The sequence below is a fragment of the Mauremys reevesii genome, unplaced genomic scaffold, assembly GCF_016161935.1.
Source record: "Mauremys reevesii isolate NIE-2019 unplaced genomic scaffold, ASM1616193v1 Contig115, whole genome shotgun sequence".
Classification (NCBI taxonomy): Eukaryota; Metazoa; Chordata; order Testudines; family Geoemydidae; genus Mauremys; species Mauremys reevesii.
Window position 1 is genome coordinate 7,131 of NW_024100733.1, and position 144,179 is coordinate 151,309.

Below are 144,179 nucleotides of genomic sequence, written 5' to 3' on the forward strand. Positions count from 1 at the left end.
AAACGGCCGCCCCAAGCGCCTGCTTGGCACGCTGGTGTCTAGAGCCTCTCTGGCGGTGAGCAGCTGGGGAGAGAGTGGTGGGACTTCTGGACAGCAGACCCAGCACAAAGAGACGCCTCCAGCCAAGAGGTCCTGAAGGCCAGACTTGGAGGGTGACTATAACCCTGCTGGGACAGGGACGATGCTGGGAAGAAGGGTACTCGCACCTTACCTAGAGCCTGAGAGCGTATGGCCACTGCCAGAGCAAGTGTCCAACCCGCAGCAACCCTGCAGCACAGCCATAGGGCCTGAGAAGGGCCTGGGATGTGTGAGAAAGAGACTGAACTTCCTATACATTCCAGAGGTGGTTGTTTGTGATGTCCCATGCCACAGGAGCGGTGACGTGTTTTCCTTTAACCTTGCCCATTTTCCTTTATTTTTTTAATTGATTGCTGTTTTAATAAATTGTATTTGATTTGAACTGTAGGTAATTATCAGTGGGTCAGGAAGCGCCCAGTGTGGAGAGAGCACCCTGAGTGAGGGACACTCTACCCCACTGCCCTAAGTGACTACACAACAAAGTTGGGGGTTAAGCCCCCAGGAATCCTGGGCCCAGTCTTGTTGGGGTTACAAGGACTCTGCCACACAGGAGCGTGGAAGGGGAGCACTTGAAATCAGCAGGCTCTAGGTAAAGGAAGTGGGAGCGAGAACTCAGATCCTTTCGCTTAGCCCACTTCACCTGGGCAGTGTAAAACCCAGGAAAGTTTCCACAATAGCCGGGACCATTCCCCACTTACACATATAAGAGTAAAGCTCAGAGGGTGCCAGAGCTGGCCCTACAGATATCACTAAGGGAAAAAATTTCCAACATCTGTCTAAGAGAGACCATTACCCCATATGAAAAGCCACAAATATAACCTATTATTGGGGAATTCAATTCTCTGGCCCCTGTAACTCTCCAGTGTATCAGAGCATGAGCCTCCACAGGCCACAGTGCATGCAGCAAGTGAGTCCCAGCAGCTGCTGGGTCAGTGTCTTGCTTTGTTTCTTTGCTAGCCCTGTAGAGACTTAAGTGAGGATAGGGGAGCTACTCACAGCCAGGGGTGACCTCACCCCTTTATTGTTATTTATTCCTTTGAGTTAAGAATTAGTTACTGTTTATTACTGTAGTTACAATACTCAGAAGTAGAGCTCTGATTTATTATAATAGTTTACCCTATTATATATAACTGGCTGTATTCTATAATGTTTTATGAACAATTTATTATCAAGAAGCTTTAATAATAGTATTACTATAAATATGAATTATTGTGTCATCTTATTACAGTTTTAAGATACTTAGTGTTAGTAACTATTTATTATAATGACCATTATTATTATCATTAGGGTTAGAACTGGGCCTAGTGCTCTACTTTTTCTAATGTTGCTCTTTCTCTCTTCCTGAGCATTCAAAACTCTTACGAAGTGGATTCTGTTCAACCACACAGTTGCCGTCTGTACTGGCGCCAAAAAGACCCCACTGGAAAGGAGCCCATAGTAACAACTCTCTGTGTGGCTTGTTTGAGGGAGAGTGTGTCTGCCTCTGTGTCTGTGCCGAGGAGACTGTGTGTGTCTGTGTGTCGGTTGGGAGGAGAGTGACTGTGATGGGCTGGAATGGAGAGTGAATGTCCAGCAATGACAGTGAGCCATTGGCATGGTATTGTTGCTCACATGCATGTGCTAATTGACTGAGATTTTGGGTGTATTAACTGCAACTTTCTTTATGATGAGAATTTGTTTAATAATCACTGGAGAGGAAATGGTACACAATCTAAACTCCTTTAAAAAAAAGCCCTGAAATTTATGATTACATGAAGTTATTTACAACTCTACAAAATTTGCTCATTTAATAATTTGCATACATTTTCACAGGTACAATTAAGTGTCCTTAGTTTTCAACAAAAGACAGGAACCCTATGAACTTGGAACTCAGCAACCTGCTGCTGCTTGGGAAAAAGCAGTTAATTGTGAATTTTACTGTGGATTTAGGTCATGCACATAGTCTTTCTCTCATTTCTCTTCCTACCTTTCCTATTTTCCTGAAAGGCCACTGACCAACAATCCTCAGCAGGAGATGGTCATTTAATGAGGAGGCATCAAGTACACCTGGGCCCTGTCAGCGTAGTTTCTCTCCTCCTTACATTACTTCTGACGATCCTATGGTTCTAGAGGTAAAGTGTTTCTTCAGCCCCTCTACCACTAAACAGTGAAAGCTGGCTGGCCCAGACTTCCTTCCTGATTGGTGTCAGGTTCTTATGAAGTCTAGACTGGAAATGACAGTACATGACAAATGTGTATTTAATATAATTCATAATGCTACCTCATAGAGTTTGCTTCCCCTCCATCCACATTTTGTGTCCCTTCTTCCTGGGGCATGATTAATTTAGTACTGGACTGGCTTTGGGAGTCCTGTGTTCAATTACTAGCTATGCCATAGATTTCCTGTGTGAATGGGCAAGTGACTTCATTAATCTGTACCTCAGTTCCTTGCCTGTAAAAAGGGAATCTTAGCAGCCATGGATGTTGTAAAGTGAATATGTGTGATATTATGGTGAAGGAATCCATATAAATGAATGGCTAGATCAGTGGTCCCCAAACTGTGGGCGTGCCCCACTTAGGGGCATGGAGGAATGTCCGGGGAATGGGCCAGGCCCAGCTCCACCCAGCCCAAACCCTAAGCCCCAAGCCCCAGCTGAGGTCTCTGCCCCATTCTCAGCCCTGGCCTCTGCTCCTGGGGTGGCTCAGCCTTGCTCCTGGCCCCAGCTCTCAGCTGTGATTAGTTTCTGCTTAACACAGAATTTTGCATCCTTTCTACAATCTACAGACAAGTCATATCAACCTGAAAATTAATAGGTCAGGTCAAGGTCTTGAGTAAAGTTTGTGAGGAAAAAGTTAAGTAATTTAAACAAGGTCTTCCAGAAACTGAATGTCCTAAAAGTGTGTTGTTTTCATAATTGAAAAATTCAAATGTATTTTTACAAAGGCCCCAGGAAAAAATGAGACAGGAGACACATGAAACATATCACTAGACTCTCCTGCTCAGAACCATTGCATGGTACCAGTAACAAGGTCTGCAATTCAAAATAGAAAATTAGCCCTTGCATTGGAATTTGTGGACAGCAGAGTATTTGATGGCTGGCACAGAGTGCAAGTGCTTTAGCTGAGCTGTTAGCTGCACTCCTTGCTCCCTGCCCTGCTTCCAGTAGACCTAATGGTGACCATGGAGGAGGCAGATAGGTGGGAAGGGAACTGAAGCTCTGACAGAAAAGTAGTGGGAGATAGATATATTAGCCCCAGGCTAAACAAATCCCTGGCACCAGAATAAGTAAATGGCAGCTGCTCCAGGTCAATTAAGACACTGGGGGCCACTAAGAGCTTCAGAAGGCAGGGAGGATGCTAGGCTGATAGGGAAACCTGAAGCCAATCAGGGGCTGGCTGAAACTAGTTAAAAGCCTCCCAGTTAGTCAGGTGGGGGCACATGTCAGGAGCTGTGAGAGGAAGTTGTGTTGTTGGAGAGACTGAGCTGTACACACCATACTAGATCTAGTCCAACCCCTTGCTCAAAGCAGGACCAACATCAACTAAATCATCCCAGCCAGGACTTTGTCAAGCCAGGCCTTAAAAACCTCTAATGATGGAGATTCCACCACCTCCCTAGGTAACCCATTCCAGTGCTTCACCACCCTCCTAGTGAAATAGTATTTTCTAATATCCAACCTAAACCTCCCCACTGCAACTTGAGACCATTACCCTTGTTCTGCCATCTGCCACCACTGAGAACAGCCGGGCTCTATCCTCTTTGGAACTCCCTTCAAGTAGTTGAAGGCTGCTATCAAATCCCCCTCACTCTTCTCTTCTACAGACTAAATAACCCCAGTTCCCCAGCCTCTCCTCATAACTAAGTCATGCCCCAGCCCCTTAATTATTTTCATTGCCCTCCGCTGGACTCTGTCCAATTTGTCCACATCCTTTCAGTAGTGGGGCCCAAAACTGGACGCAGTACTCCAGATGTGGCCTCACTAGTGCTGAATAGAGGGGAATAATCACTTCCTCGGTCTGCTGGCAATGCTTCTTCTAATGCAGCCCAATATGCTGTTAGCCTTCTTGGCAACAAAACACACTGTTGACTCATATCCAGCTTCTCATCTACTGTAATCCCCAGGTCTTTTTCTGCAGAACTGCTGCTTAGCCAGTCAGTCCCCAGTCTGGGATTCTTCCTAAGTGCAGGAGTCTGTATGTGTCCTTGTTGAACCTCATCAGATTTCTTTTGGCCCAATCCTCCAATTTGTCTAGGTTGCTCTGGACCCTATCCCTTCCTCCAGCGTATCTACCTCTCCCCCCATCTTAGAGTCATCTGCAAACTTGCTGAGGGTGCAATTCATCCCATCATCCAGATCATTAATAAAGATGTTGAACGAAACCAGCCCCAGGACCAACCCCTGGGGCACTCCGCTTGATACCGGCTGCCAACTAGATATTGAGCTGTTGATCATTACTTGTTGAGCCTGATGATCTAGCCAGCTTTCTATCCACCTTATAGTCCATTAATCCAATCCATACTTTTATAACTTGCTGGCAAGAAAACTGTGTAGACTATATCAAAAGCTTTGTTAAAGTCAAGGAATAAAACATACAAAGATTTCCCCTCATCCACAGAGCCAGTTATCTCATCATAGACGACAATCAGGTTGGTCAGGTATGACTTGCCCTTGGTGAATCCATGTTGACTGTTCCTGATCACCTTCCTCTCCTCCAAGTGCTTCATGGATTCCTTGAGGACCTGCTCCATGATTTTTCCAGGGTGAGGCTGTACACACCATACTAGGCACAAGGAAGGAGGCCCTGAGGTAAGGGTGAAGTGGAGCTTGAGGAAGTGGGGGCTGCTGTGGGGAAGTAGCCCAGAGAATTGTACGTGTCCTGTTCCTAAAAGGTCAGCTACCATAGCTGATACTATTAGGGTCTCTGGGCTGGAGCCTGGAGTAGAGGGCAGGCCTGGGCTCTCCCATCCCCCTCTTTGCCCCTTGATTAATCATTGACACTGGGAGATAACAGAGACTATGCAAGGGAGGATAGCTTCTTATTACCTCCTTGCTGGCTTATGATGAAAATGGCTCAGTAGACTGTGACCCTTGTCTCTAGAGAGAGAAGCTGCTAAGTGGAGGGTCACAGTGAGCCTCTGAGGTTAGTGAAATCCACCAGGAAATGCGGGACACACAGAGACAAGGACAGAGCTTTGTCACAATACCTGTAGAAACCCTTCTTGTTACCCTTCACATCCCTTGCTAGCTGCAATTCCAATTGTGCTATGGCCTTCCTGATTATACCCCTGCATGCTCGAGCAATATTTGTATACTCGTCCCTAGTCATCTGTCCAAGTTTCCACTTCTTGTAAGCTTCCTTTTTGTGTTTAAGCTCACCAAAGATTTCTCTGTTAAGCCAAGCTGGTCACCAGCTATATTTGCTATTCTTTCTGAACATCGGGATGGTTTGTTCCTGCACCCTCAATAAGGCTTCTTTAAAATACAGCCAGCTCTCCTGGACTCCTTTCCCCCTCATATTAGCCTCCCAGGGGATCCTATCAGTTCCCCGAGGGAGTCAAAATCTGCTTTTCTGAAATCCAGGGTCCATATTCTGTTGCTCTCCTTTCTTCCTTTTGTGATGTAGTGAATTAGGATGAAAACACAGAGGTCTCCCAAGAGGTTCTGCTACCACCAGAGGATTCCTGTTCCATGGAATTATTTGAGGGCAAATTTCAAGGTAACAGTTTCTTTCATTCTCTCTTGCAGGTTGGCAGCAAAACTTTCTTGAGAATGTGCTTATATTGATTCAGATGTGGTCTCCAGTTCTGGATGCTCATTAATCACAGGCTGAGTCTGTAAAAGAGCCCTTAGCTTTTTGTGCTCATACACACAGGACACAGCTTGACTTGGCCATTTTCTGTACTATTAGATGCTTATTAACCATTAGCTACAAATGGCTTGATTTTATTTATTATAATGATCCCTGATAGCAGCGCTCTAGTTAGTAGAATTATATAAGAAATGGAAAAGCATGGAAGGTTGCCTAATCCAATTCTATCACTATCCAATTTAGCATCCCATACTACACACCACCCCCAAAGTATCGCTATAAGCTCAGCTTGCAGTTCTGTTCCACCCCATCACAAAACCAGACTCTTTAAAAAAAAACAGTTTTTGCTGCTAGCTCTGCTAACTAGATATCAAGGGTTCTGTGTGTTCCCATTTCAGTTTTAGATGTCACTTCACTCACCCGATTAATATAAGACCCAGGTTTTAACATAATCTTGAAAGCTATAATGCAATGTAGTCGCAATAGATGTATATAAATTTCAAAGCATTAACAACTATAGATTAGCAAAATCTCTTCCCAAAACACTAACTCACAATCCCTCCACATGAGTTCAGTAAGGAAGAAGAAAGATCTACAGCAATGAAATGAAAACTCAAGCAAGCTGGTGTGCTGTGAGTGCTAATTGCCCTGCTGATCAGACCCATCTCATAGATTCCTTGTGCTTCCTCCCCAGAGCCCCCATTTCCGTGTTGTATCCACTCTATTGTCTGTGCCATATGTCTGTGCACTGCCTACCACAATGGGAACCTGACCACTAGGTGTTATCACAATGCCAATAATTAATAGTGGTAGTCACTAAGATGATCAGAGGATTGGATTTAAATAATTTTGGGGGGCATTGGGATCAAATAAGTTTGTAGCACAAGATTTGGTTCAGGGGCATCTACTAGGCCACTTTCCTTTCACTCTCAAAGAATATATTCTGGGAAACAGTCCGAAGAGCTATTCCAGTCCAGCAGTAAAGTTTCGTGAGTCAAGGTAAATTGCCATCCAACCTTGAGCTACCTACGAATGGAATCTAGGTTTCTGGAGTGAGGGCATGTCTATGTTATGCTAGGTTGCTGCTGGATCACCATAGAGTAGAGGCTTCCTACATGGACAGAAGCAGTTTTTCCATTAACGTAGGTAATCTGCCTCCCCGAGCAGCAGTAGCTAGGTTGATGGAAGAATTCTTTCCAAGCACCAGGGATTAGGTTGGCTTAACTATGGTACTTGGAAACATTAATTTGTCACACCCCTCAGCACTATAGCCAGGGTGGATTTGATTTAAATCATGGTTTAAATCATCATTTAAATCACTAGTCAGGAAGACTCGATTTAATCTTGGTTTTCTACATAAATTCTTGTTGGTTGTTATAACCTTAATACATATTCTTCACAACTCAGAGATAGATGTAAGTTTCATTTTTAGAAGTTACACACTATACATTTTTAAACAGTGATTTCTTCTGAAAACTTTTACAGATTAGTTTTACAGCTATATCAGAAATCAGATTGTCTGGTTATTTCATTTACCAAAGGTAACTGAAGCAGATATTTATGAAGTCATTGGGAGGTGAACTATCTCCAATTCAACAGGTTAATCATTAATATTTGGAGGATTTTCTTGCCATGCTGTTTTAGGAGGAGAACATCACCAGACAGACATTTAAATTGTTCTATTTAACTAAAACAACAATGTTAAGTATTCTAGATTTTTTCTTCAACAGCAAACATATAATGTTTTAACAAAATAAGCATATGTTCCCTGCTTCTCACATTTATCTCCAGACTTCTTCTCCTTGTCCAGATCTGTTGGGCCCCCAACAATGTTCTATTCATTGAACTTTTTGAAACTTTGCACTTTTAGAGAGAGGTAAGGGATTGACTCTGTGTACACAAATTTGCAGAGGGACAATAGAGTTGAGGTCTATTATTTCTCACATCTATATATTATTTATTTAAAAACGTTTTTGCTGTTAACAAGTATGTTACCACTGGAGACACAAATCCACAATTTGAGAACTGCAGAACTAAGCATCTCTGATGGTATCTTCTAGACTGAGCACTGAGTCCCATTGGGTAGATAGAAAGATTAACCTAAATAATCTATACCGAAGCCTGTGGAACCCCATAAGATTGGGTCCCTAGTCCATGAACTATTGGAACTCATTTATAAAACTTTTCTTAAAGATTACATGAATATATTGTCTCATACTATAGAAGTAGACTTTATAATCCCTATTCCATTAGATATCTTTGAGCTATAATGTATCTTAATTAAAACTATCTTTGCCTCAAAAAACTGATTTAAATAAAAAAAATGATTTAAATAAAAAAATCCCTTTTTCAAATTTCTTTTTAAAAATCATTGATTTTTATCCACTCTGGCTATAGCTAGGTTGATCTAAATGTTAAGTGTAGATCATGGCTCGGTATATGAATCTACTAATTTCTGTTGAGATTGTTCTAAGGAATAGTGAGGATAAACGAGAGCAAGGTGGCTGTGGAACAATGACCACTGTGTTTATTGGCCCAGCCAATTGATTCTAGCTGCTGGTTACTTCTGATTCTTAGCCCTGGTCTAGACTACGAGTTTAGGTCAAATTTAGCAGCGTTACCTCAATTTAACCTTGCACCCGTCCACACGAAGAAGCTTCATTTTGTCGACTTAAAGGGCTCTTAAAATCGATTTCTGTACTGCTCCCCGACGAGGGGATTAGCGCTGACATTGACCCTGGTCGAATTTGGGATAGTGTTGATGCACTGACGGTGTTGGCCTCTGGGAGCTATCCCAGAGTGCTCCATTGTGACTGCTCTGGACAGAACTCTCAACTCAGATGCACTGGCCAGGTAGACAGGAAAAGCCCGTGAACTTTTAATTACATTTCCTGTTTGGCCAGTGTGGCGAGCTGATCAGCATGGGTGACCATGCAGAGCTCATCAGCACAGGTGACCATGGAGTCCCAGAATCGCATAAGAGATCCAGCAGGGACTGTGACAGGAGGTACTGGATCTGATCGCTGTATGGGAGAAGAATCTGTGCTATCAGAGCTCCGTTCCAAAAGATGAAATGCTGGAATATTTGAAAAATCTCCAAGGACATGAAGGACAGAGGTTATAACAGGGACCCGCAGTGCTGCGTGAAACTTAAGGAGGTCAGGCAAGCCTACCAAAGAACCAGAGAGGCAAATGGCCACTCCAGGTCAGAGCCCCAGACATGCCGCTTCTATGATGAGCTGCATGCCATTCTAGGGGGTACCCCTACAACTACCCCCCCCCGGTGCTTCCTCTTCCCCGGCTACCTCGGCAGTTATCCTCCCCCATTTGTGTGATGAATTAATAAAGAATGCATGAATTTGAAACAACAATGACTTTATTGCCTCTGCAAGCGGAGATCAAAGGGGGGAGAGGAGGGAGGCGGGTTTTCATCAAGGAGAAACAAACAGAACTTTCACATCGTAGCCTGGCCAGTCATGAAACTAGTTTTCAAAGCTTCTCTGATCTTCTAACTGCCCTGGTGTCTGGCTGTGCATAATCAGTGGCCAGGCAAATTGCCTCAACCTCCCACCCCACCATAAACATCTCCCTTACTCACAGGTATTGTGGAGCACACAGCAAGCAGTAATAATGATAGGCATATTGGTTTCGCTGGAGGTCTAACCGAGTCAGCACCAGCAAGCTTTAAACACCCAAAGGCACATTCTACCACCATTCTGCACTTAATCAGCCTACATTTGAACTGCTCCTTACACTGTCCAGGCTTCATAAGCCATGGGAGCAAGGGGTGGGCTGGGGTAGGTGCGACCGCGTGGTGCTGCTGAGAGCAGCCTGAGGCAGAAGCCTCCAGCTAGCATGATACTCCAGGCAGGACTGAATCTCCATTAGATGAAACTTAAAGAAGAGAATGACCTGGAGTTACTCCCATTTTTGTCCAGGCACCCTGACTGACCTCACCGAGGCTGGCCAGGAGCACCCATGTCTGTCCAGGCGCCCCCAACCAACCTCACCGAGGTCGGCCAGGAGCACCCATGGGACGACGATAATGGTTAGCACTTGTATTGCACCATCTGCTGTCCGCAAGGCAAGGCAAGGCAAGGCAAGGCAAGGCAAGGATGCTGCTGTGTAGTACTGCAGTACCGAGTCTGCCAGCAGCACCCAGGAGACATACGGTGACAGTGAGCTGAGCTGGCTCCATGCTTGCCATGGTATGTCATGTGCATGGGTAACCCAGGAAAAAGGTGAGGAACTAACTGAGTCAGCACCAGCAAGCTTTTAAACATCCAAAGGCACATTTTTGCCATTGATTTCACAGAGGGAGGGATGGAGGGAGGGAAGGGGGCCGATGACATGTACCCAGAACCACCTGTGACAATGTTTTTGCCCCATCAGGCACTGGGAGCGCAATCGAGAATTTCCAATGGGCAGCGGAGGCTGCAGGAACTGTGGGATAGCTACCACAGTGCAATGTTGAAAGTCGACGCTAGCCTCGATACTGTGAACGCACACCGCCGACTTAATGCGCTAGTGGGGACACACACAATTGACTGTATCAAATCGATTTCTAAAAATCGACTTCTATTAAATCAACCTAATTTCGTAGTGTAGACATACCCTAAGGATAAGAAACCATTCCAAATCAGCTGTCTGCAGTTGGGAAGGATCAGGAGTTACAATAAATCTGAGAGGACTGGAAGCCCTCTGATGTGAGAGAGGTCTGAAGAAAAATATCAGCTTTCATTTAAATATAATTTTCCTTTGATGAGCAGTGGCAATGGAACCAACACAGATCCCCATGGGCACAGAGTTTATCACAGTGATTTTTTCCCCTAAAGATCACAGACCCAGCTCTTCAGCTAATGCGAATAACTCCATTGACTCAAGGGAAGATGTGCCAAATCACATCAGCAGAGGCTCTGGCTTCATGTGTCCTTCAGGGTTCTCTCTACCCACCTCCATAGGCATGGGGTTGGTCTTCGTGATTTGTGACACCAGGGACTTGAGAGTTTTTGGAGGGAGAAGTTCATATGCAGCCACTAGAGACCACCTGCTATTTAGAAATAAGAGGTTCTCATGATATTCTCATTTGTCCAAAGTGTATCTGTTTTTCGATGGCTGTAAAATTGTGCTTGGTTTCATAAATTGTTTACTTACAGTATTAGACTGCAATTTTTTCCCCATAATGGTCTGTTTTTACTATTCATTTTGCCTTATATATTTTACTTCAATGTATTTTTCTTAAAGTTTATTTGCTCTTTGGTTTTGTCCATCTTATGTATAATGTTGGCAGTATGGTCGGGCCTTTACAATAACAAGACAATATAAATGTTCTGGAGTTATGATTCCAATACCTTTAGTGACTAAAACTTTCTATATGATAATTTTTTTATAAATTTAATATTTTGTAGATTTAATAATAAATAAAAGCAGAATATTTTAACCTTTTGGACACACATACCCCTATGAAGGGTAAAGTAGTACAGCTGTACTGAAAGAATACCCCTATAGCGAGTAGATATTGATACATTCCATATATATATTGTGACAAAGTTCCTCCTCTACCTTGGTGGGTCCTGCGCTTATTGGCAGATTTGCTCACCTCAGTGATCTTCCCCACAGTCTGGATCAACTCCTCCTGTGTCTGACTAGGAGTTGGGAGGTTTGGGGGGAAACCAGGCCTGCCCTCTACTTCGGGTTCCAGCCCAGGACCCTGTGGATTGCAGCTGTCTATAGTGCCTCTTGTAACAGCTACAACTCCTTGGGCTACTTCCCCATGGCCTCCTCCAACACCTTCTTTATCCTCACCACAGGACCTTCCTCCTGGTGTCTGATAACGCTTGTACTCCTTAGTCCTCAAGCAGCACACCCTCTCACTCTCAGCTCCTTACGCCTCTTCCTCCCAGCTCCTCACGCGCACTTCCTCTCCTCTGGCTCCTCCTCGCCTGACTGGAGTGAGCTCCTTTTTAAACCCAGGTGCCCTGATTAGCCTGCCTTGATTGGCTGCAGGTGTTCTAATCAGCCTGTCTGCCTTAATTGGTTCTAGCAGGTTCCTGATTACTCTAGTGCAGCCCCTACTTTGGTCACTCAGGAACAGAAAACTACTCATCCAGTGACCAGTATATTTGCCCTCTACCAGACTCCTGGACCCCACTGGTCTGGGTCTGTCACATATCCTCCCCTGCTCAACACCAAGGTTGGGCAGCTTGGGATGTCAGACAGCGACACGTGACAAGCCATCGGCATTGCCATGACGGCTCCTGCTCTGTGTTGCACATGGAACTGGATAGGTTGGAGGGATAAGAACCATCTGGTCACCCTTGTGTTCTTCTCCTTGTTCCACTGCATCCCTTGAAGAGGGGCATGGTCGGTCATGAGGACAAATCTGCGCCCGAGCAACTAGTAGCGCAATGCTTCCATGGCCCATTGTACGGCGAGGCATAGTCTCTCTCCACCACTGCATATTTTTGTTCCCTCAGAAGGAGTTTCCCACTGAGGTAGAGAATTGGGTGTTCCTCCTCCCTGACCATCTGTGATAGAACGCCCCAACCCTACTTCCAATGCATCCGTCTACAGGATAAATTCCTTGGTGAAATCAGGGGCTATCAGTACAGGGATACTGCAGAGAGCAGTCCGTAGGTCTGTGAATGCTTCCTCTGTTGCTTCAGACCATCTCACCAGATCAGGTCCACAGGCTTTACTAGGTCTGTCAGGGGCTTGCCCTTGTGGCAAAGTGGGGGATAAATCGTCGGTAATACCCCACTACACCTAGGAATGCCCGGACTTGTTTCTTGCGACGTGGTAGGGGCCAATTTTGGATGGCCTCCAACTTGTTCACTTGGGGTTTCACCAGACCTTTTCCCACAATGTAGCCAAGATATTTGGCCTCCGTAAACCTTACAGCGCACTTGGCAGGGTTTGCTGTAAAGCCAGCCCGCCTGAAAATATCAAGGACTGCCTCCACCTTCTCTAGGTGGGTTTCCCAGTCTGGGCTATGAATGACCACATCATCCAAGTAGGCAGCAGCATAACTATTATGCGGGCGTAATAGCTTGTCCATGAAATGCTGGAAAGTAGCTGGGGCCCCATGTAGTCCAAAAGGGAGGACAGTATATTGAAAAAGACCCTCTGGTGTAGAGAACGCAGTCTTTTCCTTTGCGTCTTCCGCAAGGGGAATCTGCCAGTACCCCTTTGTCAAATCTAGAGTAGTCAAGTACCGGGTATTATCCAGATGGTCCACTAGCTCATCTATGCGAGGTATGGGGTACGCGTCGAACTGGGATACTTTGTTTAGTCGCCGGAAAGGTTGCAAAACCTTGTGGTGCCATCAGGTGTGGGCACCAGCACGATTGGGCTGGACCACTGACTGTGGGCTTCTTCAATGATCCCCAACTCCAGCATTTTTTTTACTTCTGCTTTTATTTCCTCCCTTTTGGCCGCTGGTATCTGATAGGGCCTCATTGTTATTCTGGCCCCAGGGTTCATGACGATGTGGTGATATGTCTCAGTTGTTCGACCCGGTTTTGTCGAGAACACATCTTGGTTCCGGAAGATCATCTCAGACACCTCATTCTTCTGGTCTGGTGTTAAATCGGGAGACACTCTCACCTGTTTGGAAGGCTTGTTTTCCTGGGTTAGGTCTTTTTGGACAGTTATGCATGCCTCTTGTGCATGCCAGGGTTTCAGAAGGTTGATGTGATAAATCTGTTCTTGTTTTCGCGCCCTGGCTGCCGCAGACCTTGTAAGTTACTTCCCCCACGGGTTCAACCACCTCATAGGGGCCCTGCCATTGGGCCAGAAGCTTGCTTTCTGCCGTGGGTACCAACACCATCACCCAATCCCCTGGTTGGAACTGTCGGACTTTTGCCTGGTGATTGTAATAGGTTCTCTGGGCCTCCTGGGCCTTTTCCAAATGTTCCCATACAATAGGGGTGACCCGGGCTATCCGGTCTCGCATCTGTATTACATGTTCTATTATATTTCTCCCCTCACTGGGTTCCTCTTCCCAAATCTCTTTGGCGATATCTAGTATGCCACGGGGGTGACGCCCGTATAATAACTCAAAGCTGAAAACCCAGTTGAGGCCTGAGGTACCTCCCAGATAGCAAACATAAGGTAGGGTAGTAGGGTGTCCCAATCCTTCCCGTCCCGACTTACCACCTTCCTTATCATAGCCTTGAGGGTTTGGTTAAACCTTTCTACCAACTCATCAGTCTGTGGATGGTAGACTGAAGTTCTCAGGGTATGTATATGGAGCAGCGTACAGAGAGGTCCTTCATTAGTTTTGACATAAATGGGGTTCCTTTGTCTGTTAATATCTCCTTTGGTAGCCCCACTCGGGCAAAGATCCCCACCAGCTCTTTGGCTATCGTTTTAGAGGCTGTGTTCTGCAGGGGGACGGCTTCTGGGTAGCGAGTAGCATAGTCCAAAACAACAAGTATATATTGGTGGCCCCGAGCCGTCTTCTCCAGGGGTCCCACTAGGTCCATGGCTATTCACTCAAAGGGGACCTCTATGATGGGAAGGGGTACTAAAGGTGCCCTCAGGTGGGTTCGGGGACTGTGCAGCTGACACTCTGGGCAGGATGCACAGTACCTCCGCACTTCTTCATGTACTCCGGGCCAGAAGAACTGTCGAGGACTCGTGCCAGGTCTTCTACCCCCAAGTGCCCCCCAAAAAGATGACTATGAGCAAGACTTAATACAGCATTCTGGTGTTTTTGAGGTACTAGGATCTGCTGTACCTCCTGGCCCTGTACTGGTGCAACCCGGTATAAGAGATTCTTCTTCATTATGAAGTAGGGTCCTGGTCCCTGGCTTTTCCTTCCACGGGGACCCCATCTATTTCAGTCACCTCCTTCCTAATGTTGTCGTACCTTGGGTCTTCAGCCTGGTCCCATCCAAAATTTCCTCTCCCGGGCTAATCTGCCCACGATCTAGGGCCCAGTCTCTGTTATCTCTACTGGTTCAGAAGCGTTAGGGTGGGGCCAGACTCGGGTGCTTCTCCTCCTGGGTGGTCTCTCAGCTGCTCGGGTCCGCCTACCTACGAGAGCGACCCTCTGGCTTTGAGTCAGTATTCAGGTTCCCAAGGCTTTAGCAGCCCTCCTTTCCCTTTTCAACTTTCTACCCTGTCTGGGAATGGAAAATAAATCTGGGGATATTTCAGAGAAGACTGGGGGTTGACAGTCTACTGTGGAGGCCTCACTAACTTCAGGGTTCCCCTCTTTCTCCAATCCTCCTACTGGGAGTAAGTTTCAAACCCTGGGAAGTCCCTCCTATGAGCACCGGGTATGGGAGTTTAGGGACTACACCTGCTGCTACCTCAGTAGTGTTCCCTGAATCTCGAGTTTTACTGGGATGGTGGGTAATAAACAACTGTCCCATGGACGCATGTTATCCCCTGTATGCTTAGCCCGCAGCAGCTGACTACACTTCATGCTTCCCCAAGACAAGCGTGATAGCACTCCCGAATCATCCAGTGCAGTGGTCTTTCCCCATTTAGCTTTACTGGTCTGGTGTACATATGTGGGGTTAGTGAGACTTCACAAGGTGGATTAGGGAGCATGGGTCTGCCCAGTTCCCCAGGTTACACTGCATCGGCTCCTCAGCATTGGGACACTGTGCAGCTATATGTCCCCACTCCCTGCAGGCATAACATCTGTATGGGGCCCTAGGCATTCCCTGGTCTCTTGGTTTGGGCAATCTAACATCATGATCCTCTTCTCCCTCAGTGCTCCGACTCTTTGTGGCTTCTGGTGATCCTTCAGCCCCTCTCTTTTTCCACCTGGGCCCTCTTGGTGGCCCAGTCACCCGAGCTCTAGGGCTTGGTGCTGCTAATTTAACCCGGGGTGCCTCTTCCTTAACTGGTCGGGTCAGCTCCCTCGCCATCCTTCGCCTCTCTACCAGTGCAACAACCTCATCATAGGTGGAGGGTTCGTTCTGGCTTAATCAGGCACGAAGGTCTGGCGGTCATCCTCATGTATCGGTCGATGACCAGAACCTCTAGTATCTCTTCCGACTCCGGGATTCCGTTCGCAACCACTTTCGTGCGAGATGGATGAGGTCATACAATTGGGACCGCGGGGTTTTGTTTTCCTGGTACCTCCAGTCGTGATACCGCTGGGCCCGCACTGCAGTCGTTAGCCCAGATCTGGCCAGGATCTCTGCTTTCAGCTGGGGGTAGTCTGCTGCAGCCTCTTCAGGCAGATCATAGTAAGCCTTCTGGGCCTCCCCACACAGGAATGGGGCAAGGATGCCAGACCACTGATCTCGAGGCCAGACCTCCTGTATGCCTCTACATCATCCTCCCACGTCATTTTCTGCAGCCAATGGCTGGCCCATATGATCTGTATCCCATCATGGCCGCGATTCAGCTCTGTAAGGGTCTTTACCTGGTTTACCAGTTCCCGCAACATAGCCTGGTCTTGAGAAGCCTGGTCCATCAGCAGGCGATTAGTCTCTTGCTGCAGCCACACTGCCTCCGGTTGGGCAGCTGCCTGACACGGGTAGCCTCCTGCTGGGCCGCCGAGCTTGTATCAATACCCGCACTAAGTCATCCATTGTGGTGGAAAAAATAAACCCTCTCCTTTTTTTTTTTTTTTAAAATCACCCTCCTTCTTCTGCCGCGCTGTGCACACCAAATCCCACCCCGACACCAGTTATGACAAAGTTCCTCCTCTACCTTGGTGGGTCCTGGCGCTTATTGGCAGATTTGCTCACCTCAATGATCTTCCCACAGTCTGGATCAACTCCTCCCATGTCTGACTAGGAGTTGGGAGGTTTGGGAACCTGGCCCGCCTCTACTCCAGGTTCCAGCCCAGGGCCCTGTGGATTGCAGCTGTCTATAGTGCCTCTTGTAACAGCTGCATGACAGCTACAACTCCCTGGGCTACTTCCCATGGCCTCCTTCAAACACTTTCTTTATCCTCACCACAGGACCTTCCTCCTGGTGTCTGATAATGCTTGTACTCCTTAGTCCTCCAGCAGCACACCCTCTCACTCTCAGCTCCTTACGCCTCTTCCTCCCAGCTCCTCACACACACTCTCCTCTGGCTCCTTCTCACCTGACTGGAGTGAGCTCCTTTTAAACCCAGGTGCTCTGATTAGCCTGCCTTGATTGGCTGCAGGTGATCTAATCAGTCCGTCTGCCTTAATTGGCTCTAGCAGGTTCCTGATTACTCTAGTGCAGCCCTGCTCTGGTCACTCAGGGAACAGAAAACTACTCATCCAGTGACCAGTATATTTGCCCTCTGATGATGTTGGTCCATCGTTGTTGATGAAGACCTCAACAACTCATTCTTTCGATGACCGGACTCTGTGTGTCCGAAGATGACTGATCAGTCCGACTCGGCATGGAATGTCCTGTCACACGTTGGGCAGACATGTGATGGCACTGTCGATGATGCGGGCAGCTCCGGACTTGCGCAGCTCACACTTTCTTTCAGCCTCAGCAGTACGCCTCGCCTCAGAGGTATTACTGCCTGTGTGAATGAGGCTGCGCCATGCTGGACGGTTCAGTGCAGGGTTTCCATGTGGCGTGTTAATCTCAAAGGACTTCAGAGAGGTCTTCAGCGTGTCCTTGAACCGCTTCTTTGTCCTCCATGGCAGCGCTTTCCCTGGGCGAGTTCTCCGTAGAAGAGCTGTTTAGGAATGCGCTGTCTGACATTCTCACAACATGTCCAGCCCATCTGGTCTGGGCTCTCATCAGCAGTGTGTGAACTGACGGCAGACTGGCTCTGATAAGGACTTCAGTATCGGGCACTTTGTCCTGCCATCTGATTTTTAGAAGCTGCAGACAGGAAGTGTGGAAGTGATTGAGCCTTCTGCATGACTCGATAGACAGTCCACGCTCGCAGGCGTACAGCAGAGTTGGAAGCACCACTGCTCGGTAGACCAGGGCCGCCCAGAGGGGGCAAAGGGGGCACTCTGCCCTGGGCCCCGGCCCGCAGGGGCCCCCAAGAGAAGAGTGGAGGCTCCCGCCTCCGCCTCTCCTGGAGCCTCAGCGCATCAAGCGCTGAGACTCGGCTGAGCCCCTGAGCCCGACCCAGCCGAGCCGCGTGGTGAGGGGCGGGCTGGGAGCTCGGGGCCTGAGCCCCGCCCCGCTCAAAGTGGCGTGGGAGGGGCGGGACAGCTGCCTCTGCTCGGCGTGGAGCTCAGCCCCGCCTCACCACGTGGCTCTGAGCGGGACGGAGCTCAGGCCCCGCCGGAGATGCGCTCAGGTAAGAGGCCGAGGCTGGGGAAGCGGACCGCTGGGCCAGGCCGGGCGGAAGGGACCCGCCGGGCCGGGGTGGGGAAGCGGACCCGCCGGGCCGGGGCCGGGGCGGAAAGGGACCGCCGGGCCGGGACCGGGCCGGGCCGGGAAGGGACCCGCGACCAGGCCGGGAAGGGACCCACCGGGCCGGGACCGCCGGGGCCGGGTGGGAAGCGGGACCCGCCGGGACTGGGGCCGGGAAGCGGACCCGCCGGGCCGGGGCAGGGGAAGCAGGACCGCCGGGCCGGGCCGGGGAAGCGACCCGCTGGGGCCGGGCCGGGCCGGGGCCGGGGCGGGGGAAGCGAGACCCACCGGGCCAGGGGCGGGGGAAGGGACCCGCTGACCGGGCCGGGGAAGCGGGACCCGCCTGGGCCGGGCGGGGGAAGGGACCCGCCGCCGCCGGCGCAGCCCGGCTGGCGGCGGGGCCTTCTGTTCCGGGACCCGCCGCCTGGCGTTCGAGGCCCGCGGCGACCCCGCCTCAACTACCGGCAAGACCGGCTGCGCCGCTGCGGCGGGTCCCACCGGGCGCGGGGCTCCCGCCGCGGGTCTTCGGGGCACTTTGGCGGCGGGTCCCGGAACGGAAGGGCCCCCCGCCGCCGAAGACCCCGGGCCCCCGGAATCCTCTGGGCGGCCCTGCGGTAGACCTTCAGCCTCGTTGGTAGGCTGATCCCTCGACGTTCCCAGACATTGGAGCGCAATCGGCCAAATGCAGGGCTGGCTTTAGCAATTCTGCACTTTACTTCTTCATCGATTTACACTGCTCGAGAAAGGGTACTGCCCAGGTACGTGAAGTGGTCCACTGCCTGAAGTCTCTGTCCATTTACAGTGATGGACGGTTCTGAGTACAGAGTGTGGGGAGCTGGCTGGTGCATGACCTCAGTCTTCTTGATGTTAATGGTGAGGCCGAAGCTGTTGCATGCAGATGAAAACTTGTCCATACTGGCTTGCATTTCTGGCTCTGTACTAGCATTCAGAGCACAATCATCGCAAAGAGACAGTCTCAGTACAGTTTCCTTCACCTTGGTGATGGCACGAGTCGCCTCAGATTGAATAATTTCCATCGGTTCTGTACTTCAGGCCTACTCCTTCAGTGCAGTGTTGAAAGGCATCAGTCAGAGTGGCAGAGAATATCATGCTAAACAAAGTGGGTGCTAAACACACCCTTGCTTGACACCGTTGGTGACTGGGAAGGCCTCAGATGTTTCACCGTTATCCAGGACACGAGCCATCATACCGTGATGAAATTGACGTACCATTTGTATGAATCGGTCTGGACAGCCGAATTTCGACATGATCCTCCACAGGCCCTGGCGACTGACAGAGTCGAATGCTTTCGTGAGGTCCACAAAAGTTGTGTAGAGTTCACGGTTCTGCTCTTGACATTTCTCCTGTAGCTGATGTGCAGTGAAGATCATGTCAATAGTCCCACGCCCCTTGCGGAAGCCGCACTGTGATTCTGGCAGTAAGCCCTGCTCCAGGTGAGTGATCAGTCGGTTCAACAAAACCCGTGCAAGAACTTTCCTCTGTAGAGAGCAGCGAGATTCCACGGTGGTTGTCGATACCTGGCGATTGCCCTTCCTCTTATAGAGGTGCACGATGGACGCGTCTCTAAATTCCTGTGGAATGGATCCCTGCTTCCAGAAGGACTGAAACAGCTCAGTGAGTTTCCGTAGCAGCACTGGTCCACCAACTTTGTACACCTCTGCTGGTATGGCATCTGACCCTGGGGATTTGCCACTTGACAGCTGGTTGATGGCTTTCTTCACTTCGTCCTCTTCTGGTGAAGCATCCATGGAGTCATTGACTGCAACCTGGGACATCTTGTCGATGGCCTCATCATTGATGACTGAGGGGCAGTTGAGAACTGCTTCAAAATGTTCAGCCCATCTCTGGAGAATCTGCGTCTTCTCTGTAAGGAGCACAGTGCCATCAGAGTTCAGGAGGGGAAAGCTCCCAGAAGCCTGTGGACCATAGAGCGTGTTGAGGGCTTCATAGAACTGCTTATAGTCGTTCCTGTCCGCGTACGCCTGTATTTCATCTGCTTTGGCGCTCAGCCACAAGTCCCGCATTTTGCGCAGTCGGTTCTGTACTGTTCTGCGAGCGTTGATAAAGGTAGTCTTCTGTGCCTCTGAGGATGGATTGTTCTGATATGCGCGATGCAGGCGGTGCTTCTCAGCAAGTAAGGCCTGGATTTCTGCATCATTTTCATCAAACCAGTCTTGCCGCCTGCGTGTGGAGGGCCCCAATACCTTCGATGCAGCTGTATGGACAGTGTTGCGGAATCGCCCCAGTCTCTCTCAGCGCCATTCTCAATACAAAGATCAGCAAGCTCGTTCACTAGGTCTTCTTCTAGATTTTCAGTGATGCGGTTGTTCTTCAGCTTCAACACGTTGATCCTTTGAGAGCCTTACAGCCTTGTGGTCGCCTCTTCGGCATGATACGGAGCTTCATTTTAGATACTATGAGTCTGTGATCCATCCAGCAGTCAGCGCCGCATAGTTTTGTAACCCTGACATCTTGTCTGTCCCTTCTCCTGATGATGACATAGTCAATCAGATGCCAGTGCTTGGAACGGGGATGCATCCACGAAGTCCTATTACGGGTAGGGAGGCAGAAGACCATATTGGTGATCAGAAGGTCATGTGCTGCACAAGTTTCCAGCAGTAACAGACCATTTCTGTTACACTTTCCCACTCCATTTTTCCCGATGACTCCTTCCCAGGCTGCAGCATCGCATCCGACTCTTGCATTAAAATCGCCAAGCAGGATCAGCTTGTCTGTGCGGTGAACTGATGATAGCAGAGCATCTAGTTCTTCGTAGAATTTATCCTTCACATCCTCTGGGTTGGTCATTGTGGGAGCGTATGCACTGATCAAAGTAGCTTGTTTTCCATTTTGAAGCGGAAGCTGCATTGTCATGAGACGATCATTCACACCCTTGGGGAGGCTGGCAAGTTTCCGAACAAGATGGTTCTTGATGGCGAAGCCAACTCCAGATGCGCGACGCTCATCACCGCTGCGGCCACTCCAGAAGAATGTATAGCCTCCGCCTGACTCGGACAGCTGTCCTTCATTAGCAAGGCGAGTTTTGCTAAGGGCTGCAATGTTAATGTTGTAGCGTGCGAGCTCTCTGGCGACAAGTGCTGTTCTTCTCTCTGGTCTGTCTGCCATGATGTTATTCAGTAGCGCGCACATTCCATGTGCCAATGGTGATCGGTGTCACTCTAAGTTTTCTTTGTTCGACCGCTTTATGGGATCCCCGCCATATGCTGGCCAGGTAAGGTGAAGCAGGCAATGTTTAGGGCACCTTTTCTAGCCCTCCTCGTTCTACAGAGGTGAGCAGTGCAATCCTGAATAGGCTGCTCAGTCGCTCAAGAAGATGCCGAGCTCCACCGCTGCTTCGGTCAGTGAGGAACGACCATTATACCAGAGCCGCCTGTGTGCAGGTCCGCGGCTACAGCTCCCAGTCTATCCACACCTGCTGCTTCGTCGCTCGCCCATCGCCACAGGACTTGATATGATGTGATATGATATGATATGATGTCGAGACTTGCGTGAATTGATTAAAGTGAGGAGAGTTGCGCAACGGCAACCACACTCTCTCGTCCCAGGGCCTAGCTGGAGCCAGTGGCAGGACAAGAGTCGCGACTGCTGGAGATGGGGCAGGGTGCAGTGGATGACCAGGATGCCTATGTGTCTTGTCGTGCTCTTGAGCTGCTCCACAACGCTTGCTGTCACCGCCTTCCTGACCATTGAACCAGGTTTCCTCAGTCAGATGGATCCAGCCTTCGCATGCAATGGGTAGACAGGCCCTAACTCACTGGAGGGTCTTAGACTCATCGGCTACTCTCACCTGGTTTAGCCCACCAGTCGAGATGGTTTCCGGGTGTGGCCGCTGACAGCTACTTGGAGCCACAGGTGAGAGTTGGGTGTCAAGGGGACCAAAGTGGATGAGCTACTCCTAGGAGTACGACTGCTCCCCTATCAGAGGTACTACCCTCTCCTGACAACCCCATACACCCCATTTGCCCTCTACCAGACTCCTGGACCCCACTGGTCTGGGTCTGTCACAACATGAACATGTCAAGTTGTCTTAATTAAAATTCATAACTTTCAGATTGTTGGATGAAACAGTTCTATCATTCTTTATATCTGAACAGTTTTTCCGCATCTATTGCCATGAGAATTCAGAAACACATTGTGACAGGTTTTGCCAGGTGCAACCTGAACTGTGGGACCACTCAGCCTCTATCCCACAAATCTCTGTGCTAAACCACAAACCTCTATCAGGTATTGCTCTTACATAGACATCCACAGGCAGGGACACATCCACTGAGTTACATGAATGCTTCTTCCAGCCACTCATAAACCAACAATAGAGAGGCTCCAACCAATTCTCCTCAGTTCCCAGCCTTGCACCCCAGAACTATACTGTCATTAAGTTAACTGCTTCTACAAAGAAAATGGATGTGCCTCAGCCTTTGTAACCTGGAGCAGATTCCCAAGCACTTCAAGCAAAACACACTACTTTATGTAAAATATAACACAGATTCATTAATTACAGAAAGATAGATTTTAAGTGATTATAAGTAGTGAGTATAGAGAACCTGGGAAGCTGAATACCAAATACAGCTCCCTCAGCTGCCCCAGAACCTGCATAGAGCATAATAATAAGTAAAATCCTGCAAACCGCATCCCACTGCAGCGGCTGTGCCAGGGAAGGTTTAGCCTTCTCTGGCCTATTATACCCATCGCCTCTGGTGCCCTCTAAACCCTACTGTGACACAAACACTAAATAATGTGCTCATCCCACCACCCCAACACACACCATCTGCTCTTGATCCCCACCCAAGCCAGCTCCCCACATCCAACCTGCTCTAGATGCCTCCCTGCCCCATGCACACACCCTGTGTTCTACCCCTCCAGGCCCAGCCTCACACACACATGCTCTGCCCTGCATTTCTCCCCACCTACAAACAGGCTGTGTTCCTGTCAGTTACATGCCTTCTACTTTCACTTTTTCCAGCAGCTGCTCTCTCCATTGCTCCTTCATTATAAGCCCCAACATCTGCCTCAGCAGTCAGGACCAGGCAAATGGAACTGCATTCCTCTAATCTAATGCAGCACAAGCTGCGGAGTGGGACAGTTCAGGTTTGCTGGCACTCACTGTCTTCCTGTTTAATACAAATTCTTTGGCACCCCTGCTCTCCGCCCCCTCTTGTCCAGCAGCTTTCACTCTTTATTTGCCGTTTGCAGCTGCAGTTGGGGATGAATCTCAGCTTCTGAAAGGGCATTTTATTTTGGAGGAGAGGGGTCATCCTAGTGCAAGAAGAATTTGGGATGAGGATTTACCTTTAATATTTGTACCTTTGTATAACTGTTCAGGAGATGTGGATTGTGGGAGATCCAATATGTACTGATCAAATGTTTAGGGAGCATAGGAATTTAGATCGCAGTGGAGTGCAAGAGTTTTGAGCAGCTGCAGATCAATGTGTCTGCATTCATGCATGTGCATCCCCGCATGCTTGTTAGCTCACTCTCATTTTGAATATTGTTGTGTTAATGGGAACTTTATCCATTCTAATGTATGTGATCTGGACATCAGCTTGATGTTGCGCTTTGTTCATCCTGCTCACTATGTTCCAAAATTTCCAGTTCTAAAGATTGTAGCAAGAGAGTAATACCATCAGCTTGCACTCTTGTGGCTTCTAGAGAAGGAGCAGGAAAAATTAGTTCTGGCCCCTTACATTCTCTGTTGGTCTGATTAGTTCAGAGGCCTAATTCACCACCGATTACACTGGCGTAACTCCATTGAAATCAAAGGGATTATATTAGCATGCAAGTGGTGAATCAGGCCCTATGTCTCCAACACTGGAGGAGTATTTACAGGTGCTTCCTCATCCTGTGTTTATGGGGAGACAGTGTGGGAAGAATAGAACTAAAGAAAAAAGTGAAAATGAGAAAGGGTGTAAAAGCATTTTGGGGGGCTACTTGTTCCCCATAGACTCTGATAAAGTGGGAATGTTCTTAATATTTTCTCTGAATACTGTGTGGGTGCCTCATTTCCCCCTATGCATTTCTTAAGTATCTAGGTGGTGGGATAAGGGCGTGTGATTGTTGCAGAGCCCTAGAGGGGGCACAGGTGTGCAGGGGTCTACACAAAGAATGTCTGACACTCTGTCTCCTGGCAACTGATGGCCTGGGCCCTCCTCTGCAAGGTGCCAACTAAAGGTGTTTGAGGACAAAGAGATCAGGTGGTCTCCTTGCCCAGGAAAGAGACAAAGGCCAGAGGAGGGGCTGAGGGGTTTTCAGGTTGGAGCTGGCTGGGGCATAGAGGGAGGCCCAGCACTGGGGTCTGGGCTCCTACCCCCAAGATGGACCTGACTGAGGGGTCCAGTTTTCTGTACCTACAAGCTCTGTTTTGGACTGTGTTCCTGTCATCTAATAAACCTGTTTTACTGGCTGGGCTAAGAGTCACAGTGAATTGCAGAGTGGGGGTGCACAGCCCTGACTCCCATACACTCCATGACATAGACATTCAGTGTTCTCTATCTTACTAAAGCAAGGAGAGCTTGTACTCAATGATTGCACCATTTTATTTTACTTTATATACTTCTAACAGGGCAGGATACAGAGCCCATCCCTAGCTGCAACCTGCAGTTCTCTGTTCAGCTCAGCAGCTACTAGCCTTGGAATGACCTTTTGACATCTGCTACCACCTCATATATCCTTTCAAACAATAAATCTGCTTCACACCATGATGATGGTGAAATAAAAAAAGGTAAATTGGATTAGACAGTGACTGATATTCTTCCCCGCCATTTTATGTAACTTTATTTTAGGGAAAGGAACTTTTACTAAAAGAAATACTTTCCCCTTCAGATCAAAAATCTGAAGTCACAGAAGGCCTTAACCACAGCACCTTAAATAGACACAGTCATTTCCTGTAGTGCATAGAGATTTTTAAAATGGACTGAATGGTATTGGGTGGACTGCACTTTTAAGATCTGCAACACTCTCTGATGCAGAGTTCAAAACATGTGGTCAGTCAGTCCTCTGTGGTGACTGGACTGGAGGGCAGCCTGGAAGACAGATCCTCAAACTCTGCTTACCTGAGCCATTGTTTGATGCCATTTTTCTTCTTTATTTTCTTTTTTTCAATTTAAGTAATCTTTGTTTACTGAGTGTATAACTGCCTGATCGGGAATCCCTTTGTATTCACCCTCCCCTCTGTGCAAACACAAGCTGCTCCACTACCACAAAACTCTCTGATCCCCTTATTCTCCTCTACCCCACACCATTCTGTTAATGCACTTCACAAATGACCTTCTGCCTCCCTCCCACATTTGGTCCTAAACTCTGCACAAAACTGCTAGGCCAGTATCTTTCCTTTCAGTGCCCGTATCTCTCAGTTCCATCGTTGGCAAGGTAGGCAGGTGAGCAGTTAAAATAAAACAAAGGCAAAATAGAGAATAAATGTTTTTTATCTTATACCAACCATTGGTTCCAAAATATTATGTCAAAAAAACAAAATAAATTTTGTTGTCAGGAATCATCAAGGGACATAAGTATGTGAGGATGATCTGATAAATCTGACTTAGGGTAATGATCTATACTACCCACACCCCTTAGTTGCAAGATGAGCATAAAAGCTGTGTTCCTAAATGGGAGAGGGCATAGGAACTACCTTGATAGGAAAGAAATAGTTTTGGTTTGGAATAAAATAGTTTTATATATCATTAGTGACGCTGTCTTTTTGCATGTTTATATCTGTGCAGAAGTGAGTCTGATGGGGGAACAGTACAAAAGTATGTTTGAAGTTTTTTATCTTTGGTATATCTTTGTCTCAGTTCAAATCTGATCTTGGTGTGGCATGGTGGTCCCTGATAAAAAGGCTGTGTTCTAGAGACTCCTGATTTCTTTTCATGTGAGGCAGAAAGTTTGAGGTACCTGAGCCTCAGTTAGCCTATATTCATTGGTGAATATCAAAAGCTTAGAAATGAGATGTCTGCCTTTAAGAACTATTGATGTATTAAGGATGAGTCCCATAGAAATAGTTATAAATAAAACAAATTATGATGGGAAATAAATTTCTACAACTTAGTCATATTTGAGTCCTGAATCTGCAGATAGCTCTTTCTTCCAAAATGTTTACAGATTAAACTATTTTTGCAGGTAATTTAACTTCATTGACAGCACTGAATCTAAGGCATTGCCCTCTGGAGTTTCCACCTAAAGATGTTGTACAGAGGACTGCGGTCCATTCTGTGCTTTCTCCGGAATGTTGGTAATGGAAAAGTTGTCAATTTAGAACCAGATACTCAAGGTATGTAGGACAATTATTTATGAATATTTATTAAAATTGTAATTAGTTGTTTTTGAAAAATAATGTGAACAAAGTGATGCATTCCCTGTATAGCTTTGTGTCAGTAGTACCATCAACTCTTGAATACAAAATTGGACAAGTCCTGATATATAAATAGAAAAATAAATGTATTATTATGTTTTTAAAACATATTTTAGGGTCTTGAGGGAGCTTGACTTTTATGTGGTAAGAGAGAAATCCAGGGAAGGGACTTAAGGATGTTTGTGATGTGGCTGGAGTGGAATATGTCTTCAAAAAAGGCAGTTCTGATAATAGAGGAGGAGATATGAGAACAGGAAAGGCTGGACACATACAATAGTCAACATGAAATATGACTAACATATACAAGATTTTTTTAGCCAGGGGGCTAGAAAGGAAAAGCCAGATTGTGATGATATTTAAAAAGAAGTAGTAATAGGCCTTGGTGAGAAATTGACTGTCAGGAAAGAGATTATACTAAAGTTGAGACCGTCAGAGATGGGAAGGATAGTGGAATTTCCAAGAGACAGAGAAGAGGAAATATAGAATTGTCATAACAAATCCAGCAAATGGTTTACTGTCCTCTCTCTGCTAGTGGCCAGGTGCATCTGAGAATGGTCTGAGAAACCCCATAATAAACAATTATGGAATAACTTGCTCATAGGAGAAATTTCTTTAACCTCAGGCAGTTAGTGATTAGCATATGTCCTAAAGCATAAGGGATTATATTGCTTATAAATATTTATCCTATTAATGTAACTGGATGTTCCTATCAGGAGAAACAATAAAAAGTTGAATTTTAGAAATGTTGAGTTCAAAATGCATTAAGAGATGCAGAATGGACATAGGAGAGGGATCAGGGATAGAGGTAGATTTGGGAATCATTCACACAGAGGTGACGGTTGAATAGATGAAGTCAGCAAGAGTAAGGAGACAAAGAGACAGAAATCTGAAAGACACCAAGGGGAGCAGAGAGTGTGAAGAGTCATTGAAGGAGATATTGCCATGTGTGTTTTAATGACCACAAATTTTCAGGATCTATGTTTTACATCTCAGGTAGTAGACTATATCTCTAACAGCACTGTGCTCTATATCAATTTGCTGGAGCTGGTTCAGCACTGACCAGGAAAGAAAGTATCATTACTGAATTGCCAGCACCACTTTCTGCATGAAATACCTCTGCCTAACCCTGCTGGGAATGGTCAAAAAGGAAATCTCTTGGTGACTGGATTATAGAATAATAGCTAATCTAAGTGTATTCAAGAGTCCATACAGTGTTTGTATAAAGATTCCTATATCAGCAAAAATTTAAATTATTTTTCAAAAACATTGTAGATCTATTTGAAGCAAACTTTTCTGAAGATTATTTCATTACATTAAAAGTCCAAAATAAACTAGTGTTCTTTCAAGTAAAGGAACCATATTGTTTTATATGATACTGTGCATACTTTATTATTTGAACCTTTTGACTAAATTCTTTCCACATTAGTGTACATTTAAGTGTAAAATACACAAAATGCATTTACTTACATTTTTATCTTATCAAGACTAAGAAGAATTTTAGGTTAGATATTATCATCAGTATTATGCTATTCTGTAACAACTAAGCTAATTCACTAGCAACAGGTAGTTATTTTTGTGCTGACTGCAGACAGATGCAAATACTGCAGCTTATTAGAGACTAAGTAGCATAGTGGATTAGTGAATTAAACTGACTTGTCTAGAAGGCTGAGTTCTCAAATCTTGGATTAGGCCTTGAGTCAATGAGTTTTGGTAGCCTCATCCTATTTATCTACATCACAAACCCAATCCACAATCTGGCACATTTTTCAGTATCTACTCAAGAAAGGATTATACTAGAATAAAAGAGTAATGGTAGGTCAAGGATGAGATTAATTCAAAAATCTGTTTGAAGAAGTGAGCCCAGCACCTGCCTGCACAATATACTCCTTATGCCTGCCTCAGACTGCTACTCTGTTCTGATCATTTTGAAAATTAACACAGTCTTCTAGAAAATGCATGTCTTCTATACTACTACCCATACTATTTGCTATATGTCAGTATTCTAGATTACAAATAGAGAAAACCATTTAGGATGCAAGATTGCTCCTTATAAGATATTCTGTAGTCTTTTGTCCAGTTTAGTCTTAGTGTAGACTTTAATATAGTGAACATGCACATACTTTAAGGTTCTATATTTCACAGAATTGCCTTCTATGCTACAAGAAGACGAAATGGCCATTGTTAAAGAATACAGGAGAAAGACAATGAGATACCCTGATCTTTGGAAAGCATTCACTGGTCCATGAAACAGATGAGCTTCATTAGTGAGTTTAGTAGAATGTTTGTTAGTTAGGAAGATAACTTTTTATGTTTTATAGAACATACTAACAATTGCATACATTTGTATGCATACACTGTGGTGTCCACAGAACGTGTAATCTCAAAACGTATTATTGTATCTTGATATTAAAGTTTTAAAATGTAGCATATCAAATAATTTCATATTTAAATTTCTGAAATCAAATTGAAAATAATTGTTTGTATAGATTACATTTGTGCTTAATATACCTGAGACCTGTGGCTATCTTTTAGATGGGTATGTACTGAGCATTTCCATCAACAGCATGATCCTTTGTAGAGCTGAAATGGGGGAAGGAAGTTTGGGTGCAGGAAAGAAAAAACAAATATTTACCCTTAATTTTGAACCAGAATTTATGTCCCATGTAAGACATTCAAAATGATGCCTGTTATAGATTTTAGTAATTGGGTAATAAGTCCTTTCCATTTCTGAAATACATTAGAAAGCCTTTGTTTAAATGGAATTGGGCTTTTTACAGTTTTCAGTGGACCTTATCATAAGAAATAAATTTGAACATGAGAAATAGAAGCAAAACAATCTCTGTTCAAGAGGATAGAACAATTTTTTCTAATAACGAACTCTTATTATTTATTCTGAAAAGTACATTTGCCTTTGAGAATTATTTGCATTATCTTGAATAAGAAGTTTAAAATAGCCATGGAATCATCTTTTCTGTTAAGTAGAAGGAAAAAAACTCCTAAATCCTTGATTATATATCCCTTAGAGAACTATTAGGTAAATCTTGTTCAGTATCTGTCAAAATTCAATATATGATATCACTATTAAGCATTAAATAAAGGACTGATCTTTTGTTTATAAAAACTACATAGACTGTAGATAGAGATAGAATCCTTCGCTTTATTCTATGCAGAAGAACTTGTAATGTTTCTGATCACTTTTGCATAATCAGCTATTACAAATAGTGAGAATAAAATCAATGAATTATATCAGATTTTATCTAAATTCACTCCATGAGGTAATTTTGATATATATCTAGTAACATGTAAGTAAATGTTTAGTTTAGAAATTATCACAATTGTTTCCTACAATCATTTATTATTGTGTTTTGTTTCTGTTGCAATATGGACTAGAATACCTATTTTTTCCTGAGATCTCTGTAAATATTTGTTATACATTAATATGTAAGCCAAATAAATTATATTTTTAAAACACTACAGTGTTTTTCTTTTCTTGTCTAATTTCTTTCTTTGGTACATACATGATTTTGAAAATCGTATGGATTTTGTTTCTTTATATATAACTATATAAAAAGGTAGTCTTGCATGCTATTTATTTTCTATTTCATTGAAAGACAGCATATTTTAACTACAAAATAATTATAAAATGTATATTGGAACAGCTTCATAGCTCATGCTACTGCAATATCATACTATTCTACTTTAGTTTAGATACTGTTATAATTAAGGAAAAATACTCCCCATAGACTTTGATTTTCAGAATTTGTGGGCATGCCACATTTGGGAACCTTCTGTAATATTCAAGAGTTTTCTGCACCCTCCCACATGGCCCATCTGTTCATGCTGGATGAGCAGTAAGTAAGAGGTGGTATATACACACTTCATGCAGTGAATATAACAGAATGTGCTATGGGAGAATGCATTTCCTCTAAAACTTGAGAAGAGAGAGATGAAATATAGCTGTTTACCTCTCTGGGATTTGGGGAACCTCCAACTCTGCAGCTTCTGCCGAACCAAACCTTAATGCATCTTAGTCCTGACATGTAAATATAAAAGAATATTCAAGTTATGTATATATAGACAAATGCACGTAACAGAATAATTTGAGACAGTTTTTTTTTACTGGGATACAAATAGATTTGAAACCCAGGCCATCAGAGATAAGACTTCATGCATAACGTTTTTTTTCTTGATGTTGTATTTCATAAAGATTTCAAGTTCATGTTGGTTATGTTAAAAGGTTTTTCCCAATTGGACTAACAGATCTGCACCTAGGCATTTATTCCATGCTATGGTATTTTGGTACTTATCATTTTTTCTTTCTTCTGATATTTATTTCTCTGGTACAAATATCTTACTTGCTGGTCATCATGCATAGAGTCTACACACATTCATTTATTCATTATTCATACATAGTTTATGTAGTATATATTTAAACTAGCCAAAAAACTATGTTAAGAAAATATAAATATTGCATGGTTAACTACTAAAAACTAAGTAAATGACAAATGTATTGTTTAAGTTAAACGAGATGGGCTCACATTTGCACCCTAATGGCCAGAAGACTTTGGCACCAGGTCCAGTCAGCTCCAGGGGCAAATTTCAGAATCCTGTGGCATAGTCTGAGAACATCCATCCACCAACCTCATAATATTTAAGGTGAGGGATGGTTATTAGCTCAGTGTCCCAGCTGGTCTCAACTATAGCAAACTATGAGGAAAGAGGTGTCTTAGGCTCTAATTAAGCAGAGCACTTATGTATATGTTTAAATTCCATTGCCTTCAGTGGGATTTAAACATGTGCTTAGTTAACCGTGCACTTAAATGCTTTGCTGATTAGGGTGAAGTCACTCACATTGAAGTTAAACAAATGTTTCCATTCCTGGTTCATTGGGCCTTAGACAGCAAGTCAGATACAGCTTTATAGACCAAAATTAACTTTTGAATTGTACCCAGAAGTGAATGGGAAGTTAGTGCTGCTGTTGATAAACATGTTCCTATAGGTTGACTTCACCTAGCAGTTGAGCAGCTACATATACTACATACACAGTACAGAGACTGCACCATGGTGAAAAGTTTAGATTTTTTATTATTTTAGGGTAACTACATAACTCTTTAGTGGCAGAGTGAAGAGACAATCTCAAAATAACATTTCTTTTTGTCATGCTGTGTTAACTTTACCATTATAGAAAATGTTTCCATTCATTTTAATGCATTGTCTACTGCTCCTTGTTCAGATGATAGTTGTAGTTTACTAATGAATGGGGAAAAGCCAGAGTATGTGAATAACAAACTAGTATGTGAATAACAAAATAACAATGTGAATGTATATTCACATTCCTGAGGAAAAAATAGAAATCTGCCAAACAAAATCTAGTAACTTCATTGGTCTAATAGATGAGTATTTAGTAATCTCCTTTTTACTCCAATAGAAATGCCACCTGTTGAAAAGTTAAATTTAACTGAGTTGATGAAATCCAGTTTGGATTTGTCAGATGAGTGGCCTAATGAAGAAGAAATGCTACGATTTCAGAAGCTGAGGGAGGAAATGGTGAAAGATGAAAAGGAAGAATTTCTTGCTAACCAAGATTTAAATCCTAAAGCCACAATGCAGGAGTTTGCTGAGTTCAGAAAAAACGGCAGAAAGAAAGAGAGGCTCTACAACAAATCAGCGACTCTTTCCAGGTGAAAGAAAGTATTATATATAGTTTAATTTCATATAATGAGGTACAGTATGGAAGACTATGTGTGTTGGGCAGATGATGAACTACCAAATTTCTAAGTGGAAAGATTTAAAAGCATTTAAACATACAGCATGATTAAAAACACTCCATCTGTGCCCAGATGATGCATTAGTGATGCTTAGAACAAATAAATAATAAAGAAAACAAAAAGTCCCTAAATAACTCTAAATTTTCTCTAAAACTAGGAAACAACAAGAACTGTCAACTTTGTAAACATGAGAAAGGAAAGATGACAGGTTGAAACTGCCATCCCCATGCAGATATAAAACTTTATCAATTCATATTTTAATAATTACACTTTTGGAAATACTTTTGGAACATGCTTGACTGAAAGAAGTAAAATCTATTAATGCATACTAGTGACTAGAAGCAGTATGCTTACAGTTTTTCCTTTTATGAAAAGAACCTGAAGGTGGCACTCTGCAATCATCTTCTCTTAAAATGAATATACTTTAAGTTTATAAACTGCTTTTACTCTGAAATCTTTTACTTGCACAGTTTCTTCTCATCACATTCTGCATCATATTTATCATCTTCATTATATATATTCTTATATTCCAGGTTCTACTCTACAACTCCCTCCTCCACTGACAGCAAAGGGAGGGCTTGCCGATTCAGGCTGTTTATGTTCTTTTCCCCATAATATGATCCCATGTAACTGTATTTTTGATTACGGGTATGTCTACATAGCAGCTAGACACCTGTGGCTGGCCCATGCCAGCCAACTCAGCAGTTGGGGCTGTTTCATTGCTGTGTACACTTCCATGCTTGAGCTGGAGTCTGCGCTTTGGGACCGTCCCACCTTGCAGGGTCCTAGAGTCCAGGCTCCAGGCCGAGCCTGGAAGTCTACACAGCAATGAAACAGCTTCACAGCCCGAGCCCTGCAAGCCTGAATCGGCTGGCATGGGCCAGCCACGGGTGTTGCTGGGTAGACATACCCTAAATCAGCGGTTTTCAACCCCCACACATACCTCTGGGGTACACAGAAGTCTTCCACCGGGTACATCAACTCATTTAGATATTTGACTAGTTTTACAACAGGCTACATAGAAAGCACTAGTGAAGTAAGTACAAACTAAAATTTCATATGACAGTGACTTATACTGCTCTATATACTACACACTGAAATGTAAGTACGGTATTTATATTCCAATTGATTTATAGTTATATGGTAAAAATAAGAAAGTAAGCAATTTTTCAGTAATAATGTGCTATAACACTTTTGTATTTACATGTCCGATTTTGTAAGCAAGTAGTTTTCAAGTGAGGTTAAACTTAGGGGTACTCAAGACAAATCAGACTCCTGAAAGGGGTACAGTAGTCTGGAAAGGTTGAGAGCCACTGCCTTCAATCCCTGATTTAGCAAGCTATTGAAACCAGTTGGACTACTTATTTGCTTAGTTAGACACTTTGCTGAATCAGGGCCTAAATGTTGCTGGAATGTCAATGATCTGTTGTGACTATAAAAAAGGCTTAGCAGGAAGAAAGCCAAATTGGTTTGATTTCTGTGTTTTCTTATTCTCTGTTTGGCCAAAGATCAAACCCACACATAAATCTGCCTTGTGAATTTAGTTATCCCTAAGGGCCAGCCTTAGGAGCATGTGACATGGGTGACTGCCCAGGACGCCGTGGTTAGTGGGGTGCTATGGTCAGTAGGGGTGAGTGCCGGCAAGCCTGGCGAGCCAGCCTGGCAGGGAGGTGCAAGCATCAGTGTTCGCCTCTGCAGAGCCAGCGGGCCAGACCCTGGGTCCCCCTTTTCCATGGGCCCAGTGGTCATGGGGTGTATTGCTGGGCCAGCAGCCACCACTGTCCAGTCACCCAGCTCCAGGGCTGCCTGGGGGGGGGGGGGCAAGTGAGGCAATTTGCCCCAGGCCCCATAGGGGCCCCCACAGGAATATAGCATTCTATAGTATTGCAACTTTTTTTTATGGAAGGGGCCCCTGAAATTGCTTTGCCCCAGGCCCCCTGAATCCTCTGGGCGGCCCTGCCCTAGGGTGACCAGATGTCCCAATTTTATAGGGACAGTCCCGATTTTGGGGTCTTTTTCTTATATAGGCTCCTATTACTCACCCACCCCCTGTCCCGATTTTTCACCCTTGCTGTCTGGTCACCCTACCCTGCCCAGCTCTGAAGGCAGTGCTGCTGCCAGCAGTAGCACAGACATAAGGGTGGCAATACATCATACCATGCCACCCTTACTTTTGCACTGTTGCTGGTCACAGTTCTGCCTTCAGAGCTGGGTGCCCGGCCAGCAGCCACCACTGTCTGTCCGTCCAGCCATCACTTAATTTGTGCCAGTGCCTCCTGGTGCTGAGCCCTGGCATCTCTTTCATTACAAATTAAGCACACGAAGGAGCCCACAGGTGCCAGGGGCAATGAGGGTGTCTGCCTGGGGAGCCTGCAGGGGCCATAATACAAGTTTGCCCAGGGTGCCATTTTCCCTAAGGCCAGCCCTCACTATCATTAATTTTTTCACTTGCTTGCCCTTTAATGCAATATTGAATTAACTGTATCAAACTGCCTATTTTAAAAGGAAGAAGTTCTCACAGAAGAATATATTTTCTGAGTTTCACTCATATGATAAGATGATTCAAGCAAAGCGAGCTGAAGAGTTCAGATTGGCTGTGCAAAAGGAACTAAAAGAGACACAGGCTTTAATTGAACAGCACAGAAAGTAAGTTTTATGGTTATGTTGCTTAATGACAATGCTGTATTTTTAAGTTGTTCAGCTGTTCTTAACAAATTGTAACTTTTTTCCCTTTACAGATCACCCATTTTACCATTTGTAAGGAAAGAAAATCATTACAAATGATCTGGATTATGAATAGAAATGTCCTTTCCTTCACAAAGCACAGTACTCCTAGGGGACAGGAGTGTGAACTATTGAATTTCTCATTGACTTCACTGGGGAAACATGAGTTCCTGTTCCCATCTATTGGGGAAAATGTTCACTTTCACTATTCCTTACTTCATATAATATATTATAGAAGTATTTAAATAACATTTTTTAATCTTTACTAACGGCAATGTACTCAGATGCAGATTAGGGGTTTGTGGTAGCCCCTTGCCACCCCTTCTGCCTGCAGTCCTTCCCCCCTTGTCATTCCTCTCCCGCCCATGCTCCTACCAGGGAAATGGGGTCGGGGCGTGGGGGCTTGCCCCCCCACCCGGTGCTTCTGCTGGAGAGCTAGGTCAGGATGCAGGCTTTGTGGCCTATAGGGCTAGCCTGCTTGCTTGCCTACGTTTTATTATAATAGGTTATAATAAGTTTATAGGTTTATAATAGAGTATATGTTGTCTGTAATGCAAAGACCTACAGGCCACATCCTGTATGTTGAGCTAAGGCAAAGTTAGCACATGTATGTTTGGGACTTTTAACCCAGATAGCAGAGTTAGCATACATATGTCTGGGACCTTTCACCTTATTATCTTTTGATCAGAATAATGGGCAAGCCTGTAACCCATACTATCCAAATTAATAATATTAGCCTCCTAAAATCAGACAACAGCTTCCCCTGTTTGCCTGGTGCTTCTGCCGGGGGCCCCGTTGGTCCAGTGGCTAATCTGCCACTGAATCTGCTAGAGGCGATATTTTGTGTCATAAAACATGCTGACATTTTTTCAATATAAAGAGTATGTACATTTAACAAATTTTGTTCTAAGAATTGTAAATTGTTTAAAATTCTTCCTTTTGTCCCACCAGGTGCATGCATTTTGAGGCATATTCAGAAGGCAACACACTAGCCATGAAACTTATCCAAAAAAAAGCATATAGATTGTTCGGTTTACTTTATAACATTGTCTTAAATTTTCCGACATATGTCTGAAATGTAGTTCATGCTTTTGCATAATGGGACAAATGCAATCCTCTCTCTGCAGAGGTATGCCTGGCAGCACAAGATCTTGCACATCTTGCAGTTAACAGGATTTGGGGGAGTGCACAGAAGGTATACTTCCATATGTTGCAGAGCCCAGCTTCTTTGAGGTTGCCTCCACATCAGTGCACAGAGAGGGGGACTGGGCAGAGTAAAGATGGGAACAGAGGTTCTGCCACTGTGTGGATCCTCTTGTTACCACCTTTCCTTCCTGCTTGTATAAGGATATTGAGGTTGTGGAGGGCTACTTCAACCACTGTGCGCCTTCCCCTTCCTGAGGGACCTAGCCTAGATACTGATTTGGGCCAATGTTAGTAAAATAAGCTCTTCAGTTTGTTTAATAATTAATTAACCTTAATTCTTGTTATGCCCTTTGTAGATATTAATCCCCTAGTTCTTGTTTCTCCCTTAATTAACTTACCTCCTTATCTATACTGTTGTGGTGTTTTTGGTTTTTTTTGCAGTGGTCTAACAACAATGATGGAGATGCACCAGGGCATACCACTAGCATAGCATTGGTGTGCACTGGTGTAAAAAATGACTTGCTGTGTGACGATGTTATTCATGTATATGTACATGAATCTTATGTAAAACTAGGGAGTTACTACAGTCGTCATCCTTGAAGCCCATAAATCCCTCCCACAATGAAGCATTAACAAATTAGGTACCTGAAAGGATGATAATTTAAAAAAAAATCCAAACAAAAATTGTGGAACTAATATAACGCCTGCTAAACTTCTCCACTAATTCACAGTTTTTCATTATAGTTCTTCTCTCTTTGATCACTTTTGAGCTTTTCAGGTCAAAAACTTTGGTTTAGATTCCAAGAAACCCAATTCAGACTGATGTGGCTGGTGTGCATTATGCCACCAGCACAAGCGTAAAACCAGCACATCTAATCCTAGGAAGATCAACTCAGTGCAAGGGAGATTCTCTGTTTGAATTGTCAAGGTAGCTCTTACACAACTCCACATCCCGGTATTTGGTGTAGCAAGGAAAAGACTAGAGGAAATATGCATGGCTAGGACACCTCAGCATCATGATAATCTCCAGCTGCAATGTCAGCTTCTTGGAGCCATTAGCAGCCAATGTAGATCAGAATAGTCCTTAGGCTGCTCTATCTGTGCATAGGACTTAGAAGAATTTAGGAGAAGAGACAAAGAGAACTCTGTTCATATAGTTTTTAAAAGAATACACTCAGCGGACTTGATCACAGTTGATAAATACCTTCAAGGAGACAGTGTAAATGAAGGAAGAGGATTATTGTATTTATAATATCAGGCAAGAATAGGACAAGGAGACATAACCTGTAACTAGGCTAGGAAGGAAAAGTTTAGGTTAGATACTAGGGAAAAGTTCTTAACAGAGCAGTTGGGCAGTTGAATGGATTAGCAACACAGACAACTGAAATACCATCTCTGCAGATAGTCAAGATCAAATAAAATAAAATATTAGTGAGAATTATTTAGTGAGCATCCATACAAAATATTGGAGGGAGGAGGGTCAGATTAAATGACTTAAGTGATCTTTTTCTGGTCCAACTGTCTACTTCTGTATATATAAAGGCACCTCCATCCCTACTCAGTACTCTGACCTAGCCAGATTAGCCATGTAGAGATGAAAGCTCTGTAGCCTAACAAACCTTTGAGTAATCAGTCCTGTAACCATTTCAATTTTTGTGTGAATTCTTTTGCTGCTATATTTTTTCTTTCTGCATTTTAATGCAGTGGTGTTCTTTGAAGTGCTGATCTTCCATTTGAATGTTAGTGCTTCACAAAGATGTCCCTAGTACATAGGGGGAGGGATAGCTCAGTGGTTTGAGCATTGGACTGCTTAAACTCAGGGTTGTGAGTTCAGTCGTTGAGGGGTCCACATAGGGATCTGGGGCAAAATCAGTACTTGGTCCTGTGAAGGCAGGAGGCTGGACTCAATGATCTTTCAGGTCCCTTCCAGTTCTATGAGATAGGTATATCTCTATATATAAATGCATTTTTTGCCACATATCTGGCACATTATTCCGCTGTAAAATGATTGACTGGGTAAAAAGAAGTAATAACATTCACTTTTTAAAATGTGGTTTTAAAAGTTAAATATAAATTAATTTTTTTTCAGAGATAAAGAAGTGCTTCGGGAATGGAGACAGCGTGCCAAGATGATGAAGGAGAAGAAAGAAGTATTGTTCAGGTATTCACCTACAAGAGCAGACATGGTATGTAATAGAGAATAGCAAGGCAGTATTGGATCAGGTAAATAATCCATTGACAAGACGCTTTTACCCTTTTTCCTCTGTGAACTCTATATTTAGGTTAAAGGCTTCTAGTGATGATAATACAGTTAAATAGAAAAATTAATACTTAGCTTCTCAAAGTGATAGTATTTTATGTGGACCTACAGCCTCCACATGAAATATCTATATTGAGCATGGATCCTGTGCGAATTGATGTGAACCAATGTGCAATGTAGGAGTTGTGAGACCCTGCAAACAGTTATTCAGTATCTGTAGTAGTTCCAATATCAGGCTATTGGAGATGTTAAAACACAAGTACTTATATTAAAATATGTGTTTTTTTAATTATTGAACGCCTCCAATTTGTGATATTGCCTCTGCCAAACTGAAATTAATGTGGGCTGGATCTTATGGCTGCTACAGGAGTCTGTAAACTCTGGCACTCTAAAAGGAGGCATCTTTTTAAAAAAAGACTCAGATGTATAAGAAAAATTGGGGTTTTGCCCATATTTGCTTTTTCTGAATTATAAAGAAGGCCTGAAAAGTGTTTCCCAATGACACAAATAAAAAAAAACAAAATTCATGTTTCTTTATAATAGAAATTCTGGCCTTGTTTAAATATGACATTGCAAGGAAGTGGATATTGAAAGCTGAACAATCATACCTCTCAAATGCTCCAGTGTGGAACTCATTGTGACTATGACACAAAATAAGGAACATAAAAAAAGTGTCCATTCAGAAAACTTCAAATGCTGTGGGATTCATTCTGTTAGTGTAAATAACTTTTTTTAATCTCAGTTTCCCGATTCTTTATTTTTGATGTAAAAAAATGGTCAACATCAAAAATCAGGGGACAACAAACTTGTGTGGAACAGAGGTAAGCTTTGAATTAAAACAAATGACAACTCTCAGAATGAGGTACAATTAAAAGGGAAGGAATTTAGTCTGTATGTTTAATATGTTTTTGCTTTATTGACACCTGTCTAGCAATGTCTAATAAACGTCTGGTAAAAAGGACATCTTCATTAAAGAATAAACACCCTCACTCCTTCCGATAACACATGAGAGCTCAAAGTACACATCTCTGACACACCCCTGAAAGAGCAGGCTTGGCTTTGCTGGTATTTCTAAAATAATGTGAAGGTTTAAAAAAACCCAAACAATATCTATTTAGGTCTTCATTGTAAGTCGTACAGAAGCAAATGAGGGCACAACCTACTTTTAAAAACAGTACTTTGTAAGTCAGTTAGTTACTAAAATGATGATACCACAGGACCCCCACAGGGAGTCAGGACCCCCAGAGCAAAATCCACTATTTTTCAGTGGTGCTAAGATTTCACGCAAGGGTTCAATTCTCCGTTCTGCCAGTAACCTGCTTTATAATCATGAGCAAGTCACTTCATTTCTCTGTGCCTCTGTTTCACTTTACATCCTTGATCATATCTATTTAGACTGTAAGCTCTTGGGGGCTAAGACTGTCCTTTACTATGTGTTTGTACAGTGCTTAACACAATAAGGCCCCAACCTCAAGGCACTAAAATAATAAATAAATAATAAAATAACAACAATTAATAATTGTTAAATTTATAGTGTATATGTTGGTGGGGGTGGGGGTTATTCGAAACATCCCCTATTCTGTATGTCTTTAAATTATTCACTTGTGCAAACTGATACTTCTGAAAAAAAGCCAGGTTATGATGCCAAATGTGTCAGTGATTCCAGCAATGTCTGCTATCATTAAACATAGCGTGATGTTCTTCATCAAATAAAATAATACAAGGACAATATTGGAATTGGGCAATATCCCCTGCCTCTACGCTCTGCTGATTGCAGTTTAACTTGTGAGGAAGAGTATTACCAACTCAGAGAGGCTGAACAGATCTCAGACCCTTATTAATAGCTTTTTGTTTTGGAAATGGAAAGTAAAAGTAACACTTGAAATGTATAAAGGAATTTTAAGCAATTTTACAAATAAGTGAAAATTCCTGGCTCTGTGACTGGTTGAAAACAATTATGTCACAAATCTGATACTTGTGAAAGTAGGTAAGGCCAAATTCTTTTGCCAATTTAAAAAAACAACAACTCCAGAACCAAAACTGCTCACATTGCAGCAGTAGATTTACAGTATGACTCCCATTCCATAGGGGAAGTTGAAAAGCACAGCAAACACAACTGCTTGCCACAGGAGACTTATTTGCAGGCTGGATAATCAATACCAAGGATCAAATCCTGCCTCCACTGAAGTCTATGGACAGGGCCGGTGCAAGGATGTTTCGCGCCCTAGGAGAAACTTCCACATTGCGCCCTCCCCCGGGCCCGGGCCCCCGCCCTGAGGTGCCCCCTGCGGCAGTTCCCCGGTCCGCCCTGAGGTGCCCCCCCGTGGCAGCTCCCCACCCTCCGTCCTGAGGCACCCCCCCGCCCCAGCTCACCCTTGCTCCACCTCCACCCCGAGCATGCCATCAGTGCTTCACTTCTCCCGCCTCCCAGGCTTGCAGCGCCTAAGCTGATTGGCGCCGCAAGTCTGGGAGGCAGGAAAAGTGAAGCAGCTCACCCCTGCTCCGCCTCCTCCCCAAGCACACCGTCGCTGCTCCACTTCCCCCGTCTCCCAGGCTTGCGGCGCCAATCAGCTGAGGCGCTGCAAGCCTGGGAGGCGGGAGAAGTGAAGCGTCCACGGCGTGCTCGGGAAGGAGGCGGGGCAGGGGTGAGCTGGGGCGGGGAGTTCCCCTGCGTGCCGCCCCCCCCTTACTTGCTGCAGGCGGCTCTCCCAGCGCTCCCCTGCCCCAGCTCCCTCGCCTAAATGCCGGCAGTGACTGGGGCGGCCAAAGATCGCTGCCAAAGAAAATGCCGCTCCCCAAATCCTAGCGTCCTAGGCGACCACCTAGTCGCCTAAATGGTTGCAACGGCCCTCTATGGATAAACTCCCCCTGACTTCAGTGGGGCCAGGATTTCACGCCCAGGCTCTAGAGTTTTCAGCAGCAAGAGTAATTCCAAAGTAGCAGCATCGGCATAAGAAGAATGAGTCAGAAGTAATTTTTCTTGCTGCTGTGAAGTAATAGGGAAGTAATTAGCTGCTCTAAACTGGTGGGAGAAAGCTTATGTCCCTGGGGGCAGGGGGGTTTAATTCACACCACTGAGTGACCTAAATTATGCCAACATAAGCTGTAGTGTAGACATAGCCTACATTTTTGCAGCTTTCTGATAGTTGTAAATTCTACTAGTACAGTCATAGGTGCTTGTAATTCTTATGAGCTCTCTCTCTCGAATGCACGTATGGCATTCTTATGAGCACCACTAACTAAATACAAGTTGTACTGAAGTTACAAGCAAAAATTTATTTCACTCTTCTGGACTAATATGAGTGTAAGCAAAAGTAGCAGCATCGGCATGAGAAGAATGAGTCAGAAATAATTTTTCTTGCTGCTGTGAAGTAATAGGGATTCAAATTGTAAAGTGCATACATACTTGTTATTTAGCAATATGTTTTTTCCTATTTAAAAAATGATAAGGAATATCTGGATTTCACCCATGTTGTTTATATTATCCCTCTGAGAGTAGATGCAGCATGCTTTCTCTGTGTAGGAATGTCTTTGTTTTAGTTAGTTGAGGTATTTTTTAGAATGTGTAGCTTTGATTAAAATAGTTGAGAATTAGGGGGATCGTGTGTGATTTGAGTAAATCTGACAATGTGATAATAGTACAGTATCTTTACTTGCTAAGGAGGGCCCCTGTTTTTCTTGCCCATGTTCCCAAGTTTTATGAATACAAAAAAGAGAATGTGTTCAGTCTGAGAGCACAGTTCTTGAATTCCACATTTTTCTATGTCATTTGTAAGTAAATACTGTATTTAATACTGTATATTTTAAATCCTCTGTTTAGGCATTGTTGAATGTATATATGAAGCACAAGAGGGCACTGTAGTACCATATATGTATTCCATAGTGGTGAGGTTGCAGGTTATATTAGCAATATCTAGCAAAATTCAAAGCATATAAAAGGTTGGGTGGAGAACTCTTTCATACTCATTTTTAGACTGTTTGTCTTTTACTTTGTCACACATGAAGTGTATGTCCTTATTCTATCCTATCCTAGTTTTGCAGGTAGGGTGGAAAGAGGTTTCACATTTCTTGCATATTGCAGAGATTATTACTTGCTAAGTAATGAACAAATAAAGGTTTAATAATTGTGGTCTGCCTACATTAAAGTGAAGTCCTCAAATAACCACATAGTCATTTCTTGCTATGTTGACCAGTTTTTAAGATTATTTCATGTGTTTATTTATCAGCCTGTACATTTACATCTTTGTTTGTGGAAGTCTGTGAAATACGTTTCCACTATACCTTAATGATCTGTTCAACAGAAAGTTGGCCATTGTGTAGAAACTGATTTTTACCGAACACACTAAGGCCTTTTGGGGAGAACCACAAGAGAGTGTAGACTCTCTAATTAAACTTTTTGTCTCCCCTTATGAACCAGTGAATGCTGTTATACATGGCATGAAGACCAATTTAAGTGACCATGAGCATTTATTTACTTTCAAATTATTCTAGCTAAACACTAATTTAGTTGATGGTTCATCCCTTTTCCCAGAGGAAAACACTTGGATTAACCAAAAAATGAAGACTTTGTAAAATTTAACAATAAGAAAAAGCATACAATGTTGTTAATGTAAAGTATTTGCCCTACATCCTAAATATATAACTTAAGTGATGTTTGCTTGCTAAGGAAGTTTACAGGATCCATAAGTATGAGCTTTTGAAGGACCACAGGCCAAGTCTTGTAAGAATCGTAAGGGGGTCAGTCACGAATAGCAAAAAAATTGATAAATTGTCAGATGATTAGTAAATGCATAATAATCTGTTAACAGACAATTGATGATCAGAAAGTAAGCCAAAATCACCAAATAAACTGATCAGAACAAATAACTTGACCATCTCGAGTTCTCAACATGTGAAATATGTTGGTGGGTTTTTTTTAAAATGCTAAGTTTTGCTGGAAAGTCATAAGCTTCATGAGCATAATGCCAGCAAAGCATAGAAGTATGGCTGGCTGGAAAACAAATTTCATTTCACAAAAGATTTAAGAGTTCAAAATTTGTTGTAATTGTGTTGTGGAATAAAAATGAGATTTTAATTTTTTTTTCCAGAGCGAGAGAGAGAGACACCAATCCCTACTCTTTGTGATTTGGAGTAGGGACTAATTGAGTGCCATGACTGCCAAGCTATTGGCTATCCTGCAGTGGGTCAGGGCTCTGTGTATATGTGTCTGTCTCACCCTTATCTGACATTCCATCCTGGAACTGAGAAATCTTCATAAAAACTGATTCATTTCCACAAATCATTTTCATTTTGATGAAATGTCATTTGTCAATCACACTTTTTTCAATGAAAAATGACAACTTTTTGACCAGCTCCACTTGTAATTTCCATGAGTCCCCTGGATTGGGTTTATGCAGCTTTTAACGTTTAGTGAATCTGAAAATGGGACCATGGCAATAACAAGCTCTACTGGTTATGCTGGTGAAATTTATAACTTCTTTGAGGTCTCAGATACAATTCTGCTGCTGAGAACTATGGGCATGGCTATGCTAAAGAGTTTACTGTGTGCAACTGCATCAGTGCAACTGTAAACTCTTTAATGTAGCTGCTCTAAACTGGTGGGAGAAAGCTTATGTCCCTGGGGGTAGGGGGATTTAATTCACACCACTGAGTGACCTAAATTATGCCAACATAAGCTGTAGTATAGACATAGCCTACATTTTTGCAGCTTTCTGATAGTTGTAAATTCTACTAGTACAGTCATAGGTGCTTGTAACTCTTATGAGCTCTCTCTCTCTCGAATGCACGTATGGCATTCTTATGAGCACCACTAACTAAATACAAGTTGTACTGAAGTTACAAGCAAAAATTTATTTCACTCTTCTGGACTAATATGAGTGTAAGCAAATACTTTTCCAACTTTAATAAAAATTAAAAGAATACTCAAATAGAAAATTTGAAGCTAGCATTAAAGTTGAAAATATACAAAATATTCAGCCCTTTAAAATAATATTAATGAAATGTAATAGATTTTTAAAACATCAGTAACAAATACTAAAAACTTAAGAACTAAACACCATTCTCTAGGCATTCTGAACTGTTTTTTACTAAGCTGGTTTCAAAACGTGCTGGACTGTGCTATGTCTCTAAATGGTTTTAATTATGGTTAGAATGTTTTAAGAAATTTCCCCATAATAAAACAGTCCATATAGTCTAGAATTGCATCACCCATACCACTAGGGGCTAGGAAGTCCAGAAAAATTAATTTCAATATATTGAAAATGCACTACGTATGTGATTCACAGTCTTTCCAAGAGTTTAAAAAATCCAACTTTAGTCTGTCTGCTCTAGAGCTCAGCGAAATTTTTTGTCTGAATCTTTTTCAGCAAAAAAAATGCAAATTCAGCAACATTTCCCCAATTCAAGTTGGTTTCACCAAATTGTTTCAGTCAGGGGAAAAAACAAAACAGAAAAAATCAAAACATTTTGACAAATTTGAAATGAACTGTTTTGATTTTTCATTTTGAAGTCACTTGGTTTTGAAATTTCCTGTAATTTTACTTAAAAGATCCGAAGTTTAGAAGTGGTAAAATTCAAATGTTTTGATTTTGTTAAAACATTTTGTTTGATCCAAACCAAAAACAAATTTGAATTTTTGATTTGCTGAAAATTTTGAAATATGTTGGTTGCAACTTTTTTTTCAGAATTGCCAGCAAACCAAGAAATCAGTTATTCACACAGCTCTAGTCCACTGTACATCTAATAACTGGAGTACTAATATATATGTAGGTTTATTTCTACCTTGGAAAGGGGAGGGGAGCGGGAGTCAGCAAGCACAGAGACCTTGCTTGGCAGCATCTTTGCACCACTAGCAATGCAACTACCAGATTCCTTCTGCGTCTCATCCTTCAGGTCAGTTACCATTTCATGTGAAAAAAACATAAGGCAGCTGAGATGCATCACATGCACCTCCTGCTCATCTGCATAGTTAGGCTGGGTTCTGTATCTTGCCTTAGCATCAGGTATTTGGCCATCAGCAATCAACTGTGTACTGTCTCCTCACAGATTTGGGTGCTCTTTTCATTACAAGGGTTGATTCCTAGGGACATACAGGATATATAGCAGAGACCTTCCTTTCAGCAATATAGACTGAAAGAGTGTGGGGGGGAGGAATGAGCTATATCATCAGACACTAGGTAGCCTGCTGTTGGACAGACTTAACTTTCCTCTGCCCATTGGCAAAGGTCTCCTGGCCCAGATTATAGTGTGGGTGGGGATACAGTGGCAGAGTTAAAGTTGGTACTTCCAGTTTTTAAAGTTTGGACTTTTTAATGTTTTTTATCTGTAAATACTATGGCTTAACTAAATGCAACAGTTAATGTAAAAGTGCAAGATGCAGAACCCAACCCTTAATTTTAGAAAAAGAAAAATCTATGCGTAAGCTATATTAAATTTCAAGTACGGTGCCATGATTTTAGCCACAGTAAGCTTAGCGAAATGGATGAGCAGAGTCATTATGTAGCTGCAGTGGATTTTTCTGGAAATATAGTATTAAAGGATGGCTTACTAGTTTTCTAAATTTATGTTTGTAATCTAGCCAGGTCAAAACCTACATGTATAATACAAAAACAGATGTGTTTATACTATATGTATAAAATGTTTATCAGCCTTTCAGTTTTACAACAAAAAGATTGTTTAACATTTCCCACTTTGTTTTTCTGTTATTAAAGCACTTAGTCCTTGTCAGAATGCCTATTATTAAAATAGCGAAACTGTTTTCTTTGGAAAATGCAAAAGAACCTTTTAAAATTGGAGCCATTTTCTATTCCTGTGTTGCAATGAGCTCAGACCAAGTTTATTGCACAACACATTTTTATGAAAATAAAGAAACAACCTGGATGATCTGAGAGGCCTTCATCGGCAGATATGTTTGCAATAAATCTGGTTTTATCTCAGACCTTCACTCTGAATGTCACTGATTTTGTTCTTTAAGGCAATTACTCACAAGCTGAGGGAGATTTATTTTATATTATCTGTTTGCTTTATAAGGGGCAAGGACTTTTTTACAAGTATAAGCTAATGTCATATTTGAAGGTTATTCTCTAAGTCACTGTGTCATATAGATATTCATAGATATGAGTAAAGGCTCTCTAGCTAGTCCAAAATAGCTTCTAGATGCTGACCCATGAACTTTCTGTGTGCCTCTGAAGCTGTACTCTCTCTAGTGGTTACTTCTCCCTTGGAAGATTTTGTAATGCCAGTTTTTACATTATGCAGCCACCCAAACCAGCCCTTTCCTATATGCCAGTCAGGATAATGCAAATAACTTTGGAGGACTCACTGACCATGCTCAGTGCATTCTCTGGTACCCTACTGCAGGGGCAAATTCTTTCCTAGCTCAATGAATAATACAGTCAGTTGAGGCAGGGAGAGTGGAGGCTGGCGTGCTCCCATAGACATCAGGAAGGAAGTCAATGCTCAGAGGCATATCCAGCTCCAGTGGGAGAGACATCATTTCCCATGCAACTCTCCCAATTTCCACATAACAGTAACCAAGTACTCTCCCTGTTACCTCCCATGTCATGTTTTTACTCCAGTCATTTGGTGGCAGAAGGTCCCACAAGCTGTGTGGCCCCAGCAGACAGAAGGCTGAACCAAAGACAAAGAGCTGCAGTGCAAGGGAGGCTGGAAGCTCATTTATATGAGCTCTGCTCTCTACAACACCTTGGGACAATTTTTTTTTCTTATTTTTTTTGAGTGGGCAGAACTTTTGCCTTCTACACTTTCTATGCAGCCAACCAACACTCTCTTTGGACAACTTGCATATTCCAGAAGTAGTGTGTATTTTTCTCTGGAGAGGATTTTACATGAGGAACATGTACTAACATTACTACCTATCTGGGATTAAATGTTATAGGAGATGTAAGTTCTTAACAGTTTCCCAGCATTGGTACCATATTTTTTCCTCTTTTTTTTTTAACAGATTTGCTCTCTCTAACATCATATACAAAAAAATCATTAGGATCAGTGTACTAGTTACAAGCAGTTAGGGCTAGATTTACACTCAGTGTTGCAACACATAACTTTTGGGTGCCCTGCCATCTAGTGAAATTCACAGCTCTGAGTTAGGTGTCAGGCTCCCTGTACAATGCATGGGGAGAGTTAGGTCTCTAAAAAGGGGAATCACAGAAGCTAGCATGCTGAGTTAGGAGCCACCTACAATACACAGTAGGAAATACCAAGGAGGAGGGTGTGGCCTAAACCCTACCCCTCAAAAGGGAGCTGGGCCCCCAATTTCAGGCTAGAGGGAGGCATCTATCTCTGTTTGGGATTCACAGATGCAAACCATGTTCTAGCATTAGGACTGATCTGACTTAGGTGCCCTTCTCAAAAAAAAAAAAAATCTAACCACAGGGCTATGAAGTCAAGTAGAAGAGCTTCAACAGGAGAGATTGAGAAAGCCCCACCCTACAATATGCTCCTATAGACCTGTGGTTAGGGCACTTCTGTGGAAGTGGGAGATTTAAGTTCAAGTCCCTGCTCTTAATCAGGCAAAGTGGGGATTTGAACTTGGGTCTCTCACATCCTGAGGAGAAATGCTCTGACTAGTGGATGGGAAGGGGCAGCACCACCACTTTGCTGTCTTTTGTGAGGGTAGGTATGGTAATGGATGAGGGCTATAGGTGAGGTGGGTGGGGGAAGCATCTACTTTGTGAATCCCACTGGGGCTTAGGCACTGAGCATCTTGGCAAAATCAGGATTTAAGCAGCTGTATGCATACTCACCGGCAGCTATATAGGTGTCATGGAGACTTTACCGGTAGAAACTTACGTGCCTAGGAATTTAGGCACCTACATGGTTAGGAGGCAGCTGAGTAGTAGTTTTGTGAATGCTAGTGGTGCCTAAATGTTGGATTTAGGCACCTAAAGTGGCAGTTAAGTGTGTAAATCCCCCTTGTGAATCTAGCCCTTTGGGTGAAATCTGGGTCCCACTGAAGTCAAGAGGAGTTTAGCCCCATTTAAGTTAAGGGCAAAAGTTCCTATTGACTTCAGTGGGACCAGAATTTCACCCTGAACCTCTAAAACAGTGATACTCAGACCTCAGTGGTTCAGGAGCCCAATTAGCAATCAACATTATCCAAAAGAGCCATAGTAGTGTGAATTCATAGTTTTATTTGCTATCTTTATATAGGTATATCTCTTTATATCCATATATATTATTCTCACAGCAAAATGACTGACCAGGTATTATTATTTTATCAACTACAATTGATTAATAACATAGCAAAAGTATCCTGATTGGTTAATAACTAGTTCACAGTGTTTTAATATCATGTACTGCAAAGAACTGCAGGAGACACATTAAAGAGCCACTTGCAGCTCTTGAGCCTCTGTCTGAGTATCATTTATCTAAAATAGAGGAGAAGGGGTGCTTCCTTAGTAAAGTATGAACACTCCAAATCATGATTTGAGGAATATGACTGTTGTGTGAGACAGCTTGTACCACAACTGCTTGTTTTGTACCTGTTATGAATCCAAAGAGTACATCAGTCTCCAATTTAGGCAAGATACCACCTTCATAAATCTTAAATTCACACAGTTTTTCAAAAGAAGCAATTTTTGAAAAATGTTTGTATATTGTCAGTGATGTTAAGAGAATAAGGGGTGAAATCCTGGCCTGACTGAAGTCAGTGGGGGTTTTGTCCTTGACTTAAGTGGAGCCAGGATTTCACCCTAAAAGTTTGCTTCTCTCTTTATGAACAGATTGAGATTAAAAAATGTTCTGTTCATGATTTGCTTTACGAGGTTTATCTATAGCCTGGATTAACTTTAAGTGGAAAATTAATATTTATATTTAATACAGGTCAAATCTAAGGAAGAAATAATCTTACTTTGTCCTTTGAGTAATTGTCCAGATCCACATTTCACTGATGGTGCACAGTCACCTTGTGCATTAGCGGTAGGGTGACTAGATGTCCCGATTTTATAAGGACAGTCCCGATTTTTGGGTCTTTTTCTTATATAGGGTCCTATTACCCCCCACCTCCATCCTGATTTTTTACACTTGCTGTCTGGTCACCCTAATTAGCGGTAGGAGTCTTTTTGATCAGCAGTACCCTTAGTGTGTGCATGTGCTCTTCAGTCTTCATGCTCCTCTGCCAGGGCATATAAGGACAAGGCATGCCAACTACCATTCAGTTCCTCTTCCTGTCTCATGGGTTAGAGATGGAGACTATCCCTTCCTTATAGCTTTAGCTAATAGTTTTACAGTTAGTTTTATGGTATAGTTAGTCTTTTTAGTAGTTTTTAGTAGTTTGGTTGTCTGTTGAAACCTTTAGTTGTGAGAACTTACCCATTCAGTATAGCATCATCTGGTTTGTATGGGTTTAAACATTGCCTCTCGTGTAAAGGAGCATCCCAAATGCAGACAGAAACTCAAAGTGCCTCTATTGTCTGGGAAAATCGCACATTCCCAGTAAATGTGTGATTTGCAAGTCCTTCAACTACTGAGCTAGAAAGGACAGAGCAGCCCACCTTCAGGTCTTCCTAATGACGAAGTTAATGAGACCTGCTTCTGAACTGGGCTCACTAGACTCCCATGTACAGGGACCTCTTGAGTCAGAGTGTGGGCTCTTTGCCTTCAAGAGCTCTGACTCAAATTGTGACTACAATGATGGCATCATCCCCAGATAGACCACAGGGAGCTAGAAGACCGAGGGGCAGGTCACCTACCAAGGTGTCCTCTAATAAGAAAACCTCCCTATAGCACTGAGCATTGAGATTTCACTGTTCAGAATGGTTCCCACTGAAGCTCAGCCTTGAGCCTGTTCCAACCATACAGCACCAAAGCATCTGGTACTTGAAAATGGAACCTTGGGAAAAAGAATGGCACTAACCCCAACACAGTCTACCTCAATGGCCCTGCACCCACTCTTCTGGAACCAAGCCAGACAACACTGAAGGACCCGCCGCCAAAGTGCCGCCGAAGACCTAGAGCGAATGAAGGATTCTCGGCCAGGGCTCGTGGGGCCCTGTGTGGTCTGGGGCAAATTGCCCCACTTGCCCTCCCACCCCCTGCTCTGGGCGGCCCTGATCCCAGTTAATGAGGACATTATACATCCAGACAGAATTTTGTGGCAGACACCTGCTTTGGCACCACCTACCTCCCACAGGCATCCAGACAAGAAATATCAAGTGCCTTCTATGGGTGCAAAATTCTTTTACACGCATCCTAACCCATCCTCCCTTGTAGTCACAGTAGCAAATGAATAGGCAAAACAATTCAGATCCACACCACAGGAAAAAGAGCCAAAGAGACCAGATTTATTTGGCTGGAAAGTCTACTCCTCAGCAAACATACAATTCTGTGTAGCCAGTTATCAGGCCATATTAGCTGGATATGACTTTTGCATACATAAGAGGCTGCTTTCATTTGTCGACAACTTTTCCCAAAACAATTATGAGGACTTCATGTCACTTATTAATTAGGGCCAGCTCATAGCCAGAATGAGCCTCCAAGCAGTACTGGTACAGCAGATATGGCTGCTAGATCAATGGAAATGGCTGCCATCATGCGTTAGTCATTGTGGTTTTTTCACACCCGAGCCACAAAAGTTTTGCCAACATAAGTGCTAATGTAACTATGGCCTTACTGTGTGCAGTAACTGTAGTTCTTTGAGATATGTTCTCCATATGCACGTTCCGCAACCTGCCCTTCCATCCCCTCTTCCTTGGAGTCCTATTATAAGAGATGCTACAGTGAGAAGGAACTGAATGTCCTCATAGAGGATAAAGAGTGTATGCACACCCTATAGGTGCTGCTGGCCAAAATAACTCAGATTGCTAGCACATAAGGCACCTGCACACTAGCAGTGGAATTTGCATGTGGACAATACATCTCAAAGAACTACAGTTACTGTACATGGTAAGTAACTTTCCTATATTTTTAGAGAGTGAAAGAGCTTTCCTTTATGGATATATGTATACTGTATACTCCACTTGTAGGGGAAGATTTTCAGTGCACATAAGGGACTTGGGTAGGCTGACCAAATAGCAAGTGTGAAAAATCAGGATGGGGGTGGGGGGCAATAGGAGCCTAAATAAGAAAAAGCCCCAAGAATCAGGACTATCACTGTAAAATCAGGACATCTGGTCACCCTAGACTTGGGTGTATCATGAAATTGCTTTACAATGGGAGTTGAGTATCTAACTGCCTTTTGTGCCTTTGAAAATCTCCCCTGCAATTATTTAATTTCCTTATCATAGACAAAATAATCCATAAGAGATGTTGTTTAAATCAAACCTTTCTTCTCACGGTCTTGATTCTTGGTGCACTGAACACTGTAGATAATCCTCTTCTTGTAGTAATGAAATAATTTTCGTAATAAATTAAAAGAGGAGTAAAAATATGGAAATGTTTCTACAATATTAGCGCTTCGGTGGTGCTCTGGCAGTTTTTTTCTTTTTTTTTTTTTTCTTTTTTGCACTTCCGCGGCACTCCGGCCGCTTTTTTTTTTTTTTTCTTTTTTGCACTTCTGCGGCACTCTGGCCGCTTTTTTTTTTTTTTTTTTTTTTGCTTGGGGCGGCCGGAGCCACCTTATGACGCCTTATATCTGAATTCGCGTTATTGCGGGGCGCGTTATAGCGGGGTTTCCCTGTAGCTTTTAATTGATGATGCCGTTCTATGAAATGTGCCAGTTCCATGTTATGTTGCACTTTCTTATAGATATCAAAAAGTGCACCATATGCTACTGATAACATCAATTATCACAATACGAGAGAAGGGTGTGAAAACCTAAAGGAACGCACACCTGAAAAAAGTGAACATGTGAGAAGAATGTTGAAAGTAAATTCTATAAGAGAAGCTGAAGCTGCAAGGTTAGTAACAAATACCATAAACTTTAAAATTTGTTCCTAGAAAACACTGTGGGGGGCATCCTTCTCTTTTATTAATGTGAAGACATAAATAGATTGCTTTGCTGTTCCACATAACAGAAACATCCCTCATCTTTATAGAACAAAATAAACCCTCATAGTAAAAAAATAAAAACTAGTTCTTAACGGCTAAAAATGGTTCATGAAAAGGACAGTTTTCTCTCTTCACAACTGGATCTGCATCTGAGCTGCATCCATTTCAGAATCCTTCATGTATAGTGCAACTGCAATAGCATGTTGTCATAATAATAATGATAATGAACTAAGGGCTTGTGTACACTTACAGTGCTGCAGCAGCACAACTGCAATGGCGCAGCTGTGCTGCTGTAGCACTTAGTGAAGACACTACTATGCCAACAGGAGAGCTTCTCCAGTCACCATAGGTACTCCACCTCCCCAAGATGTGGTAGTGAGGATCACTGGAGAAGGCCTCCTATCAACATAGCACCATCTACACTGCGGGTTAGGTTGGTATAACTATGTCGTGGAAAATCCACACCCCTGAGCAACATGGTTATATCGACATAAGTTCCTGGTGTAGACCAAGCTTAATGCACCTATCTTTGTACATGTTAAGGCAATGAATGTGGGCCAGAGAACTGGACAGGAATTGAATGTAAGTGGTCCTTGTTATCTGTCATCGGGGCTGAAAGAATCCCAACTAATTGATAGCCAAATCTCAAAAGGTTCAATTGGGATGAAATGTTGCATGCTTATTTGAATTACTTTGGTCTGTGAAGCAGACTGGAAAATCTCTTAAAAACACAGCTGTCTTATGGGAGTAACAGAACTTTCTAGTTCTAGTCCAGCCCCAACCCATTGAAGAGTGTGAGAATGAGAACAAACCCCAAAGGTAAGCTATTTTTTCTTAATCTCAAAAAAACACCAGGTTCCAGTTTTGGAAAAACTTCAGGTGATTTTATTTTATTGACTTTTATTTTATTTGTATCCATTTTTTTTTAAATAGAAAGCATGCTGGCGCACTCCAGGTTTGTACAGTTAGCAGTTAGTATATAAGCTTCTGGTATGCAGTTAAATAGGAGGATTAACTGACCTGAAATGTGCAACTATATTATGACTAATGTGCAGTTTGCCATCCTTACTGATAGATACTATTCCAGGGGAAAACTACCGAACAGGTTTACTTAAATCAAGAACTACTGTTACCAGCCTTAATTACAAGTACACTGTGCTGTACCCTGGAGTAATGAGGAAGAGATATGGTTATAGTTACTACAGTTACAGCCTGGCCCATCTGTTCATTCAATCAAGTGTAAAGGAAAACTACAACAAATAGGTTTACTCAATAATTATTAATATTTAAATCCTATTCTTGTATTTTATGCTGTTGGTACTAAACTTTGACAGGTCTTTGTAAATAATTGCCGGTTTTTTCCCTCTGTGGGACTGAGTTGTAATATTCCTCTGACATTCAGGCCGTCACAACTTTCTTTGGCAGTTGTGGGCAATACTTTGGATTTGGAATGCAGTCTGTGCATGCTGTACATTGCTCAACTGCTCAGCTTGGTCAGAGTGCAGTAGCAGCTTCCAATGTTTCTTTAGCATTCTTCCTGCAATGTTTCATTAAACTTCATTTGCTTGCTGCTCTGACCTGCCCAGCAGTGCTCCCCTGCACGTCTTCCTTTCAGACCAGCTACTTCTGCACTTTCTTCACAGCCCATCTTCACATACATATGTTTTGGGAACATGGGTGTTTCTTCTCAGTTCCCTCCCTCACTACTGGAAGCCTTCAAGAAGATACAATTTCTCCTATTATTCACCACTCTACCCTCGCGCTTAGGCCTTTGTGTTCAGGCAGTTTATGCTGCCCTCTCTTGCAGCATCATCTAATGAAATGGTAATTAACTCCCAGGAGGGGGTTGAGCCACATACATATATATTCTAATGCTCCTGTATAATAAAACAAAGAAACAATAAAACAATGAAACCAGTGTCATTTTTAAGTCTGCTATGAAACTAAGCTCCTATAGCATTAAGGTCCTCAGAGTTCTAAAGCCTTCAGTTCTTTTATCTTTATTTAAAAGTTCTTCAAACTAATTTTAATTATATATAGTTACACACCAAAAACTGCATTGCAAAGTCAAGCACTCAAAAATTAGGAAATGGCAGAATTAAGGTTGCCTGTGCAACCTTAATTGACCCTCTTATGCATATGCATCATGACAGCCTTCAATTACATAATCACACACTTTTTTTTCCCCCATATAACCCCTCCCTCATTTGGTGCACAGAATGGACACCAAATGATCAGCTAATAAATAGTTTGTTTTATCCTCATTGTTCAGAGCGTGGTCCCATGTCTTATCTACTGCACACTATTCGAACCCTGCTCTGAAGATAGAATTACTAATTTCCTCATGGATGGCTATTTGGTGCTCATCACTATAGTATTTCAGTGCTTCACAAACCCTTAATGAATTTGTTTTCACAACACCACTGTGAGGTGAGGTGGTATTATTAGTTCCATTTTACAGATAGAAAACTGAGCCACAGAGAAATTAAAATCAAAATGCCCACTAATTTTGAGAGTCCAATCTGAGGCACCGACAGCCTGAATTTTCAGAGTACTTAGCATTTCATAGTACTTTATATGTTCAAAGCACAGCTCCTTATGACTTCAGTTGCAGCTGCCAGCACTTAGCCAATCAGACCCCAAGGCCTCAAGCTGGGCACCCAGAAAATGACAAACACAAAGTTATAGGCCACCTTTTAAAAGTTTTAGTTTAAGTGACTTGACCAGCATTACATAGGAATTCTATGGCAGAGGCAAATTAATTTCTCTAGAGCAGCATTCAGCTGCTTGAACTATGAAACCACCCTTTCTATTCCTGCAATCCCTTGCCTCTTTCACTGCACACTTTCCAACTTCTGCAACAAAGGAGACAGGACTTCTACAGACAACAGCCTACATAATCCTGATTCATCCTTAGAGCACCATCCATCCTGTGTGCTGAATGAGCTGTGGCCTTGTGGAATAAAATAGTATGTGATTATGTAATTGAAGAGTATAACATAATGCATTTGCACAACTCCATATTAACCAATGCAAAGAGAACTGAACTTTTGTTTTTGTTCCCCTTGATTATGTTTCTATGCAGCAAAGGTTTAAAACTAGGTTGGAAGTGCAAAGGTTCAATGAATATAAAAGAACCGGAAAACTATTTTTATCCTGTTTATTCAGTGCCTCCAGGGAAAAAGAATTGGAACAACGCATCAAACAGCATACACAAATGATAAAAGAAAGAAGAAAAAAGTCAAAAGGGACACCCCAAGAGGAAATGCAGAGAGCAAAACAAGACTTTGAAACTGTAAGTATCATAGCTTCTCTTTGACATATAGTGCCTTCCACTTAATTCAGTCATTGATTGAATTTGATCAAATCCTCAGGCACCAAACACTTTGTATTAAAAGTACTAATTTCACATTTGACTTTGGTCTCTTTACATTAAGATTATTATTGAATAATTCAACAATTGTGTATAGAAAGTTGCAGTTTCATTAAGATTGAAGCTAAAATCTTGAACAAGATAGAGGAAAGAGTCCAAAAAAGACATAATAGATGGTAAAAGGTGAATGCAACTACAAGTGATGTAGACATTTTGATATTATAGGAAGTACCATGTGCTGTGCAAGCTGCTCTATGATTGTCATTTGGTGAAATCCAAAATTTTCAGAAATGGGAATCTACAGTTAAAATATGGATTTAGAAGTCCATATTTAGACATCTAAATAAGTAGCCCGATTGTCAAAAATGCCATGTATGCAGCACTCCCATTAAAGTCAATTTAGTTGTGAAATTCCATTTTTCAACATCATAAAATCTTATTTCAGTCTATGTTGTACAGACCAACTTGGCAGAAAAAATATTTTGATTTTTTTTCTTCCTACCACTACTCTCTAACAATGAAACAAAGTAATAAGTAATATCATGTTAGCTAAAATCAAAATGAGATGCTTCTTGCTAAAATAGGCCTCTATTTTTCATTTAGACTACTGTATTTTTAAATTTGTTTTCTGTATTCAGTAAAATCCAGCAGTTCCAAATCAATTCTTTAACCAGTGACCTATTCTGCAACTCCAGATTGTCTGTTTGTTCATTTATGTAAGGGATTGCTATATGCTGATTTAAGTCAAATAGTTCATTTTCCAAGTTTCTACATATATTTAGTTTAATTTTTTAAAGGTTTTTTATAAGACTATTTTGGAATAGGTTACCAAGGTCCCAATCCTGCTAAGATTTACGCATGTACTTCACTATAAACTTTGTAGATTAAGTGTGTGCATAATTCTTTGCAAGATGAGAGTCTATGAATTTGTGAAACCCACAGATGTATTACACTGGCATATTAAAACCATCCATTTCATTACACTTTACAAAATTCAAGATGTGCTTAATAGCAAAAGGGAAGAAAATGTTATCGAAAAGTGAAGTACTATCTTTAAAGAATGAAAAACTTTATGAAGATTTATAACATTACCATGAATTTCCTCCAAAATTCAGGATTTACTACAATTTAAAGACTAATGTATATGTAGGAATATGAATCTTGCTTTTTCTTAGACTGGTAAAGGAATAAATGTATGTATCAGTGTGAGGATTAAAATACCTAGAAGTACATTTATTGTTAACAAGCATCATGCATATCGTTATAGGCCTGATTTTCAGCCATCGCCTCTATTTGTGTGCATACAAAATTGCCTATGCACATACTTGCACCCATCCTTTGCAGGTGCAAAAACCAAGACTGCCCAGAAGATTCAGGGGGACTGGGGCAAAGTGGGGGAGCTGCAGCGCTTGTACTCAGCTGGCGGTGGTCCGGGTCTTCGGCAGCATTTTGACGGCGGGGGGCCTTTCAGTCACTCTGCATCTTTGGCTCCCCACCACCGAAGACCCAGACCACTGCCAGGCCAGGGCTCGCGGGGCCCCTGCAGGGCCCAGGGCCTGGGGCAAACTGCCCCACTCCCCCGCCCCCCACCCTCTGGGCAGCCCTGGCAAAACCTGTTTGTGCTCCTGCAAATCCATGTTTGACTTTTGTGGTTGCAAACTCTTGTTTTAAGTGTATACACAGGTGTTCTACCTGCAAAGTGTAGGTGCATGGATGTGTGTAGGCAGTTTTGCATGCATGCAAATAGAAGACGTTTAGACATGCTGCTGAAAACCTGGCCCAATAAATCTCTGCAGTTCCTTCTTCAGTTAATTATATAATATTAATCAGATAATAAATTAGACTTTTAAAAAACTTTTTCTGGTGATTTTATTTTATTTTTTATCATAGGTGGAAAAGCTTCAGGCTGAGCTAGCACAAGTAAAACAAGAACTTCAGCAGGAGTATCGGTTTACTGCCTTCACAGGCGAGCCTGTTCCTGATTCACCGAGAATGCCACCTCATAATATCTTTTCTACCATGAAATTTTGATTGCCTGAAATTCTTAAAAGAACATTTGTCTTACAGTATCCATCTTAAAAGAACATTTGTCTTACAGTAGCTTTACAGTATTGGAAAGCTGCTTTTCAGCAGGCTTTAAAAGTGCTCCTTTTATTACCTATTCTTGTTGATTGTGTTTTAACAAAGTTTTTAAATTAAAATGATAATAAATCTATCTTGCCCATTCAACTAACATAATTTCAGTAGACTTATAGTTACATGGTTATAAAGTGTTTTTGATGTTATATTGTGTTTCTTTTACTGTTTCTTTTTGACCTTCTTAAGATCCCATTCTGCAATTTTTACTCAAGCAAACCCCCTATTGAAATATGCTTCAGTTGAAGTTTTGCCTAGGTAAGAATTGCAGAATGTATCCTTTACATTGTCATTATTGGGGCAAGAAACTTTTTTTATTTGTATGTTTATTAATTTAAAATACCACGAGCACCTACAGTGCTATATAAATTAATAATGTAAAGAATAATGTATCTCCAACTATGCACTATATCTTAGGGCTGCAGTTGCATCAGGGGATTCTGGTGTCATAGCCACAACATTAGTAATTGTTAAAGTGCAGCTCTGCTATCTGAGGATACTTTTCAAATGCAGGAAGATCCTGGGCACTAGAAATATAATTGTTTGTGTATTTTTCATCAATGAATAAAATATTTAAGTTATTTTATTTTCAACTTTCTTTCCCCTAGGTGGCCTCACTTTCTGTCTCCAGGACCATGATGTAGGGCTTGGATCCTGTTTGCAGACAGTAGGAGCTGACAGCTCCAAAAGTGATCAGCTGCGGCTGGAGGGCATTGTGCTGCCTGCTGCCTTCTAGTCCAGGAGGGATATCCAAATTCTGGCAAGGCAAGGGAACCACTGAAGGAAGCAGGAGAAGTGTTGGGGATATTCTACTATAGCTAGTGACACCCTCCTCCCCCAATTTGAATGAGTGGAGAGGAGACAGGAAAGGACTGGAAGAAAAGCTTCTAAAAGCATTGGAGCCAGGAATAGGAGGCAGCTGAGCAGGAAGCCAGGAGCACAGCAGGAGTAGGGGATAGGTGGGATAGTAATTAGGATAGGGAGGACATGGGACAGCCATACAAGCCCGCTGTAGGGAGGTGAGGAAGAAGGGAGTAGGGCTGGAGTCAGCCCTTTTGAAGGGACCTATTAGCAATCAATTCCTTCCCCAATCTCCCAGCAGTTGTGTCTGTAGTACCCCAGCAAATTCCTCTAAGTAGCTCCCTTGCTTTCTCAGGGTCTGGATCACCCTGCTGGTGAAGGGGAAGCAGGTGACAGATTATCTCAGGCTGCTGCTAAATGCCTTCAGAGCTGTCATCCTCTGAAATCTAATCCCTTCAATATCAGGCTGCAGCCAGAAAGTGGGGCCTCCCAAAGGAGAGAAAGAGAAAAGGTAAAAATAAAACACTTGATCCTGAATCACCACAGTGTGACACCAATTTTATAGGAGTGTTACTCCTCTGAAATCTGTGGAGTTACCTAGATGTCAAACTAGAGTAATGCAATGGTGTATGACGACCTTTTGCCTTTCTTTTCAAATCAAAATCCCCATTATTTATTGTACTAATGCCCAGGAGTCTCCTAAATGTAAAAGTCTGTAGTATTTAAAACCGTGCTAACGACCTTTTAATATCATGAGAGCCTCAGAAGGAAACAGCGGATAATTTCTGAACATTATGTCTGTTATTTCATTTTATATATTGAAATACAAGTCTTCCCTCCCTGTCTGATCTTTGTAGTCTCCCCTCTCAGCCTCCTCAACTTGTTTCTGGAGTCATTTGTCTTTCTGCTGCCTCCATGCCTCGCTGGGGGTGTTCACCTTTCTCCAGCCTGATGGTGAACATTTAAAACTTACCTGAACTCCAGATGTCTGTGATTACAGTTTGATTGAAATATGGCCTGCTACTGGGGCACAAAATCAGGGTCATGAAACAGCTCTCTAGTGGCAGGAAGCTGTGCTGGATGGGGAAGAGTTGAATTCACATTTGCGGGAGGAGGGGTTCCTGTGTGGAAAGTGAGGTGCAAACCTATGGGGTGTCCGGTAGAGGAATTTTTTTTCCGAGGAAGAGGATGGAGAGGACAGAGAGGAAAGGGTTGCTAGCAAACAGAATCCAGGAGTGGCTGGTATTGCTGGTACTTCAGAATATGTGGCCCAGTTTGATCATGTCTTAATCTGCTCCTGGATACATACAGTTTTACATGTTCGTATTTTGGAATCAAATACTGATTAATAATAAGGATTCAATACCGACTGAGTCAAGTTCTGCTCTCACACAACTGTACAGTCCAGAGTATCGCCCTTGGGTTCAATGGAATGTCTCTGGATTGGCACTGTTGAAAATGAGATTACAATTTGGCCCATTTTTTTGTATAACTGTTAACACTGTAAAATGTTGTTTAACCATTCTGCTCACTGTTTCCATATATACTAAATGTGTAGCAATGTACATTTAGCCATTAAAAATGCTAACACTGAAGAGAAAATACAAAGCACTTGTATACTAATCACTTAAATATAAAGTGATCATATAGTCAACAAAATTATTTTTATCTGAGCACTAGTTATTTTTAAATTCAAGAATATTATTACAATAATTTATTCTTCTAAATACACTTACCGTTCACACTGTAATTCTAAATGATATTGCCTAAATAAATTGCATTACTGTGTAAAGATATATAAAGAGTTTGGGTCTGGCCAGATTATTTAAATGGCTTCTTTACTGTTGTTGTAAAATCTGCATTGTAAGCTATTTTGCTCAGTGCAGCATACACTTGCCTCTGCACCCAGTCACTATTTTAGCTGGTGCAAAGGTGGGAAAAGGCCACAGCTCCACCATCATTCTGCCTTTCCCTGCCTTCTCTGAAGATACTAGCACCAGCTGTGACACTGGCTGCCGCCTAGCACAATACCAGCACTCCCCTGCCACACTAAGTCTGGCCCCTACACACACATGTGCAAACGGGGGAAACCCCTTGTGCCCTCTTTCCACTCTGCACAGTCTTAATTTGCACCAATGTTATGGGCCAAATTTGCCTCTTGTTTGTCCATCTTTTTAATACAAATGTCACTCAATCTACTCTCAGCTGCATTGATGTAGATTCAGTGTAAATCATGTTCATCGAGTTGCTTTGAAAGTACATGAGTGGAACTGAGAGTAGAATTTGTCTTTTGTTTGAAAGCTTGGATTCTATGAAGAGGGGACATAAGAATAAAATATCTTGATACTTGAACCTTATGTTTCCTCTGCATCAAATTTCAGTGAGATAACATCAGCATTGTTTAATTTATAGTCTCTTACTTTTGTTGTCCGAGGAATTATGTAAATGTCAAGTCTTGTAAGTAGACTTCCAGTGAATGTGGAACATCCTGCTTTCAATGATACTTCAGAAGGTTGTTTTCCTTCTGCAGCTCACTCTGGATTTCTCTGTCCTTGATAGTGTCAATATTCTTCTTTATGTTTTCACATTGCTTTCAATATATTTTCAAGGTTCTGAAGATCAACAGGAAAGTCAAGGCTGATTGTCTGAAATGTATAAACTGTCCTCTAGATCCTATGGTTACTGCATAAAGTGGTTTCCACGCTAAATAAGTACCAGGACAATGCAATTTTTTTCAACTTTAATTTTTGCTGTTTAAATTAACAGACAAGAATCAGGTTCAGCACCTTGACCAGTGAAGGTAAACTTTTGCTACTTTATTTGGGCAAGTCTCTATGTGAAACCGACCTTAATCTTTAAAAAGTGAACAGTCGGAGCCCTATCCTGGAGTCCTCAGTGAAGCAAAGTTCTCACCGCCTTCAAAGAAACTTTATTATTAGCTCACTTTCAACTGTGTAGATTAGGTCCAAATGTGATCCTGAATAAAACTGGTATGAGCTTATTAAAAGCATAACCAATATTTGTAAAGGGTGATCAATAGACAAGTCTTACTTCAACGGGTACTTTTCAAGATTTAGAAAACTTTATGGTAAATATAGAATTGAAAATAACAGAATTATGAGAGTGTAGAGTTTGATTAACGCCAAATGTGGGGGTGGTACTGCCTTTTGAGAAGTTCTTGCTCAGATGCAACATGCAGATGCAAGCCATCATGGGAGTTAGGAAGTCCAGAGTCTAATTCTGGCTCTGTCACCAACTTGCTACGTGTTACTTTGCAGCCACTCCTCTCTGTAAATGGAGATATCTGTATTTATCTACCACAAGGGTGTGGTGAGGATAAACAAATGTTTCCATTATTCTTTCAATATATGGAAACTTATAGAATTGGTTACTAGTAGATTGTACAGAGTTAGAGTGATTGACAAATTTGGATTAGTGGGGAAAAAGCTTCTCTTTAGGGCACATTTAAGAAAGGAATCTAGCTTTGTCTTTTGTTTGGTTGTTTCCCCTCCCCCTTCTTTGAAGCACTGAGCCAGGATCACACTTTGGGTGTGAAATATCACATGATCTATTTCTTACATTTGCAGGTGGACTGGTTTAGGTGGACTTTAGGCTTTAGGCATTCTTGCCTTGTATGTGATGTGCAACTTAAAGGGCTTTAAAAGTTATCAAAGAGAGGTTTGTCTTGCATAGTTCTCTTCTGGATCAATAACTCTGATTAATGGGAGGTACAGACTCATTTGATTTTGAACAAATGAGATTATTTATTACTGTGTGGGTTCTATTTGTATCTTCTCTGACATTTTCTGCTTAAACAGAAGTGCTGAAGTGAATTCATATTCTCTTATTCTTTTCAGGAGTACCAAATCTCCAAGGAGAATTGTGGGAAAGATGTGCTAGCACAAAAATGAATAATATTCTGTCATTGTACCGGCAGCAAAGAGTGGTCAGTTCAGGCAGTGATGATGGTTAGCAGAGATGCAGTTTGATGCACTAATAACCATTTTTGCCTTGTCAGTCAGTCCTACAAATTGAAAAATACTTATTTCTGGGGATATGGTAGAACAGAAGTAGCATCTCTGACATAAACGCTGGAACTAGAGATGCTGTTGCACCCCCTGGTTTGAAGTGCTTGCATCATATACAGGGTTTACAGTTTGGTTAAATGGCTCTCAGCACCCCCACGATACAAATTGTTCCAGCATCCCTGACCTCTCACACAGATAAACAAGTACTTAAGGAACAAGACTGCGCTACACTTTTACTTTCAAGGTATTTTATGACCATGGGTAAAACAAGCTCTGATCCATTCATTAAACCTCTCTTCTTATTTTTTTTACCATATTTAATCTTACCTGTGGTATTTCCACTGTAATTTCTGTGTAAGTTTCAGGTATTGTTCTGTCTCTTAACAAATATAATTACAGCTAGAAAAACTGTTAAAATAATGTTAAGGTTGCAAAGTAAAACATTCAAAAGTTAGGAAATGCCAAATTTAAGTTTCTCTGTGCAAAGTTAATTCAGTCCCCTTGTGCATATGCATTATGATGCAGGCTTTAATTACATGATCACATGCTATTTTTACACAGGACACAGCCTCATTCAGTAACTTTTGTAGTTGGTTATTCAAGATTTCTTTCTTCTTCAACATTCAGTTTATAGCCCAGGCCTTATTTCACGTACATCACGTGGTTTGTTTGGGATATAAATGTTCCCCACATAGTTTGTTTGCAATCAGTCATTGGAAGAATGTGTAGTGCATGAGCGCAGAAAGAGAAACTAAATGGAAACAAAGATTAAATTGACTAATCTACATTCACTGTGAAAGATGAAGTAAAAGATGTAACAGTCTTGGGGTTCATTAAATAACAAACTAGTGAATGAGAAAGGAATAAGACTTTAATAAAACAAACTGGAGAGCTTGTGCAGTGAGCTCTTGCACACAGACATGTGGTGTTCCCACATTGTGGAAGCATGATTTCCCCTCTGTGATGTCTGAAGTTTTGGCAACAGCTGGTTTTGATGCATCCAGAGGAATTATCATCATTGAGCCTGGACATTTGTTTGGATCCCTGGAATTTAAAGGGCCAAGGATTAAACTGCCATACATTACTTTGGTGATAATTATCTCTACAGGATTCCAGAACTGGAAACAACATGGAATGATTCATGTTGTCCATATTTAATTTAACAGCTCACTTTATGAAAGAGAAATGTCCTCAAAAACAATAAGCATATTTTCATGGCTGTCTTCTGATTATGTCTTTTTTGGATCACAAATGTGATTAGTATGATGCTTAATCCATTTCATTATCGCATAAACCACCTTTCCTTTGAATGTCTCTAGGATCTCAATAGCTGGTTGGAAGAAGGTCCCAGCAGTCCTTTCCTGTGTATCTGTGCAACTGCAGACTGAAATACACAAACCAAATGTACAAATGTACAGTGGTGTATGTGAAAGTCAAGTAAATACAATATACTCAATATCACTCATAGACCAACATTTTGAATCCTGGTGGCCTAACTCCCAGGATCAGGCCTCAACAGCAACAAGAATTCCCTGAGATAGAGTTGTAAACATAGTCAATTCCAGAAATTTCATACTTGGGTGCCTAAAGTTAGACTTCTAAAATCCATATTTAGGCATCTAAATAAAAGCCTGATTTTTAAAGGATGCTGGACACCAGTAGCTCCCATCAGGCCACATTTATTTAGACATCTGTCAACTGAGGAGCCTATGTACTTGCCCCATGTACTTTTTCTTATATTTGGCAAAATACCTTTTTTAGATCAGTTGAATAAGTTTATGCTGAATACGTTGAAGATATTTTCTTAAGTATTATTAATAATAATAATCTGTCTAATAGTTATATATTAAAACTTTATAATCATTTTAATGTCCAACATGACAAAAACATTTCACTAGGTTTGTCCATTTTAAACAGCTTAAAGTTGGAACACTGCTAAAGATGAATTTGGACATAAAACATATTCCTCTAATTCTCAAGTCTATTGTCCAGTTAACTGTTTGCTTCTGCTTTGGACCGTAGAATTAATCTGCACTGGTTTGAATATTTGGTGATGAAATGCCAGAAATATTACAAGAAGCTACTCTCATTATGTGCCAACATTTCTACACTGTTGTATGCTGCAAAGGTAAGTTTCCAGATGCTGAATATAACTGACTCCTCTTTAGGTCAGGTTATTAAATCTCCTCCGCCATTTTTCCTTCCCTGGACAGCATTGGCTTTGGATTACATCAGTATGCTTCACTATATATGATGATATATCACATGAATACATCATTAAAGTGACAGCTTGTTCTGATGATGAATTATCAGTGTACATTATGTATTTCTCACAAAAAGCTGCAGTCTGGAGAAAAGCAAATCCAGGAGTGGATTAGCTAGAGATGAAAAGCATATGCTAAGGTGCTTTTATAGTACCAAATGCTAGGGACCATGTAGATATAGATGCTGCAATAATACCAATATGCTGTAATTTGCTGTTACGTGCATCTGTGCACCTAGAGGACACAGAATCCTGTGGCACCTTATAGACTAACAGACGTTTTGCAGCATGAGCTTTTGTGGGTGAATACCCACTTCGTCGGATCCGACGAAGTGGGTATTCACCCACGAAAGCTCATGCTGCAAAACGTCTGTTAGTCTATAAGGTACCACAGGATTCTTTGCTGCTCTTACAGATCCAGACTAACACGGCTACCCCTCTGATACTAGAGGACACAGATATCTTTTAAAGTCATAAGATTTTGCCAATAATGTTGCCAGTCTTATTTGTTCTGTGGTGTTTGTCCAGTCAAAGTGAAAAGGAAGAAACGACTCTAAGGGTATGTCTGCACTGCCATTAGACACCTGCAGCTGCACCATGCCAACTGAATCAGGCTCACAGGGGTTGGGCTTAAGGGGCTGTTTAATTGCGGTATAGCCATTTGGGTTCAGGCTGGAGCCTGCACCCCAACCTGGAACATCTACCCCACAGTTAAACAACCCCTTAGCTCGAGCCCCGCAAGCCCAAATCACCTGGCACAAGTTAGCCATGGGTGTCTAATTGCAATGTAGACATACCCTCAGAGCAAACGTCACCTTCTTTCCTGTTAGAAATAATAATAATACTACCCAACTCTTTTATATAGTGCTTTTCACAGCACTTTACGTGGTAGCTCAGTATCATTATCCACATTTTACAGAGTGGGAACTGTGGCACAGACGGGAAATGATTTACCTAAGCACCTAGCGAGCTCATAGCAGACCTGGGAATAGAACCCAGGTTCTTTATCAGTAAATTTTTCTCCAGACATTGTTGCCAAAGAGATTTTTTATTCTGGGTTGAAAGAAGTGACCCACTGCCTCTCTCCTTCTGTCGTTGTGGGGTTTTGGAATCCATACTGAGCATAGACTTATTAGCCATAACCCTGCCACTTCCCAGTCTGCCCATAGTGCCCTTCTCTGCATTCCTATATTGGGAGCCATTTCAGAGCAGTTCTCTACATCACACAGGAAGTTGCTGACTACCCTATGCAGGCTGTATATATCTTGCCCTCTACTCCCACACATACGTTGATATGTAGTGTTTCCAATGCATTTTGGGCTTTGTCTTATGGAAAGTAGGGAATTTGGCCCTTAGTTGACACAGATGTGAGGGCTACCTTCTTACTTGCCCTCACTGAAATACCATCTGGATACCCCTTGCCCCACTGAGATGTAACATTGCTGAAGCAATTCAAGTGATCATACAGTGCCTCTTGTTGATCAGTGCAAAGTACTGCAGTGAAGTTCAGGTGGGACATTTGTATTTGCTGCAGGAGATACTGTGTGTAGTTGAGATGAGTTTGCATGGCATGTAAGAAGTGGAAAAGTGGGGGAGGGTGTTGCTTAACAAATGTGACATTGAACTGTAGAAGATGGAAGACCACCTTTAAACTTAGTTTGATTAAAAATGGTTAAAAATGGTTCTAACTAATCAGGCTCTCAGGGTACATCTACACAGCAAGCAGCAGCCTGTGGCAGCTAGGCTCAGAGGCCAGGTTGACAGACTCGAGCAGTTTCATAAGCACAATTTTTCTCTCCAAGTTTTTAAACTTAGAAATATGTGGAGTGTAAAATCTGGTTTGGCTGGAGGACCTGGGAGAGGTGTAAGAGTAGGCAGAGGTAGACCTGTTAAGGTGGGGGTTGGGACAAACCTTGTTGAAGCAGGTGGGCATAACAGCCACTTCGCGTCCAGGATAAATGAAAAAGCAGTTATGCTCCTTTATGGAATAGAGAGCCGAAACAATAGGAGCCACTGGTCATTCGTTTTTAACAAATTAAATAGGTATTAACAAAAGCAGAGAGTTTTAAGTGGCCTGACTAAAACTCCTTTCCCTTCTTAAGAGCTTATACTTAGTGAAAACTCAGACTCTGCGGGTACGTCTGCACACAACCTGTGGCAGCGAGGCTCAGAGGCCAGGTCAGCAGACTCAAACAGGGGCAGTAGGTATCGTAGACCCAGCCTGTGGTCCTGCTCATGCTCTGCCCACCCACCCTGAAGCCGGGAGAGGCTCAACTCCAGCCATGGCTGCAGTTTGGCCGGTGGCCAGGAGCTGGGCCAGCCGGTGCGGCCCGGGGCGGCTAGGGCCAGCAAGTGGGGGTCGGGCTAACTTGGGTGGCTTGGGCTGGCCAGCCAGCATGCCCATCAGCATGGCCTAGGATGACTCAGGGGTTGAGGTGGCTCAGGCTGACACGGAGCGGGCTGGGACAGCTGGGTCAGGCTGGCCAGCACAACTCAGGCCATGGGACTCAGGGTTCCGGCTATGGTGGGGGGGAGGGTCTTGGGTGGAAGGGGCGGAGCCAGTGGGCTAGCCTCCCGAAAGGTGTGGGGTTCACCCACCGCCAGTGGACTGAAGCTTGCAGGGCTTGGACTACCTGCTGAAACTAGCTGTGTAGACTCGGGCTGGAGTTCAAACTCTGAAGCCAAGCCACAGTATCTACTGAGCTATTTTTAGTGCAGTAGCTGGAGACCCACTAATAAACAAAAACTTTTCAGGCCTTCATACATCATAGAAAAGCAGAAAAAGGGCACAAAATCAATTTTTAAAAAATCTTTTATATCTCACCTTTAAAAGTGACTTCTGTGTTTGTATAAAACACAATGATTAAACAGGAACAATAATAATTTTCATTCCTCTGGCACCGACTATACAGAGATCTCAGAGCACTTTACAAATGTTAACAAATTAGATGAGGTACATAAGTATTATTATCCCCATTTTACAGATGAGGAAGCTGAAACACTGAGATGTAAAGTGCTTTAACCAAGGTCATAGAGGAGGCCTCTGGCAGAGCTGAAGAACCCACATCTGCTGACTCCCACTCCTGGGCCCTAACCACAAAACCATCTTTCTCATTCATACTATTTACTGTGAAACACAAGCATGTAAATCAGATGTATGCAAATAAGAAATTATTGTGTAGAAAACAAAAGTGACAGTAAAAAAATCTCTAAATAACCCAGATGACTCATCCCAAGGAACTCTTCCTATGTGTACATTTAAGCATGTGCTTAAGGATTTACATAGGAATGGAGCCTAAACTTCTTTCTGTATCAAATTGCAACACTTTTAACAAGACTCTGGTAACCTTTTTATCAACTACACTGAAAAAAAGGAACAATCTAGAGGAGTTTACACGTCTAATCAACTTCTTGCCAGACTAACTGAAGAATTCTTTGGTTAAAAGGAAACTGTAATGTTAAAAGTAATATGTAAATAAATAACCGGTGCCTGCTGTATGTTACTAATAAATTCTTGGACTATTAAACTGGTGGCATTTAAAAGTCTAATTTGTTTCACTATTTTTGCTCTTTATTTTTTCATTTCTCAGCTTGGGCAATGAAAATAAAGTATTAGTTTCACTTTCTGATTTTCTTGCAGTGGAACAATGCTGCAGTGCTGGAGACCCGTTTGTTTAAAAAAGCAGCTCAGATTGGAATTTAAAGAAAAATCATAGAAACGTTTCTACAAGTTTTAGTTTTACAATGCATAAACTGGGGGCTAAATCTGATGAAGCAGTATGTATTTAGTGAACATCTATTATGGTCCATTTTTAATCTAGCAAGTAAACTGTATAGTTTTATATTCTTTGTATCCATTTGCCTACTGTTTCACTCTTACTTCTACGCAGATCTGAGGACTGCAATAAATAGAATTTTTTTAAAAAAAATCTTCAGTACCTGCTTGTGGCAGAAATATAATATGAAAATTGGAGCCTTATTTTTAACCTGTGGGAAAGCTGTAACCTCTCCGCTCAAAAGGTGTATTGATACTTTTCTACCACGGGTTAAGCACTCCCTCCCACCACCACCAAATTCAAAATCGTTTCAAATGCTTCCAAGACCAGCAGTTTAATGCTTTTCACTGGGAGGATGCCTGCCAAAACCGAACCACAGTCTAATTCCCTAGACGACGTCTCATATCTCCCCCTCTGTTTCAGCAGCATTTAGCTGCCAGCCTTCTCCTCCGCAGGGAGATGGCTGCTACTTTGCTGTGACCAGTGGGGCTGCCTGCCATCTTTTAGGCGTGCGCTCAAGAGGAGCCAGAACGGAGGAATGTGGTTCAGTCAAGGTGGCTGCTGCAGCGGCGCTTGCTGCCCTGCCAATCCTGACGCGCCACTAAAGCGTGTCAGACTCAGCAGCCACAGTCTCTAAAGCAGGGGAGGCGCTTCCCCGCCTGGAGCGGCCGGAGAGGTCAGTCCTGGGGAGCGAATGCAGCATCTGGCCGCTAGAGGGTGCGGGTTGGAAAGTAAATGCCACATAGTAACCTCTCTAAATTGTCAAACACTGTAATTGTTAAAGGGCTGGAGACTGATCGCTCAGGTAACGTGAGCCCTGGACTTTTCTCTTATTTTCAGTGCCTTTGCAACGATTGTCATTTGTTAAGTTTGAAGCCTGTTTTGGATTTTTGTTTTGCTTGTTTTTTTTTTCTTGTTTGTTTGTTCCTCCCCCACCCCCATAGCTTTTGGCTGCTCCTTTCCGTTTAGATCCTTGTTACAGGCGACTCCAGTGCGACTAACTTCAAATGAATAAGCAAAGCAACCTTCTCCTGTTTCTCATGGTCAACCATTGACCAAACAAACTTAATCAAGATTGAAGTAATCGAGTAAACAACAGCAACAACACTGTAAGTTCAGTGAGCCCTCAAGCCAGTTTTATTAATGTGGAACAACGTTCTGTGCATTTGTGGCTCACACCAAAAATGGTATTAAAGGTATTAAAGAACTGCAGTATTTAGCTGAGGTGTGCGGAGGCTGTTCCTTTTTAATCCCGCAGATAATCCAGTTATTCTGGTTTAGAATTAGTTTTGACTGAACTATACAGTGTTTTTTTTAAATTACCTTTGTTACTATAAAAAAAGGCAATTTGAGAGGAAACTTTTTAAATAACATTTTTCAATGAGTTTTAAAATAACTTGTTTTAATCTGTTAAACTAAATATAGCAGGAAAATATATTTTTCTTATCGCGGTTTTATAATACTTTAGTCAAACTGATCAGTAAAACACAGATTTTAAAATATCAGCAATGAATAGATGGGTCCACATAAAAAGAGCCTAAATCTTGTCATTTTTTCTTTGACCTGATGTATTGTAGAATGTGTCTCATTTATTACTTTAATTATCTTCACTACCATGGTGTTATCCATCCTGTAGTTTCTCATTAAAAATAAAAGCTATTGTTTATTTTGCAAACAGGAAGTGCAACTTTTTTTTTAAAATATGAAGATGTAATTGGTAATAATCATGGCCTTCAATGCTCACTTGGAATATATATGTAATCACAAATTCTTTCCTGTGAATGTGAGTAAAAGTCTGGTTTCTATTTCACAGCTTTATTTAACTGAACTATTTCTTGTACTGTTGAATTTTATATAAACCATAATGATTATTGAATAATGAAGAAAAGAGGTTTCTGACAGCATTGTTGTAGACATATATTTAAAGAAGTAATGTGATGGTGGGATCTCCGATGGACAGGAAGGGCTGATTGACCTTGGACCCCTTCTGAATGCAGCATTGCTCAGTAAGAAGCAGTTAGCAGTTGTCTTTTCATAGTTACACAGTGTATAGGCCCACTGGAGTAACACTTCTGGAACAGTTTGGTATATTTTAAGTCTAGAGTAAGATTTACAACCTATGAGATTCACTCAACATCCACAACTGGTGCCTTTGGCTGAATATGAAGGGAAAAAAAGCAGCTTTAACCTTCTTACTTTTAATCTAATGTGCTTCCAGATGAAACTGTTTTTCACTTCCTTGTTGCTTTGCCTTGACAGGCCTAAAAAGGAACCTGAACACTTGCCCATTGAGCTTTTGTTTGATTATTGAAAATAACATTGTTGAATTGCTACTTGAAACAATAATGAAATATATTTCTCATTAAATATATTTTAAAGGAGCCTGTTCGGTGTTGATGTGAGGACTCCCCGGGAAAGAAAACATATTTTCTTGCAAATTCAGTGCTATATACAGAAGAGTTTTTTCACATGATTTATAGTAGCCACCTTCTAATGCAACAGATTTTTGCTCTACTGTCTGCTAAAAATTCCCCTTTTCTAAATGTGCCTTAGGTATCTCTTTCTTATTTAAATGAATAAGAACTGATTTAGTTTTTCCAGTCCCACAATATATCATTTAGAAAAAGGCATTCTGGAAAATGGAATTTATATCACTTGAAATTAAACTAAAATAATAAATTCACATTTCTAAAGGCACTTTTGCTCATTTGGAATCAGACACCTCATTTGGGATTAATTGTAAAGCAGTTTTTACTGTATCTTTTATGCATGATGAAGTATTTTGCATTGTGTATTAGTGAGGCATTTGAAGTCTCACACATAATTTGTTGAAATTTCACTCATTCACTTACAATTTGACATTCTTGCAGGCTGCAACTCTGTAAGAGCAAGGTTTTGAGTTATAAAAATGTACTGATTGACAGGTGCTGTAGGAAAGCAAATTTAAGGTTGCAGTTAACCCTTTAAATGGATACAAGTGACTTGCTATACTTGTCAGCATTTGAATGCAATTCAGACAGCCTTTAAACACCACTGTAATATGTTTGAGCTAGGATATCTTTTTTAGAGTCGCTGTATGGGAACATTTTATTGAGCTTTAAAAAAACAAAGACTGTTTCTTTTCATCCCATATTTACATAGGGACAGTCAACACATATGGATTAGGAGTAAATAATGGTGTAAATTATCTTCCTAAGGAACAATTTGGGCCAGGAAAATTCTTTAACATGTCTAAATAATCAAGCAGTAGCCTAGTGAGGATGATATAATTATGCCCTAGAGGAAAGGTTGGGGCAGAAGGGGAACATCCTTAATCTAGGCTATTAACATATTATTGCATATGGAGTATTCATCCTCCTGGAACCCAGGTTAGGGAAGAGAGGGTGACTCCCCGCTTTCAAGGTGCTATGGATCTGATTTTCCTGTAGCACAGAGGGACTACGCACTGACCCTTTAACATGTTGTTGAATGTGGTGGTGTGAGGGCAGAGCGGAGACCCCTGGACTCTTATGTTACTGATGTGGTACTGTGGGGGCAGAGAGGAGACCCCCTACCAGGCCGCGCCGTGAGCGGCAGTAGCCGTCGTAGTGTCTTACTGACATGTTCTTCTCCAATAATCACCCTGAACTGTAGCCAATTGTTGCAGGATTCGGCCGTGGAACGTTCCCGGGAGGGAAGCATTGTGACGTCAGCGCACCTACTAATCCTCCCAATTGAGGGGGAGCCTGGAGCCATGAGGTCATCGCAGCGGCCAGTGTAGCCATCCGGGCGGCGGCAGCGGCAGCGGCAGCGGGGGAGGGGAGAGCAGAGAGCGGAGCAGAACGGGCAGCGGGCCCAGGCGAGGCCGACTGGGAGCCTGCCGCCGCGCTCCAGCTGCACTGAGGCGGACGCCGAGCTCCTGCAAGCATGGAGGAGGCTGAGGCTGAGGCGAAGGAGCTGCAGGTCGGCTCCTGGCTACCCGTGCTGGTGGAGCAGATGGTGAACGACACGTTGGTGGTCACCTTGAGCTGCGGGGAGAGGCGCTTCACTGGGATCCTCCTAGACTGCACTAAAAAGTAGGAGCCCTCAATGCTTTGATTGTTACCCAAAATATTTCCAAGGGTGATGATTGCAACTGTGAAGTTTTTCTCTAGAGTATGGCCTGCTGCTGCACAGAGAGATCAGAGCAGCTGGGGAGGAGGAGGGATTAGGCCATAATCAGATTAAAGAGTTAAGGTTGCATTGCACATTGCAGGTGGGGGAGGGGAGGAAAGGGGGGGGGGTTCTTCTGCAAAAGCAAGCTCTGGATTTGGTTTCATTTTCTTTTCAAAAATCCAGTTTGGAAGGAGACTTTCAGAGGGTTGTTATCCAGTTACACTGCAAAATAAATCTGAAAATACTTCTCAGTGACCATTTTAGAGGCTTTGAAAAGAAGAAAAACCTACTGTGAAAATATTTTAAAGTAACTCTTTTTATGGGCATAGGTTACTAGAAAAAGTGTGGCCCCCATCAAGCAGGGAAATTGATTACATCTGTGTTGCAGAGGCTGTTTGTAGAGTTAACATTTTGTTTTGGAGCAGAAACTGCACGTTTGTCAAGAAAAAGGTTTGGTTGAATAAAAATATTAGAACTTGACAAAGTTCTTAATGATGTTACGACTGTGCAGTAAGTCTGGGCGTGCTGGGTAGTGGTATGATACGCTTATGATGTCAGATACTGCCATAATTATAGACTTTCTTTCTTTGTTCAGGAATACCATATGCTTCAACAGCTTTATCTTCTGGGGAAACTGACCAGTTACTTTTAATAATGCAGAAATAAAAAGGGTATGGGAATATTAGTCATAGGTTTTCTAGAACACTATACAAAAAGGATCAGTTAAGTAAAACACTTTATTTGCCATGTATTTGGAGCTAATAGACTCACTAAAAATTTAGTGTGGTAGCAAGACTTTGATTAATATATAAGCATACAGTGGTGGAATACTTTTTATGTGTATCAAGTTAACATGTGCTCTGCATTTGCCATGTAATCGCAAAACTGTAACAAATGATCTGTTAGACATAATGAAATGTGTAATAGGCATTCAGATCGCTGGTTAGCTGATTCTTATTTATTGTTAGTGAAGGGTTTTTTAACCAAGTTAGAAATCAATTTAATCACACACAAATATAAAGGTTTGTTATTTTTAAAGTTTGGCTAAAACACAGCATATATGCCAATTATCTATATTATGTCTTTATTTAATCCTCTGGTGTAAAGTCCCTGGAATACATTACTGCAAGATAATGGGATCCTTCTACTAGATGAGTGGTTTGAGAAGAGAAAGTGGAGGCATTAATAAAACATATATCTTGGCTTTCCTTTAGTGTTTTATTTTCCGAGTGGGCCCTATTAAATGTCTCCTGCTTTTTGAAGGCCTCAGTTTTTTCCTTAATACATTCTTAGACTTTTTGCTACAGGCTTTCCCCCTCCTCACCCCCACCCAGCAGTGCAAAACCATTATCCTTTGACAATTATCCTACTGGTATTATCTCTTAATTAGATGTGCCAGAAAACATTAATACTAACGTCATGTGAGTTAACATATGGCTTCATGTTCATTTTATCCATCTATCTCATTGTCTACAGTATGGGAAAGCGCTCAACTCAAACATTTTAAACCAAGATGCAGCTAAATGGGTGTTCACATGTTTTCCTTCTCATTGTCCAAGTAGCCTGCTAGCATTACTAATATCCCATCTCCCTAGCAATCCTTGCATTATGTAGTCAGCCATTGGGGAAGGACTGCAGCTTTATTGATTTCTCTCTGTCACTGAAGACTCTGAAGCCAATAATGTAGGTTCAGTTCCAACATTTGAAGCTTTCCATTCTGGAATTTCTACAGAAGCTGGCCCTATTAAAATGCCGATGTCTTTCAGTTTTTGTTGCTCATCTTAAATCCTCAGGGTGGTGTTTTTGGGGTTTGTTTCTTTGGTGTTTTGTTTTATTTATTTATTGGATGGCCTTCTGATGTTCTTCTCTTATTTAATTTTGGTTGTGGATTCTACTGCAGCAGCAGGCCACGTCTTCTGCCACAGTGCCATCATGAATGTATCGTACCCACCCTGAAGTGGTCAAGACCTTGATAGTAGTTGCCCCTGAAACTTAAATACTAATTTTATTGAGAGTAGGGGTCATGTTCCTATATAGCATGCTTTATTTCATTACAATGAGCTTAAAGAATTGTAAGACCATTAATAATAAAATATCCTTTCAGACAGTAATGCTTATTGTACAATTAACTTTAAAACTTAAAGAAATAAAATAAAAAAACACAGGGGCGGGATTTCATTTCTATTTGTTCATTTGTATTTACATTCTGACCTAGGGCAGACTGTTGATTATACATTTATTGAGTAGTCATTTTCACTCTGGCAAAATTTGCCAGTGACTCCCTGGACAAGGGACATGTGAAATGAGACTTTTAATTCTTTCATTTTTACAAAATGCTTGAATAGTTATCACTTCCCCAGACCACTTCAGATTTTCCATAATCTTTGGGGACAGATTTGCAAATGTATTTTGGTGCTTTGACATGCAGGTAGGAATTTTTAAATTCCAAAATGGATTAGGTGTCTAACTCCTATTGTTTTTAATGCCTGCTATGCACCTAACCCATTTAAAACACTTTAAAAAATCCCACTAGACACATATTTGCATTTTTGGGCACTTAAATGTCTTTTAAAAAATATGACCCTCAGGGTCCTAAATCACTTCTGAAAATTGGACTTATGCTTCTAAGTCGCTTTGGCACTCTTCACAATTTTACTTGCCTATCCCTCTTTTTTTTTTTTTCCTTAATCTTTTGTGATGATTTTCCTCTTCAGTGGGAACAATACGCTGCTCCTCTATTTCTAATGTGCCTCTTTTGAGGCACTTAAGCTAGGTGTATGCTACAAAATTTTGTTGGCATAGCTATGTCAGGTATGTGGGGGGAAAACCCACACTCCCTAACCAACATAGTTGTGATTGTCAACCCCCCAGCGTAAATGCTTCTGTTGGTATAGTTAATGTCATTCGGGGAGGTGTTTTTACTATGTCTGCAGAAAAAACATTCTATGGCGTATGCTTTGCATACACTGGGCTATGCCAGTATAGCTGTATCAGCAAAGGCTGTGTAATGTAGATGAGCCCTTAGGATACTTTCAGAATTCCCCTCTGCCAATTCGAAGTTTAAGTCAGTGGAATGTTAATGTATGTTCACACTATCCCCAGTCCACAAGTTCCTGGCAAAATCAGTTACCTTAAAAATAATCTGAATTTGTGGAGCCCTCTGTTAAAGAGGGTAAAACCCTCCAATTATCTGACAAATCAGATGCCCACATCCTGATGATATTTAACTATATAATCACATAGCAAAAATGGATATATTAAAGCCTCTTTCTGATAGGGAGAGGGATAAGGAATCCAAAATGGATTTAAGGCAAAAAATTGGGTTCTCTTTCCTGATTATATGTAACCAGTGTTAATTAGAAATAAGGTAACATGGACCAAAAAAAGCATTTCTTGTAGAACTCTTTCCATGTCTTTTTGTGGTGATTGGTCCCATCTTGGTGTTTACCTGCTATCACAAAGCTAAGCAGAGGTACTTCTGATGTCCATCTTTAGTCTCTTTAAAAACAGAAATACTGCTGAAGATCTTTGAGAAGACTCTTGTGATGTTCCGTTGATTCAATAATTTTGGCTATGCTTCAGCTGTCTTGCAAAGAGATTTAGTAAAACAATTGGGAGCCTGACCTTTCCTTTAAGTGAGGTTGTATTAAGGGCTGGAAGATAGTGGGTTTTTTTTTGTTTTTTGTTTTTTTTTCCCCTTCCAGCATCTAGTAGGGATGAGAAACTTTTAATCACTCTAGCTGGAGGTTGATATGGAAGAGGGAATCCCTGAGCTATGTACAGTACTTGGCTACAGTACATGGCAGCTAGACCTTTTCAACAGGGTTTGGATCATGGATCTTGTTGGTTAGTGAGTCTCCCTTCTTGCAGGCCCCGGCCTAATATTCCAGTCAGTCTACCTAGCTATAAGCCTATGAATATTGTGCCATATACTGGAGTATCTAGGTACCAGTGGGGCTAGTTCTCTTACCCTTATTTAGGTGCTGACATTGCAATAATCTATACAGGTAGACCCACTGGGCTCCACATGGATGTAAGGGTTCTCTTGTGTGGACCAGACTGGAGAACTGGGGCCCTACTACTGTGAAAACTTTGGCCAAGATTTTCAAGGGTGACTTGTGGAGATCTCATTTCTGAGTGCCAGTTTAGACAGCTTAAAGAGGCTGGGCTCTCAGTAACTTCTGAAAATCAAGCTGCTTTACAGTCTCTCAGTTTAGGCACCCAAAATCACTAGTTGCCCAAGAACTTTAAGGTCAAGCTTCTCACGGTAGCTTTCAATAGCACAAAATAATGGACACTAATCTTGCTTATCTGTTGATTTGGCTACTGAAATTAAAGCTAGAACATGCCAGTGAAGACTGCACTTATTCTGTTGCAGTGGAAGATGGATCTATTTACAAAGCAGTTGCCTAATGTAACACTGAAGTACTAGATTTTGCTTCCATAAGAAAAGTTCAAACTCCAAGCAATACTGTTGGCCCCACAAAAAGCAAGACAATTCTTACTACTGTAAAGCCACTTAATGTCTTGTCGAGAACAAGGGGCTAGAGCAAGACTGCATCTGAAACCCTTTACCTATTGTGTCTCTATGGCCAAAGCTTGAAAAAGAAACTTGCTTGGAAACTTTCTTGGGCAAATGCCACTGAGTTCTGCAGAACCTAAACTTTTTTTTTTTTTTTTTTTTTTTTGGTATGAAGTTTCTAATGCTTAGATTCCTGTGCTGATTAAGCCTCGACTGGAGTACTGTGTCAAGTTCTGGGTGCCACGTTTTGGGAAACATATGGACAAATTGAAGAGAGTTTAGAGAAGAGCAACAAAAATCATTAAAGGTCTAGAAAACATGACTATGAAGGAAGAATGAAAAAATTGGCTTTGTTTAGTTTGGAGAAGAGAAGACTGAGAGAGGATATGAGAGGATATGAGAGTTTTCAAGTACATAAAAGGTTGTTAGGAGGAGGAGGGAGAAAAATTGTTGTCCTTAACCTCTGAGGATAGGACAAGAAGCAATGGGCTTTAAATTGCAGCAAGGGAGGCTTAGGTTGGACATTAGGAAAAACTTCCTAACTGTCAGGGTGGTTAAGCACTAGAATAAATTGCCTAGGGAGGCTGTGGAATCTCCATCATTGAAGATTTTTAAGAGCAGGTTGGACAAACACCTGTCAGGGATGGTCTAGATAATACTTAGACCTGCCTTGAGTGCAGGGGACTGGACTAGATGACCTCTTGAGGTCCCTTCCAGTTCTGAGAGTCTATTATTCTATGATTTAGCCCTATCAGGTAGGTAGGTCTTTTCTGCTACTGCTTAGAGCTTTAATAAAGAACAGCAGAGTGAAAGCTGGCCAGAGTCCTGTCAAACTTTGTGCTACTACTCAGAAGCCTGCTGGTAGCAGTGAAACTGACAAGATTCAAGCAGTTCCATGTTGCTGTTTGGGACAGTTGAGCAACAGGAGCTATTCTTCCAGACGAAAGTTTGGAGTGGGGTGAGGGTGGGGTGGAGAGATGATGGGAATAGAGTAGATGCCACTGCCAAAAGTTAGAGGAAAGGGAGAAAAAGAGATCTCACCCCACCTTGTATCAGCCAAGAAATGTTGCATTCGTTTGTCTCCTCTAGTAATTAGAGGGGTTCTTTTTGTGGTGGAGATGGTAGGTTAGCACTCCACATTTATCAGAAATCTACTATCTGGAGGCTGAGATTAAAGCTAAAGCCTCCCAGCTGGGTCCAGGACAGAACCCTGCTAGCAATCCTACCACCCTTGCCTTTCCCAGCATTGGAGGGGTGGGCAAGGAGTGTGTGTGTTTCTCCTCAGTGTATTGCCTCTGGAGAGTAAAGGCCTGCATCTCATGTCTTTGGCTAATAAACATCATCCTTTGGGGATGGGTGTGGGGGGAAGAGGGAGATTGATGGAATATGAAAGAAACATAGTTCTGGGAGGGAGAAGTGAGGGGCAGTGAAAACAACATGGAGAAAAGAGACCTCATGATCTATTGTAGGATAAAACGAGAAAGGGAAAGGTATTTTTAAAAATTGAAAAATCTAGGGAGGTGTAGTATGGTTTTATTGGGGGGGGGGGAAAGAAGGTGCTAAGGTGAAAGCTGACTGTTAGTGCTATAACTAAATACAGTACAGAACTGTTTTTATTTCTTTCAAGATGTGGTGTGTGGCTTTGGGAAGTGTGGTGGCACAGGAATCTTTCACCCTGGCTAGCCCAGGGGTCGACAAACCCTGGTGAGCCGCGTGCCAGAGGAAGCACCCTGGCAGGCCGGGCCATTTGTTTACCTGCTGCGTTGGCAGGTTTGGCCGATCGCAGCTCCCAGTGGCCGCGGTTCACTGTCCCAGGCCAATGGGGGCAGTGGGAAGTGGCGTGTGCAAGGGATGTGCTGGTCTTGGCTTCCCGCCACCCCTATTGGCCTGGGACGGTGAACTGCGGCCATGGTAGCCGCGATCGGCTGAACCTGCCGACGCGGCAGGTAAACAAACTGGCCTGGCCCGCCAGGGTGCTTACCCTGGCGAGCTGCGTGCCAGAGGTTGCTGACCCCTGGCTTAGCCATTGGGCTAGGAGGATTTACCCAGACACCTTTCTTTTTCTAAGCCTTGCGTGTGGCCATCAGCATCATAGGAATTTGCACATACAATCCACATTTTTCTGACAGTGAAGGAACAGATGTTTCTCTTCAAAGGAAAATACCGTTTCAAGCTCACATTTTCTGGACCTAAGCTGATGTAGGAAGCATGAGCTGCTGCTTCTTCCTCCACCCTCTAACCATACACCCCCTTTATCCTTTAACTCGTGCACAGAGGGGAGGGCATAAAAACAAAACAAAAAATGGTAATCGTATATAGCTATAGAATAATCTTCCAAGACATGCCTGTGCTTGCCTGCATATGGGGACACGTTTTTAAACGACATGCAGTCAGACTTTACTGGGACTGACTATAACGCTTATCAGTTCAAAACACTGATTTCTGTGTGGATTTTGGTTTGTCATCTTGAGTGTAATAAATGGTGAAACCCAAGTTCACATCCTAGCTTAGAATTTACATTAAGGAAGGACTATAACCTGGTTGACTGCATTTACAATGTTCTTGCTAGCAAGACTGGCCAATTTTGATGTAATCTAAATTATAAAGAGCTGAATCTTAATTATGTGTGGGTTTAAACATTTCCAAAACAGAGGATGGTGTTGCCTGTCTCCAGGGAGAGAGGGGATTGAGGAAATTATAGTTCCATTTTGGCTGTGCATGTCCCAGAAGGCTAAGACTAAAAACTGAGACTGAATTCATGTCCTGTAGTACATGCTGGTGCCTATAATACCCAGACACTTTCACATGCCCTTAAGCTCAAGAAGATGAAAATGCAGAGTTTGTTACTGAGCAGATTTGAATATGCTGTATCAAGAATGACATGTGCAGATATATAAAATGTTAAGTAATCGTGCAGGTCAGGAGCAAAAACTAGGTTTAGCTAAGTTTGTGTTACTGTGTAAGACTTTCCTAAAAACTGAAGTGTGGTAATGGAAGTATGTTTCATGAAATGTACTTAATATTATGTAGTAGGTGATAGGTTTTAATTGTGCAGTTTATTTGACAAGGTCTATGCCAGTCCAGAAATTGTTCAGCTGCAGGCTGATCAGAGAAAAATGTAATTCTGTATGGGGTTGTTTTTAATCGTTCTGCAGCTAAACTTGTCTGGAGTAACTTACATTTGTAGCATAGTTTTCCAAAAGAAATAAGAAGGTATAAAGAAATGGAAGTTCTACTCATTCAGTGCCTCTATTAAATTGCATTGGCCTATTGGTCACATGGCCTTTTTTACATTTGTGATTAAACAGAGGGGAGTAGCGTATGGTGATGAGGGCCATATAAGTATCTAGACAAATGTAAGGACTAGTCACTATGAACTCAGCCTCCCTAGCTCCTTTGGATGAGTGTGAAGTTCTGACCATCTACCCGCCCCATCAAATTGTGGAGTTGGTGGCAAAGGCAACACAATCTTTGGACTTGCCCTCTCATCCCAAAGGTAAAATTGGTAGGGAGATTTGAAAGGAATTTCCCCCCATCCCAAAACTAATTTAAAACTCCCCAACATGAACAAAGCAAATGCAGGCTGACTTTGTGGGCAAAAGCAGCAAAATATGGCACCTCAGGATAAAATAGTCCCGCGGTTGTCTCTTTGGGTTCAGGCCATATACTCCCGTATTGAGTATTACTTGCCCAGTAGTCTGTCCAAAGCTATGCGACACAATAAATACTAGGGGAATTCTGCACCAAAACATAAAAATTCTGCACAAAATACTTCTGCATATTTTATTTGTCAAAATAACACAATTTAATCATGCCAGTTTCAATTATTTTGGTAATTTATATCAAAATCATAGAACTTAAGATCAGAAGGGACCATTATGATCATCTAGTCTGACCTCCCCGCAAAATGCAGGCCACAAAAGCTGACCCACCCACTCTTGAAATAATTCTCTCCCTTGACTCAGCTGTTGCAGTCCCCAAATCCTGGTTTAAAGACTTCAAGTAGCAGGTAATCGTCCAGCAAGCGACCCCTGCCCCATGCTGCGGAGGAAGGCGAAAAACCTCCAGGGCCACTGCCAATCTACCCTGGAGGAAAATTCCTTCCTGACCCCAAATATGGCGATCAGCTGAACCCTGAGCATGCGGGCAAGACTACCTGCCAGCAACTGTCTGTAACAATACAGATGACAAAAAGATTCAGGAAATGTGTTTTTTATTACACAAATAGATTCTTTGCTAGGCCTATAAATACAGAACTCTGAGTAATAATAATTCATTTAAACTACAATATAGAAACTTATTTCCCGCACCCCTCAGAAGCAGTGCAAAGGCTTGGGAGAGTCAGGAGTAACAGAGGAGCTGAGGGAGGGGGAAGTTATTGGTGGGGAGGAGCCTGGGGATGAACTTGGAGGGTTTTTGAGTGTGGGTGGTGGGAGAAGTATGGAACAGGGTGGTTTTTTTGGGCAGGAAGAGATTGCATTCCCTAGCTGACCCCTAGCCTCTCCCAGTCAGTCAGGCACATCTGCCCTATCCTTGTGGGGAGGAATAGCTCAGTGGTTTGAGCATTGGCCTGCTAAACCCAGGGTTGTGAGCTCAATCCTTGAGGGGGCCATTTAGGGATCTGGGGCAAAAATCTGTCTGGGGACTGGTTCTGTTTTGAGCAGGGGGTTGGACTAGAGGATCTCCTGAGGTCCCTTCTAACCCTGATATTCTATGATTCTCATGTGTCCTTGCTACCCCGTGTCCCAATGTGGCCCTGCACCTCCACCGCATTCAGTCCTTTTAAACCCCAGTCTGTGACACACAGACACACACACACCCAGCATCCCCATGTGCCCCACACTGTCCATCCCTCCGTACCCTGTGCCGCCTCACCTGGCCCGGCCCCGTGGGCAGACAAGGAAGAGAAGGGGATGTTGTCTTCACACTATCAGCAGCTGGGGCTGGCCCAGTAGTGGCTGCTCTCTGTTCTGGTGCCACAGTGGCCCCTAGTGGGAGACAGGCACAACTGCAGCACCTTTCCAGGAGAATGTAAAAGCAATTTTCTGCAAGGGAGGAAATGCATGGCACATGAATTCTGCACATATGCAGTAGTGCAGAATTCCCCCACAGGAGTAAATAGAGAAAATTGTTTTCTCTTGAGGGCCTCTATTTCACTGCCATTGCCTTCACCACCAATCTGAAGTTATTTAAGATATAAAGAGTTCAACTTCCACTTGCTTTGTTTTGTGCTATAATCCTCAAACAAATCTTTGGGACGGACATAAGCTCAGTCAGTAGACTAGAAAGATGTTGCCAGTCTGTACTTAGCTCATTTCAATTCAATTATGATTGTGGTGGCAGCTTTATGTAGGCAGATCCAAAACCAAAATGATCATTTTAAACTCCCATCTGGAAACAAACCTGAAAGCCAAGGTAAACTGTGGTGCTACCCCACCTTAAGTTTCCCAAGGCTTTGTGTAGCCTTGCAGAGAGTGGATTGCCAATTCTCTTATCTCAGTATGACACAGCCGGTAACAACTATGAACCTCACTACGCACAAACCCTTTCCCCAAAAGCTGTCTGGGCCACCGCAGCTGCTACCTGAGAGTGGTGGAGCAACCAGGGATCTAAAATAGACCCTGATTTGCAAATCTGAGTAATTAACAGCCCAGGCAGTCCTCAGTCAGAGGCTTGTAGTTTCTCCCAAACCACCAGCATTTTTTGAGGCTGGGCAGGACTGGACTTCAGCCAGTCAAAGGATTGAACTGCTGCATGGGGACTGGCCATATGGCAGCAACGTGACTACTTCTAGAGCTGACATTAGGGACTATCACTTTGCTCTAGGCTCTATAGAAAATTGTAGTAATGAGGCCCCAGCCTGGTTGAGCCTTCTGAGCATTACAACAATATAAATGTTAACTAATTGTCAGATCTACCCTTATTGCAGAGCTATTCCTTGACTGGTTTAAGGAATGGTTAAAGCACAGAGGGTAAGCCCAGGCAGACCGCCATTCATTCATACTAGTTCAGTGATGTCACTAAACTTTTTCAAATCAGGGACCTTTGGGTTGGGTTAATTTCACGCACTCACACTCTCCAGCAATGCAGTCTGGCCATATATCAGTCTCCACCTGCTATAGCTGGCTGACCTTTACCATTAGCATCTTAATTACTCTTATTTAAATGTTTTTTACTTTTACTATGATTGTCAACTTTGGGATGCAGATTAGGGTACTGAGCCTCATCTAATCAGTGCCAAGTTTACTAGTTGTAATCCACAATTCTGATGATTCTCCCCAGAAACTGTTGCCATCCCACTTCTCTGGAGAAGTTTACTGAGTGCTGGGCCATGGTCTACTAAAACTTCATTACTCTTGCAAAACATGCAAAGTCACTGACCTTATAAAGGACTGGGTCATAGTAAATTTACTCATACGGGTTCTGGTGCTTTCAGTGGGGTTGCTCATGTGAGTTAGGCTAGCAGGATCAAGCCTTTAGAGAATCGACAAGGCCTGAACCTGCTTGCTTTAATGACTCTGGTAGTTCTGTTTAAACCCTTGGGCCTACTTGTAAGCGTAAGGTAAACAGAATCCACCTTCTAATGGAGTGGAATGGAGGAAAATTCCTCTATTGCATAGTTTTATTTGGTCAAGCCAGAACTGTTCCACTTAACTGAATAAATAAAGTATCATACAGTTCCGACCAAAGCTGCGTGAATAATAGCACTATATTGGTTTCCATTATAAGCTCCACTAATGCCTCAGGTTCGATGGGCAACTTATGGTTGCTTTATAGCAAATATGTTAGCAGAGTCTGTCACATTAAAACCTTTAATTCTCAGGTTTGACTTTCCTTTTTGTAAAGCTCTCCAAACAAAATAGCTTAGTTTTAAATTGTATTTTGCAGGCAGTTTAGTCCTTTTCCTGTAGACTAAGCTAATTTTCTTCTAATTTGGAAAGTAAATGTCACCTAGACAAGGTATCTAATATAAAAATGGTCAAGATGTCATCATCTCTCTGCAAGTAAATGGAAAGGAAATGTTCTTTCTAGAAAAGGCAAATTAAAACTTTATAGTCATCCAGTTACTAAATTATTTGACCTCTTAAAGAACAAAGAACAGCGATGAGTCGGTACCAGAATTAAGGGCCAATTCCTGCTTTTGTGACTTATGGAAGCAATTTCTTTTTTCCCTGGTGGGTTTTCTCTCACAAATCGGGTAAGAAGAGTTTGGCCTGTAATTAACAATGTCTGCAAAAACAAAAATGAAACCAGTGTAATAAACTGGAGGAGTGTGTGCATGCTGGGTAGTGTTAGGAAGAAGAGGAGCGTCGGTGAATTTATAAGGCTATTCCAGTCTTGGGAAGAAAGCCACCATCTCTCTTCTTTAATATCCGACCTCCACTAACACTCCTCTAGGAAGAAGAGTTTCCCTACTTTGATGTGCAGCTGTCATCTGAAACAGCAGTAGCTTAAAAAGATCTGCAGTGAGGGTGTGAGGTTTACCCTTCCAGCGAAAAGTTCCCCCCTGGGGATATGGTGCTGAGAAAGAGATACAGCAGCCTTACCAGTCAGGTCTGAAGGCACCTACTGGAGGCAAAGCAGGAGATGCTCCTGGGTGATCAGCAGCATGTGCAGTCAAACGGAATAGGCAAGCTGACTGAGTCCAACTCCTCACAGCCAACTATACTCCCACCCCCTTGGATTCTTTGTGCTGCTCTCTGGAAGGGATTGGACATGAGGTTGAGGGAGTTTCCGTACTTCTCAATTATTCTCTGAGCTGGGGATGCCAAATCCTCTTTCTGCTGGCCCGTGTTGGCACCTGCATCACCCTCTTTATGCAGGAGTTGATCGCAAAAGGTAGCAGGAAGGAAAGAGAGCACTAGAGAGAAGATTATATAATCTGAAGGTAAAATGGCCTGTGGAACACGCTCTACATTTCATTTTTGTTAGTTTCTCAGAGCTTAATTTGTAAAACATTTAACATTTATTTAAGAAGTTAGAACACTTGCTTGACAGTGCATGCTCTAGTAACTATATGAGCCTTGCACTGTAACAGGTATATCTCCATACACTGTTGTTGTTTAAAAAAAAAAAATGTATCTCCTAGAACTGGAAGGGACCCTGAAAGGTTGAGTCCAGCCCCCTGCCTTCACTAGCAGGACCAAGTACTTTTTCTTTTTGTTTGTTTTTTTTGCCCCAGATCCCTAAGTGACCCTGTCAAGGATTGAACCCACAACCCTGAATTTAGCAGGGGAGTGCTCAAACCACACAGCTATCCCTCCCCCCAAAGCTACCTGAAAACTTCTTTTCTACTGAAACTTTCCATTGTATTTCTGCCCAGAGGTAGAAAACTACTTTGGAAAAACCTAAGCACAAAATAGCAAGCCTTTATTTATTTATTTTTTTTAATTTTATTTTAGAAATTGTAACTCAAAAGTATCGCCCTTTAACAAGCTGAAACTTTCACTTCTTAAAGAAAAGAACCCTAGCCCTTTATTTTCAGACACTAAGAAAGGGTGTAGTAACAATAGCTTGTTGCAGATCATATTGCTCCCAATGAACATGAATATTAAAATGTTTCAGGTATGTCAGCCAAGTATATGGGGACTGTACTACACTGACCACTCTAATTGCTCTTTGATGGGTTAGTATTATATAATAACCTGAAAGCTGAGGAGGATGTGGGACAAAAGACCGGGAAAGCGGATAAAGAGAAGTCTGGATGTCTTGGGTGGGGAGAGACAGTGTAGCTATGTCTTGGTAAGAGATAATTGTGGGATATGACAAATATCTTGTAGAAACTCATAGGATAAAAATAGCTCATCTAGGTCTTTGTTAGAGAGGATGATCACCATTATAAGGAGACTGTTGCCTGCTTCCAGTCACGTAAGAATGGAAGGTTTTGTCCTTTCTATTAGTAAAGGATCGTTGTTTTAAAGAAGGTCATTGCTGCTAAAACTGATCTTTTAATATAAAGTGCAATAGGGAATCTTCCCCTAAGTCCCAGTGGTGCTGAGAGCCATTGAACCAAACTGTCAGCTCTCTCTATGATGGAAACCACGTTAAGCCAGGGGATGTGGCAGCACCCCTAGTTCCAGCATTTATGCCAAGGCCTGGCTTGTCTCAAAGTACATGGTGAAGTTTAGAGCTTAAAAATATGGCTACACGTTTCATGCTATATTTCTTGTTGGAGTCAAAATATTGGAGAAAAGGGTTGAATTGGAGTTGTTAAAAACGAAATTTTGTGTCTGGGATGTCTTGCTGCTGAAATTTGAACCAGAAAGAACACAGCTTGGCTCTTGTTGAGTTTTCAGGCCCACAGAAAAACCATTGTATTGCTTGTTAAAGGAATACATGTCGTTTCGTATATGGGACCACTGAGACAATAAACATGGAACCTCATGATGGCCTTTTTTTCTTTCTTTAAGAAGTGACTATTTTACAAAGAACTTGCAATTTACTTATTCCTCAGTCTGTCAAGAACAGACTGGGCATTAATAGGTCAGTGGAACATAATGCTCTCCTTGCTTAATAAAACCTAAGCACAAAGTAGAATTTCAGATTGCAAAGAGTCCTGTTAGACTTGTGTGTTCATGGAAAATCTGTCTCCCATTAATCCTTTGCTGCTGTACTGCAAAGAAAGGTGAATTCCCTCTTCTTTGACAGCATTTTTCATACTGAAGCTGTAAACCTTCAGAACGATAAACCGATAGTTTAGTGTGCAAAGCACAGTCCTTGGCACATAATTGTTAACCCTGATCCTGAACAAGCAAGAAAATCCTGAAGGCCAGGCCAAGGAACAGAAATGAACTACTACAGCAAAGAATACTCCACACATGTGGGTGGGGAAAGGGAGGGGAAAATCTACAAAGAGCTGGTGGTGTGATGAAACAGTGTTTCCACTCATTGTCTTGGCTTTCCATTCCCCACAGACATGACACTGGGCCTTGCTTGGCTAAGACTTCAGAGATTAGCACAGATACAATATCTGATCCAGCAACATATCTATTGGTGCATCTGGCTATCACTATTCAGAAGAAACCTATTGAAATAAAATGTTCGTACTTACTTTAGAAAGGGCCCTGTGACATACTCTCTCTCTGTGTGTGTGTGTGTGCACGCGCGCAATAGTGTAATATTCTATGATAAAATTTGGCATTGCATAAATGACATTTTCTGCTTGATTTGGCTAGCTTGGAGAAATAGCAAGTACCATACTTTTTTTTTTGTTTTTTTAAAGAGAAGTAGATGAATAAGGGCTTAGGGTGAACATGCATGCTACTATAAAACCCCATGCTTGAATGTGCAAGTTGGGAAATTACTGATTCAGTGACCTGGATTGCACGTGTGTGTGTGTGGCTCAACTGTTGCATGGTAATCTGAAAACTTAGTCTCAAAAGTCTAGCATACTGAAAGATTTGTTAAGTGTCCCAAAGACTTGCAGCTATACATCATGTTTTTCATGGTATTACTGGCCTGTTGAGTGTGGCTGTCATAGGAGTAAAGTACTTGTTCTGGATTGTCTGAATGGTGCTAGACTAGAAACAAAACATGCACTCACTTCACTAATACGATAAGGCTAAGAATTCAGTGCGCAGGTCACTTTGGACTTTCCACCCAAAAAGTAGATCATACACTCTATACATTTTGAGGTGTCTCTTTCTCAACAGGATAAAATTAGCTGTTTCAAAATGAAGGGAAAATGTTGATTTCTTAGTGCATAGGGCAAATATTCTTTCAGAAAATGGCATTTTTTGTAAGTTTAATTTTTGTCAAAGAAACCTCTTTCAACGGTTCTGATTTGTGTGTGTGTTTTTTTTTTTTCCCCACACTGCTATAGGTCTGGGTTGTTCTGTCTTCCACCACCTTCGTTGCCAAAGCAAGAGGAACCTCCTGCTGCTGCTTGCACTAACTGGGTTCCTGAAGACAGGCAGCCTGTGAAGGGTGAGACTGAGTCACAGTTTTCTAGTGAAAAACCTCCCAAAGGAAACAGTGATGAACAGGTTCCTCCTCTTTTGCCACCTCCATCACCAGGCAATGTTCCTCCTTACCCTCCCTATTTTGAGGGAGCTCCGTTTCCTCCTCCCTTATGGTTAAGACACACATATAACCAATGGGTTCCTCAGCCACCACCAAGGACTATAAAGAGGACAAAAAGACGGTTGTCACGAAATAGAGACCCAGGAAGGCTCATCATGAGCACTATTAGACTGAGGCCCAGGCAAGTGCTCTGTGAAAAATGTAAAAACACTCTGAACCCAGAGGAAGCAAACAAGGCCAGGCAAAATGCCAAAACAAGGAGAAAGCTAAGCATTCAGGACAAGGAGCAAAAAAAGCACAGTGATTCTGATTATGTAGAGAAAAGGAATAAAAGAGAAAGAGGAGGAAGACAAATTTTCTGGGGAATTAGTGCATCGAACTCCAGTTATAAAATATCCTACAGCACGCCACAAGGTAAAGGTGAAGTTGTGAAAATTCCCTCCGGGATTCATGGCTCAGTTAAACCGTTTTGTCCACAGCGGATATTGCAGAATGGAGGGGAGGACCAAGAGGTGAACAGAGACTCTGAACGATATCAGGAAACCAAATGTTTTATGGATAAGTCGGCAAGCAGCCAACTTGCTTCCATTCCAAAACTGAAACTAACTAGGCCTGTGCATTCCAGTGCAGATGTTCCACCTCCAAAAATCAGACTGAAACCTCATCGAATAAATGATGGTCAGAGTGTTTCCATTTATAAAGCAGAACTTATTGATGAGATAAATGTCCTTCAGAGTAGCAGGGAGTCCAATCCTGCTGCATTTTACACTGATGAATCTGCAGATAGAAGTTTAGCAGAGATGTCTTCAGGGAGTTCAGGTGAAGATGATGACTTCAAAAGATTTCCCCAAGGTAAAGATGGACATGATAACTTGGCTTTTCTTATGAATTATCGTAAAAGGAAGGCAGATTCTTCTAGTTTATCAGTGTGTAGCAATGACAGTCTAGATGAATCCAAATCCTCTAGTTCAGAAGTAACATCACCAGAAATGTGTGACTTTTACCTGGTGATGATGCGTCTGTTTCTTCATCTTCAAAAGATGAGCGTAAAATTGTGCCACCATTAACAGTTAGACTACATACACAGAGTGTCTCTAAATGTGTCACTGAAGATGGAAGAACTGTTTCAGTGGGGGATATTGTTTGGGGTAAAATTCATGGTTTTCCATGGTGGCCGGCACGTGTTCTTGACATAAACCTTAGCCAGAAGGAAAATGGAGAACCTTCCTGGCGAGAAGCTAAAGTATCATGGTTTGGTTCTCCAACAACCTCATTCTTATCTGTTTCAAAACTCTCTCCTTTCTCTGAATCTTTCAAACTGAGATTTAACCGTAAGAAGAAAGGGATGTATCGGAAAGCTATTACAGAAGCTGCAAAGGCAGTAGAGCATCTGACCCCAGAAATAAGAGATCTCTTAACACAGTTTGAAACATAACTTTGCCTCCAGTACCAGGTGAGTGCATACTGGACTGATGCTTCCTGTACTAACGTTCTTGTACAGATTGCAGTTGTCTTATTGTCATGTCTGTTCTTATTTCACTTTGTTTTGTCTTTAACCCTAATCTTTTAGGCAACTCAAACTTCTTATTCAGAGGTCTAGAAACCCATGTTTAAGTGACTTTTCAGTGGAGTGAGAACCTGCAGCTCTCACAGACTTCAGTGAGACTCTCAGGAATCAGCCCCTTAATAGTAGGGGACTATGGGCCAATTTATTGCTGTGGGGAATGGAGCATTGTTGCTCAGGGTGGCGACATACTACCTCCCAACCAGCTTTGCTAGTGAACAGCTACTGTACCATCTGGTACCAACTACGGTACCAGCTACTGCACAGACATGTAATAACATGGGATTCTAAATGTGGGTATGTGAGAAGCAGACTCATGCAGTCTTGTTTTGACTCTGACAGTGACATTGTAGGTAAGTGACTTGACTGTCTTTGTTTTGTCATCTAAGTACAGATGGGTGTAATAATACTTGCCTACCACACACAGGTGTAATAGCTATTGACTGACTGTACTTATATGTGCTAAAATTCATCCTGCTATGGCTGAAGACCTAGTGGCCCCTAGGCCCTTAGATGCTTTGGTGAGCTGTCCCTTGAAAAAACACTTAATGCGTAGACATTATTAAAGCCAGTTGCTTGTACTAATCAAAGATGCTCACGATGGTCCTCTCTCCACCCCTTCATTCTTTTCGAAGTCTGACAGTCCACTCGGGTTTGCTTCCTTCTGCAAAAGATATTCTCTTCTCCATGTGTCTCACTTTTAAACTACAATAATCACATCAGACTCTTTGTCCTAAAGCTAAGAACAAAACACTTGGTTCCTTTTTCTCTGGCAACTTCCTAAAAGTACAATACCCTGGATACTACTGAGAGAAGGTGGAAGGGGCATCTACATAGTAGTCAGTTCTTGGGAACAGCTGAAAGCATAATATTGGTTCTCCTATGTGACTGAAGAAGAGAGACTTTTTCTCTCACTGCATGTCTGTTGTGATCAGTCTTCAGTGTTTAAAATTACAAAATGTAGCATAAATTCAAATAGCTTTATTATTTTAATTTCAATTTGCATGTTATAGGGCCTGCCCCTGCTCCAATTGAAGTCCATGGCAAAACTCCTGGTGACATTGAATAAGATCAAGATGTGTCTCTTGGCATCCTGCTGATGGTGGCTATCATGCTAAACATGACCACATCCATGACACTTACAGATTGGGACCTCAGTGAAAGATGATTAAGCCAGGATAGAAACTACCTCTGCCCCTCCCCCCACCGAAATCACAATTCTAACTGTTAGAAGAATTTTTCCTCTCTTAAAATCTAGTTTTGTGCTCTGGCTCCTATAGAACTCAGTACTGGTTCATCACTTTGTCCCTTATTTCCTTCATTTGCCTAGTTTAAGAAATGCATACACAAGCCAATGATATGTTTTCCCCAAGTTTCTAGCATGACAAAGCTTACTCATGATTATAGCAATATTTGACTCCACACTTCAGCTATTGGGACTAAAATGGTAAATGTTTGTATAATCCTCAGGCAGGCAGGTTTGATGTAGAGGAAAATGAAGGGAAATTCCACTGACCGTTTGCTTTTGCAAACTTATTCTGGATAGTTAAATCTCCAAAAACTTCACTAATGAGAAGTATTAGTTGTTCTCTTTCATCCTCCATCAAATGTGCCTAGCTTATTTACCTGAATAAGACACCCAGAATTCTCCCTCTTTCTTTGTACCATTGTGCCAAATTCCTCACTTCTCCTAGGTAAAAACCTGAATTGAGCGTAGAAAGCCTTAAGACATTCTTGGAAACTTTCTTTACCTTCTCTCTACCCAATTGCCTTATCTGATTCACCTTTTCAGTCCTCTGCTAAAATTATCTGTCAGTCTCCCTGAGAAAATACTAAGTTGTCAATAACTATCTGCTAGCTGTTCCATAACATAATTCTGTACCAACCAGGAGGCAGCTATCACATCTGATGACTTTCATAGACTTAAGGTCAGGAGTTTGACCACCTGCACAATGCAGGCCACAGAATCTCACCCACTCACTCCTGTAACAAACCCCTAACCTATGTCTGAGTTAGTGAAGTCCTCAAATCGTGGTTTAAAGACCTCAAGGTACAGAGAATCCTACAGCAAGTGACCCGTGCCCCATGCTGCAGAGGAAGGCAAAAAACCTCCAGGTCCTTTGACAATCTTCCCTGGAGGAAAATTCCTTCCTGACCCCAAATATGGTGATCAGTTAAACCCTGAGCATGTGGGCAAGACTCACCAGCCAGCACCCAGGAAAGAATGCTCTGTAGTAACTCAGATCCTACCCCATCTAACAGCCCAGACTTGTCTGATCTCCTGCCCCTTTCCCTTCTAAGGTCATTATCACTTGGATCTTCAGTGTGACAAACGTGTCTACTAATATACTGTACTGCTCCTACACTTGTTTGTGGCTCCTTTTTTCCCCTTATGTCTTGCTTTTACGTATTGATGCATATCATAAAAATTAACTCGATGATACCTTATTTGAATACCTTGTTTAAAACTAGCTTTCTGTCCCTTCAGTGGGACAGAGTTTCATTGCTTTCTGTGAATTTTCTTAAGACATAACAGAAGTTTTCCCACCACTTTTTGGTAACTGACTACTTTTTCCTTTTAGTTGCTCTAGATCACAGTGGCTCAGTTACTGTTGCAATCAGTCATTCCAGGAACAATTTGTTTGTGTTGGTTTTTTTGTTTTTTGTGTGTTGGGTTTTTTTTTTAAGGAGGTTCAGAGGTGACAGTCTCTTATGTCTCTGATACGGTAATTAACAAGATTACGTAGCCATACTTGTAATAACATACTTTGTGGCATTGCAAAAATGGGCTCATTCATAGTTGAGTAAGGGGAGATCTGTTTACAAACAGAAATTCCAACAAAATCCAATAGAACCACATAACATTTATAACGAGAAGTCTGGTGGCACCTTAAAGACTAACAGATTTATTTGGGCATAAGCTTTCATGGGTAAAAAACCCCATCTGAAGAAGTGGGGTTTTTTACCCATGAAAGCTTATGCCCAAATAAATCTGTTAGTCTTTAAGGTGCCACCGGACTCCTCGTTGTTTCTGTGGATACAGACTAACACATGGCTACCCCTCTGATACTTGGCACATAACATTTATGTATACAATTAAAATAATTGGTATGATCAAACTAGATCAATAAGTAAAACAGTCACTCACCTGTCTGAAGTGTTCTACTGTTAACCTTCTCAAATATCTTGGGTGGCTTCTGGCCTATAGGGGATGGAGAACACGTGGGGCAGTTACTGGAGACCTCAATATAGAGTCTACAAATGCAAAATAAGCTGAATACATGTGGAGTCACTTAAAACTAGAACTGATCAAATAATGCTAACCATATCTGAATAAATTATTTGACCAACGATTACAAAACAAAACTTCCAGTTGGCAAAGTTAATTAGCCCTACTTTTTGCTTTCCCTGCACAATGTACTTTGTGGGCGGAGAGTTAAAACCTTGTCATTAAATCGCCAATAAAAATATGGCAACGGGTCAAGGCAGAGTAGTAACCTGTAAAATCCAATTTCATAAGACACTCTTGATTCAGCAGATAGTTAAGAAAAAATCTCCCACTAAACATGTTCCCATCTCTCTTTGCAGCTGTCTTTAATATATAAGCATAACTTGCTGTTTGAGAAGTGGTGGCTTCATAAATGTCTGCACTGTAACTAAATGCTTGTAATATACAGACTCTTATTTCAGTGGTATGTTTGTTTTGGTAACCATTAAAACTAAGACCAACTTTGCTGATTTTTGCTTTTAAGATTAAAGGTCTTTGTAGTTGCTACTGAAAATTTAGTTAAACAAATCCTGAAAATAATGGGAGTGTCAGAATAGAGGAGGATATTTAACCTTAAATCTAAATCCCTATTTACAGTAGGCCTGCTTGGAGGCCAGTGTAGGGTATTTTAGCAAGGGTCATGTTGTAAATGGAACTGCTTAATGAGGTGTGGGAGCCAAAATGCAGTCAAGTCTTCTGTCGGGATTGCTTTTAAAGGCAGACCTCCTTGGGGTAGGGTGGGGAGAAAAGTGTGGGAAGATGGTTACCTCTAACTGTAGTCTGTGAAAGACACAAAATATAGATCTGGCTTTGTCTAGAGCGGGGGTCTCAAATACGCGGCGGCCCGCAGGGCTCTTGCGTGTGGCCTGCCAAGCTCCCCGGCCCCTCTGCCTACCTGCGGGATTGCCCCCTGTGGTGCTGTGAGCCCCGCACCACTCTCTGAAGCAGCTGGCAGTATGCCCCTTCGGTCGGGGGAGGGGGGGAGGCGGCAGAGGGCTCCTGCGTTGCCTCCTTCCAGGCACCGCTCCCCGCAGCTCCCATTGGCCGGGAACAGGGAACCGCGGCCAATGGGAGCTTCGTGGGAGGTACCTGGAGGAGCGGCAAGAGCAGCAGACGCACGGAACCCTGAGCCCCTCCACCTCCACCTCTCCGTCCCCCAGGGGTTGCAGGGACATGATTCCAGCTGCTTCCTGGAACGGAGTGGCGGTGGGCCAGGGCAGGCAGGCAGGGAGCCTGCCCTGGCCCCGGTGCACACCGCTGCCACCCCGGAGCCACTCTAGGTAAGCGGCACCGGGCTGGAGCTCGCACCCTGAATCCCTTCTGGACCCCAACTCCCTGCCCTGAGCCCCCGCCGCATCCCGCACCCCTCCTGCACTCCCTGCCCTGAGCCACCTGCTGCACCCTGTACCCCGACCCCGTGCCACACCCCTCATCCTCTTGCACCCCACACACCAACTCCCTGCCATGAGCCCCCGCCGCACCATGCACCCTTTCTGCACCCCCTGGGGCAGCGTTGGGGTGGGGACTTCGGGGAAGGGGTGGGAAGAGGCAAGGCCTAATGGAAGGGGTGGAGTGGGGGCAGGGCCAGAGGCAGCGAGGGATGTGTGTCGGTGATGAGGCCCTCGGGTCAATGCACTAGTCCTCATGTGGCCCTTATGGTCATTTGAGTTTGAGACCCCTGGTCTAGAGCAAAGGCCAGGGCTGGCTCCAGGCACCAGCATTCCAAGCTGGTGCTTGGGGCAGCAATCTGCAAGGGGCGGCAGTCCCTGTTGTTTTACCTCCAACCAGCACGCCGAATTGCCGCCGCGGGCAGTGGGGGCAGTCCGTGTGCCCTTAGGGCGGCACGTGCGTTTCCACGGCAGCGGCAATTCGGCAGCCGCTTCTATGTTTAGCTGTCCATGGTGGCTTCAACTAAACATAGAAGCTGCTGCCAAATAGCCGCCGCCCCGGAAACGTGCCTGCCGCCCTAAGGACACATGGACTGCCCCCACCACCGCCAGCTGCAATTTGGTGTGCTGCTTGGGGCGGCGAAAACTGTAGAGCTGGCCCTGGCAAAGGCAAGCCTGTATTCACTTGCTGAAGTCTCAAATGGGGCAGAAGTTGCACTATTACTACTCTTGGCACAGCTAACTTTTAAGCAAGCTTACAGAAATTGTTGGTTCTGCCATTTTCAGATTATTTGAGCAAAACCAGATCAGATCAGGTTCCAAGGATGTAACCAAGTTATATTTTTTGACTTGGCTTACGAAAATCATTCTGTATTCTCCCCCTTCCCTCTTGTAGGAGTTCCACACTAGTGTGGAAGGCACTTAGGTGATTTCCTATCGTAGATATTAATGGGGAAATGGGTCTTCAGCAAGACTGACTTCCTTTAACGTCAGAAACAAAACCGCTGAAGATCTATCAGTGATTTGAGGGAGAGGGGTGCAGCCTATATGTACCTAGATAAACATGTTTCATGTAACTTAATTTTACAAATGCATGTAGCATATTTCTTATTAGCTCAAATTTTACACATCAAGCAAATTCATGGAATATTGATCCATTGAACAGTAAACAACATGTTTTATCACAACAGTAAAAAGTTCCAATATATCTTTAAGTTCTTGTGGTACGTGGGTCTCCTCATTATCTTTCTTTTGTGCTGCTATCCTCTGTTTGTGAATTACAATAAATTTTAGGTAGTGTGACCACCTTAATATTAGAACTCAATTTTTTGAATTTGGCATAACATCCAAACGTTCGGATGCTTATTCAAATCCCTTCCTGCCATTCTCTGTCCTCGGCTTCTTGCCTGGAAAAGGCTTCGGCCTAATTGCCTCGCCCCAAGAGTGGAAGCTGCAAAGAGGAAGTGCATTGTCCTCTTCCCCCCGTCCCCCCACTGTCTTTGAGGGGAGATTCTATGCCCCTCCTTCCTCTCTGCATTCTCCATGTATTCGGGGGGCGGGGTGGTTGAATTTTAGGACTTGCCCATTCTCTCCTGGGGTATATCTACACTTCAGGTGGGAGTGTGCTTCCCAGCTCGGGTTGACAGATGTGCGCTAGCACACCTAACACTGGTGTAACTGGGAGTAGCACAGGTGGTGGCTCAGGCTGGCCACCTGAGTACAAACTAGCGCAAACCCCCTAGGTACGTACGTAGGCGGTTAGCTTGTGCTGCCACCTGTGTTATCCCCAGTTACACTGCTGTCTGTTAGCACGCTAGCTCAAGCAGAGCTAGCGTGTCTTCCCACACTGGGGGTCACACTCCCAGGGTACGTCTACACTACGGGACTATTTCGAATTTGCATAAACCGGTTTTGTAAAACAGATTTTATAAAATCGAGTGCGCGCGGCCACACTAAACACATTAAATCGGTGGTGTGCATCCATGGTCCGAGGCTAGCATCGATTTCTGGAGCGTTGCACTGTGGGTAGCTATCCCGTAGCTATCCCATAGTTCCCGCAGCCTCCCCCGCCCCTTGGCATTTCCGGGTTGAGATCCCAGTGCCTGATGGGGCAAAAATGATTTTCGCGGGTGGTTCTGGGTACAGCCTCACCCCTCCCTCCCTCCCTCCCTGACAGCGGCAGACAACTGTTTCGCGCCTTTTTTGCTTGGTGAACCGTGCAGACGCCATAGCACAGCAAGCATGGACCCTGCTCAGCTCCATACCGCAATCGTGGATGTTTTAAACACCTCGCGCACTCTCGTGCAGTATATGCTGAACCAGGACCTTCGAGCCGAGGCGAGTAAGAGGCGGATACGGCAGCGCGGCGATGACAGTGATGAGGACGTGGACACAGAATTATCTCAAACCGCGGGCCCCGCGCTTTGGAGATCCTGATGGTAATGGGGCAGATTCTATCCATTGAACGCCGATTTTGGGCCCGGAAACAAGCACTGACTGGTGGGTCCGCATTGTTTTGCATGTGTGGGATGATTCCCAGTGGCTGCGAAACTTTCGCATGCGTAAGGGCACTTTCATGGAACTTTGTGACTTGCTTGCCCCTGCCCTGAAACGCCATAATACCAAGATGAGAGCAGCCCTCACAGTAGAGAAGCGAGTGGCGATAGCCCTGTGGAAGCTTGCAACGCCAGACAGCTACCGGTCAGTCGGGAATCAATTTGGAGTTGGAAAATCTACTGTGGGGGCTGCTGTGATGCAAGTAGCCAAAGCAATCATTAAGCTGCTGCTACGAAGGTTGTGACTCTGGGAAACGTGCAGGCCATAGTGGATGGCTTTGCTGCAATGGGATTCCCTAACTGTGGGGGGGCGATAGATGGAACCCATATCCCTATCTTGGCACCGCAGCACCAGGGCACCCAGTACGTAAACCGGAAGGGGTACGTTTCAATGGTGCTGCAAGCACTGGTGGATCACAAGGGACGTTTCACAAACATCCACGCGGGATGGCCAGGGAGGGTTCATGAAGATTTCGTATTCAGAAGCACTACTCTGTTTAAACGGCTGCAGCAAGGGACTTACTTCCCAGACCAGAAAATAACAGTTGGGGATGTTGAAATGCCTGTCGTTATCCTGGGGACCCAGCCTACCCCTTGATGCCATGGCTCATGAAGCCATACACAGGCAGCCTGGACAGTGGTCAGGATCTGTTCAATTACAGGCTGAGCAAGTGCAGAATGGTGGTGGAATGTGCATTTGGCCGTTTAAAGGCTCGCTGGCGCACATTACTGACTCGCTCAGACCTCAGCCAAACCAATGTCCCCTATGTTATTGCTGCTTGCTGTATTCTCCACAATCTCTGTGAGAGTAAGGGGGACACCTTTATGGCGGGGTGGGAGGCTGAGGCAAATCACCTGGCCGCTGATTACGCGCAGCCAGACACCAGGGAGATTAGAAGAGCACACCAGGAAGCGGTGCGCATCAGAGAAGCTTTGAAAACGAGCTTCATCAATGGCCAGGGTACAGTGTGACTGCTGTGTTTGTTGATGAACACCCAACCCCCTTGATTGACTCAGTCCCTGTAAGCAACTCCCCTCCCTTCGAGTACAGCTTACTTATGCAAATAAAGTCACTCTCATTTAAAAAGCATGAATTCTTTATTTTTTCATTATAAAAAGAGGGAGAGAAGTAAGGGTGTGCTTTGGGAGGAGGAAAGGAGGGATGGAGAAGGCCATTTAAAAAAAAGTTCAGAGTAACGGCATCCTTCTGGTTGGGCTGTCCACGGGGGTGGAGTGGGCGGGTGCACGGAGCCTCCCCCCACGCGTTCTTACACGTCTGGATGAGGAGGCTAAGGAACATGGTGAGGGGGGAGGGTGGTTATACAGGGGCTGCAGCGGCACTCTGTGATCCTGCTGCCGTTCCTGAAGCTCCACAAGACGCCGGAGCATGTCAGTTTGATCACGCAGCAGCCCCAGAGTTGCATCCCGCCACCGCTGACCTTCCTGCCACCACCGCTGATTTTCCTGCCGGTCTTCCTGCCGCCACCTCTCATCTCGGTTGTCCCTCCTGTCCTCACGTTCATCCCTCCTGTCCTCACGTTCACTGGCCTCTTTCCTGTAATTTGAAACCACGTCCTTCCACTCATTCAGATGAGCTCTTTCATTGCGTGTAACTTCCATAATATCCGAGAACATCTCATCTCGCGTCTTCTTTTTCCTCCGCCTTATCTGTGCTAGCCTTTGGGATGGAGGAGGGACGCTTGAAAAATTTGCAGCTGCATGAGGGAGATAAATATTTAGAAAGATACATTTTACAGAACAATGGTTATAGTGTTTCACAGTGAACATCATTATTCACCTAGCACATGTGATTTCCCTACAAGGTCGCATTTTTCATCTTAATAGTGACCGCTTGCAGCTCTGGGTTTACAGATCTCACAGACACATCAGGTCCAGGCATCAGAATTCAGCTTGCATGCGGCCATGGTAAGCCACTGTCTCAGTGATTTACCCCTCCCCCCCCAACGCATGGCTAATACCACGCTAGCTCCCTGCTAATCAACAACCTTCCCCCTCCCCACCACCCACCGGTGACCAAACAGAAAAGATCATCGGCATTTCACTCCTCCCCTCCCCCCGCTTCGCTACGTGCAGGAAAGTGTTTTTTTAAGCTGCTGCATTCCACGAAACCAGTAGAAAAATGGCCACCCCCCTTACTTAAATTCCTGATTTTTAACCAGGTTATCCTGAACGATATCACTTTGCTGAGGATAACAGAACAAGATAAAGAGCGGATGCTTCTTGAATGCCAGCAGTCCCCGGGACCATACGCTGCGATGCTTTGCCACGCAATGATACCTGATTACTTGCTACATGCATGGCATGGTAAAGTGTCCTACCATGGTGGGCGGAACAAGGATGCCTTGCCCAGAAACCTTCTGCAAAGGCTTCTGGAGTACCTACAGGAGCGCTTCATCGAGATGTCCCTGGAGGATTTCCTCTCAATCCCCGGACATGTTAACAAACTTTTCTAAGTAACTATACTGTCTGCGAATGCATCCCAAGTCCTCTGGGCAAATCAATCATTAAAAAAGGCTTGCTTAAAAAACACTGTTTGCTATTTGCAAAGGTACACTCACCAGAGCTCCCTTCCAGGGCGTCATTCTCTGGAATAGTTGCTTGTGAGGGCTGGGAGCAGGGTAATTCCGTCAGGGTGATAAAAAGCTCCTGGCTGCTGGGGTTCACGGAGTGCTGTGTGCTCTCTGCAGGTCTTCCTCTTCTTCTTCCTCTTCATCTTCCCGTCTGCATAATCCTCAGACATGGCAGAGATTACAACCCCCACCTCGGAATCCACGGTCAGGGGTGGGGTACTTGTGGCGCAGCCCCCTAAAATTGCATGCAGCTCATCATAGAAGCGGCATGTTTTTCGACCTGCCCCGGACCTTCCGTTTGCTTCTTTGGTTTTCTGGTAGGCTTGTCTGAGCTCCTTAACTTTCACTCTGCACTGCACGGAGTCCCTGCTGTGGCCTTTAGCCGTCATAGCCTTAGAAATTCTTTCAAATACTTTTTCATTTCGTCTTTTGGAACGCAGTTCTGTTAGCACTGAATCATCTCCCCATATAGCGATCAGATCCATTACCTCCCGAGCGGTCCATGCTGGGGCTCTTTTTCGATTCTCAGGAGACTGCATTGTTAACTGTGCTGATGAGCTGTGCGTGGTCACCTGTGATGATGAGCTCTCCACGCTGTCGAAGCAGGAAATGAATTTCAAAAGTTCGCGGGGCTTTTCCTGTCTACCTGGCCAGTGCATCCGAGTTGAGAATGCTGTCCAGAGCGGTCAGTGGTGCACTGTGGGATAGCTCCCGGAGGCCAATACCGTCGATTGCGGCCACACTAACCCTATTCCGATATGTTAATACCGATATTAGCGCTACTCCTCTCGTCGGGCAGGAGTACAGAAACCGATTTAAAGAGCCATTAAAATCGATATAAGGTGCCTCCTAGTGTGGACGGTTGTGGCGTTAAATCGGTTTTACGCTCGTAAAACCGATTTAAACGCCTAGTGTAGACCAGGCCCCAGCTGCAGGGTAGCTATCCCTGAAGAAGAGGAATCCTACCTATTCCTAGTTGCCCTCCACTGATAGCTCATGCCTGCTTTTAAAGGAGGTGGGGGTCAGTTCTTATGGGAGTACAGCTCCTGACTGTAGAGCAGGTAACAGACAAAGAACAATCTTGGACTAATGGAGTCCATAAGAGGGGGAGAAGCAGCAGTCTGCCTCGTACTCTGCTCGGTGCCCCCCTAATAGCAGGGTGTCCAACTCTCTCTCTATATCTGTGTATCTAAACAGCTCTGCTAGTTGCCAAGGACTACAGACACTCAGCTTTGGATTCAAACACTGGACACTTGGCAAGTCTAGCAGTGCATCTACAGTAGGATTGTAGGAGCATATACCAGAAGGGACCAAACATTTTAGAACAAACTGCCTTAGAGATCAACTCTATGGGTTATGAAATGGGTGGCCAGTTCAACAAGTGAGTGTGAGAATTAAAATTCTATAGTCATCTGGAAACATGGAGGCCAGAGACTGCTCGGGTCAACTCTGTAGTTCAGAGTGAGGGATGGCAAACATTCATGTCAACCCAGATGAGATTTTTGACCTACCTATGAGTCACTCGTGATTTGAGGATGAGATTGGTTTTAGTCTGATTTCAGTAGTGTTCTTTTGAGACTGTCTGAGGTTTTGTGTGTGTGTTTTCCTTGCTATCTTGACTGATTCACAATGGGCTATAGCCAAAATTCAAATCTGGAATCTTTTGTGAAAAGTATACATTTTTGTGCAAAGCTTTTGTGAAAAATGCATGTTGTTTGAGCGGTTCTGACATGCTGACCACACGTTCATGAGAAACATTTACTGAAGTCTGTGGAGGGGAGTTATCCTATGTTGCAAGCTTTAGCAGTGCAAACTAGAATGGGGATTGATCTAGAGGCAAATATAGATGCGTGTTCTAGTTGCAGTGACTGAGGCAGTGTGTGTTGAGCTCTGGTCTATAGCTGTGAACTGTTTCGTAAACATAAGGAAATATTCTTCTTGCACTCTTTGCTCTCTGCTTGGCTTTTTATGATTACTATGGAGAGTTTAGGCTGGAAGTTTCAGAAACCTGAAACTCCCTGAGCAGAATGGCTTCTCTTCTATACCCCTCCCTAATGCCAAATACCCCAAGAGCTTTCTACAGCTTTCACACCATAAATGGGTTTGTTAGCATATCCAGGTTTGTTTTTAAATGTTAACTGCCAAATTTGTGCATGATATAGCCCATATTAGGCAAATTTCAATGGTAAAAGGCTGCCCAAAAGCATTGGGTGAGGTTCTTTGTGCTTCTAACAGGTGCAGTATGGAAATCAGAACTCGGCTACCTTGGCACTCATATGGTCCTGGGGTCTGGAAAGGTCCTTGGTGTAGTGTAGACAACCCCAGGGGCCTGGCTATGTTAGAGCAACCCTAGAAGTCTGCTGTATCTCCTTCAGTGATGCACAGAAACTCAGCAGCACTATATGCTTTTGCCTCACCTGTGCCAGGGTGTGTAAGGGGATCCTCAGGAGGCAGTATTATGGCTGTCATACTCCGGGCCTGTGCCACAGCAGCCGCCCCCAGCTATAGAAGGGGATTTTTAGAGCCCCTTCTAAACTCTGGCCTCGTACGCAGCAAAAAAGAGGTCAGAGCAGTGAGGGTCTTGCTCACTGACTGAACACATTTAGGAAAATCCTGCTCCAAATTTATCAGAAGCCTCTGTTAACAACTCACTTTAGTGGGTCTCATGAGCCGTATCTTACCAGGTTTTTTGTTTGTTTTTGGGTTTTTTTGGCTTGTATCCTAGAGCTTTTTGTGGGGCAAGAAAGACACTTTCACATACAATACCTCTAAATGTCTGCATTAAATGGCTTTATAGTACTGATGTTCCTTTGGCATTTCACACCAAGAAATGCAGCTCTTTTACCTTGACCTTATTCTTGCCTATATCTCTTTCTACTGGTAATATTTTGTATGGCCATGATGCTACTAAACTTTAAAACTTTTTTATTGTGGCATTTTATAAGTTAACTCTATTGCTATCTGCTTAATATAACCTTCTTTGTGATGACTGGCTCTACGTATTGCAAAATTGAACCACATTACGTAGACTCCATGTAGTAAGTTCTAATAATGTAAAACTGGGTTACAATTTCATTTTCAAAAGAGGTTTTCCAGCTTTGTGTGCATATTCTCTGCATTCCTGGCAAAATAAGAAAAAGGGCTGGAAGAGGGACAGTCCTAGGGCCACTTTGACTGAAGCTCCCTTCTATAGCACACCTGTTTTAGTTTCCCTCCTTTAGATACCCCAGAAATAGTCCAAAGCCTCTTCCCAAGATAAATATAGCCCTTGTGTAGTTCATTTATGGCCAAAGTCTTGTGTGCATAAATCATAACAAAACAAGTCCCAATACCATAGTCCAGAATTCCCCTAGCATAGTCCAAACAGCACGTGCAACATACAGTTCCAGGGTCCTTCATGCCCCCTTCAGTGCACTCCTCTTTTCCTTGTACCAAGGCAGCCACCCCAGCCCTTCCACCTGGAGTGCAAGCCTAGTCTTCCCCAGGGAGCCCCTGCAGCCTCTCTGCTGGGAGCATCCCTCATTCTCCCTGGGCCTCACACATTTCCTCTGGATCCAGCTCTCTGGCCCTGGAGATGTCACGGGGTAAGCTCCTCAGCAGCTGTCCTGCCTTTGTCCTTCTCTGGCCCGTGGCTCCAGCTCTCTCGCTTACAGCTAGCAGGTAATTCCCTCTGCTGCTGAGCCTAACTTCAGCCCTGGCTCTTTGGCTTGGGGGCGCAACCAGCAAATCCCTCTTGCTGCTCTCCTGCTTTCTCCCTGCTCCCAAAACTAGTTTCCTAGTCAGGTCCTCCTTCAGATTCTCCCTGACCTTGTAAAGCAGGCCTGCACAACTCGTAAAGCAGCGAGGGCCATATTACTCCAAAGAAAACAGCTGAGGGCTGAAACACCTCCTCTTCCCCCCCCCCCCCCCAGCGCCGCCCAGCCCTGCCGAAACACATCCCCCCCCCCCCCCCCGCCCCAGTGCCGCCTGGCCCCGTGGAAACAACCCCCTCCAGCCACGGACTCGCTGCTCTCCTTCTCACCACCCCCCTCCCCCCCAAGTATAAAGCCTCGCCTCCGCTGCCTGCCCACTCGGCACGTCGTCCCCCCATGAACTAAGGGAAGGGGAAAGGGGGGCAGTGTGAAGGGATTGGATGTGACTGTCCAACACACAAGCACAGGGGCCGCGGGGGGGGGGGGGTCGGAGATAGTATGATAGGGGCTGGGGAGGGTGCAGCAGTCGGGGCAGGGCAGGTGCAACACACGTCTCCCCTGGGATTTCCTGGCTGCCCACAGACCGTTCAAACCCACCCCGATCACTATGGAGGCCGCACTTACTGGCTCTGCCTTCTGCCCAGGGCCCGCTGAGGCGGGAAGCGCTGGGCAGAAGTGACACGCCTGCTGTACGCCAGGCGGGGGGAGCGGGAGACAGACACGTGTGGTTCTGGCTGTTAGGGCGGTTGGAGCGTGGCACACTCAGGGCTGTGAGGTGCCCCCCCGGGCAGGGGGCGAACCCACCAGCCCCATCCCACTGCTTGCCTGCAGACCGCACAGTGAGCCCACGCGGGCTGCATGTTGTGCAGGCCTGTTGTAAAGCCTCCAGGTGCTGCCCCACCCTCTTAACTGGTAGCACCCGTTCTGGGACAGGGACCCTGGACCTACTTCAGTTCCTGGGGCCAGCCATCCTGTGACCGGAACATACACAGCCCTGCTGTGTGACTAGAGATTATGGTGGTGGTGAGGATAACTGTGTAGTTAAGGTTGTAAAAATACTTGCTGTTTTCATGTGAAATGACTTTCTGAAACGTTTACCTTTTCTGGGTTGAAACTTGCTAGGCTTCCTCTCTGACCAACTCCAACAGCTGATCTGAAACATCAAACTTCATATGTGAACAGTTTAGTCAGCATATGTATGTAGCTAAATTTGAGGCAGGGGAGAGCCTCGAAATACATTACAAATGTCTGAGATTGCAGGGCTGCCCGTGTGCTGTGGGTTTCCAGACTGATCTGCAGAGCTGGCTAGTTGCAGAGTGCTTGTTGGCTCTCGTGTTTCCAGCGGGGGCGGGGAGAGAGCGTGCAGATGGACAGGACATTGGCTCTGTGATTGCAAATATTGAGATGGTCCTGTCTATTGGCCACCTGCCCTCCTAACTTGTGGCTTGTGCTGTGGAAAAGTTTTGAGCCCCTGCTGCAGAATATTCAAGTGGGCTGCATGCTCCAAGTACTCCGGGGGACACTGTTAGCAAACTGGAGCTATCTGCTTACAGGAATTTACAAGTTCAGCTGCTGAAGGAGATTATAAAACTGAAAGGCTTAATGATGCTCCTAGGACATGCAGCAAGCTGTTTTTACTCCAGACTAAGCAGATTATGGCACCATTTGGAGCTGGTGAACTTGCAAAGCTACAGAGAAAAGAGCTGGCAAAGCATTGCCAGCAAAGTTTGTCAACTAGAGGCCAGCTAGCTGTGCAAGGACTCCTGTACTTTGGGAACTTTAGCCAGTTCGGTCTGGATACGGGTGCTGACAAGGTCTGCTGGAGAAGCTGTCAGACCATGGCTTGCTGAGCAAGCCAATGAGTGCAGAGTAGGAATTAACTGTATAGTTGGCCAGTGCAGTTTGTAAACTGAGCCAGCAGAAGAGCTCGATGCTTAAAAATGTGATCAATTCTGCAGGACCAAAATACTCTACAACTCTTCTGAGTTCTGATACCCTGACTGTCACTCAGATCCTGCAAACGTTGCAGCAGGGAGTGAGGGCAAATGTATCCATTCTCCAGATAACCAAGAGTTTTGTTTAATGAGGATTCTGGTGATCAGTTTGTGACTGCAGTTCAAGGAATTTATAAACTCAGTTGGCAAAGTTTGTGACAGCTGTAAATTGCACAAGTCAAACTTCTGCAGACTTTTCTTTAGACATTTTACATTAAAATCTAAGTGCAGACACCAGATATGTAAGATGGAGAGAAAAACCTAATTTAATTGGGTTTCTGTTTTCACTTGTGTAATGATTGCAGTGATTGAAGTGAACTGGATTATGGGATCCCAGGTACAGAAATTGCTGCAGAACTATGTTTTGAGGTGGGACTTGTGTTGAGTGGCCTTGGAAAATAAGAGAGATGAGGCCATTCCAAAAGGAGTCCTGTTACCTGTGGATGCCCTCCAGTAAGGGTCAAATACTCATTTTTACGCCTCTTATTTTCCAGGTGTCTGCTTAAATATTGCACTAAAAACACTTGTCAAGTCACGCCTCAAAGTGAATGCCGTACAAGTGAGCAATATAAATAACTTTGATTTTTTTTTTAAACTCTAGAACCAATTCTGTGGATACTTTGCTTGCTACCTGTTGGGGAAGGAGAGAAGAGATTTGGATATGTGGTATTAAAAATAGAAATGTTAAGCCTACTCCAGGTGCTGTCACATGGGACTTGATTGTGAAAGGACGGAGTTTAGTATAGAAATGCATAGATTGTTTGTTTGTAAGTAACATGGATGCAAGATTTCTTTAGTTGCCAATTTTTGATTTGACATGAATTGGAACAGAATGATTTAAAGATGTTTTTGTTTCATTAGGCAGTGGCTGTTTGTTTGCAAGTCTCCTAATCCCCTTCTTTGTCTTTTCCACACAAGTGCCCGTAACTGACATTGTGACAGGATTACTAATATCATTAAGGGGCAATGCCTGCCTGCATCAATTCCTAAAACCAGAGTGACTTGATCTGGTGCCTGTTTTTGTTTGTTTTTAAAAAAACAAAAAAACAACAAAAAATGAAGCCAGTAATAGAAAGTAGATTAGAATGTGCCATTTATAGTTCGACCTTCAACGTGTGCCTTCATTTTGCACCTTTCAGTTTAAGTGTGTGTATATGAGCTTTTCCTAAGAAAACATACTGAATCTATTGTTGCATTAACTTGTTACGTGGATCTCTATTGTTTATTTTCATTCTTGATGCTGGAAAAATTATTCCCACAATCAGATTGTAAGACTTTCCCGAGTGAGTCAGAGTGGAGCTTCAGCTATCAATTTTTGGAGAATTTATGCTTTCACAAAATAAAACAAAACAAAAAAATAACTAGCCCTTTAACCAATGGAAATGGTCTTTCCACGTCTGCAGAGGGCTTAGCTGGCAGCAGTATGGAATTCTGCTCTGGCAGCAGTGAAACATCAAAGAATCCCATCACTCTCGCGCTGCTGCTGGACTCTTCTGTGATGTGCTTGTCAGGCCATTAGACTGTTCTGAATAATAGTGTTGTAGGTTGGCATCTGAGCGTGCCCCATCCTGGGACCCTGTAGGCACCCCACCCTTCTCAGGATTTCTCAAGAATACTTCTCCAGCATGGAGTGGGATATGCAGTGGGTTCAGTTATTAAGGTGGACCCCCTCAAATAACAAAGTTCAATACCATAACACTAAATGTTCTGGCTCTACCATCTTCTGTGACTCTAGGCCAGGAGTAGGCAACCTATGGCACGTGTGCCAAAGGCAGCATATGAGCTGATTTTCAGTGGCACTCACACTGCCTAGGTCCTGGCCACCAGTCCTGGGGAGCTCTGCATTTTAATTTAATTTTAAATGAAGCTTCTTAAACCTTTTAAAAACCTTTATTTGCTTTACATACAACAATAGTTTAGTTATATATTATAGACTTATAGAAAGAGACCCTCTAAAAAAAATTAATGTATTACTGGCACGCGAGTGAGTAAATGAAAACTTGGCACAGCACTTGTGAAAGGTTGCTGACCCCTGCTCTAGGCTATTCATCACCCTCAGTTGTTCGCTTCAGATGAGGGGGCCTCTCCAGCTTCCTCCTAGAGTCTGCTATTAGAGTTCAAAAGCTCAAACGAAGCAAGAACATAAACAAAATCCACTTTATAAAGGTCTTGCATCCCTCCTGGCATCCTGCCCTTTGTGCAGGCCATAGGGGTCCTCCCTGGGCCTTCCTCTTGTTCTGGAGTCTTTCTCCACTATCTAGGCCTCCTGACTTCTGCCGATCTCCCAGGTCCCAGGGAACAGGCAGTGAGAGCCCCCTGTCTGTGCTCTTTCCTTTCCCCCTCTCTTAACTGAGTCTCAGGCCTAACTTGCCCAGCCCCTGCCCACAGTGCCCAGGTACTGCCTTATACCCCAGCTGGAGCTCAGCTGGCAGTCACAAGTGCACTGGCCTCTTCCCTGTTTAAAGGGCCAATGCTACCCTGTGACAAGTAGGCTTGTGGTAAGGAGAAACTCTGCAAGTTCTGAATTAGATGACAAACGAGGGAAGATACTGAAGTCCCCCATGCAGTTTCTTCGTCTGGTATGATATGTGGCCTATGTAAGTGAACATAATGGGTCATCATCACTAGGGCAAAAGGGTAATAAATTCTCTCTGGCAGCTTAGCCCTGAGCCTTTCTGGCACAGATGCTGCCAGCTGCCTTGAATTAGTCTAGTAATTGTCTGTCTGGTTGCTAGTCACTCATGTATTTTTCCAGAATGGAGGACCAGTATCTTTTTACTGAACTTTTCAAAAAGGTCATTAATATCCTGAAGGAATGGACACTTCCAAATGGTTTAACAGTTCCCTTAGTGCATGTTGGATTGTGCTCAATACTAGGTCTGTTTCCTGTGTAAACTACCTAGTTGAGGGGAATGAAGTATAGTGATGTTATTTGTTTGACTCGTAAGATAACCTGTTACATCTACACACCTGGCCAATTTACTGGGAAGTGTGCCTTCTAGGCCCAAAACAACACGATGTGCTGGGGTGCAAGCGTGGGGGTCTGAGAAGCCTCAGTTCCTGTTTGCTTTTTATTGTAAAGTGAACCTTTTTCAAAGAATAAAAAAACCTGTGAAACGGTATTACTTCATAAATACCTAGTCAAGATGATGAGTTAATGCTTATGAAGGCATATCTACCAGCCCTTCCAAGCAGGCTGCAGATTGATGCATTGGGATTTGAAGACTGTTCCAAACACCTGGTGTTCATGGCTAGTAAGGCTGCTGAGGCAATGCAATAAATTCATGATGCTTCCATCCTCCGTTTAGATCTTCCTCTGGCCACTTCTAACAATGGCTCTTGACTTATTTGTTCTTTCTGCGCACACACCCCCATCCCACCCCCCGAAGTTTTCCTTTGATAAGGATTTTTTCCCTCCCCCACGCTTTTTATTTCTGTTTTGAGAAGCTGAGTCTAGGGAATCTTGTTGCTGAGAGGGGAAGAGAGAGAAACTCCACATCTGAGCTCTGCCTGGAGGGAAAACTTCTCACTCTCTTCTGGTCTCTAGGTGAGCAGGATACTCTATTTTTTTTTTTTATTTTATTTCAGTTGGGACTTGCAGGAAATGGTTGGGTGGTTTTACTTCACCCCAGTCAGAGTTGTAGGAAGAAGCAAGAATTGAATATACCTCTGAGCTTTCTGCTAGGGCCTCCTTCCCATCCCTTACAAGGAGGATGGAGATCTGCGCTAAATGGATTTGGCAAGGCTAAGTGAGAGTTTACGCAGTAGTTCATCAACTGAATGATGGATGGAAAATATCCCTCAAAAGTAAATTACTGGGGGAAAGGAGCAGGCAGTCTTCCAGCAGAACAGGTGATCCCTTTGGTATGCTCTTTTCAATGAGGAAGATATTGGGAGCAAGCACGAGAGGGAAGAAACCACTCAGTAATTTTTCTAACTGGTCCCAGGGATGAGTATGCACTTCAGTACCCCTTTAATGCTAATAATCCAGGAAGCATCTTCAGCCTGCCCTTCTCCAGGAAAGGGAGAATCCTAAGATTTCAGTTCTGAGGCTTCAGAACGAATCTTAGGGTATGGCTACACTGGCGATTTGCAGCGCTGGAAAGCCTCCACCAGCGCTGCAATTAGTAAGTGGCCACACCTGCAGGGCACTTCCAGCGCTGCAACTCCCTGGCTGCAGCGCTGGCCGTACACCTCACTCAGCATGGGGAATAAGGATTCCAGCGCTGGTGCTGCAGCGCTGGTCATCAAGTGTGGCCACACACCAGCGCTGTGATTGGCCTCCAGGGTATAAGGATGTATCCCAGAATGCTTTTATAAATTACTCTTTGTTTTGTTATGCAGCCTCTCTTTGTTTTGTTGTGAACGAGCTCCGAGCTCAGTTGCCGTTGCTGCTTATCTAAAAAACAAACAGAGCTCCTGTTTGCTGTGATCATCTGTACCTGGCTGTAAACAATCAAATGAGAGGCAGGCAGGGAGCGAATGAAACAGCGGGGAGTCGTGTTGGCTGCAGGCTGTTTGCAATTAAGAGTTAAGACTAAGGGGTCGGAAAAATGTTCTGATTTTTCAAGGCAGGAAGCTAAACACACAGTGTTGGCTCCAAAAATCCACTCTCTCTCTCTCCCCCCGCTCCCTGTCACACTAGACCCCACTCCACCCCCCTCTTTTGAAAAGCACGTTGCGGCCACTTGAATGCTGGGATAGCTGCCCATAATGCATCACTCCCAACAGCGCTGCAAATGTGGCCACACACCAGCGCTGGTAGCTGTGAGTGTGGCCACACACCAGCGCTGGCCCTGCACAGCTGGATGACCAGCGCTGCAAACCGTAAGTGTAGCCATACCCTTAGGGATAAATATTCTCAGTTGACCACTTTGCACTGATTTTAAAACAATTAAGCCTCTCAGGCTCCAGCCAGACTAGGAATAAATCAAGAATATCTCTAGAAAATATCTTCCTTCTGGGCCTAGAGGAATTAATCCTTTTGATCTGTGCTCTAAATGACATGCTATACCAATTGCCTTCTCTAACAACAAAGTGGAGGCTAAATAGCGGGTATATGAAATTCTGTAGGTTTCAGTGAGAGGGGAAATACCCCATGATCTAGATAAAGGACTAAAAGCGGATTCAGCAGTAACTGTGCTAATGATAGATCTCAGTGAGTCCCTCTAAAAGGACTACTCCCACACTTCTAGCCACATAACTGCTCCATTATGGGCAGAGAGAACTTGTTCTCAGGTGAAATGTTGAGCCTGGGCATCCACAGGCACAAGTCCTATTGACATGAGTGAAAATTAACCCTCCCACATTGTTGGCCATAGTGGAAGCTCTAGTGTAGACTGGTCTGGGTGCTGTCGCTCATCCCCAAGCACCATATCTTCCAATCATGCTTGAAATGGGCCTTATTGGCATTTGAAATGCTGGCAACAGGCTGCCTATATTGGGGCTTCCAGTGTTTCTAAAGCCATTGGAGTTAAACCAGTGTTGGCAAAAGTAGGAAACTTTATAAAACAGTGGGTCTCAAACTTTTTTACTGGTGACCCCTTTCACATCATAAGTCTGAGTGCAACCCCCCAAATAAATTAAACACCCTTTTAAAATATATTTAACACCATTATACATGCTAGAGGCAAGTGGGGCTTGGGGTGGAGGTTGACAGCTCGTGACCTCTCCCCCCCAAGTGATGACCTGGCAACCCCATGAGGGGTCCTGACCCCCAGTTTGAGAACCCCCGGTGTAAAATTTCCCTAGTGTAGACAAAGCAGTGTTGCCAGGTGGTGGCTCAGTGTGAAGAGAAAAGCCACTTAAATAGAGGATCAGAGGGGGAATAAATCAAGGGGGCCTATGAAAATACCTTGTTCCCAGGACCCTCTTCTTCTTTCCCATCACATTTATGGAACTGATCTTGTGATCACCTCAGTAACTCCAAACTGTTCCCTCTGCTTTCTCAACTGGACCTGATCACTGCCCCTCTGAGGCACTGGGATTGAGCCTTCCATATATCTGTGTGGCCAGGACTAGTGGTGGGTTTGGGAAGGGAAGTGGTGGCTTCTCTCCCTCATGCCAACCTGCCTGAATGAAGAATCTAGCTCTTGGGACTCCCATTTGTCTGCCTCACCTACAGTCTGCTCATTAACATATCTCAGATAGCAATACTTCTGCCACTGCTCTCAGTAGTGGCTTAGGGTTAGGGTACCTGGCAAACCATCAGGGCTAGTAATGAAGCACTAAGATTCAATTACACTACCTCACCATGTATCTCCATATGTAATCTCTCACCTTAAAACCATACTCCACCCATCCTCCTTCTCCCTCTCGGCCTTCCCCTGCAAAAAAGGAGAGAGCTGACTTACCCATGTAGAATGTGTATTCCTAGCTCATGGGTGGTGTTTACAGATTACTTACTCTTTGTCTCATCTCTAAGGGGATGACTTCCCAGACATATCCTGAGTGAAATATATTGTGATACAGAGGTTTCTTAGCAAAGCATCCCCTATTCTTTTAAATAGCTTTCACTTCAGACCTGACAAACTCACTACACTAAATACATACCTTACACACTATTTATCCATAAAGGTAGCTACAAAAAGCTCACAACTTGCCAAGATTCATAATCAATGTGAGATGCACATACAGGTAATATTTAAGAAATAATGTACAGAAGGACCTCAAAGATAGGAACACTAGAGTTGTGGACACCCCATGGAACTAGAAATCGTCTCTCAGGCAGCAGCGCAGACTTTTTTTTTTTTTTTTTTTTTAAGTACTGCCTCAGGGTTCAGGGCTTCAGCCATGGGGAGGTTGGAGTTGCAGCTGCAGGGTAGTGGCGTGCTCAGGGCTTTAGACCTGGAACTTCAGCCATGTGGCTCTTCTCTCAGTTTCAGCCTCACAAGGGGCTCTGGGGCTCAGGGCTTCAGTTCTGTGGGCTTTGCTTCCAGTTTCAGCCCTGGTATGTGTGTGTGGGAGGGCAGGGGAGGGCGGGACATGAGCTATGAGGAAGTGCCAGTTTCATTCCCAGGGGTTCCCCCATAGCTCAAGCCCTGGCATTCCTGCCCTTGCTGAAGCCGGGAGCAGAGCTGTGGGGAGCCCTGAGACCCATCACTCCCCCCAGCCCTGGTGGTCCCTGGTGGGCTGAAGTCCTGAGCCCCCGGCCTGGAGCCCTGGTGCCCTGAGGTCTGAAGCCACAGATTTCTCTTCTCCCGCCCCCGCACACTCCTGGCAGCTGCAGCGTCTTTCTCTTCTCTCCTCCCGCGCCTCCCCAAAAATGTGCCTGAAGTCTGTAATCTCTTCTTCAGAGTTACGGAACATTTCAGAGTTATTGACATCCTCCATTCCCAAGGTGTCCTTAACTGTGAGGTTCCACTGTATTTGTATTGAAAATATGCTTGATGAACTTGGAGTAAAAGTTAGTTACCAGTGGATACAGTTATGAACTGACCAGTTAACACCACACCTCATTTGGAACTGAAAGTACAAATCAGGCAGCAGCAGAGACCAAAAAAAAAAAGGCAAACACAGTACATTACTGAGTTAAATGTAAACTACTATAAAAAGAAGGGAAAGCCGCATTTTCCTTCTGCATAGTAAAGTTTCAAAGCTGTGTTAAGTCACTGTTCAGAGTTACAAACAACCCTCCATTCCTGAGGTGTTCGTAGCTGAGGTTCTACTGTAATATGTCTTGGTGATGGCCCATTCAGGCAGAGGGAGTTGTCCTCTGCAAAGATTACCTCTAGCCTTGCTCCAAGACTACCAATTGAAAATCATCACAGATAACTGCAACAGTGGAAACTACTGGAGGTAAAAAAAAAAAAAAACACAATAACATCTGTTTGTCCTGACTGTTAATAAAGACAAAAGTCCAGCTCAGTATATGAGAGGGGGAAGAAAGATCCTCTGCATCCTTTCACTGATGAGACACCTTGGGGAGTGGGGATTTTTGAAAAATTGGATCCTTGTTCCTGTGAAGCCAGCCAGCTCTGCAACAGACTGGACTTTTTTGGGGCAAGGGGCTACTTTATTAGGTGGAGGTAACTATTAAGTGTAGACCCAGGTTTGTGTTTTATAATTTTGTTTTGTATTGTAACCATTTGTTTCCACTATTTTGTTTCTAGTTAATTCTCCGTTGTTTCTTACATAAACACATTTAAAAAAAAATTAGACATGCTCATGAGTGCTGTGATTTTTACTGGAGCAGTGATTTAAGATAACAGTAAACTGGGGAACACAGCTTTTTTATTTTTTAAGGACAGAGGAACTGGGATTAGTTAGAGTAACCAGTGACGGCCTGAACATCACATGGGAATGATTAAAAGGGGCTCAGGGACCTACTGTTAACCTGTAAGGCTGGCATAGCCCAGAGGAGAGTGCTTGAGGTAGCAGGCTGGTGGCATTAGAGAGTTTACACCCAGCATTGTGAGCAAGACTACCTAGCATAAGAGGCAGGGGGCTAACACAATGATTTCCAATCCTGGATGCCTCAAGAACAGTCACATGGACCTCTTGTTATATTGGAATCCAATCCTGTGATTAGATCCATGCAAGCAGCCCCTCTGCTCATGCCTACAGAGACATGCCCATGCAGGTCTGATTATCAGATTGAAGTTTCTCTGCAGGGATTGACTTGTGAGAAGTACACATTTTAGGTGTAAATTGAACAGCCTTTATATAAAGTGTAACTCCATGTTTCCAACTCTCATGATATTTGTTGTCCGTCTCAAAGCCCCGGCTCCTAGAATCAAGTGACATGGGGAGGATCTCTGCTTCAATTTATTTAAAAAAATAATTAGCCCTCGTGATTGTGGAGAAAATCTTGAAAATGTGAACTGTGTACACCCTAAAGGCTAAAAACCCAGTGAACATAAAGAATCCAATGAGGTTTTTTGTTTTAATCACTATTTTTAAGCAAATCTAATTATTTTATTTGAGGATTGAAGAATGAGTTTTTCAGTGCTTGAGGTTGGCAATACTGAACTTTCCTCAAATGACCCATGATGTCTAAATTAGTATGAAACATTGTAAATTTATTGCTACTTTGTGTTTGGTTGAAGTGTGAAAAATCTTTCCTCTTTTACTTAGTTCATTTTATTATCCTGCTTTATAAGCTATTGATATTTTCCAATGCACACCTGATGAATCAAAAGAGGAAAAAAGTGACCCACAACCTTACAGCTAGTATTTTTGACCCACACTAGTGATATATATGTGTTTGGGTTTTTTTTAAGGTTTCCCTGCTCTATCAAAGGGGCCTGATAGTTAATCACTTTCTGAAAAATCTGTCTTCCTGAAAATCAGATCATCTTAAATGGTCTTTAGTGATTCTGAGTGCCCAACTTGTTGCTTAATAAAATCTTGGCCTTTAAATATTAGTGCTAGTTTTAAGTTTTGGATTCCATCCAGCTATGTGATATCAGATATTTCTTTGTGAAATAGAATTAGTGTGGGGAATGATGGTTTTTCTTAAGGCATCAAAGTTATTAAAATGCCAAATGACTTCTGAGAACATAATGCTGACCCAACTACTGTATTTGACTTTTTCCCTGGGGAGAAATGTCTTAAGCAGGTTTAATAACACCGTGGTATAACATCCACCACCCAGACGCAAGGCAGAACTAGACTAAGCAGAAGACAGAGGGGCACATTTAAATCATGGGTGTGTTTTTTACTTTTATCAAGGGGACTTACATAGTTGCAGCAGATACAAAATGGCTAGTCATATACAACAAGCCTGCAACAGGATTCACCAGCTGCATTAAGTGGGCAGAGGGGCTGGAACCTGGGGTGCTACAACACTTCCTCGCTTGAAGTGATTTCCATCATATACAGGGTTTACAGTTTGGTTCAATGGCTCTGAGCACCCCCACTGTACAGGTTGTTCCAGCATCCCTGTAAGTGGGGCTATTTTTTGCCCTCCTCTTCCTCTGCCACCTGGATTGTTCCAAACATCTCTAGCTGTAGTCCTAGCCACTGACCATGCTGCCTCTCATGCTGTTGACCTGAATCAATAAATACATAATATGTAAATCATCGGGACTTAGCAATTTCAGACTTTCAAACTTCTCTTTAAATTTCAGTTTTGTTTTTGAGGTATTGTATGGTACTAGCCAACTGAAGCTTGAGAGTAACCAGGTAAGCCTGTCTTCATTCATCTAATAAATATTCCTTCATTAGTCAAATGAACTCCACTTGAAAACTGCTGAATATATCCGGTAGTCTATTTAAAACAGCCTTCGGTGCTCTCTTACTTTTAAGAAGCTTCATCTTTCTACTTGAGCCATGATCTCCTATATTTAAGGATATTAGGTGCTGGTTTGTGGTGTTTTTATCAAAGCTGTTGTAAAAGCCAACTTGCAGTTGTGCCAGTCCTATCAAATTTCTGTTGTGAGGAGATAGTCTTTGATCTTGGTCTTGAAGCAATTTAATTAAAGAACACATAGGGCAGGCTGAGTTATGTACACATTCCATGAAAAGAAAAGGTGGGATGGGGGGAAACAGTTGTTGTTAGAAGATTTAATCTTATGACAAAACTAACTAGGTTTTTGTGGGTTTTGTTAGTAATGCTTCAAAAATTCAAACCAGAAATTGTCAGTTGCTATGTGCTTAATATTTCTTCCCATACCACAATAACTGTTTTTTTTTTTTATGAGCTTAGTTTGGTAATGTACAATCTGAACAAGTTTACAGAATTATTTCTTTAAGGCGAACAGTAAATGCTGAAATGATGTAGGTATTTTTCAAAATTCCACCTGTTGCGTCTTTGTTTCAAAGGTGCAAATCACACATTGCAGATAACTTCCAGGCCCCAATGTGCTTGATAAAATAATTGTTTTCAATCAGTTTGTGTTTGGGTTTTTTTGAAGCTCTTCTTTGAAGTAGCTGAGTTTTGAAAGTGTACAAGAAACTTCTGAATAGAGACTTTGCTGCAATATAAAGGTGCTTTAGCATAAGTTTCATAGGAATGTCCAAGGAAGTGACTTAAAAACAAATTTCCTGTCACTAATAAGATTGTAAAGTATTAAAATACTGAATTTCTAGCTTTTTAGCATGTTTAAGGGCGGTGGGTTTTTTCTTTCTTTGGTTTTTGCTTTTCAGTCACCTTGGACAAAGAGAGGCAGGTCAGTTTCACTTTTAGTTTCTCCTGCTGACAAGAAGGAGACTTTCCTGCATTTTTAGCAGTGCAGGGAAATGTGATAATGTTGGAATTGACTTATTTAAATCCATTGTATAGTGGATTTTTCTTCTCATAATTCAACTTTTAGACTTTGAGGGTTTTCTAAAACAGGTCTTTTATCCTTAACCATAGTATTACATCTCTTTCTGTTATTCATCAGAAAGGTAAATGTGAGGCCCAAAAATCCTAGATCCTGACTCTGTATGCTGACAGTATTAATTTGAGAGTTAGGACTGATCATGGATTTTAGTGCTAGGCCGTGATTGAATTGCTTCTGATGTCCATTTGTGGTGACCTGTTTTCTCTAGAGGAAAATGTTAAAAACTTGAGGATGACCTCTGTGTTTTCAGCCACTCTTCTGTCAACAGGATGTCCTGACTTGCACTGCTCAGTCATTATTCTTAACCAGTTTTACTCCAGTCAGTCTTCAAGATAAATGGAAGGGTGTGTGTTAAATAGATATGCAAATGTTTAAGGCCATTGATCATGTCAAGGTACTACAGCACAATTTCAGTACATTTTGCACAGCAGAGTTAATTAACAGAATGGCAGGCGTAAGTTGCAAGGACTTCTAGGTAAAATCTTAACCTTGTTAAATGTTGCCTCTTTCTTTAAACAAACAAACCCTCCCACTGATATGGCCTTCTGCCCAAACTACTGCAGGCCAGATGACAGGGTCCACAATCTTACTTTCTGCCTAATAATCTTAGCACATGCTGTTCGTGTTGGAGTGGGAGGAATGCAGCATTTTGAATGTTGTGACTTCATTACATATTAGTAGCGGAAAGCCCATGCTGTTGCGTAAGTGTGGTACTTGGACCAAATAACTCATCTGTTCAGTCTTCCTCATGCAACCACTCAAACTGCTGCATGCAAATTATCTGAGTAAGGGTGGTGATTGGTTGTTACCTCTGATGCGATAATGGCCTCAGATTCTTGGCATGATATAAATACATGCCTTGCTGTCACGTGTGTAATTTGTAAAGTCGAAATGGCTAAGAATTTAAAAATGGGTTGGTAACAGACTATGAATCCCAGTGATGATTGAACCTGGTGATATTCTGAACAAAAAACTCTCAGCCATGTTCGTAGCTGTTTCATCACTTCACACTGATTCCACAGACATTCTAGGCTTCAGAGCGAAACACAGAAACAGTCCTGGAATCTTCTTATATTGACGATTTGCATTTAAAGAGAAACTAAGTGTTCCAGTATAGTCTTTGAGGTAACCAGGTAATAAGAGCTTCTGGGGCTCTTAGCCCAACTTTAAAAGGCCAATAAAATAGGTACATATCACAACTATTAGAGATTACTATAGTTGGGTATGAATAACTTCCTATGCTTAGTCCAATCCATACCTCTATTGGGAGTGTTAATGACTCTCGTTGGTATCCTGCAAGAATGGTGTGGGAGGAATACTCTGTACCAATCTGGTTTGACAGCAATATCTCACAATCATCTCAGGTCTCTACCTGTTTCAACCCTTAAGTTGAAATGAAATGTACTAATTTCTGATTTATTTATTTTTTCATTTCCATTCTGAGCAGAGTGTGGTTGGCTGGAAGGAAACATCTCTTGCTTTTTTTCTTTTCTTTTTTTATCAGAAATGTACATTTCTACCTGAAAACTCAGATGTTAAACATGCATCAGCTAATTTAAACAGCTGCAATTCCTTACTCCAAGCTTAAAAATAGTTAAAGGGGTTAGATTCCATGAAGAACCTTTTTTCCTATTTTATAAAATTTTTTTTGAGAAGTACGGGTCACAAGGGGAAAAAATGGACTATAAGAATCTTAAAAATTCCTGATAAGTCTTTTCCTATACTGGACTCTGGTTAACTTAAAATATTCCTACACCAAAAAGTGAATTGTTTAAGATTTATATACTAAATATCACATTCTATTCTTTATAATTAAAATGACAACTCCATTCTTCAAAAAAAATATTTCAGTGGTATTGTTGCTTGCTTCCAACTTTTATTTAGATCTGTGAATTCAACGAGGCTCTTATTAAACTGTAGCTGCTGTGTCTTCAGTTTGCCATGCAAATTTAGACCACAAGAGTTGCAGGTTATATTTGGATGAAGTAAAGGAGAGTGAGCCTCTCACAGCTAATATTGGTCAGTTCTGTACCACTTGCAATAACCTCTCCCTCTTTCACTTTCTTCAAGGTAACAGAAGATAAGAGCACAGCTGTTCTCCTAGAGTTTCATGAAGTCTGTAAACATCCTGACATGCTCCCCAGGAGAATCTTGAGGTTGCCATGCAGATGACAGCAGGATGAGTTTCCTTGTCAGATTGCACTGCTTATCTGTGAAGGGTGACGGGCACCTGGACTGGAGTTAGGAGACTCTTCTGGTGCGAGGCTGACAGGAAAGTCTTAAGGATATCTAACCGAAAACAAGGGAATTGACAAGTAAAGCAGTGAACTAGGAGAATAGTGAATACCACAACTTGGAATGTATTTATTACTTAAAACTAGCTACTCTTGATAAAATCCCAAAAATTATTGCTGCTGCTTATTTTACTTACAGATTTCACACACTTGTTAATTTTAAAGCTACAAAAACTTTTACTATATACTGTATTCTAAAAGATGTAATTGAAGCAGGACATGCAATAGAATGAAATCAGTGTAGTGTCTTAAGTACAATGGACTCACTTTTGTGTCAATTAAAACTTGGAAAATGTGCAACACAATTATGTGGCCATTATTGTGCACACTTTAAAGCTTTTCAAAGATGTTTACTGCAGAGCTGAGATAATCAAGTAAGAACACTATTTTTTCAAGCACATAAACAAGCAATCAACTAGTAATTCAGATTGTGAGGTATTCTAAATTAATCTGTGCTTCTTTCAGTCATCTCTACCCATATGCTGTACATCCTAGATACATTCATCCTAAATGCACAGAGGTGGATATTAACCTATTGCAGTTCATTAATGAACTTAATCTTGCATTCAGACTTTTCTATTCAACAGTGTAGCTTGTGGCCCATTGAGAATACATGCTGATTGATAGAGAGAGGATTTTTCCACACTTAACATTGCAGATAGTTACTAATGCTCTTTTTGAAATCTTTAAAACATTAAAGAATGAAAGCCAATTTAAAAACAAACCGAATTACAGTGAAGTTTGGGAGGTTTTCAGTATCACTTTAAAAATAGCTCGGATCTTCCTTTTGTGTAACTTAAAAAAAACCCAATAGCTCCAGTATCTAGTAACATATATCTGTGATACTCATTTTAGTAATGGGGAGGAGAGTTCAAAATTGCCTAATACAGTTAACGTGGCTTGTATGTACTAGACTGAAACTAAGTGAAGTGTCATTACAACATATGCTATTTGTTTTTTTCTAAAACCTTAATCCATGTCCCCTTACCAAAAATATTTTAGATTACTCTCTCAATGTGTCCCAACCTCCATTTGGTTTGGAATTCTAGTACTTGTTTTATCCACAGATAACATCATTAGGTGCAAATTTATGAGATTGGCTTTTACAAAGCTAGAATTGCCTATTAGCAAAGTGGGTGGGGTATGGGTGAGAGATCAAAGCTGTTTCCTCTTACCTTACATTTTTAATTTTTGAGCACAGATACTGTGTGTATTTTTGCTGAGATTATAAAATACTTGATTCCAAAGAAATTTTCCCAACAAACTGTTGTGACCATGAGCCATAGAATCTTAATACGCAAACTGAGATGCAACACTGAACAGAGACTCTTGCAAGGTCCAATTCCGGCTACCCCAAAATGGTGCAAGAGGATAGCTGCGTATGAAGAAAGGAAAGTGTTTCTGCACATGGTATAACTGCATGTCAAAGCAGTTGTGTTTATCTGTTATTTAACGTCCCCATCTTGGGAGATGAGGTAGGCTGCTCGGCTTCTAGGTTAAACACTCTTCTCCTCCCCTTGCCCCTTTCTTCTTCACAGGCTTGTGTGCGTGGAGTTTTCCAGCATTTTCTAGCGCTGCATTTAAGGCTGGCTTTGTGTAGTGGTCGTCTACTGTCTGCTCACGCAGTTCCTCTTGATCCTATTGCACGCCATCCAGAATGTGGTATAAAGCTTTTGGGCTGTAGCATTGCAGCAGTTAACTATAGGGAAGTTTTAAAATATGTTTTTATGAACAGACAAATTCAAATGAAATGTCTTTTCCAGTCTGTTATAGTATGTTAAGGGCTGTTTCTACCTGCCTTTCTGGAAATGGAAAAGGAGCACTCGCTTGCTATGAGTGATGCCAAGAATAGGTGAGTAATTTCTTGCTGTCTGCAAAACTTCTCATGAAAGCACATGAGACCAGAAATACACAGGTAGAAGCATGCTAACTAAAGCTGGTACTACTTTCATAGATTTCACTCAAAATGTGATTCCCTGCCCCTCCCCTCCCCCAGAAGATAGTCAGTCTTCCCCGGGGGGGGAGTGATACTTAAACCAGTGTTTTGCTTTGGATTTGCGATAGTGCTGTGTATGAATACAGAGAACCTGAAATAGCCAAAAGTTAGAGAAGTGATTTAAGATAAATGTTGTATCTGTTCTTCCTCAACATCTGAAATGGTCCCCTGGGTAGAGGGCCTAAATTAAGTAGAATTTTGAAACTGGGACGTGGAGTAGGAGCCTGCTCTATTTTCCCGCTCCCCTGCTGCCCTCCCTCCCCCATGCAATGACCTAGCATTGCAGTGCATCTCCAGGAACAGCATGTGTGCACACTCCCTCCCAAAAAGCCTGATGTATGCACCGTTTAATGGTAACCTGTGTATCTTCTGCCTGGCCTGGATAAGGCACCAATCTTCACACAGAGTTGAGTGCATGTGACTTACACAGCGCTTCTGAAATTGTTGGGCCATTTTTAAATTAAGATGGCCTTGTAGCATTCCCATTTCCTTCTGTAAGTAAAGGCAGATATAATTAGCAGTCCTTCCAATCTCCTGGTAAATCCTCAGTATTGGTTCCCGCTCCAGGTGGATGGCTTGGTTTCTTACTGTCGTCCTCCATGTGCCACACGTGAAGGGCTCTATCTCTTTGATTTTTGCCTATTGTAGCTTTTGCCCATGTAACGTTAAAGAGGTAGCCTGGCATACACCTACAATAATGCAAATGCTCCATGAATAAAGCAGAGCAGGTGAAAGCTCAACATTGTGCATGACGGTACTTGAATTTTGCAACTTTATATTGAATTTAGCCATAAAGTGTTTCCACACACATACAGAAAAAAAAACAACCCAACCCCTGGCAAGTTGTGTTTAGCGTTGCATGACTACATCAAGCAGAAAAGTCATTTCATTTGCCAAATGCACAATTCCAGGAAGCAGAGCTTGGTGTTTAAACCTTTCAAGGCTTGCTACAGTGATACTAGAAGAGGATCAGATGTATTCTAGCATACCAGCCTTTGCAAACAATATTCTAGCCAAAGCCCAACTTGGAATCTACATGTGGGGAAACTGAAGAAGCTGGCTCAGTTGGCCTGACTAAAAAGATCCATCCTGCAATTTCTGTGCAGCCTGGTGCTAAAATCTAGTGCAAGATTTACCAAATTTGGAAAAAAAAAATTTTTTTGCCAGCTCGCTGTGCAAGTATTGAATAATGCTGTTCACAGTAGGCTAAGTGACAGATGCAGAAGAATAAACCCAGAGACTGAACCTCTCTATATGATGCTGAAGTGAAATTTACTCACCTGAACAAAAATTTTCCTGCAGCAGAAGTACCGAGCACTTTAAAATTCGTTGAAATTTGGTTTAAGTAATATGTAGCTTAGCATTTGGGTCTTGGATTTTTTTTTTAATTTTTATTTATTTTAAGATAAAGCCCCATTAGGCTAAAAGCTGAATGGAAATTCTCTAGATATATCAAATATTTTTACTATCATTTTCATAAAATATTTTTAATGCTAGCCACTGAAGTGTGCTTATGCAATTGTGTTCTGTGAAATTCCATATTTTGCTCCATTTTAAAAAGAGCCCCTTTAATTTAAAATTTTATAATTAAAAAAAAAGTTAAATGTATGTCCCAAGTAAACTAGTGACTTCCCTAAAATAGTCTGAACAAATTTTTTTTGCTTTTTTCTAGTAATTGGATTCAGTATTTTTCTTGTTTTTTTAGTATTGTCTTGTCAAATCAATACTAGACACATCCATTCTGTTTTTGTTTTTCTTAAGAGTCTCAGCCCTACTTTTGTAAGCCTTAAACTGAACATACCTGTTGACTCAATTTGAATACATTTTGACTATTTGAAGTTACTCTGACTTCGTTCAGGTAAAGGCTAGATCTTTTAAAAACTAACTTTTCAAAAAGTGTTTGTCTAAATTTAGACTGAAGTTAAAATATCTAATACACAAAATCCTAATTCCTTTTACTGTGTCTAATTTGTAACCATATGCCTCAAATAGTGAGTGGACATTCCAAGACTAAGTGGTATTTGTTTACCTCTGAGTGTTAAGACTGTGTGTACTGTATCTTGTATAATTCTCAAGTTCCCTTTAGGTTGATGGATTTTTTTTTTTAATAGGTCAGATACTAAGCAAACTTGCTGCAGCCCAAAAATAACAGCAGGTGGGGGTTTTTTCTTCACACCCACATCAACTCACTAGATTGTTTAAAAGAAATCAGCGGTGTAGATGGCTTAATTTTTTTAAGTAGTCTGTTGAATCTCTGCATGAAATGTAGCACAGCTCATAAAAAGGTACAGCGTGGTCCTGCAGCAACATGGTTGTCTGCCACAGCTTTGTTACCTCCAAATTTGAAATGGAAGCAGGGGTAAAAGTTGGTTTCACTTTGTGTAAATTGTGGGCTATGGGACATGTGACAGTGTTACAAATGCTAATCTGGGAACAGAGTGGTAATTTAGAAGGTAGTAATTTATCTCTGAGTGTTTAGTGGGTTTGTCCAAGAATTGAAACCAATTAATTTGGATAATTTGATACTTTTAGCCAGAGTTAATTTTACAAAAATAATATTGTATGGGGTGGCAGAGGTTTCCTCCTTCGAGCAAAAGCCGCCTAACCTGTGCCCTGGCCCTCCTGGATTCGTGACACCACGTTTGCGCTGGATCTGTTGTCAGTAACCCAACCAGGCTGTGACTGCCCTGCTGTTGAGGCCTCCAAGGGGGTGGGGGAATCCATATAAAACGTCATAAGCCTGAGTCTGTATTACCACCTTGAGTAAATTCCATACAGCTGTGAGAGTGCAGAATGCTGGATACTCCAGCCCCTTCTTACTCCTCCACTCCCTTCTCTGTGCAGACCCCAGCTTGAGGAAAACCCTCTACAGGGTCTGGGAAGAAGGTAGGGGACGATGCCATAGAGGCACCTAAATCCTTCTCTGCATGGAAAATCCCTCTAAATGGATTGGGGGAGGTGCTACAATGTAACCCATAATTAGCATGTTTAAGTAGATCAGTGTATACTATAATCCCTGGGTTAATAGAGCTGCTGGACTGAATGGCAGGGTGTGTGGAGCTACCAAATTCTATTCTTCAATTAGAACTTTACACTGACTTCGCTAAGTAAAACGAATATGATGAGATGGTGCAATTTTTATCCCAGAATTACTGTTAAACCTTGCCCCATGCAAATGTCCAGTAGTGGATCATGACAAAAATCTTAGCCTTTAATTTATAGTTATTTTTAGTAAAAGCCATGGACAGGTCATGGACAATGAACAAAAATTCACGGAAGCTGTGACCTGTCTGACTCTTGCTGCTGTGGCTCCATGGTTTTCCCCCCACCACTGTGGTGGCTGGGAGCTGTGTGGGGTTAAACCTCTGCCCACGGCAGCCGGGAGCTGCAGGGTGATCCTATTTCCCAGAGAGAAAAGGACGCCCCCTAGCTGCTCGCTCCTTTACAGGGGACCCCCTGTTGCTTGTCACTGCTGTTGCTCCTGTCGCTGGAACCCTGCCAGGGCCCCACTGGCTGTCAGCTCCAGAGTCCTGCAGTCCCTGGGGCTGAAGCAGAGAATGTCACGGTCATCTCTGGAAGTCACAGATTCCATGACCTTCGTGACATAAATGTAGCCTTAATCATCACCCATTAGTATGAAGTACAGTAAGAGCTGAAGTAACAGACAGTTTATACATGGGGATTGCTGTGGTTATTTAGATTTTAACAGGCATGTCCAAAAAGTCAATGTGGACTGTGTCATTTGGTAGCATTGCTAGGAAATTACTTCTGCCGCATAGAAATTGTGTGTGATGATGCTCTTCCAGTTAATGTTGTCACATGAACAGTGTTGATTTGATCAAAAGGACCATCATACAAGGCTGTACTTGGTGAAAAGCTTCAGCATAGCTCCTAATGTGTAAAATGGTGGTTAAGAAGGCAGACTATTTTGCAGGCTGAGCATAATTAAATAAATGGCATTCTGCACTTTGCAACCCCAGCACCTAACAACAAGCTATTGACTACTGGTGGGATCACTTTGATCCCCTTAACAAGATTTAAAAAAAAAATCTCTTCCTACACTGATGAAGTGGGGTTTAGCCCACAAAAGCTTATGTCCAAATAAATTTGTTAGTCTCTGAGGTGCCACAAGGACTCCTCGTTGTTTTTGCTGATACAGACTAAGGGCTACCCCTCTGAAATTTTCCTCCACTGTTTACTTTACAATAAATAAACCAATACTTTTGACTCCATAGAGAACTCTAAAGCACTGGCTAGATTCTGATCTGTTATATTAATAAATAAATCCAGGGTCTGTCTACCACAGATTTACACTGGTGTAATTAAGATCAGTGGATCTTATGGAGCTCTGAGCTTTCACATACTCTCCTCTACAAAAACACTCTTGGTAATGATTTCAGCTGAAAGGCTTGCTGCATAACTGTCTCGGAAAATCTACTCCCAATATTACACTGCTGAATTACAAGCAAAGAGCAGATGATACCAGACAGGATTTAAGTATAGCACTTCTGTTTTCTGTCACCCTGAAGTCTCCTCTGTCAGTGCCAAAAGGACATTGTTTAACATTTGGGAAAATACCTTTCTAGTTGTATTATGTCACAGCAATTTCACTGAAATCATTCTGCTGTTCTAATTGTTTAACTGAATGGAATAGCATGGGGGCCCAGTGGTACTGTAGTTTTATACTTTGTGCTATGTTTCAGCAAACACTGATAATTGGTGGTGTTAGAAATAAAAACAGGATCAACATAGGATAATGAAGCTACTGCCATAATGCCAGTGTCCCTATTTTTCCCTAACAACCTACGCTGTTTCCCAGAGGTATTTCTTCTGTGTTATCTGGGCATGCAGTGTCTTTGTTGGCCTTTTTCTCCTGCCTGTACAACTTTCCCTACAGATGTTCCCTTTTTGTTTATTTCCCCAGCTTCAAGTCTGACTGCTGCTTACTCCTCTTTCTCTGCAATCATCGTCCTTCTCTATGTGCTGTTCTCTCTTTTCCCGACCGCTTCTCGGTCTCCTTTATCCCCACCAACATCCCCATTTTAGCTCACTGACTGGCAGGGCTTGGACAGAAGGACCCCTTCCTTTTGACTTATGGATGGGAGCAGCTATTGTTACATATCTCAGCTGCTGATGGAGACAGAGGTGACGCTCCCATGCTGATCTGCTGAGGGAGCAGCTGAGAGATGGCTGCTGCAGGCACAGCTTTGTGAAGCTCACGCAACAATACACTGGGACGGGGGCTTGTGAGCCCCTAGTTTGACCAGCTATCCCAGACAATGTCAGGTTTTGATAAAACGTGGGAACAGCAGTGCTGCCCTGAAATCCAGGACAATCCCTTAAAATTGTACTGTCCCATGTGGATGTGAAACAGTGTGCTTGAAAGCGAAGCTTGGAAACCTTTTTGCGGATACAGACTAACACGGCTGCTACTCTGAAACTTGGAAACCACTTACACAAGCAGCCTATTACTGCAATGCTTCTTGTAGCAGATTTATACCAGGATGTAGTAAAATAAGACTAGGACAATGTGGTTTTTTTGACAAGCACTTTTACCTGGCCCTGCAGCAGTGACTTGGTTCAAGGCAGCGTTCATGCTCAGCGTACTGTGGCTTTCCTGAACTTTACTGCTAGCCAGATTAACAATGGTAAACCTCTGCTCAGAGCTAGTGGGAAAGTTTTAGCTGAAACGGTTTTCTGTCGGAATGTGCCGTTTCAACTAAACCAAACTTTTTTTTTGCAAAATTGTACAGGTTTTGGTTAGGAAAAAATTGGGAAAAGGTTTTGAAAATGTTGAAGTGTCTTATTTTGCCATTTTCAGAACAAAGTTTCAATTTTTCATTTCAAAATGATTTCATTCCAAAACTGACTTTATATAAAAATTAAAAAAGGTTGAAATCTAAACAAAATATTTGAAATCAAACAATGTTTTGATTGCAACACAAATTTCTGACCATTTCATTTTGGCCTGAGACAGGATGAACACGTTTCCAAATATCAATTTTTTCAAAGGATGGAAAATCTCTCTTCTAGCCAGCTCTGCCTCTGATGTCTGTCCTGCTGATGCTGCATTTTAAAGAGATCATTGCCAACAATGGACTGCAGTCTTCTGTCTTTGGCATGACTCCCTGAAAAGCTGCTGCTAACTGCTGTAATCTCTGTAATGGATCCTGCTTTTGTGTTCTAGAAGAATCAGCTTTAAAATATCTTTAGGTGTCGCCCCTGAATCAATACTGCACAGATTGCCAAATGCAGACACAATACAAATATGAATTTAAAAATAACCCTGAGTTAGAAACCAAATGCTAGTTAGGGTTAGAGCACCCCCAGTTACATAGCAAGTGTCCGAGCCCTCATATTGTATGTACAGTAACTTCAAACTGCTGGCTTGCCCTACTGGGGTGGGTTAAGAATGGAGTTTCAGCATTATTTCCTTTCACCTGGGACTCAGTTTTCCCAGTGTGGCGATCATTGCTCATAAAGGGATCTATAGAAGCTACAAGCACCTTGGACTTTGGCTGCTATAAATTAAGCTGATTGAACTTTATATGTGTGATGATAAATCTTTGTTCCTTGGCCCTTTAAATTACTGTGGATCATGTCCCCCACACCCAAATTAAACTTTTCCAGGTGGGTAGGAGTTTTGTTAGTACATCCTACATGGGTTCAGTTTGTCAAGCAAACAAAAAATCTACACACACACAAGCTACTTTTATGCTCAGTGATTGATCCAGGGGAAGGTAGCATGCTCTGGAGGGATAAATCCGAGTACGAAGTGCCAGTCCTGACTCTGCCACTGCTTTGCTGTGTAGACTTTGGCAAGTCACTTCACTTTGCTATGTTTCCCTACCTCCAAAATGGAGATGATACTTACCCATGTACCTTTTGGAGGTATTGCGGGGACTAATTAATTAGTGTCCCTACAGTGCTGTGAACATACCTCAAAATACTATTTTACTGCATTAATACTAATGGGTATGTTAAAGATATTGTGAAAAAGTTAGTTCTGGCACGGACAGATCCTTAACTGACACAGCAGCAGAACCAACAGGATAAGTAGGCTATTAGCACATGTAATTGTCTTTATGAGCAAAAAAACCCAAACTGAAACAAAACACCTGCATCAATATACTGTTTAGTCTATATAGTTAAAATGATAAATCTAGAAAATGCAAAAGCATTCCAACTGCAGTATTAATTGGCTGCTACTAATCCTGTATATTTTGTGGTTCATACTTGGACAACCCAGTGAAATATTAAGCTGCACACTGTGACAGATAAGAAAAATGGGAATATTAAATGTTACATACCTACAATGTGGTGAAATTAACATTCTTGTTGGAATCTTGGCCATGATTTTCAACACCCGTCAGCTGCTCTTATTCAGGAGGCTAACTCACCCTGAAGTTAGGATCCTATTTTGGAAGCTCTTGATCATTAACTTCTACACTTGGTGACTTTTTACAACTTGGCTATATAGGGAAATTGATTGGCATAGCTATTACAAAGTGATTATTCCACTAGAGGGGAGCAGTGTGATCTAGTAGATAGAGACTGGGATTCTTGAGACCTGGTTTCAATTCCAGGCTGTGCCACTGGCCTGCTAAGTGACCTTGGGTAAGTCACTTAATCGCTCCCTGCCTCAATTTCCCTGCGTTTAAAATGGGGATAATATCTCCTTTTTGTAAAGGTTTTTGAGCTCTACTGGTAAAAAGCAGTATAGAGCTAGGTATTATTTATTTGTGTAACTATGTTGGTATAACTGCATCATGTTGGCTTTACTCTGGAATAATAGCTATACCGATCAATTTCCCCATGTAGACAACCTCCAGTAGTTTGTAGGTATATAGCCTCAGTTTTCCATTGATTCAGTCTTTTGTATTTAGTTTTTTCAGCACAGGTTAAAAACAGGAGAAATCTACTCTTTATGTTCACATTTCAGTGTTCCCAGTTGCACTTTCAAGTTCCCTCTCCACTTACTTTTGCTTCATTGCATTTAAGTAAGTTCCCATCTTGGTTGTTGCTCTTGTTTGACTGGGGACCGCTTTGTGCAAGGTCAAGCTAAGAAGTCAGTGGTGCTTGGGCTAGATTGTGGTGGGTTACTATGTATTTTCACAATAGAAAATGATCCAAAAATGTCTTAAAATGAAAGTTCAGAATGGAAAGAGTGCTGCCAAAATTATGAAGGTTGTGATGAACTTCAATTTTTTTCGGCTGTCCTGATGTCAATGCAGATTTAATATTCTTAATGGAAGATTTTATATTTCGTACACACCCTTATGCTCTCCCTTCTGCATATTATTCTAGCAACAACCTGTTTTTGCTGGATAGAGAGAATGTGCAGTGATGTCAAATGCAATGAAGCTTTATTACACTCCAATCAAAATCTTAACCCATATGTCCCTGGAGCATGCCCAGCACTGACTTTTCCCCCATCAAATCTAGCCAAGCACATACTCTTTATCCATGAAAATATTCATATTTCAGCCATTTTTCTTGTAGGCCTGTCCAAAGAAGGGATGGTTAGACTTCTTCCACTCACATCCCCAAAACTCAACTATTTTATTCAAACTTTCCTAAATAATTTTACCTTCAGGCATAAATCAAGTACTTAAAATACCAAAGCAAAAAGCTAATATGCACATGAAAAGACAGTTACAATAGAATCTGCTATCCGCAATCCTTCTACTTAGAGGATGTTGACTAAAATCAACGTTTGTACTTGATCAAATTTTGTTTAAAATAACTTTAACCTGTGTAGTTTAGCTTTATGGTTGTATTGTCCCTGCTAATTTATCTTATTTTCCATTAGCATCAGCCTCATTTCTCTTGTGGTTTCTGCTACTTCCCCACTGAAGCTGCCTTTAATGTTGAACTTTCTGGATTTTGGTAATAGATGGGTTTCATGTTCATATCCTTCTGGACAGGCTTCATCTTAAAATCCTAATCTGTTTTTGGGTTGCAGTTTCTCTGTATGATGGGGTGGGAAACCCTGTCCACCTTTTTCAAAGGTGAAAGTCGCTTGTCACATTTGTAACAATGTATCTTGCTGATACTATTCTGACAAACTACTGTACCTATTTCACTAAATCCTCATACTATCGAGTCTGAATTCATTACTCTGAATTCATTACTATTCGTTATACTAAGTGATTCCAGAGCCACACAGATGTTGCTCTTTATATCTATATCTAAAGATTAATGACTAATATAAATATAAGAACATCATGTTTTACTATTCAGCTTTTTGTTGACAAGCTCAGCGAGACCTCATGAAATGAATGGCTGTGGTGACTGGGACCACCCTTTTTCCCCTACACACATCCTCTTGGAGGTGATCACCTCTGGGGTTAAAGCATATTTGCAGAGCAATGCACATCACTTGAACTGACACTACCCATCATGTACCTGCTCAATGGAAAAATACCAGTTAGTATCTATAGCTGTCAATTGTGTAAATTACATGAGCTCTAAATTTATTTTGAAAAGTCTTAATTCTTTCAAAAGGAGAATTTGTCTTCTGGAGGTGCAGAAGCCTCATATAAGGAGGGTTTTAGAGTTCTTGCCTGTTTAGCTGCATAGTTTTAAAACACTATTTCTGTGTCTTCAATCAGAGCTTTCTGTTTGTACATGAAGGATCAGTAACATGTTTGACTGAACTCAGGAAATGGAAGTCATTTGAATTGACATACATCACAGAGAATTAGTCATGGAATTCTGACTCTAAAACATTGCTTCAGCCATCCTAATTAAAAGGGAAGCTGTCTATTAAAATGTGCTGCTTAAGCCAAACTCCTAAGTTTTGCTTTCTTTACTGCAGATAGTAAAACACAAAATTGAGCAATCTGTTGTTGCTGCTGTTTTTGTTTTTTTTAATCCACTTCCTCAGGAGAAGAAGAAAAATAAATGGTTGGGTGACTTACATATATCCAAACCTAAAGCTTTTGACCCAGTTTACCAAAACTGTATTTGAAATACTGAGGAAAATCTTGATTACAAATAGTTATTTTTTTCTAAAACACTTTCTAAGTTTCCCATGATCCTTCCCCCCCCCCCATCCCTCTTTGTCTGGAAGGGAGGAGCTATAAAATGTAGCCATTAAGATTCAACACTCTGGATTACATAAATTATTCCTTTGTTGTGTATGGAGACACTCAGGCACAGAAGGTTAAGTGACAACCTCTGTGCCAGAGTTTCCTCATCTGTAAAATAGGTTGCCTGAGATGCACCAGATAGCTAAGGGGACAAACAGAATATTGCCCAGATCTGTTAATTCCAAGCCCTCCATTTTAATAACTAGATCCTGCTCCCTTACAGTAAAAAAAATAAAATAAAAATTCTTATTGGTCAACTGCAAACCATTCCTGAGTTTTTAACTTTTAAGAAATGCATTTCAAATTTTGTTTGTAGAAGCGTAACTACCCCATAACAGTGTCAGATTTTGTCTTTAAAAATGAAATGGTTGGGAACATTGAAAAGTAAGTATTACAATTTCCTTGGTGAGCATTTGACTTTTCTTTTGATTAATAAGCTGTTTAGAGAAGAGTATTTGCAACCAAGCAATGGGCTCTTATATCCAACCCATCTGATTCTTCTGTGTGTCCTGACTTAGCCCCAAGACTCAGTAAAGAATCATGTGGCGCTGTGGTAAGGGACATTAGCAATTTGGTATGAATAAAGAAGAAAGAGTTTCAGAGAAGGCTCTCTTGTCATGAGTTCCTAACCAGCAGACGTGCAACACAGCCTGGAGTGCTGGAGTTTAGCAATCAGATACTAAAAACTCCGACATAAAACTGTCCATTATTTTGGGGCAGATCCTGGTAGTGCAGGAGATACTTTATACCTAGCTGAATGTCTTCTACTTCCACTAAAATCAGTGCACTCAACAATTTGTAAAATTGACCCCTTAATTACCTTCTTATAAATTCTATAGTAAAGAGGGATTTGTCTTGCACTTCTTTTCATGTATTTTTAAAATATCCACTGACCAGGCCAATTTGCATCGGTGAGATGTGAAGGCCAGAATAAAAATACTGTGATTCTAGAACAGGGCTCGGCAACCTTTCAGAAGTGGTGTGCCGAGTTTTCATTTATTCACTCTAATTTCAGGTTTTGCGTGCCAGTAATACATTTTAACGTTTTTAGAAGGTCTCTTTCTATAAGTCTATAATATATAACTAAACTATTGTTGTATGTAAAGTAAATGAGGTTTTAAAAATTTTAATAAGCTTCATTTAAAATTAAATTAAAATGTTGTTTTCCCCCCCCCCCCCCCGGACCAGTGACCAGGACCCAGGCAGTGTGAGTGCCACTGAAAATCAGCTCATGCGCCGAAGGCGGCACATGTGCCATAGGTTGCCTATCCCTGTTCTAGAAGATGATGAGAGGGATGGAATGGCCTCAAGGTATCAAGAACCCTTTCAGAAAAGCTTGCAGGGATAGGGGTACTGCTTGAATTAGTCCTACATATATTTGAAGAGTTATGAGATAATAAAAATATGGAATCTGGTGACGTGATCCGGTTGTTAAAACTAACTCTTGTCCGTCTTTGTCCAATAGTCAGCACTTCGGTGTTTGGACCATTCTTGAATTAAAGTGTAATTAGCCTCTTTAATTTTTGCATCATAGGCATTGAATGTGATGAGCCCAAAAATATATTGATGTTTATATGGAGAACAAAAGAATCACTGACGTGTATGAAGATAAGGCCTTTATGAAATACTAACTTCAGCTGTAGTTGCATGTGAATTGGGGGAAAGAAGATTTGACTTTATAATCTTTTGTTTATTTGTTTGATTGTTCTCTATTTTAGTTTAGATCTTGTTTTGCATCTTATTGTCAAACTCTTATTCATTTTTTAACTACTTTTGATTACTACTCTGTCTGACTTGTCCAACTCTTTTCTATAATTTTGCTTTCAACGACACTGTTTTTCAGAAGCTTTTTTACAAATTGGTGCAAGTTTGACAAGTCTGTATTGGTTTAATTGGCTCATGGGGGTAAGCTAATGAAGGATTGATTGATTGATTGCTGAAACGGTTTGAAAACAGGCTCTGGTTGTTTGTGGTGACTTATCACCGAATGATTATTCCCAACTTGACTCTCCTTTAACTCTTTAATTCATGGCGTCTGTCTTCTACATATTCCTATTTTAAAAAGCTATAAGAATTAATTCATTAAGGATGCATCTATTTTGTAGAAATACCTAGGCATCCTTCTGCACTAGTGCAGGTCAATAGGGGTAGAAATAATGGAAATGCTAGTGTAAGATGGGGCACAGGTATGTTTACCAATGTGATTTTATACTGTATATATTGTATCCTATCTACACTGCAACTTCCTCTATTGTTTCTACTGGTGAAGTTACGCTGCAGCAGAAAAACTCATAGATTTTCCCATGAACACAGGCCTAGGTGATGAATCGTTGGTTTCATTCAATAGTTTCATTCAGTAGCTGTAGGTTTCATTCATTCTCCGTCAAGTTATAATTGCTGTTCAGTGCTTTGCTTTTCCAAATGAAGCATAATTGCATTTTATCAACTAAACTGCTCTGTGATTGCTGGGTATAAAGCAGAATGAAAAAATACTAGTTCTGGCTATTTTAATTTTGGAAATTAGAGGGCTGTTTATTTTAGGTGACTACTAGCATTCTAAATTTGATCTCCTAAATGGCTTCAGGCAAGCAGCCAAAAAAATGTGGAAACCTTCTTGGCTTCTGCTTTAGATTCTCTGGATGTGCCCTCTTTCTCACTCAGCAGCCGTTCCAGCTTTTAGAGCATTACTCAAGATATTCTATACCATAGAAGGCAAACTCATAGGTGCAAGCTGAGAAAGATTTAAAAGTTGCAGGTAACCTAGCTGACATTGAATAGAAACTAAAAGTAGAAGCACAGAAATGCTGATATGTCAGGTTCGCTGCATAGAGCCCTTCAACAATGTTAATAGAAACCTTCTAGCTCTAAACACTCTGAATTTGCCTTTTTATTAAGTGCTACCTTAAAATATGAAGGCAATACTGAAATGGCTCATGTTTCACTGAAAATATGCCCTAATTTCTTAGTTTTAAATCATAGTTCAGGTTCACTGATGCCAGAATGATTTTAAATTTAGTGTTAATTATACTAATCTATTTCTATATTTAATTATGAGGATTATGTAGCCAAATTTGAGGAAATGAGCCCCTGGAGAGAGAAAATTTAGGGGAGGTAGGAAAACTTACCCTTAACACTAGAGCGGTGTTGGGAGAATATGAAAAGGTTCTTTTCAGATACTGGAGCCAGCTCCTCTACCCTGTTAAGTCTGTGTTGTGCCACTGTGCTAGTGAAAATCACATTTAAAGTCTTTTAAAGTGGCCAGCTAAAGATTCTTTTTGTGCTGGGATATCACAAATGATATAGATCTGCCTATGCTGGCTCTATGCCATTTGCCCTCAGCTACTGGGATATGGGTATGGCCAGAATGCTTTTGTTCACCACCCAGCCGCAGATGGCATAATGCTACTTTTTGAAACCATTGCAGTTAGTGCAATTTAGAGCAGTCCTGAGGTGGCTCTAAATTGCTATTTGGGATTGGAGGATCAGGAAGCTGCAAATATGGCATACAATCACTTCTCTAGTCATGTTAGCTGCAAATAGTTGGTGTCCAGGATCTAGTCCATCAAGGGTGGATGCTCATTTGAGCATTATAAGCCCTTTGAACATTTTAAGGTCTCTTAGCATTAGACCTTCGCAACCTGTTTCGATCACTCTCACCCATCCATCTAAACTCCAGAACTAAGTAAAAACAAAAGTACCTTAACTTTAACAGCAGCTAAACAGAAATTCTGGCCTTGATGCAAAAATTACTTCCTGAGATTCTATGACCTGTGGAACACAGGAGGTCAGACTAGATAATCATAATGGCCCCTTCTACTCGTAAAAATCTAAAGTTGCAGCTCAGTCCTGTTCTAACACTACTTGGTGTGTATGGAGCCTAACATTGTAAGTAATGGGTTCAAATCCCACACGCTAGTATTAGGCCAAGATGTTCACCCTCAGTCTCCATTCAGATCTCCCATGGGGAAGGAAAATTGTCTGCTGTCACCAAGATACTATCATCCCCTTCCTGAGAGTACGTGGAAGGATGAGTAAAGTTAGTGTGATGCACCTGTATTCTCCTATCAGCCCTATGGCAATAACTAGTAAAAGTCAAGTGTCATGAAGCTGTAACATCTTTTCCACTGAATCCTCTGCATTAGGAAATCCCCCTTTATGAAGGGTCCAGGAAGTCCCTAGTAGAGCAACTCTACAATCTGTGCCACTGAAGAAAACTTAATAGCTATGGCAGATCCTGGAAGATCATCTGGGTTTGGGATGGGGAAGCTATGGCTCATTCTGCTATAGAGCAAACTCTCTGTCCCACACCCCATCCCCAAATGGCTCGGGAGAAATATCAGAATATAGGAATTGCCATTCCAAGTCAGACCAGTGATTCTTCTGAGAGTAGCCAGTGTCTTCAGAGGGTGAGTCAAGAAACCCTCTTACGGACAATTATAGAATAAGGAAAACAGGATTTGGCCCTATACTCACTCTTTAAAATTATTCTCTATTTAAGTTTTAGATATTTTTTGCTTCTAATTGTTTGGGGGTTTTTTTGTTTGTTTTGTGGGGTTTTTTTGTTTGTTTTTTTACTACTTTGACTATCTGTTTTCTGACATGTCTAACTTTTTTAGGAGAAGATTCTTCCAGGCATTTAATGGAAAGTTTGTGACCTGAAACATGAATACTGATATCCAGCTTTGTATAACAATCAATGTTCTTGTCTTGGATGTAAATATCTAATTCTTTTTTCAGTCCTACTCTTGGCTTTAGTAATATCTTGTAACAATGAGTTCCACAGGTTAAATTAAGGGCATGTGTTTTAAATTAGCATTTACTTTTGTTGGCTTTAATTTTTCCTTCCAGTTTCAATGCTAAACAAGGATATTGGCATCCTTAGGGTACCCTGCTGTTAACTTCTTTCCATGTTAAAGTGGGATGTTTTATTATGCATACTCCTCCATCTGTCTCTTAGCCAGTTTCTAATCCATGATCTCTCCCAGAACTTAGTTTCCTTAATAGCTTATTTTGAGGGACTTCATTGTCTATTATTTTGCTGACATACTGGAGAGCCTCACAGATTTCCTCTCCAGAGACCCTCCTGTGGGGGTGAGCCAACTCAGCTTTTAAATCTGAGAGAGATTTTGATGCCAGTTCTGACATCACTTAAGCCTCTTCAATCTGTCCTACATACTTATGGTGCTAATTATAACAGTATCTAACCCCCTCGCAGTCTCTGATGTGTTTATTCTCTCAACACCCTTGTCATAAGGTTAAGGTACTGCTATTATCACATTTTACAGAGAGGGAACTGACATGCAGAGAGACTGACTTGCCAGAGTTCACACAATTAGTCTGTGGTGGAGCAGGAGTTGAACCCAGCTCTCTCACAGTCTAGGTTTACATGCTAACCACAGGACTATCTTGCCTCTGAGTTATCAGGTCAGTCTGAAATGTGCTGTGGTAGAGCAACTATTGAGTTTAGTTTAATAACCATTGTTAAACTTGTTTGTAATGTAGGTGGGGCATCTGTGCCCCTACTTCCTCGCCCTTGCTTAGTCACTACTCTACTCTTCTAGATACTGCTAAAACAGTCTTTAATTGAGTGCTGATCTGAGATTGCCACATGAAGTGGCAGTTCATTCTGGGTCAACACAAAACAAGCTCTGGAGCAATATTATGGGTCCAGCAATGTACGAAGTGGGTTGATTATAAAGTACCAAAAGGACTGATTTACAAAATGACAACAGCTTTGGAGGCTGTTCTTTGCCCAAATAAGGTCACGCACCACTATTTGAAATGTTCACCTGTCAGTCTGACGACAGATACCTTGTTTCAGAGGTAGTTGGGATATTTAGCTATTTTAAATATCTTGGTGAAGGTATCTTCTCCAGTTGAGGCATGCAGGCTTACTATTCACTTCATTGGCATCCTGCTCTGTTGCTCTGTTGGGCCAGTTGCATGGGAACAGATTCTGCAATGCATTTCACTGAGTCTAAGCAATGGGAAAGCGACACGCGTAGTCTGTTCAGATGGAGCAGTGTGTTCCCTGGAAGCCTAATCAGAGTAAACAGGTGTGAGCGGCTGTTCATGCTATCAAAATACCCGCTTTGTGGCTCCTTGTTCACTTCATGCTGCTTTCCTGTTCTGCTGTGTCTGACAAGTCAAAACAACAAAGAATCCTGTGGCACCTTAGAGACTAACAGACGTTTTGCAGCATGAGCTTTCGTGGGTGAATACCCACTTCTTCAGATGCATGAGCTTTCGTGGGTATTCACCCACGAAAGCTCATGCTGCAAAACGTCTGTTAGTCTCTAAGGTGCCACAGGATTCTTTGTTGCTTTTACAGATCCAGACTAACACGGCTACCCCTCTGATACTTGACAAGTCAAAGTTACTTTAGGACAGAGGGGACCTTTAAAAGAAAAGCCAGCACTTTTCATATTTCTCCCCTCCCCCTTTTTTCCCTTTCTTTAAAGTAGTTCATGGAATTTACCCCACCAGGTGTGCCTCAACAACTATCATGATTTGTCTGACAGGCAAAAGTTTCCATTGAACTAATGAAAAAGTTTTACTTTATTTTAATACATACATAATTTTCTCACTCTTGTGCTAGATGTTGCCAGACTAATTACTGCTGTCTGGCTCATTTCCTGTGGCTTGACCCTCACAGATGTAGTTTTCATACCAGGAAGAGCTACATCAGTTCCAAGGAATAGGGAGTAGTGGTCTGGGCAGGAATTACTTTTATAAATGTCTGCTCACCTTTCTAGCTCTGATCTCTTAATAAACATCCTTTTAAATTGTGATCCTACTATATATAATACAATTACTATAATGATTTATAAACCAGGGCAGAAACCTACAGTGCTGTTACAAATTGAAACTCAGTGGGAAGAAAACCCAATGACCTTATCTCCCACTAGGTCTAGGTTTGGAACACTAATGTAGCTTTCTGCATTTCTTGATTGATCAATTATAAAGACATGCAGAAAACTACAATGAAATTGCTCAAACACTGCCCACTATGACTATTGTTTGTCCAGCTACACCATTGCTAGCCCTGTCAGGAACCTGAGGGTAAACAGGCCACCAGCTGCACTGGTGTGTGAAGTGCTCACGCTCCGAGCAGGAAGAGAGAACAGTGGTTAAAACACCAGCAGCCCTTCTGCAAACTGAACAGATACCGGTAGCATTGTAGGCAATAGCAAAGAGGGTTTTTTCTCTATTTTCACCAACTTTCTCCTAAAGGCCCCAGTGAAGCTCAGGGCCCTGCTACACCATACAAACACATAGATACAGTCTCTGTCCCCAAATAAATGATATTCCTATTAGGGAAGACAGACAGACAAAGGGTGGCAGGAAAACCAGGGGCACAGAAAGATGAAGTTACATGCTCAGTGTCACACAGCAGGTCAGTGGCAGTCAGCAATAGAATCCAGCTCTTCTGGATCCCACTCTACCACACTGCAGCTGGGAGGAAGGAGATGTTTATCCCATACCTGGTGCGTGAGCAAGAGGGTACGCCTCTGAGAACAAGTGGTCCCCCCACAAATCTGCTGGAAGCCAGGGCCATCCTAGTTAATTGTTTATATTTATAATGTACCTAAAAAGAACAGCCTAGCCATTGCTCCATGTGCTTTCCTAAATCAAAGATACACCTGTCCACACTAAGAATTTTCTCAAATTCTCCCATCTTCCTCTAGTACCAGGCATAGCAATGGTAGGGGATATTAGTGTAGACTGGACCATACTGTAGATAGCATTTGGGTGCTGTTGCTACAGCTTCCACTGTTGCTATTACTGGTGAAGCTACACTGGCTGTGAATGAGGGTCTCATTTTTCCCAGTGTAGGAAAGGCCAGTAAAGCATGGATTGGGGAAGGGAGCTAGTGGAGTGTTACAGGCTGAGAAGATGGGGATGTGACCAGAAGAATCTGAGGGTATGGCTACACTTGCGAGTTGCAGCGCTGGTGGAGGCTTTCCAGCACTGCAATTAGTAAGTGTCCACACCTGCAGGGCACATCCAGTGCTGCAACTCCCTGGCTGCAGTGCTGGCCGTACACCTGGCTCAGCATGGGGAATAAAGATTGCAGCACTGGTGCTGCAGCGCTGGTCATCAAGTGTGGCCACATACCAGCGCTGTTATTGGCCTCCAGGGTATTAGCAGATATCCCAGAATGCTTTTATAAATTACTCTCTTTGTTTTGTTATGCAGCCTCTCTTTGTTTTGTTGTGAACTCAGAGCTCCGTAGCTCCCGGAGCTGCTTATCTACAAACACAGCTCCTGTTTGCTGTGATCAATCTGTGAACAATCAAATGAGATAATGAGGCAGGCAGGGAGTGAGTGTTTGCTTGACAGAAACGGGGCAGAGGGGAAAGAGGGAGTCCATTGGCTGCAGGCTGTTTGCAGTTAAGAGTTAAGGGTAAGGGATCGGGAACATGTTCTGATTTTTCAAGGCAGGAAGGTAACACACAGTGTTGGCTCCAAAAATCCACTCTCTCTCTCTCGCCCGCTCCCTGCCACACTACGCCCCACCCCACCCCCCTCTTTTGAAAAGCACGTTGCTGCCACTTGAATGCTGGGATAGCTGCCCATAATGCATCACTCCCAACAGCGCTGCAAATGTGGCTACACACCAGCGCTGGTAGCTGTGAGTGTGGCCACACACCAGTGCTGGCCCTGCACAGCTGGACGACCAGCGCTGCAACTACCAGCGCTGCAGATTTGTAAGTGTAGCCATACCCTGAGAAGGTTGACACTGAGTCTGTTTCTCCCTCACAAGAAATCTCACCCTCCAAGCACTACGTTAAGTACCTTTTTATTATCCCAGTTCATTCTATTCATTTGCACAGAAGCTGAGGTAATGTTGGATCTTTGTCCAAGAGGAGTTTGCAAGCAGCCTAGCCAGGGGCAGGTGCTACTGAGGTGAATGGAGCAACTAATAAACCTAGAAAATGCTGAGCCTTGAAAGATTCCAAAAATTGTTTAATGCCCTATTTGTAATCCTGTAGATTTTTTTTTTAAAATCCATTTTATAATCACAGTAAACCACTCCAGCTTGTGCAGCAATTGCTAATTAAGCCACTTCTCAGGTACAATGGAAGCAATTGGTTTTGCTTCCTGCTTCACTGCACACCTCATGTGTATGTTAATTAGCAGTACCGCACCAGCAGTCTGTTGCTTAATTTACCCTATCAACACTATTCAGTTCATAATCTGTATTAAATATTTATATTTCTTACTTTTGTCCAATCTTTAAGGGCCTCTGCATCCCTGTCTGAGCCCCAAGTCACTATTTTTTTTTAACCTCTGTTCTAAGGCCACCAGTGCATGTATGAAAGACTGGATTTGATTTCCTTCCAGACCCCATCAGTGTTGCTCCCAAGGTTGAGTTAATTGCCTCTACAGTGCTCCTAGTCCCTGCTGGCCCAAGCTGTAAGCCTGGTTCTCCACTGCCTTGAACATTATGCAGTCATTGCATCTCTGTAAAGTGAGTGTAAACTGCTGTCTTTCAGAGTGGTTAATGTCTTACACCCCACTTTCCCCCCCCCCCCCCCGCTGCCCCTTTGCACAGGTGCAAGGAAGGGAAGAATGAGGCCCATGACTGAACTCCAGTCTCTTGCTTGGCAAAGCAGAGAGCTGAGCCTGGGCATCTTAATCATACAACTCATGTGTAGGTGTGTTCACATTTTTCCCTTGGAATTGCAATGATCTACAAAATCAACCAAGGGGTTTGCAAACAACTTTAGTTGTCTCTGTCAGCTTTTGACTGTAAATCAGCATTAACAATTTCTTTAGACTAAAAATTCTCCAGGGCAGGGATATTACCACCTCATTTGTCAGGATGCCTTGCATCCCTGATGCCCTGTATGAATAGTCCCTTACATCATGGATGACTTGTTTATGGTAAAGGTGGAACTGTTAGATCACCTTAGCGCTGTGTAGTAAAACAGCTGGGGATGTACTAAGCCACTTGGGACTCCTAAATTTTGCAGGTGGAGAGCTTGAAAGATAGGGCCATGATGGACGTGGCTTGTGGCAGACTGCGAAACATGGGCTAGTAAGGCACAATCTAATGGAGAATTTAATCTTAGCCCTGCTGTGATGTAAGTGGGATTGGGAGGGAAGGATGATGCAATGGCATTGCTGAATAAACACCCACGAAAGCTCATGCTGCAGAACGTCTGTTAGTCTATAAGGTGCCACAGGATTCTTTGTTGCTTTTACAGATCCAGACTAACACGGCTACCCCTCTGATGCTGAATAAACAGTGCTACACAGGGTTTATTCAGAAACCTGCTGGATTATCAAGATTGACAGTGCCATCACCAGCCTACACAAGGTCTGGAGCCCTTCCTTCAGTTCTAAAATGTAGTGTTGACCTGATTTTTCTGTCCATGTCACAGGCGACATTAGCCAAGGGCCATGTCTCCACTAAAAACTTTGGCTGATGCAAGTTATGTTGCCATAAAGCCACCGCAGTTAGCATATTGCTTGTGTGTGCGCACATACTTGGCTCCTTGTGTTGGCGCTGCGCTTGGGTCGATGCACAGGGCAGAGCACTATGGGTAGGTAGCCCAGTGTGCAACCCACCACTGTCCAGTGCAGTGTCTTCTGGGATGTTTTGGCAATGTATGGTGGGGCAGAAATGAGGCACATAGTTGACTGGGAGCAAGGGGTCAACTTCCCAGCATGCAACTTTCTCCGTCCCATAATATCATCTATATCCCTGGCTCAGCAGGTGCATAATGACAGCTGAAGGTGCTCTTGGTGGATTGAAGGGACACTGACATTGCTTAGCCACAAGACTGAATCTCTGTGAAAAGAACATCATAGCTGCCTGCTGCGTCCTGCATGATATCAGTGGGGAAAAGCTGCCGCCAAGGTAGAGGGCGGAGGTGGAGCGGCTGTCTGCTGAGTTTGAACAGCCAGACGTGAGGGCTGGTAGAAGAGCTCAATGTGGAGCTATACGGCTCAGGGAGGCTTTGAAAGAACACTTTAACAGTAAGCCACAGTGTTGTGTTGTGTTGTGGTGGATTGTTCTGCACTTGGTCCTGCTGTTTTGAGGCCTGTTAGGAATTGTGTGGTACTTGTGTACATCTCTGAATAAAACACTGTCAGTGCACCTGTTAATTTTGTGGTACTTGCTGTTCATTTATGATTATTACACTGTGTTTGTCACTGATCCTATGAGTTGTCACACTGGACAGTAACAAGCAAGTGAGTGCTTTTGGTGCCATTAGGCATTCTGCAGTATATGTTGTGAACTAATAAAGATGAATTATTTTCCAAAGATTAGAATTTTATTCAGTAACAAAACCAGTGTGCAAAAATCTGTGCAATTTAAAAGCAAATACATTAACAACATAATACATTAATGGAACAGAACTTAGCAAGGGGAAAGAACATTCATGTCCATTTTGGCTACATGTACAGCAACCATGGCTTTCACAGGTCAGTGTATGTAAAGCTGTGGTGGTTCTTAATGTTCAGTGGTAGGGATGCAGCCCATGATACCATGTGGAATGTTGAGTGGGAAGGTGTATGAAGATGCTATAATGAATTTCTCCATGGACTGCAAAGGGAGGCGGGTTCGTGATTGTTGAACCTGTAGATCCACAAGAGTCTGCAGCCGGAGAAGCCTCATTATGTCCTGGTGCATCTTCCTCTCCTCTTGCTGCTGGAACTCCTGGACCTTTCTCCTGTCCGCTGTTTCCTTCTCCAAGCTGGCTGCAGCATTCATGCTCCAGGCCCTCTACTCATGATCTGATGCAGCACTGGCTTGCAGGATTTCATTGAACATGTCATCCCAAGTACTCTTCTTTCTCTTCCTCATCTGGCGCAGGTTCCGTGAGTGTGGAGAGGGAACTCCTCCAGGCTGCAAAGGCAGCAGCTACAGATAAAACATACAGAAGTACCATTGTCATTATAGTAAAAATGAAAAGTGAAAGTTGAGATTCAGAACTTTCTTTCCTGGCTCCCCAACACTTCTGCTGTGGCGTGCTTCTGCATGGTGCCACTCACAGCACCAGCCACGGTAAAAATGGTCATCCGCGGCAAGAGAAATGAGGAGAGAATTGCTCGGTTGCTTGAAACTATGAGTATAAGGCAATGGCACTGAATACTGGCACCTTTTCCACAGGCAATGGTGAGGTTAGCTGATATTTCACTCCTGAGGGTACCAAAGGCACAGATAGCACAGCTGCTGCTGGCATCCCAAAGCCTCCCAGGGCCTGTATGCTGCTAATCTGCTTACTGCAGTGGTGCCTATCAGTTATCATTAGGGTGGCCAGATGTCCTGATATTTAACCCTTTGTCCCACGTCCTGATCAATGTATGAGCGGGACGCCATTTGTCCCAATATTCAGGTAAGGAGGCGAGCAAGAGGGAGGCACTGACCCTGTGGGTGCTCTGGGGCTGGAGCACCCACAGGGAAAACTTGCAGCCAAGCTCCTCTCTCCTCGCCTCCTTCTCCTCCCCACCCCCTCCAGTGCTCTGCATCCCCACTCCTCCCCGCCTCCAGTGCTTCCCGCCGCCTAACAGCTTTTGGTGGCACTTAGCACTTTCCAGGAGGGAGGGGGGAGGAGCGGGAATGCGACGCACTCAGGGGAGGAGGCGGGGTGGGGATGGGAGAGCACCCACCTGGCAGAGGGGAAGTCAGTGCCATAGGGGTGAGTAGCAGGCAGGGGGGTGAAGAGGCAAGTGGCAGGTAAGTGAGTGAGCAGGCAGGGAGGCAGGCAGTGGGTGAGGGACTGAGGAGGGACACAGCAAACCAGCGGTAGGCCAGGGAATGAGGTAGGGCGTGGTGAGGGAATGGGACCTGGGGCAGAGCCTGGGAGGAGTGGGGGTGGACTGTGGGTGGGGCTGATACATTGGGGTGCTATCCCGATATTTTAGCGTGGTGATCTGGTCACCCTAGTTATCATTGACCGGCGCAGGAAAGTGTTTCTATTGTGGAGAAAAAAATAAGGCTGCCATCCCTAGACACCTTTGGGAGAGGATTGCGGAGTAGCTCCTTGGAAGTTGCATTGAGATCTCTCAGGTGGATTCAAGGGGCATCCCTTTGTGCT

The 144,179-nt window shown here is 42.7% G+C and overlaps 1 protein-coding gene and 1 pseudogene across 1 annotated transcript; both read left to right on the top strand.

Moving 5' to 3' along the window:
* The first annotated feature begins 17,192 nt into the window (after positions 1–17,192).
* Positions 17,193–58,558, top strand: LOC120392772 (annotated as a pseudogene).
* Positions 58,559–69,659: 11,101 nt separating this feature from the next.
* On the top strand, positions 69,660–119,148 carry LOC120392776 (PWWP domain-containing protein 2B-like). Its single transcript, XM_039517505.1, is given in 7 exon segments — positions 69,660–69,852; positions 72,390–72,798; positions 88,222–88,761; positions 88,763–88,806; positions 88,809–89,420; positions 89,423–89,874; positions 118,811–119,148. Coding segments are annotated over 5 exon segments (1,779 nt in total). The 5' UTR covers positions 69,660–69,852; positions 72,390–72,649; the 3' UTR covers positions 89,857–89,874; positions 118,811–119,148.
* Positions 119,149–144,179: the final 25,031 nt, after the last annotated feature.